Below are 144,179 nucleotides of genomic sequence, written 5' to 3' on the forward strand. Positions count from 1 at the left end.
TATTTATCCAAAGAAAACCAAAACAATAATTCATAAAGATTTATGCACTCCAATATTCATGGAAGCCCAATTTACAATAGTCAAGATATGGAAGCAACCTAAATGCCCATCAACAGACAATTGGATAAAGAAATTATGGTTCATATATACAGTAGAATATTACTCAGTCATTAAACAAATGAAATCCTACCATTTGCAATGACATAGATGTGCAAACTGGTTTGCACATGGTTATTATGCTGAGTGAAATAAGTCAGACAGAGAAAGATAAATACCATAAGGAACAAAAAGAACAAACTAATCAAAAACAGACTCACAAATATAATGGACAATTTAGTGATGGACAGAAGGGAGGTGAGTTAGGGGACTGGGAGAATGGGGTGAGAGTTAAAGAAGTACAAATTAGTAATTGATAGTTGGTCACGGGCATGGGGAGCACAGCATAGGGAATGCAGTTAGCATTAATATGATGGCTAGGTGGAGGGCCAAGGGAGGAAGAGAGCAATTGGGGGGATCGTTTTATGAACTATATAGATGTCTAACCAAAGTACTGTATACTTGAAACTAATTTAAATAAATAAATTTAAAAAAATAGTAGAGACGACATTACAAAAAGAGATCTATTAAGGTTGAGAACTACTAGCCTAGTCAGCAAAATCTAAATGACTTATCTGGCACTTATAGCACCAAATTTATTCCTCTTTACTATACCTAAGATTAGGACATGTTGTTTACTTGCTATTCCCAATACTTGAGCTGTGCCTTCCACTCTTACAACTCTGAGGTCACCTTGTTCTATACCACAGGACTCTGTCATCTTTGACACATCTAATTGACCAGTCTATTCATAGTCCGTCCAATTACCCAAGAGAGTTGTTCAATAAGAATGATAATAATTAACTAGATCAAATTTTCTCTTGTAAAGATTGAATTTGAGGCCCAGACAGTAAAGTAGTTAATAGTAGGGACAGAAGCTGAAAGACACACAGAGAAAAGCCATAACTAAAAGTTATGACATAACAGAAGCTGGGAGTAGACAGCAGTCTTAAATATGCAGACATGTAACGAGGAATTAAGTGGTAGCAGCAGGAGCAGTAGATACAGAGAGAGCATCCCTACATAGTGACAGACAATAGGAAGGGGTTCAGACAAAATACCTGATTTTTAAGAGCTGCCTTGGATCCAGTATGGCCTCCAGTTCCCAAATTGAATTTAATCCCCCATGAGGCCTTGGTTCTACATGACTGAGATTCCTAACTTCTTTATTTTTTCACAAAACCTTGGAAGAAATTTTTATCACTTAAAGCAATGGATCCTTGCAAACAAAGATCCTAACTATCGCATTCTCCAAACTGTGCTCTCCCATTTCTATGCTTTCATCATCTCCTCTGCTTGCAATGTTCTGCCCTCACAGTCCTGGTGTTACATGTTATGTATCTAGAGTCCAGCTCAGATGCCACCTCCTCCATCCACCCATTGTGATATTTTAGCTGCAAGTGATGACTCCTCTCACTTCAGAGCTCATATTTCTATTTCTCTTAAGACTATTTCTCACTCTCAACTCTATATTATATAAAAACACCATTTCTATTAGATTATGAGTATCTCGAAATAAATACAATGACTATTTCATCTCTGTTTCCTTCATAGCAGAGCTAAGCATGGAGCCATGCACGGAATAGGTACTTAATTATTTACTACTACTTCTTCTGCCTATCCTCTCCCCATTTCTTGGGTCTTAATTCTTTCATGGTGTCAGTCATCTTTAAAAACATAGCATTGAGCCAAAACTGGTTTGCACATAGTAGAATTTCAATATATGTTTGCTGAATGAAAGACCTAATTTTTACTTGATATCTAAATAAGCATCATGTCCTGTGCCTTGGGCATCACAAAGATATACCCAAATATTTCAAATCAAATGTTTTCGTAGTAAACATGCTCTTCCTACTACACTGCAGATTTCTTCTGAAGGCATTACATCCTCCAAGTCACTCAGGCTTAAAAACTTTAAGTTGTCTTGCCATAATATGGGTTTCTCCAAAAGTAGAACCTGAGACATAATGCCAGTAGTTTATCTGGAAGTACAAATCCAGAGGGCAGGAGCGAGGAGTGAAACTGAGAAGAAGAAAGAGCCAATACAAGGAAAGGCTTTTAGCTGTCTACTGGCCTCTGGGACTGTGAGAAGATTTGTGAAATGTATTTCAGGACTATGTGACCAAGAGAAAGGAGGGAAGAATCAGCAATCACTTCCCTTTTGTCAAGAATTGCCTCACTATTCACTTTTCCACACTTCCAGGTTGCACATACGTAAGAGCCAGTCATGTTACTATTCTGTGATATGGCATCAGAGAAGACCTGCAGTAGGAAGTAAGAGGCCTTTCTTTGGCTTAGGCCAGAGGTGAGGCTCAGGCACACAGACAGGTTGCATGGGTATATGCTAGGAACTGTATTTACAAGCCACAGTTTCATGGATGCTGACAGAAGATACGAGACTCTTAGGTCAGAGACAAAGGACTTTATTACTCAGGCAACATCAATTTTATGTTTGTATCAATACTCCATTTTTAGAGTAGTTGTCAATACTACTAGTAAGAAGTAATTGCTACCCCTCCAGGTAGAAAGGGATCTGATATAATCAATCTGCCCCCAGTGTCTGGTTGGTCTTCTCAAGGGATAGAGTAATACTGAGAGCTCAGTATTAGTCTCTTCTGCTAGGAGGTTGGGCATTCATTCAGTAATAGCCAAGTAAATTTTGATTAGAAGGAACCCATAATGTTGTACCCATCTATAACCTCTATCCCTGCTATGCTGGCCACTCCATTAATAGGCCCATTATGTAAGCACTGAGATGGCTAAAGAGAGTGTCTGGCTGATATCCACAGATCAAGTCACCCTGCTTACCTGGTTCTGAATGCATCCTTTATGACATTTGCTCTCTGGTGGACATTATGATGGGACACATAGATCTACACACCTTGCACCTTTTTCTTTAAGTCCATCCATTTGCTTTTCCCCAGACCTCCCTGTCCTCATCTTTCAATTTTTCTTCTTCCAGGACCCTGCTTAACCAGACAAAACATTCACCACTAAGAGTCCACATATATCCATATCTCAGGGCACTTACCCCTCCATACAAAGTGAATGAATGTACTGTTTTCAACTCTACCTACTAAGAGAATTTTCCTTCACCACTGTTGTTTAGGGTCTTTGTAGAGCTGTGGTATAGCAGCTTTTTATTAGTACCAACGTATTAGCTGACCTTTCCATGAATTAGACCTAAGCTTCCTGCCCTTATCTTTGGAGTGAATTGAAAGGGAGGCTTCAGTGTAACAGAGGTAAATGACATAGGAATTTGGGTCATCTGTTATTGTAATTTATTCAGGTCTTCTGGTCCTGCTTAGGCCCAATCCAAATCTCTGTTCCATTTTCCAGCTCCTAGGAGCTTCTATCTGGCAAGCCTTAGATGTTCTCACTCTGTGTGTGTACAGCACAGCCCTCAGCCATGTTCTCAGGGGAGACTACCACTACACAGACTTTCAGGCTTCACCTCTTCACGGCTCCCTCTTCTGTGAAATCTCATCTCAAAGATTCCAGCAATTTCTCTCATCCTACGCTCCTTCAGATCAGTGGGATCCCTGTGTTCTGCCAGAACCTAGTTCTTTGAGCTGTAAATTCTTAATTTTGTGGGGCTCACTTAGTTCTGTTTCTCTCACTGTCTTTTTATTTTCTTTTACCTGAAATTGGATGCCTCATATATTTAGTCCAGTTTTATAGTTGTTAACTATACCTGTAGTTACTCTGTTATGCTCAGAAGTGGCATGCGTATGGGTCTGTAATTTACATCAATGTCATTATGCTATAAATTTTATTAAGTTGCTTCCTTTTTCACACAACACTATGTCTTCAAGATCTGTTCATAGTGCTATAGGTCCATAGAGATTGTTGCTTTTAACTACAGCGTAGTCTTCTGAGGTGTGAATTTACTACTTTTCTCTTTCCATTGCCCTAGTAATATATATATGGGTTGTTACCTCCCTCTACAACATCAAAAAGCTATGAAGAATATACTCTGTAATATAGGACTTGGACTGGGAGTACTGCTTTACAGCATGTAAGCATTATTTGATTTTGCTAAGTGCCAACTGATTATTTTCCAAAATAGTCGAATCAGTTTATACTCTTGTCGACAGTGCACAAGAATGCCAATTTTTCCATATACTTGTAAATACTTGGTATTATACAACTTATTTTTTTTGTCATTCCAATAGAATAAAAATCTTATTTTATTGTTTTGTTTCACTAATTACTCATGACCTTGAGTATTTCTTTATGCCTCTGTTAGTAATTCAAGATTCCCTTTCTATGAATTGCATTTTAATATTTCCATTTTTTTCTTTGAGGTCTTATTTGTACTGATCTGCAGAAATTCCACACCTATACTTGATAATAATCCTCTGTAGTTTTTGGATGTGTTAAATATCTTTTTCAGAGATTGTGACTATTAACTTTGTCTATAGTTTCTTATTATTGGACAGAAATTCTTATTTTCATGTAGACATACTTTTGGCTTTGAGTTTTAAAAGCCTTTCCCTTCCTCTAAGTAAAAAAATAAATCTCTTACACTTTTTAATTGGCTTTATAGTTGTCCTTTTAAAAATTATGTCTTTAATCTATCTAGGATTCACTCATGTATATGGTGCAAACTAAGGATCCAGTTTTACATCTCTACTTAAAAAGAGCCAGTTTTTCCAAAACTTCCCACTAAACGACCTATACTTTTATCATTACTTTGAGGTATCACCTTTGTCATATATAAAACTCCCATTTATATAAGGATCTAGTTTACAGCTTTTGTTTCTGTTCCTTTTTCCTATTTGCTTCTGAGCCAGTAACATACATACATGCTTTTAATTATTATGATTTTACAGTATGTCAGCATGGTGTTATTATGATTACATCTAATTTTCTATTATCTTTTTTAGTTGTTTATAGTTGACATAGGTGAATGATTATTTGTTTTCTTAAACTTTTTTTTATGTGGTATAACATATATAGTAGACTGCACAAATCTTAAGCAAAAAATTAAATAATTTTTGCACATGTGTATAATTGTTGTAACCACTATCCAATCCAATACACAGAACATTTCCATCATCCCAGAAAGTTCCTTGTGCGCCCTCCCTATCAGTATCCCCTCCTAGGGTTACTACTATTCTGACTTCTACAACCGTTGATTAGTTTTGCCTGGTTTTAAATGTAATATAAGTGAAATCAAATCATACAATATATATTGTTTTAGTGTGTGATTTCTTTCAACATTGTTAGGAAGATTCATCCATGTTGTGTATCTACGAATAGTTTGTCCCTTTTTAAGACAGTGTGGTATTCCATTGTATGAATTTATTTACCTATTCTATTAATGGATATTTGGGTCATTTCCATTTTTGAGCAATTACAAAGAAAACTGCTCAAACATTCTTGTGCATGTTTTTTGAAGAACATAAAAACTAATTTCTTCAGGGTGTATATACTGGGTCATATGTATGATTCGTTTTAGTTGGCACTGCCAAACATTTTTCCAAAGTGATTGTACCAAGTTACATACACTCCACCTGCAATGCATGAGAGTTCTAGTTGGTCCACATTTTAACCAACACTTTGTATTGTCAATTATTTAAATTAGGCATTCTTTGGCTGTGTAGTGCTACCTTATGGTGGTTTTAATTTGCACTCCTCAATAACTAATGATGTTGAACACATTTTCATATGTTTATTGTCCATTTTGTTTTTCCCTTTGGTGAGATGCCTATTTAAGTCTTTTGGACATTTTTTAATTGAGTTGTCTGTTTTGTTTGTTTGTTTGTTTGTTTGTTTTTTACTGATTTGTAGGATTTCTTTATATATTCTGGATATAAATCCTTACATACTTGGATTGATATATCTTATTAGCATGCCAATTATTTTTAAATAATTTTTAAAATTTTAGAGTTGCTTTAGGTTTGCAAAATTATTGCAAAGATAGTAGAGAGAATCCCCCTACACCCCTATTTAATATCTTACATTATTATGGTTCATTAGTCACAATTAATGAACCACTACTGATACATTATTATTAACTAAAGTCTATATTTTATTCAGATGTCTTGTTTTTTCCCTAACATCTTTTTTCTCTTCTAGGACCCCATTCAGAGTACTACATGGTATTTAACATTAATGTCTACTTAGACTTTTCTTGGTTATTATATTTATATTTATATTTTTAAAAACTTTTCATTATTATGAAGTTATAGATTTATAGATAGTTGCAAAGATAATACAAAAATGTCCTGTGTACTCTTTACCCAGTTTCCCCATTATGTCCTCTGCTAGCACAATGTTAAAATCGGGAAATTGACATTGACAATGTGTGTGTATAGTTTTATGTCTTATTATCGAATGTGTAGATTTGTGTAACCACCACTACAATCAAGGTACAAAGCTATTCCATCGCCACATCTCCCTTATACTACGTTTTTATAGTTATACCACTTCCCCCCCTTCTCTACCACCATCTCTAACCCTTGATGACCATGACTTTATTCTCCAGTTATATAATCATTTTGCCACTATCGAATTTTGAATTGACTTTATTTTTTTTTTTAGAGCAGTTTAGGTTTATAGAAAAAGTAAGCAGAAAGTACAGAGAGTTCCCATATATATTTTTATTCCTTCTCACACAGTTTCCCCTATCATTAACATTTTGCTTTAGCGTGGTACATTTGTTTTTATTGTTGAGCCAATATTGATACATTGTTAACTAAAGTCCATAGTTTACATTAGGATTCTATGTGTTGTACAGTCTATAGATTTTAACAAATGTATAGTGACATTTATTCACTATTACAGTATCATATGGAATAGTTTCATCACCTTCCTTCACTTAGCAATAGGCATTTAAGTTTCTTCTATGTCTTTTTGTGATTTGATAGATCATTTTTTCTTACTTCTGAGTAATATTCCATTGTATGGATGTACTACATGGTTTGTTTATCCATTCATCTATTGAAAACCACCTTAGTTGCTTCCAAGTTTTGATAATTATGAATAAAGCTATTTCAGATTGTACAGATTTCTGTATACATATAAGTTTTCAACTCACTTGGGTAAATGCTAAGGAATGCAATTACTGGATCATATGGTAAGAGTATGTTTAGTTTTGTAAGAAACTGCCAAACTGTCTTCCAAAATGTCTATACCATTTGTCATTCTCAACAACAATGAATAAGAGTTCATGCTGCTCCACATTTTCACCGACATTTGGTGTTGTCAATGTTTCAGATTTTGGCCATTCTAATAGACATATAGTGGTATCTCACTGTTGTGGTAATTTGGAATTTCCTAATGCCATATGATGTGGAGCATCTTTTCGTATGCTAATTTGCCATCTGTATATCTTCTCTGGTGAGGTGTCTGTTCAAATTACCATTTATTGACTTACTTATACTCTGTGTATTACTTGTACAGGGCTTTTGCTAATTGTTTGATACACACAACCTTACACCAATCTAATGTTAGAATTGCTTTTGTTCCTATTTTACAGAAGAAAAAATGGAGGTCCTTAGTCATGTCAAAGCTATGAAATTGTAGAGTCAAAATTCTACCCACATTATTTTGACTTTGAGGCTAATATATCTTCTACTAAACCATAATGGTATTGAGGGTGTATAGCTGACTAGAATAATTTTTGCCAATTAAAGCTAGGTGTTTCTGGGTCAGCTCTCAAATAGATTGCCTTCCTACAAAATGAAAGCTACCAAATACCCAAACACAGACCTCTTTCCTGGGAAGTGGGGTAATCTAATCTAAGATTTTCTGGTTATTGTAGCCAGAGCTAAGTCACACATATTCTGACTTTTTCTTCCCTTTCAATCTGCCTGTTGTACTAACTCTGCATATTAAATGACTATTAAATATGTCCTGCATATTAAAGGACAAAGTATGTAGCATATTTCTCCCACATTATGAGTGGGCAGGTAAAAGAAAATTTTTCCATTGTGAGTTAAATGAATAATCCTGATATATGATTTTTCTTTTGATCATCAATACTTGAGGTGATAGAGTATCTACCAGTTCATAGTAGCTAAAAACTGCTTCTGCTTCCAACAATAGTAACAGTGAACACTTCCTGTTGTGAACAACTAGAAACTGAACAAAATATATGAAGCAGTTGTCAGACTACAAACAAGGAACATATTACGATTGTGATCCCTGAGAGAAAGAAAACAAATGAGATAAGCCCAATAGTATTCTCAATTTTGTGTCCAAAGCCACAGTCTTGACCATAGGACAGGAAGGGAGTTCACAGGAAGCGTTGTGGTCTCACTAAATCAAGGAGACATTGTTTAGGGAGTTTAGGGAGACCAAAGTAGATGGAGACAACAGGATAGGGTTTCTTAAAAGAGGAGAACTACATAGAAAAAGAACACAAGACTCGCCCTGAGTCTTTGCTGAGAATTAGGATGTTAATTATAGAGTGAAACTTAAAAGATTGGGCAAAGAGTAACCAGGAAGCTGAGTTGCACCATTCCCAGAGTTCTCAGAGGGCTGGGACCCTGAAGTTCCCACCAACTACACTATAGAGACCATGTTGATCACTTGGGACATCAATAAAAACCCCAAAGACCACACCTTAGTTATACTGTAAAATAACCCTATAGTACATGCTAACTTAGACTTACCCTTAAAAACTTTATAAACAAGACTTGAAAGTGTCAAACTGAACCCTAAATAACTTAATTGCCTAGCAGGACAAAGCTCAACATTTATCAAAGAAAGACAAGGAAACTCAATCACTTAATAGCATAAAATTCACAATATCCAGCATCCAATAAAAAATTACCAGACCTGGTAAGAAGTAGTAAAATGTGACACAAATTACTAATAACAGGAATAAACAAAAGGATAGTAGTAGAGACATTAAAAGAGTAATATATGGATATTATGAATCACTTCATGCTAATAAATTTGACAACTTAGATGAAATGAACAAATTCCTTGATACATATTTTGCTGAAACTGACTTAAGAAAAAGTAAAAAATCTAAATAGTCCTATTCTATTAAAACTTAAATTTTAATTCAAAATCTTTCCAAAAAGAAATCCCCAAGGCTCAGATGGTTTCACCGTTGAGTTCTACCAAATATTTAAGGAAACGATAATACTAATTTTACACAAATTCTTTCAGAAAACAAAGGAGGCTATGAAAAAGTATATAACACCAAATATAATAACCTAGAATAATGGACCGGTACTTGGAAAAATACAACCTTCCTAGACTCAATCAAGAAGAACTGGAAAATCGAAATAGACTGATCAGCAGTATGGAAATTGAAACAATCATCAAAAACCTACCAAAAAGTAAAAGTCCAGGACCAAATAGCTTCACCAGTGAATTCTACCAAACATTCAAAGATTTAATACCTATTCTCCTCAAACTCTTCCAAAATAAAAGGAAGAAGAGGCAATACTTCCTAACTCATTTTATGAGGCCAATATTACCCTGACACCGAAATCTGGTAAATATAACAAACAAAAAAGAAAACTACAGACCAATATCTCTCATGAAAACAGATGCAAAAATCCTAAATAAGATACTAGCGACTCGAATACAACAACATATTAAAAAGATTATACACCACAATCAAGTGGGCTTCATCCCAGGGGCACAGGGATGGTTCAACATACGCAAATCGATTAATGTGATGCATCACATAAATTAAAAAATAAGAATCATATGATCATATCAATAGATGCAGAAAAAGGCTTCAACAAGATACAGCATCCATTTATGATCAAAACACTTCACAAAATCAGTACAGAAGGTAATACCTTAACATAATAAGGCCATTTATGACAAACCCTCAGCCAACATTATACGTAATGGTGAAAAAGTAAAAACTTTCCCCCTAAGATCAGGAACAAGACAAGGCTGTCCGCTATTGCCACTATTATTCAATATAACATTGGAGGTCCTAGCGAGTGCAATCAGACAAGAGAAAGATATAAAAGTCATCCAAATAAGAAACTATTTGCAGATGACATGATTCTCTATATAGAAAACCCTAAAGACTCCTCAAGAACACTACTAGAAACAATAAGCAAATACAGTAAAGTCTCTGGTTATAAAATCAACATTCAAAAATCCATAGCTTTCCTAAACTCTAATAACGAAGTGTCAGAAAAAGAAGTGGAAAAAATAATTCCTTTGGCAATTGCAACAAAAGAATAAAACACCTAGGAATAAATTTAATGAAACATGTGAAGGACCTATATAATGAAAATTACAGGACTCTATTAAAGAAATTGAAGAAGATACAAAGAAATGGAAAGATATTTTGTGTTCTTGGAAGAATCAACATAGTTAAAATGACCATATTACCTAAAGCATTATACAGATTTAATGCAATCTCCATCAAAATCCCATTGACATTTTTTAAAGAAATAGAACAAAAAATCATTAGATTTGTATGGAAGCAGAAAAGACCCCGAATTGCCAAAGCCATCCTGAGAAAAAAGAACAAGGCTGGAGGCATCACTCTGCCTGACTTCAAATTATATTACGAAGCGACAATAATCAAAATGGCATGGTATTGGCAGGAAAACAGATACAGAGACCAGTGGAACAGAACTGAGAGTCCAGAAGTAAATCCATATTTTATATGGGCAAATAATTTTTGACAAAGAAGCCAAAAACATACAGTGGAGAAAGGAAAGCCTCTTCAATAAATGATGCTGGGAAAACTGGAAAGCCACCTGCAAAAGAATGAAACTAGACTGTTGTCTATCACCACACACCAAAATTAACTCAAAATGGATTAAGGATCTGAATATAACACCTGAAACAATAAAATGCATAGAAGAAAACATAGGAACTAAACTCAAGGACCTTGGACTTAAAGAGGATTTTATGAATTTGATCTCAAAGGCAAGGGAAGTAAAAGCAAAAATAATGAATGGGACTACATTAAACTAAAGAGCTTTTGCTCAGCAAAAGAAACTGTCAACAAGGTAAAGAGACAACCATCAGAATGGGAAAATATATTTGCAAGCAACACCTCCAATAAGGGCCTAATATCCAAAATATACAAAGAACTCATATGACTGAATAACAACAACAAAATAAACGATTCAATCAAAAAATGGGCAGAGGATCTGAACAGACATTTCTCCCCAGAGGACATACAAATGGCCAACAAATACATGAAAAGATGCTCAACATTGCTAGCTATTAGAGAAATGCAAATCAAAACCACAATAAGATACCATCTCACACCTGTTAGAATAGCTATAATCAACAGGACAAGTAATAAGAAATGCTGGAGAGAATGCGGAGAAAAAGGAACCCTCATATACTGCTGGTGGGACTGCAAATTGGTACAACCACTGTGGAACACAATATGGAGGTTCCTCAAAAAACTAATTGATCTACCATGTGATCCAGCAATCCTTCTACTGGGTATTTACCCCAAAGACTTGAAAACCCATATCCAAAAAGATATTTGCACACCGAGGTTCATAGCAGCATTATTCACAGTGACCAGCACGTGGAAGCAACCAAAGTGTCCTATGATAGATGATTGGCTAAAGAAGCTGTGGTACATATATATGTATAATGGAATATTACTCAGCCATAAGAAGAGATGAAATACTGCCATTTGCGTCAACCTGAATGGATCTTGAGATAATCATGCTAAGCCAAATAAAGCAGACAGAAAAAGTTAAAAATCACATAATATCACTTATATGTGGGATATAAACCTAAAAGCAACAAATGATCAGGACAAACAAAAAGGGACTCATGGACATGGACTAATAGACTAGTGGTTATTAGTGGGATGGGGGAGGAGGGGAGAGGTAGACGGGATAAAGAGGGTCGAATATAGAGTTTAGGGGGAGGGTGAAGTGGGTAAAGTGAATCAAATATATGGTAGCTGAAGGAAATTAGACTTTGGGTGGTAAACACACAATAGAATATACAGATGTCAAATGATAATATACACCTAAAAATTATATAATTGTATTAACCAATTTTATCCCAATAAACTTAATGAAAAATTTAATAAATTAATAAATTAATAAATTTCCAGTCATATAATTTACATTCTTTGTGTCATTAACTTGACAAAATATAAATAAATATACAGATAAATTATGTGTGCTAATCACATTTCCAGGTAAATTCTGTAAATTCTTGAAGGGTCTTGGAAACAAACCCTATAGATGAATAAAGGAACTCTGGCTCCCTGGATAGGGTCCAGCACTTGATGAGTGCCATTCTCTTTGAAGCATGAAACATAGGCCCCGTTCCAGCTGTAGTTGTGCAAATCTTGCTGACTTTCAGTTCTCAGTATTCAGAGAGAAAAGGAATTAACATTTTTGGAGCACTTTCTATGTGTCAGGTGCTTTTACATACATTATGCTAGCTATGCTATAATTGTCACAACTCCATGATGTAAAAGTCAATTCTGGAATCTAAAATAGATATGTAGTAGTGCAAAGAGGACTGGCTTTGGAGTCAAGAAGATTGAGGTTTCAATTCTGGCTCAGCTACCAACTCATTACTAGTTCATTCATTCTTTCTTCATTTATTCACTCAAATATTGAAATTCTGGTAGACATTAAAGCTGTGTGGTAGTTGGTGAGGATACGAAAGTGAATAAACATAATATTTGCAGAGCATTTGAAATCTTGCTTCCCAGAAAATGTCAACAATTTGGCTAAAATAAAGTCACGAAAATTGAAAAATAAAGAAACAATTCTTATTTTCAAGGTCCTTGCATTTGAGGAATAAGGTAGAGAGAGAAAACTCTTAAACAGATTGTATCAGTACCATAATAAAGCTATCTACAGGTTATATTATGAAAACTATGACTTTTCACACCTAAGTAACCTATTTGAGACCTGGGTTTTCATTTGTAAATCAGGAATAATTATATCTCACTCCTAGTTACAGTGGCTGGCCTATAAGAGATATTAGTATTGCAAAGCCCACTATTCTAGGGAAAAAAATTTGTGCCTCCCTTCCTTTTTGCAAACTAAAAACAATAGATGATATTTTAACAAATTGTATTTGAAGGCTTATGACTTTTTTAAGTATTGTTTAAAAAACAAAATTAACAAATGGGCAGAGGACCAATATAGATATTTCTCCAAAGAGGACATATAGATGACCAATAGCCATGAAAAGATGCTCGATGTCGCTAATCATCAGATAAATGAAAATTAAAACCACAATAAGATATCACCTTACACTTATCAGAATGGTATCATAAGCAAATATAAAAATCACAAGTGTTGGCAAGAATGTGGAAAAAAGGGGAATCCTCGTGCACTGTTGGTAAGATTGCAAATTGTACAGCCACTGTGGAAAACAGTTTGGAGGTTCCTCAAAAAATTGAGAATAGAACCACCTTATGACCCATTGATTCCACTTCTGGGTATTTATCCAAAGAAAATCAAAGCACTAATTTGAAAAGATATATGCATCCCTATGTTCAATGTAGCACCATTTACAATAGCCAAGATATGGAAGCACCAAGGTGTTCATCAACAGATGATTGGTTAAAGAAGTTGTGGTGCATCTATACAATGGAATATTACTCGGCCATGAAAAAATGAAATCTTTTCAATGCAACAACATGGATGGACCTAGAGGATATTATGCTAAGTGAGATAAGTCAGATAGAAAAAGAGAAATACCATATAATTTCACTTCTATGTGGAATCTAAAGGACAAAATAAATGAACAAACAAAATGGAGACAGATACAGAAAACAAACTTGTGATTGCCAGATGGGAGGGGAACTGGGAGGCTGGGTGAAAAAGATGAAAGGATTAAGAAGATTTAGTAGATACCAAATAGTCATGGGGATGTGAAGTACAGCATAAGGATTGTAGTCAATAATATTGTTAATAACCATGTATGGTTCCAGGTAATCCAGAGAGATCACTTCATAAATTATATAAATGTCTAAACACTATGCTGTACACCTGAAAGTAATATAAAATAACGAATGAAAAATTAAAATTAAAATATTTCAACCGAGTAAATTTGGAGATCTAATTGTATTTAGTTAAGCTTTCACGAATTGGGCAGTATCCCATCTAGCAACTAGAAGGGCACTGATGAGCTGTACAAAATGGGAGGTATTTATAGGCAGAAAGAAGGTGAGACTAAGAAATTAAAAGAGTGGATTATTACAGGCAAGGACACTTTCTCTTATGGGAAGGCAGGGGATCTTCTTAGGCAGATTATCTCACTAGTGTTGATCAGGAAATTTCAGACTGATTACGTTTCTGGGAAAGGAAAAGTTGAAATTAGATCAGGTATTAAATCTAGAGCTGGTATCATAGGCTTTATGACACAAATTTAGGTCTGTGCTATTCTGTTTAACACTATGTTTACATAACTTTATAACAATAGCAGATATGAAAGAAAATTATTCAAAATCTCACTATCCTAGGAAATCAATTAATTTCATTTGCCAGCTTTGTTTCTGTCTTTGTCCATGTTATAAAGCTATATTCTTATGTTTTTTGTTGTCACAAGGTATATAATATTTGTAATTTTATAGTAAATAATATAAAATATTATATATTATTATTAATATATAATTATATATTATATGGTGTGAAATATTTAATTGAATGAATTCTTGTAATTTGCTTAGCCGTTCTCATATTGTTCCACGTTTCTCTTGAGAGGGAGAGTGATTCAGTGGAATGAAAACCTCAAAAAGAGGAACATTCTAGGTTTGAAATCTTAGATGAACATCTTACTATGAAGCGACATTGGGCAAGTTATTTAACCCTTCTTTGCTTTAAATAAACCATTTCTTTAATTGTTTTAAAGAAGGTACGTTTTAATAGGAATTATACTTCTTTCTGCATTTAAATGTGATTTACATCACATCTGCCAGAATTTGGATACTTAATAAAAAGCCATAATTTTAGTATTTGATTATAATAATATGAAATGTGATAAATACTTTTCACACATAAGGTTTATTTAATTTTTGTTATTTCCTTAAGATAGTCTCACAAATGGATATACGCAGATCAAAGATTATGAACATTTTTATCGCATATAGAAACAGCCACAAACTGCTTTTCAAGATTTCTTTCAATTATACAACTACTAGCAGTGGGTCGCATCACGCATTGTATCAGATTCACCTCGTAGTCACCATAAGTATATTATTAAGTGAAATAGTTGTAATTGGTTATTTTAATTTTCTTTCTGTGTGGTCTAAATATTTTTCTTTTTTGAATTCCAAGACGTCTGTTAAGAGGGACACAGCTCAGGGCCACGTGGGCTACGGGCTGCACACGTGGACTACATATCCCAAGGTGCTCCGCGGCGCGCCGACAGGAAGTGGCCGGAGCATCTCCCGCCTCCACGCCGAGGCGAAGAGGTTCTATCCGGGGCCTTGGCGCTTCTCTTTCCTTTCGCGCCGGTTGCCGCTGCGGAGCGCGGCGGGTCCATGTGCGCAGTGTGCGGCGCTGTTCTAGGCTCAGAAGCACCAGAGCCCCGGGTTTGACCGAGTCTGCGCTGTGATGGACCCCAACACCATTATCGAGGCCCTGCGGGGCACCATGGACCCAGCCCTGCGTGAGGCCGCGGAGCGCCAGCTCAATGAAGTAAGGACGCAAGGCTGGCGGCGGCGGCGGCGGGCGGACAGGCGGTCTGTCTATGGCCGGCCGATCCCTCCAGGCCTGGCCAGAGACGCGGACGGCGTAGCTGAGGGGCCCGACCGGAGTGGTGGGGCGGGGACCTGACGGCGACAGCCACGCCGGGGCGCCTCAGGCTGCTGCGGTGGCGGTGACGGTGGCAGCGGCCCAGGCAGGCAGCCTTTGCGTCGTATCCTGAGCTGGGCCTCTGGCTGCGGTCGAGGCACGAGGAGTCGGCTGAGGCGAGGCAGGCGTGACGGGCTGGACACATGGCTGGGTCGGGTCGCCGGCCGCCCTCTGGCTCATTTCCCGCTAGTTCCTCGCGCCCAGGAGGGGGCGAAACTCGCTGAGAGGTTTTTCCGACGTTTCCGGGAGCAGTCTTGCTGGCGCCGGGTTTTGGAAGGGCTCCTGGGAATATAGAGCTAGTCCTTTGGGAGCTGCGCCTGTCAGCTTGTCAGTTCACTGGGCTGATCAGCGACCTGCACAACTTTCTCCTCTCCGGTTGAGCTGCTAGGGAGAGCTTTCAGAGGCAAGCCCCCGCCTCTTTAGCAGGCTGAGGGGACAGCGGGATACTCAGTGAGTCTGATTCACTGCTCTTAATACCTCAGTCGGAGGCAGAGCGGTGTGTTGGAAAAGTGTCAGGAGAACTGCACCCTTCTAGGTAGAACTGCAACACTAATTTCTTGACTGACCTTGGGCAAGTCGTTTTGTTGCTGAGTTTTTCCCATTCATAAAATTAGGCCATAGGGTTGCTCTGACGGTCAAGTGAGACAATTTAAGACAGGGTGCCTTGAGTGAGTATTTGAAAGGCTTCTTAGAAGGACCACTGTAACTTATGCCAGTTAATAAGTGTCCTTGGTATACTGATTTTGCCAGCTTTAGTGAGATCTAGTGTACAGTTTTTTAACGTAAAAAGAGGTCCCTCTTTAAAGTAGAAATTGGATTATTTTATGTTCCTCTTAGTTGGTAGGCAAATTATTTAAAACCATTTATATTGATTTACAAGAAGCCGCAGGAGCATCTCAATTGAACATCTTGAATGTGCAGTGCAGTTTTAGAGATCCCTGCCCTTAAGGAACTTGTATTTTAAGAATAGTACCCACAAAGTTTAGACAAATTAAGTGTAAAGTTATTTTAAAATAAAAAGTTAAATCTATTTTGTATGTAAATGAGACCATCTTTAGATAATACTTAGAGTGATGCTCAAACTCTTAAGCTCAGAGTAGCCTTGGGGAGGGGCTTAAGATTTCTTTTGTATATAAAATAATGAGTTAAAACAAATCCCCAAATTGAACCATTACTAAAGTATGGAGAGAGTTATGGATCACTTTTTATTTTGATTTGTGATAGGTTAAGATGAACATTATTTTGTTTATGAAGTATTAATGCATATATAAGCCTGGGCACTCTAAAAGTTTAGTAATAGTTATTTCTACCGTGACTTTGCTCTAATAACACATTATTTTGATTATATATTTTTGCATATAATTGTCGATTTTAAAAATTATTGAGTTGGTTCTCTTGTAGCAAAATTGGTATATAATGCTTCCTGCAAATTTGAAATTCATTTATTCCTCCAGCAGGTATTGAATGTATAGTTCTATGCATTAATATCTTGTAATAGAGACCTGGGGTAAGTATTTCACAAACTAGTGTTTGGAAGATAAATAGTATTCAAAACTGTTAAGCTGTTAGGGTCTTTGGAATACTCTGGAATAGTGAACACTGCTTATCTTTTCTGTCAAAGATAATTTGGTATCTGGGCTGCATTACTGTGATTGTTAGCTATTTATGTTTTGCAAATTTCTTTCCATTATTACACCTAGATATTTTTAGTAATTTTCCTAAGGTAACTTTTCTATTAATTTCAATTCTAATTTTCATTTTAATGAAGTGATTCCATTTGAATATTTTTTTGTTTTGACTTTCTCTGTGGCAGAACCTTGATTCGGGAAATAGATCTCAGTTAAGTCTTGAGAACCTTGACTGTAGTAAGAATGAGGAAATAGCATTTTATATCTGGCAGGCTCTTCTTTCTTTAGCTAAGATAGGATGAACCAAACATTCCTTGATGTCTCGACAGAAGCTGTATTTTGGTTCATTTAGTTAAAAGAAAAAAGATCTTTGACATTTAAATGGATCTCTTAAGCTAACTGAAGTAATCACTAATTGTAAAAATTATAAATGTTATCAAAGTATTATAGTGCAGGTAGTTAAAAAATAAAGTGCTTCTGTCTCAGAGCTATTGCACTTAACTATTTTTTTTGGAACCCCTTTTACTCAGTTATCTCCCAGGATTGTTCTCACTTCTATCACTGTTCAAATGTTTCCATATCACTAAAGAGTTGCTGGACTACTTCACTCGCTATCTCCCTTTGCTTGTTTATTTTTCTGTATGGTACTGATTTATCATCATATATATTTTACTTGTTGTTCTCCCCACTATAATTTTGAGTTTCAGGAGGTCAGTAATTTTGCCTTTAATACTGTGATTCTTTGATTTGTCAATGTTAGGATTTACTGACTTCTTGTTATAATAGGAAACAAAAGTTATTTAGTCTATTATACCACCTCTACCTCAAAGATTTTGGGGGTGTACATATATTTATATATTACATATATATAAAGTTAAGGAAGTTTGATTAGACCGTTAGAGACCAGAGTAAGGACTCTGTTTTTGGAAGATATTTTCAAGAAACATCTGACTTAGTATTCTCCACTGACTGACTCTGTAGTATGTTAAGATTTTTTTTTTTTTGAACTGCTGTTATAATTTTAAAACTGGAGGAAACCATTAAAAAGTAGAAGTATTCTTGGAAATATGATTGAAAATCACCTTAGCCTTTTTTAAAAAATCTACTGAAGAATTCTGTACTGGTTGGGGATATTAGGAAAGTTATTTAATCTCTAAGCATCATTTTCCCTGTGTATAAAACAAAAGTAGTTATGTATGTCATTGTGTTACTTGGGTTGAGTGAGGTGATGGTGTGTAAAAAATTTCAGAAAGTGGCACCTACTAAGTTCTCTCCAGATTATTTGAATTGCTGGTTGATTAACCAATCCAACATGCCATGTATTTTATTTCCTATCTTAGTCTACTAACTTAGTAGTTGTACATCTCATTGGAAGGTGATCAGCGCTCATGGTGGAAGAACATAAGTACATATTCTTTGGACACTAAGATCACTAAGTAGATAGAATTGTAACATGAGAATTAGGACAGTTATAAGCACAATGCCTGGCACATTATAGGCTCTCAGTAAATATTTGCTGAACGAAAGAGAAATAAGAACTTAAATAATACTCAGAAATGTTAAGAGCACTCATCTTTGAATCTTTCAAGTACGTTTGTTACAGGGCCTGTCACTTCTCATTTAAATTCTAAACTTTGAGATTGACTTTTGTATATCTAGAAGTATAGTTTTTAAAAACTTGTTTAGGTAATCTTAAATATGTGACATTTGGTATTCATTCATTTAATGTTAATTGTTATGTTCTAGAGCAGGAGTTCCCAAACTCTCCTCCCCGCCTGCCACCGGACCACAGCCGGTACCATGGCCTGTTAGGAACCGGGCCACACAGCAGCGGGGATGAGTGCTCCCCAGCGCTAGCATCACTGCCTCAGCTCCACCTGAGAGCATCAGACATTAGAGTTTCATAGGAGCACCAGTCCCTGGTGCCAAAAGGTTAGGTACCGCTGTTCTAGAGACTGTTTGTCCTTGGGGTTACAAAGACTGTCCTTTCTTAAATGTATACACAAGACACACTCAGAAATACTTGTTTCTGCATTTGTGTGTGATAAAAATAAAAAGTTTTTGGCAATTTATTTTGATAGACAACAGTTTCTGCTCTATTCCTGCTTTAACTCCAGTGTTCTTTAGTGGAAACCTTTCTATATACAAACCTTTACTCATGCTGCTCACCCCTCCTGTTAAGCTCTTATCACCTTAAACTAAAAATTTTCCTCATGAATTCTGTCTTACATGCAATCTTTTTCTACTCTGACCTATGGTTCTGTGTAAGCTCAAAACTCATATTTTTAACACCTTGTATATTCTCCCTTTTTGAACTAGTTAATTGCTGTCTCTTCTACAATAAAAGTTCATTGATTTTTAATTTATCTCCAATGGGAATTAAATCTTTAGATTAAGATTTTTTTTTAACCCTGGAGTATTAGCTGAGAGTAGACATTCAACAAATAATTATTTCTGTTGTTTAAAAAATATTTAAGTGCCTGTCAAGTGGTTTTTCTTAATTTGAACATTAACGCTGTCTTTATTTTACATGTGTTTTTATAATTGTACAGGTCTGCAGTCTTTTTTTTCATTTTTAAACTTTTATTAAGGTATAATTTACATTCCATAAAATTCACCTTCTTTAAGTAAAATTAGTGATTCAGTGGATTTATTGAGTGGCACAACTGTCAGCGATCTAGTTTTGGAACATTTCCATTACCCCAGTTACTCTTTCCAGTTAACCCCCTATGCCAGCCCCAGGCAATTGCTAATCTACTTTGTCTCGATTTTCTTGGGAATCTGGTGTCCAATATTTAGTGTTACTTTAAATTAATTTGTTACATCCTTTGGAAGAATATAAGACTTCCTGCATTAGAGAGTTCAGCAGGGTGGAAATTTATATGGGGCAGGTAGATGTCCCAGGTTGAGTTTGCTTGTGCTCTTCCTGCTAACAGGAATATCTTTTCTTTCTTAAACTTAGTCTGGCTCAGTTGTCTGAAAGTTACACTTTTTTTCATCAATTGCACTTTACGATGTATGCTTGTGTGTTTTTGAAGTCAAAGTGACTTAAAATAATAGTAATTAATTATTTTCGTAATTCGGTTTCATTAGTTTTTTAAAATAATTATTGAACTCAGATACTATACAAAGCATCCAATTCAGTGCATTTTAGTATATTCTGAGTTATGCGGTCATCACCACAAAACTTTAGAACATTTTCCTCACCTCAAAAAGAAACCCCGTACCCATTAGCAGTCATTCCCCGTTTTCCTCCACACTCCTAGTCCTAGACTACTTTCTGTCTATATAGATTTGCTATTCTGGACATTTCATATAAATGAAATCGTACACTATGTAGTCTTTTGTGACTGGCTTCTTTCATATAGCACAGTGGTTTTAAGGTTCATACATGTAGCATGTATCAGTATTTCATTCTTTATATTACTGAATAATATTCCATCATATATATGGATAGGCCACATTTTGCTTATCCACTCATCAATTGATAAACATGTGGGTTGTTTCCACTTTGGGCTATTATGAATACTGTTGCTTTAAATGTTCAGGCAAAGTAGTCCTGTTTATTTTTTTTAAATTGAGGGATAACTTAACCTATAATACCAAGCTCAAAAATATACAGCCCAGTCAATTTTTACCCATCCAGATAAAGATACATATAACATTTTCATTGGCCTACAACTTTCCCTTGAGACTCTTCCCAATCAATACTTTTCCTCCCCCAGGTTACCATTATTCTGATTTCTGTCAACTATAGATTAGATTTGCCTTTCCTTGAACTTCATGTACATAGAATCACATGGTATGTACCCAGTTAATCTGGCTGCTTTCTCAAAATATTTTAGAGATGTATTATTGCTTGATTTCATAGGTTGGTTTTATTTTAAGTTATGTGGTGGTTATTGTATTTTACCACAGTTTGTTTATGCATTCACTTGTCAGCGGACAGGTATTATGGACATAAGCACTTTTTTCTCTTGATTATATAAGAGTGAAATTGCCAAGTTGTAAGTTGGGGGCATGTTAGTTTTCCAGTATAGTTGTACCAATTTATGCATCTATCAGCATTGTATGAGTTCTGTTTTTTTCACATCCTCACCAGCACTTTGGTGTATTGCATATATTGTTTTGAGATAGGACTGTCTTGTCACTTGTACTAATTCTTTTGTAATTTGCTTGTACATGTTCGCTAATTTTTGTTTTGGAGTGATTAACTGTTCCTCAGGTGTTGAAGATATTTTCCTTTTTTTTTTTTTTAAACATTGGTTTACTTTTTATCTGCTTGATACTAAAACTATTTTATGGCTTTCAGCTTTTAGTGTCATGGTTAGTTTTCCCTACCAAGATGGTAAAAATACATACCTTGGTTTTCTTCAAGTATTCTTGCAGTTTTATTTTTTATATTTAAACTTTAAATTAGAAATCACTAAAGGTCCTTTGTTAATGTAACATTAATGGAGTAACTATTGTGCTGTAGGAAGGTACAGCGAGTGGGTATGCTCACTTTTAACTCACATGTAGCTAGCTCTGTGTTCAGCCAACATAAACAGTGGTGGTTGTGGTGGGTTTTGTTGTTCTAACATGACTCCTAAAATAAACCAATAACTTCATTTCAGGTTCCAATCATAGAAAGCATTTTTTTTCCAACTCAAAAGGAAAAACTGCGGTATTGCTACCTCAAGAGAGTGCTGTATACACAAAACCACATGCTGTATTTTATGGATGATTTAAGGAACTAAAGATTAATTTGACAATATTCAGTTTATGCCCTATTGGCTTTAGTATATACTTGCTGAGAAAGATAAGATTCCACTGTGTATGGGCATATAAACAATATAAAATTTATTATGTCTTGATATTTGCTAAAATGTTCTCCATATTTAATTTCGTATAGTCATCCTGTGAAGTATATTTTGTTATACTAATTTTGTAATTGAGACTTAGTTTTGCTGAATCAGCTTGCTCAAGAGTTAAAAATGTAGGAAGTAGCATCACCTATATTTATAACCAGGACTATCTGATTCTGGCCGTCCATTCCAGTTCATAATTTGTTGCAGGAGTTATCTCTATATATTCTGTAATATAAATGTCCATAAGAGTGCGGTAGTGGTAGTATGAATAGTAGTGTCCTTTGTGGGCTCATCTAGCTACCTCTTAAATATAAATACTGTTTTCACTCTCGGGCGATCACAACTGCTACCAAGGCATTTTTTTTATTGATTCATCCAGTTATTCACTTAATAAATTTGGTATCTTAAATGCTAAACATCATATGCACTGGGTATACAAACAGTACAGTCCTTACTCTAACTGGAGCTTAAAGTCTAATAGGAGAGGTAGACATAAAGCCAATCTATAAATGTAATTACAAATATGTAATAAGTATTATGGTGGGGGAAAATGAGATTAATAGTGAGCCCTACGTTAGCTTGAATGATCAGTCAGGAGAGGCTTCTCTAAGGAAATGTTTAAGCTGAAACTCAAAGAAAGAAGCTGTGAACCAATTAACTCTGATGGGCTATTGGAAAGAGGGTTTTTGATCTGGTAGGTAGAAAGTCACAGCATGTACAAAGGCTGAAATGCAGTGATGTTGCTGAAAGAACCTTAAAGAAGGCTGGTAAGGCGGGGCAGTGGAGAGTGAGAGTTTAAGTGAGGCTGAAGAAATTGGCAGGCAAGATAATGCAAGACTTTGTAGACTAGGAAATAGAGTACAAACTTGTTAAAAGGTTTGTTTTAACGAGATTGATTTACAATTTTAAAGTTCATTGGCTGTTAAATGGAGAATGATTGGGGGCAAATAGTTACCTTAAGATAGATGACAGTCACAGGGACTAGGTTGGTGTTAATGGAGAAAGTGTATATGTTAATTATATAAGCATTTTGGGTATAGAATCGACAGAGCCTGATATATTTAGTTGGGATAAAGAGGGAAGTGTTAAAGATGGCATTCAGACAGGTTTCAGATATGAATAACTGAGGATAGTGATGAGAAAGGTTGTGAGAGATATAGTGCAAGGAAATAGAGTCATGGCTTTTAGGGAAAAGATGTTTTGAACACAAGTCTGAGAAGCTTGGGAGATAATAGAGTTAAATAGGTCTGTTAAAGTGATCTGAACTGGAAATAACTTATTTGATATAGACAATGTTTAAAGACAAGGATTAGATGAAATCAGCTGGGGAGTGGGAAAGACAGGCTATGACTGAGTCCTGGCACCAGGTTCTAGCATTTATAGTGTGTTAAACCAGCAAAGGAGCCTGAAAAAGGACCAGGAAAAGTGGTGTGTATATTGCATAGATAGAAGGATGTTTCAAGAAACTGGTAGTGGTTAATTATGTTCAGATTTGTTTAGCGTACCGGGAAGGGCAACTACCTTCCCTTCACACACCTAAACTATTCCTATTCAGGTCTTAAATTTAAGTATTACTTCATTGACTTAGGAAAGTCTCCTTTGGATTCTTCCATTGCGTGCTATACTTCTTCAATACACTTTATTGCAGTTATCTGTTTATCTTGTTTTCATTCACTAAACTCTTAAATTTCTGCAAGGTTATGAAGCCTCATTTGTCTTGTCCAGCTCTGTGTTCTCAGATTCTGGCATAGTGTCTTGCACCAAGAATACCAACAAATAATTTTTGAAATGACAATGAAGTATCACTTTGTTTTAATGTGAAAGAAATTTTTTATATCCAAAGAGGAATTTTTGTTGTTTTGAAGAAAGTTTAAAGAATGGGAACAAAAGTCTATGAGGAAACTAAAATAAAAATCACTTTTTTACATGTGAACATATGCAAAAAATACTAAAAACATGGGCTGGAAGAAGGAAATGACATTAGGTGGTGATAAAATTGGGAGAGAGGGACTGAGACTGAGAAAACATACAAGAAGGGATTTAACTTGAATGATGAATTCTCTTAATATCAGAAGCAAATATGACAGATTTAGGGATCATTAAGAGACTTTTTTATACTGTTAATGAAAGTGACCCGGGTTCATAGTATAAAATTTGGAAAACAAAATGTATAAAGAATAGCTCCTCTATAATCCCAACACCCCAGAGATAACTATATATTGGCATTTTCGATGTATTTCAGTCTTTCCTGTATGCGTTGCATTGCATATGCATATAAAAGTATTTATTAAATCATCGTATTGTTTGTATCCTTTTATTGAATGTTCAGTTATTGATTTTCAATTCTTTTGAAATTAACATGGATACAGAAAAATGGTCATAATGGGTACAATTGATTAATTTTCACAAATGAATTTTTATAACATATTAAGAAATAAAAACATAGCAACTTGGAAACCACCCCAACCTATGCTTTTAATTTTTAGTGATTTAATTTGTTTCTAGCCACTTAATAGAATATCTCTCTGGAGAAATTATTACTGCATTGGGAAAAATAGGTATCAGAGCATATTGTTTTTGTGTTGCTGTCACCAGTATAGGTTAAGAATGCTAATTGGGATGAATGGGAAGTACAGTGGAATGCAGGCAAATGCAAACATCCAAAATATTTTAGGAGTTAGAATGTTAAATTTTTTGAGTTCATTGTAGGTAAGTGATGGGAAATAAGGCTGGGACCAATGTACGGAGAGCCTTTGTGCCAGCCAAGCAGTGAAATAGAGTACTGAGAATATTTGTTTGCTGAAATTTAAAATATATGTTTTTGCTTGTAGGCACACAAGTCTCTGAATTTTGTTTCGACACTGCTTCAGATTACTATGTCGGAACAACTGGATTTACCTGTGAGACAAGCAGGCAAGTTTCTTGAATTATTTTCTTGAGTGCATGTAAATGTGTTATTTAAAAGGTCCATAATGGAATAACGGAAGTATCTTGGGATGTTTGGGCCTTTCAACAATTTTCTTCCCTGAAAATCGGTTTGCCCTCATGTGTTTACTACAAACAGTGAGTCCCTTGTTAGTTGGTGGCAGAGTTTAAAGGAATGTGATATTTCCTTGAATTAAAAGAGAAGCTGGAAAGAGAAATTGATGGAGTTTATTAAAAGATTCTGTGTATTCCTTGTTTCTCTCCCTGATGGATGCTTCTGAGATACAAGCCTCTTTGTTTATACAATTGTTCTTTACAGCTTTTTGCTTTTACTGTTTATTTCAACAATTTAACAAATACTGTTCAGGTTTCCATAAGATACTAAACAATTACCTCACTATCAAAGTCTGACAATGTGACAAACTACTTGATATCATCTGTTGGTCTGCAAAATAATGGAATTCACATTTTTATGTCTTATTACTTAATTTATTTGCAGATGTATTAATTTTTTACCATATTTGCAGGTGTATAATTTACCATAATATGCCATATGTAGTAAACTATTTCCTGTTAGAATTTAATCTCAGGTCATTTTTATTAAAAAGATTTTATTAAATCTTTTTTTAAACTTCTGATAGAAAAGGATTGCTTTGATTGTTTTAGTTGTCATTTTTTACTAATGAAACTGACATTTTTCCTTAGGTTATTTTTTAGATACTTTAAAATCTCAAATTTTTACTAAGATATTGAAAGTGTTTAGCATTTAGGAGGGACCTTAAACTTGTTTAGAGCATTGATTATGTGTATTGTGTGTGTTATGTGGCCCTGTCTCTTGGCCACCCTGTGAATAAGTGATGTCCACAATATCCTGTCCTCAACAGCCCTACTCACCTCCTGTAGAATCGTGTCTGTGTCTGTGGCTTTTATGGAGTCATTCCATCTCAAATTTGGTCTCCTTTTCCTGTTGCCTTCTGTTTTTCCCAGCATCATTGTCTTTTCCAAGGAACCCTGCCTTCTCATGATGTACCCAAAGTAGAATGGCTTTAGTTTTAACATTTGCCTCCAGCAATATTTTGAGCTTTAATTTGCTCTAGGACTCAACTTGTTCATCTTTCTGGAGGTCCAGGGTATCTATAAAGTTAAATTAAATAGTGCTAAAAAGTTGTTAGTATGTGCAAATCCAGAAGCAGCCACACTATGGAATTGGTCAAACATTTAAAAAATATAATCATTACTTTAAAAATTACATCCTTGTAATAATTGAATGATACTCTGTAGTATATGACATGTGGTTTCATCTGCTAGATTTGAAAGTTGTGTTCATGCTGTCGTTGTACTAGAGTTCAAACATTCTGGATGGAGTAGACTGAATCACAGGATTCTTGCAGTGCATTTCTCACTTATTTATGTTCTATGTTATACCAAACAACTTTTAAAATACTGAATCAAATTTTACAGATAAATACCCCATTCCTTTTTGCATCACAACAGAAAGAAATACTCAGAGGCTGTATCATGTCTTAATTTTGATTTTTGTATTGTTTTGGAGCTAAAGAATCAAAATTCTAGAAGTAGTATTAATCTGAAATATGTCCTATATACTGAGTTATTGTTGTTTACAGTAGATATAGTTTATCTTAAAACTTTTGTTGAAGGGTATTTTGATGTGTATATTTTAAGATGGGGTATTTTAATTCCCAAGATAAAACAAAGTAGAATATACAATCATAGTTATATCAGTTATCCTTATTTAAATAGTTGGCAGGACCCTAGGTAAGAGTTAATTACTAATCAGAGAAGAGCCAGTGTTTTGTAGAATATAGGAATTAACTAATCTTGAATAATTTCCTTTTGTATTTATCCTGTACAATTGTGATTGAGGATTCCCTTTCTCTCTCCATGTTCATCCCTTCCTCATTCATGGCGAAAGGGCTGGATAAAAAGCATTGTTAGCAATATAGTTTAGTTCAAGTTGACTAGCGATATATAAGACCAGCAGTATGATAGCTGACAGAAGGTAGTAATCAGTAATTTTTGAACACAGCAAATTCTCATAACATGAATTTGAAGTTGTGTGACTGAAACACTTAGCTTTATAGACTAAGAATCTATATACCGTAGTTTTTCTACAATAGAAATAACCTTTGTGTCTTAGTTGGGCTGCTATAACATAGACTGGATGGCTTATAAACAACATAAATTTATTTCTCACAGTTCTGAAGGCTGAGAAGTCCAAGATCAAGGCACTCTCAGATTTGGTGTCTGATGATGACCCATTTTCTGGTTGTTAGAACCTCACATGGTGGGTGCTCTCTGGGGTCTCTTTTAAGGGCATTAATCCCATTCATGATATCAGCCCTCATGACCGGCAAAGGCCCTAATAGCATTACGTCAGGGGTTTGGGATTTCAATATGAATTTTTGGGGCAACAAACATTCAGTCTATAGCAGTGTTATTAATTGTAGAAGCTCTATTGGTGTGTGTGGTTTTGTCTTTAGAGCCTTCATTTAGAAAACTCATTTAGTAAAATCAATCTAGATAGCTTTTCTACAAAAAAAAGGATAAAAAGTATTATGAATAAATGATGTAAAAAATCTTAACTGTTAATTTGTAGTGTGTTTATTTGCGAAATTCTCTTAGGCTCTGTGTTTAATAAAGAGTTTATTACTGTTCACTGAGTATTAAATTTGCATTTGACTATCAGCTTTTAAAATAATAGAATGCATTATTTTGTTTTTAAAAGGATAGCTTTACTAACAGTGGTTGATCTGAAAGAAATAAATTGAGGTGTGGACACTTATAAAGGATATTTACAGTGTTTTCATAATAAATACTCTTTTTCTTTTTGTCAAATTAACCTGTATTTTAGGTGTTATCTATTTGAAAAATATGATAACACAATATTGGCCAGATCGGGAAACAGCACCAAGGGATATATCCCCTTATACTATTCCAGAAGAAGATCGGCATTGTATTCGAGAAAATATTGTAGAGGCCATTATTCACTCTCCTGAGCTGATCAGGTATATGTATAATATATATATTTTTTAAACTTATCCATTTTCGGGGTTTGAGGGTGGACATTGGGAGTCTTTTTAAAACACAAAAACCTGTCATTTTTATAGCAGAAAACGTAACAAATGCTGTTACAGGAGACATTTTTTGTTTTATTTTCTTATTGCAATTGATTTTTACATTTATAAAGTCAAATACTTTTAAACTTCATGTAAAACTTGTGAAACACTGATCAAATGAAAGGAGATAAAACTATAGAATGCTGTCATAATTTATATTGTATAGTCTTGTTATTTGAAATAGGAACAGATAGTTTTTGCTCAATGACTCATTTATTTTTGTCTAAACAGCCATTTTCTTTGTATGAGTTGGTAAAATTTTATCTAGGTAGCATTTCTTCCTCCTTATTGTTTATCTTTGACTTTCAGGGTACAACTTACTACATGCATTCATCATATCATCAAACATGATTATCCAAGCCGCTGGACTGCCATTGTGGACAAAATTGGCTTTTATCTTCAGTCTGATAACAGTGCTTGTTGGCTAGGGATTCTTCTTTGCCTCTATCAGCTTGTGAAAAATTATGAGTAAGTGTCTCTCTCAATTCCCATAGAGTTTTGAGAAGTGGGGAAAGTTTGGAAAATTTAAGCTAATTTTTTTGAACATCTAAAATTACATTTGGTATAAATATTAAAATTAATGAGTTATATTGATTTTAATTCAATGTTTTCTTTTTGAAATGTCATTGTTATTGTAATTCCATAACCTCTTCTGTTAATTCAACTGATAAACTACTTGTGCTCTTTTTTCTTGCTCATTATGTTTCCCCGTTCAAAAATTGGGTTATCTCTAACTCCTTCAGTATGGGCTTCTCCTTATGTGCTGATAGAATGCCTAAATATAAGCTTTTTTTTTTTTTTTTTTTTTAATGTGAAGAGGATCCGAATACATTGAGCATTAGAGCTCTTTATTCTGGCTTTCTGTGAATTTTTATCTTAATTTGGGTTCTTGATAAGTTTCAAGAATTTACCTCAAAGAGATTATGTTGGAATTTCATATAACCATTTTTAAACATTGTATTTTGAAGTATTCACAGTCACCTGTTTTAGTGTTTGCATATTTGAGCAAATTATAATTAATGTAAGTAATTGATAGCAGTAAGAAAGATTATTTTAGACCAAGGGATCATTTTAGATCTAGGTTTAGGGATAAGAAAAAAAATCTAACTTTGATAGTTGAGATATATAGCACTGGAAGTAGTAAGCCAAATGTTGAGGGGATTTTCTCTTACGTCTGTGGTGAAAATAATGAAATTGGCAGGGAAATGAAAGTTTTGATATTAGAAAATTATGAGGAAGTCATGAGGAACACTTAAACCATGGTGGTGGCTTTATTTCTAGTCCTAACAGCTACACAGATGCCATTGTGAGCCCTCTAATTCTGGGGCTTGTAGTTAGCCTCCAATACCCTTTTTGGGTCCCAACTCAAAGTAGCTGATGAACTGCTGCTTTTGTTCTGAGCAGGAGAGAAATATACCATTTACAGCATTGGTACTGGTGTTTTCTTGTGTTCCCACCAGCTACCCATCTTCCTGCTAAGGAATGTTCCAGCTGTTGCTCCAACCTCTGTCAGAGTGCCAGTTGTTGTAGTTCTGGTAAGTGAGTGACTAAAATGAGAGAGAATAACAATAAGCTGTCATTGTCATTGAGGAGGTTCAAGTCTCTCCTGTCCTATAATCTTAGCAGGAGAGAATGTGACAGGGAATTTTTAAATGGGAGACACAGGAGGCTGCTACAGTATTGGAATTCCAGTTCATTTTCAGCCAGTGTTCGATTGTGGAGCACAAGGTGTTCACAAGGGATCTGTGTGGACTGAAGCAGTTCTAAGAAAATTCATGGAGAAATTGGAAGTTGTGGCCTTCAGGAGCATAGATCCTCAGGAAATACTTGTCAGTTGAAGGAGCACAGAAGGAGCATTTGAAGAGGAAGGCATGTCACACCATGTGAAGTAGTGTGAACAAAAAAGAAAGGTACAGCGGTGGAAATGAGACACTGTCTTTAGTGAGTAGTGAGGAGACTACTAAATGCTATAGATAATTTCTGTTTGAGAGGTTGGGGTTAATTTTGGACTTGTAAATTGGGACCATGTTAAAGAAGATTTTGAATGCCATGGATGTGATACAGATGAACCAAACATTGAAGTTTTTTTTAGATACAGATGAACCATTGAATTTTTTTTTTTAATAGGCAAGTGATGAGCTAGTATTTAAGGATTCCTATCAATATAGCTCACCGGCTTGACACACTGTAGTCTTGTGGTAGTGGGCTTTTATTAGTGTCAGATTTTTACAGATTTAGGAACTTTAGGTCTTATAGAATAGTAATTTGTTTCTTACCATAAATTACTTTCATACCTGTTAGCTTAGATTAACAACTAATATAATCCACTACTCAATGTAGATAGGGAGGTAGAGAAGAATGTCTAACATGGAATTCAAACCCTCTTAATGTGAGTGATCACCTGGGTTGGATAAATGCAGAGAGGTGTATAATATAGTTCTTATATTTTTTAGAAGAGAATATTGTCAGTTATTATAGTCAGTGTAACTGACTTCTAAATTGTTATTCTTTTGTTGACTCAAATGTGCTGATAACCTTTTAAAATATATGCTAGATATATTTTCTCAGCACATTAAAATACTTAAATTATCTGTCAGTTAAATGTTTTAGCAGTCTTAGTCATTATTAGTGTATTTCTCAGTGTTTTTTATTCTTGGCAATTTACTTTTGTTCTAAGAATGTCTTTAAAATGTGCTCAGATATGCAATTCTTAAACATATTTTCCTCTTCAAAAAGTCTACCAGTAGATAAAACTGGATTCTGGTAAGGGAAAACCATTTTAGAGCAGTTTAAATAATGTATTCTAAAAATAAAGGAAGCTGAAGTTTCCCATAGTTCTAAACTATAAATTCTATTATTTAATTTACTTTTTGAAATAAGCCAACAGACCTTTTAACAATATATTTAAAATGTTAATCTATATGTGAGAATGTCTCAGGTCAGCAGTTTTTTAATCTTAGAGCAAAATGTGGTTTAGAATTAAGGATTTTAGAAAGATAATAAGATTTACATAACATTATGTAGTGTTCCTATTGAAATCTGTACCAGCACTCAATAGTCAAACATTATTATTATATCTGCTATAAAAATATGTGAATAGTCAATCCAGATAGGATAAATGAAGATCATAAATAGCCTGTGAGGTACGATTTTGTATAACATGGGTTATAAATGAACTTCTGGTTTTAATGCTTTTAGAAATGGAATATTTTCTGCTTTATAGATGCCACTCTGCCTTAATGCTCTTCATATGTAAATTGCTTAAGGATGATAAAACAGTTGATTTTATATACATCAGTTGCTAATGTTCAAAAGCCAAATCATTGTAGCTCCTCAGTTCTATCAGTATTCAGAATTAGAAACAGCATAGTGAAGTTGCTAAGAGGGCAAACCTTGGATCTCATCTGCTGAAGGTTATACCGAGATGCATATACTGGAAAATATATTTAAATTCTCTGTGCTTCAGTTTCCTCAACCGTAGAAGTGAGGATACTAATGGAGCCTTGAAGATTATGACCTCATGAGAAATGCTTAGTAAATTTTAGATATTATTTGAGACTTTTCTCAAGTTGTTTTTGCTTGTGTTTGGTTGCATATTAGTGAATTTTTCTTCTATTTCATCATAATTGTGCGAACAAACAAGTAGTTTATATCTTGTATATAAAGAGTTATAAAATAAAAATAAATTCTTACAGAATTAGTTTGTATTCCTACCCAAAGGTACAAGAAACCAGAGGAACGGAGTCCATTGGTAGCAGCAATGCAGCATTTCCTGCCAGTGCTAAAGGACCGTTTTATTCAACTTCTTTCTGATCAGTCTGATCAGTCTGTTCTCATCCAGAAACAAATTTTCAAGATTTTCTATGCTCTTGTTCAGGTAATTTTTATAAAGCAGTTTTTACTTATAAAAAGTTTGTGTATCTAGATTAAGTAGATGATTTGCTACCAAATATAAATAGCCGAAATTATAAGTACGTTTGAAGTCTAACCAAGCATGCTTCTCCAAATATGCAAACGACTAATCTTGAATTATACATAGTCAGTCTTAAGTTCTTTTAAACTATCTAACACTATTTATAAAATTAGTAAATTTTTCCTGTACCTTAAGAATTCACAAGTCTGAAAATTAGTTACTTGATTACAGTCGACATCTAACAAGTGCTCTGGTATGCCACATATATGTAGATTGTCCAGATAATTACAAAACCCTATTCCTAAGCTTACACAAAAATACTGTGGGCTTGACTAGCATACAGTAATGGGCTTCATAATTTTCGTATATTGTTCTAAATCTTTCTGGGACAAGAAATATCCACTAAGGAAATGGTCATATTTCTGTTCTCAGTGGAATGTAATTACTTAATGAAATACAGTTTTTGATCAGGATTAAAATTTGATTCTTTTTGTACCGTATAGTTATAGAAGGATTCATCTCATCTACTAGGACCTTTGCTTCCATTCAGGCCATTACTTACTTTTTAAATCTCATTTAAATAGAGCTGTGACTTTTCCTCCACTGAGATTGTAATTATTTGGTTGGATTTCGCATGTCTTTGCTAGATCTTTAAAGACAATCTAATATTTCCCAGTCTTCCTAAGGGCATTTTGACGCCATTCTGTTGGTTCCTTCTTATGTAATTCTTTTTAAAGTGATTTGGATAGACAATATGTGTACTGTTTTTATTCCCCCGCACCCTTCCAACTGATGAGATCCCAACTTTTAGATTAAAAATAAGTTTTTAAATAAATTGTTTTAGGGCATGGGACAAAATACTTATTTCTGCAACAAATTTTTTAAGACTAGCGTGCCCTGATATAAAAATACAGCCCCTTCTTTCTTATGGAAATAAGTGTCCCAAAATCCTAAATAAGATATTGATTTTATAAGCCTATTAAGAGATAGGATTTATTCCAAGAATGCAAGAATGGGTCAACAGTAAGAAATTAATTTTTGTGATTAACTCATGAAGAGAGAGACCTGTAACCATTTTCGAAGATGCCAGATAAAGTATTTGTTAAAATTTAATAACCATTCTTGCTTTAAAAAAAATTTTAAGAATATTGGAATATAATTTTTTTAAGTTGATAAAAAAATATTCACTAGAAATCCACAATAAATATCACCTTATGGTGAAAATAAGATGTATTCTCAGTAATTTGGGAACAAGGATGCCTACTGTTATTCCCACAATTCACCAGTGTAGATGACTAACCAAATCAGCCAAGTAAGAAATTTGCTTATCTACTAAAAAAAAAAAAAGAAAATGTGGATTGAATGAAATACCTTTAGTAGGATTTATGAAGAGTAAAAGGAAGTGGGATTTTCTTTTGTAAGGACTTAAAAAAATTGACTCTTGATTTTAATTTAGTATACACTACCACTGGAGCTGATAAACCAACAGAACCTGACAGAATGGATCGAAATTTTAAAGACTGTTGTGAACAGGGATGTACCTAATGTAAGTTCTTTTGTGTTCTCTTATATTACTAAACATAAATATTTATCTTTTGAGAACTTTAACTATTGTCTATAATATTTTTATAAACTTACATAATCATAATACAAATTTTTTTAGATAAACATTTCATTTGTTTATGTGTATGTATATACTAGGTAAAAATTCTTGAAGAGTTATTTCATGTATTGTTTAAGTACTTATATATTTCATCCTAATGTTTCTGTTTCTTAGTTTTAAGAGCTCATAATACGTATCACCTCACATAGTTATAAATATTTTCTGTGATATGAACAAATAATATTATTAACTGTAGTCACCATGCTATACATTATATCTCCAGAACTTATTTATCTTATAACTGGAAATTTGAACCTTTTTGACCACCTTCCTTAACTTACTATAGTAATCACTTTATCATTATATACATATATACATAAATCATCATGTTGTATACCCTACACTTTATGTTATATATAAATTAGAAATTATATCTAAAAAGAGTCCATAGCTAGATTTGTAGCCTAGTAATTTGTCAGACACCCATGAACAGGGGAAGAGCTTATAAGTTGATCAAACTTCATATTTATGATATTTGTTTTTTTTTTTAAAGAGATGTAACTCACATACCATAAAATTGACATTTTCAAAGGATCCAATTCAGTGGTTTTTAGTACATACAGAATTATCCAACCATATTGTTTTTTAACATTTAATCACAATTTAAAAAACATTTTTTCTTTATAATATAGTTTTCTAGAGAGGTAGGGGAATTTATAATCCTGAATACCTGATATGTTTTTAGTACTTTTATATACCTTACTAAATCCTCAACAATAACGGTCCTGAATTTATTTTAAACAGACACAAAAGCGTTTTTTAAATTTATCCAACATAATTTTATTAGTGTCAGAAGTAAAAGTAATCTCCTATTTTGTAGTTTATTACTCAAATTTTTATGTATAAAATCAGTACAGAAGAAATAAATGATGTTTCTCCCACTCCATAGGAAACTAGTTTAAATGTATATTTTTCTGTACACACTTAATAGAACTATATAAAATAAAATACAACTTTAAAAGTTTTCACTTAGATATTTTGTACCTTTTTTGGTATAATTTATATCATAAACATGCACATATTGTAAGAAAATTGTTCAGTGAGTTATGACAATCATATGCACCCATGTAAACATCACCTAGAATGTTTTTTTGTGGCTGGTTCTGGTTATCTCTACCATTATGATTCTCGTTTCTAGCACTATAGATTAGTTTTGCCATTTCTAGAATATAATGCAAAAGTAATGTTTTTGTACTTATTGTCTTTTGCTTAATCTTAATAATATTTATCAGATGTATTCATGTTGTGGTAGTTTCTTCCTTTTTATTGCCAAGTAGTATCCCATCGTACAGATACACTACAGTTTATCCCTTCACAAGTTGATAGACATCTTGGTGGTTTCAGGAGTTTAGTATTAGATAAAGCTGCTGTGAATTTTCTTAGATAAGTCTTTTTGTGATCTCATATTTTCATCTTTCTTGACTAAATACCAAAGAATGGAATTGAGTAATAGTGTAGGTGTATGTTTGACTTTATAAGTAACTTGCAAAATGATTTTCAAAATGGTTGTTCTCACTAGCAATGTATGGGACTTTTAGTTGCTTCACAGTCTCACTTCATTGTAACTTAAAAATATATCATAGATGTCTTAGGTCAATATATAATGAATGATCAATCCATCTTTCTAATGGCTGTGTAGTAGTCTTTCATGGATGTTCCATAATTAAACATCTCCTTCTTAAAAAAAATGTTATGTTCTGGGCAGTTTTTCACTATTACAAATAGTTCTGTAAATGAATATTCTCATACATATATCTTTGCATATTCATACTGATATTTCTGAAACTAGATTTCTGAATTGTAGTTTCTCATGCCCTTTAGATTTGAACTATACTGGTTTTGATTAAGCTACATGTCATGGCCTGAACTTTATATTTGGGTCTAGACTGAAATGTTTGGGTTTTAACTTTTGATAAGAATTTTAAAAAGCATATCCTTTGTAACTAGTCGAAGTAGTGAAAGTGCCTCTTATATTTAACTAACAGTACTTTTCCAAATCTAGCTTTTTATTAATGAAAGGCCAACATTGGAGGAGCATTTATGTTTTTGTGAATCTCTTCTCATCTCATGCTGTTTTTCTTAGATTGTATCATCTCTTACTATCATTAAATAAATGTTTCTTTAAATAAGGAAACACTTCAAGTTGAAGAAGATGATAGACCTGAGTTACCATGGTGGAAATGTAAGAAGTGGGCTTTACATATTTTAGCAAGGCTTTTTGAAAGGTAAGCTCCTTGATATATGATGGTTTAAGTTTACTTTTTCATGCTTTTGGTTTTATTAAGTACTAATATAAAGCATTACAAAGAAACAATGGGCATTTTAACGTTCTTTTAGATATGGAAGCCCTGGCAATGTTTCCAAGGAGTACAATGAATTTGCCGAAGTATTTCTGAAGGCGTTTGCTGTTGGTGTCCAGCAAGTAAGTCTAAGATAGTTTTTCTAAGTAGAAACATAACTTTATTAATTTCTGTCTATTTCAACTTTCTTGGACATCCAAAGATTGTATGTAGCAGTCTTTAACATTTTGAACCCTGTGGCTGTTTTCAAACATTTTTGGCTTCAGGCTTCCTTATACTTCAAATTATCGAGAACCCCTGTGAGCTTGCATATGTGTAGGTTATACCTAGTGATATTTACCATATTAGAAATTAAAATAAAATTGCTGACAGTACTAATTCATTTAAAAATAAGTTATCACATATTAACAAATATGTTTTTTGTTAAAAATAACTTTTCCAAAATGAAAATTTTTAGCAAGAGAAAATGGTATTGTTAAACATTTTTACTAATGTCTTGTATGTCTGGCTTAATAAAAGGCAGCTAGCTATATACTCATCTACCTCTGTATCCAGTCTGTTTTAATTTGTTTTGGTGGACATAAAGAAAATTTGGCCTTCCACATAAGAAATTGGAAAAGGAAAGAATGTTTTAATAGACTTCACATAATTGCGGAAATTCTTTAATCTCACACCAAAATTTGACAGTGGTAGGTTCTTAAAAGTTAATTGCAATGTGGAGTTTGAAACTAACTGAACAGTTCATATTCTTTTACAGTAATACCCATTGGTCTATATTGCACGTCGAATGGGTCTTTTACCCATACATATTTTGTAACATTTTCACTGGTCATTTAGAGAATATTGACTTGTTGAGTTAATGCAGATTTTCCTAATATTAATGCATTTCATTTTGCAATTTAAAAATCACATTTGTTAATTTCACCACTGATTTCATGAGAAATATCTTTAAATATTAGAAAGTTATTAATTGAATCTAAGTAGGAGTTTAAGATTTCGAGATTTCTAATTTTTCCCTGAAAGCTCAGATTTTAATACCAGTAACATAATTTTGGTTATCTTCCTTGAAGTGACAGGCTCATTTTATTCATTTTCGAGGAAAAAAAATGTAATATACATAAGTTTAAGTAACCGTAATTTGTCTATCAGTTTTTCTTTCAAGTATATGATAATGTTTTACCTTTTCTCCTAACAATTGTTCTTCAGTATGTAGCAGAAGTGCTATATATATATACTTCCATTTAATAATATTTATAATATTCCTGGTTCATTAAGGACATTCTTAAGGAATTCTTAAGAATGTCCTTAATGAACCAGGAATATTTATAAGTTACAGAAACTTGTTCTGTAATTAAGTGGCTGTAAAGAATGTGGCGACTGCTAGTACATTTTAGTGCTACTCCCTTGATTCATATTAGGACAAGAAGTTTTACCACCCTTTTGTACCATCAGTGCAAATGTCAACACAGTAAAAAAGGGCAGATAGCAACTTAGCATTATTATGAAAATAGTTTTGACCTCACAGACCCTTTGAGATGTCTGTGGACCATATTTTGACAGTCGCTTTTCGGAAATACGAGGTAGAATGAAAACTCTTGCCAGATACTAAATATGTAGGTGAATGGTGTGGATAAGATTTTCCTAGAAGGTGATTTTAACAATATAGGGCATTCTCAGAATATTGTGGTTTGTTCAATAAGTAACATATGGTTGTCCCTTCTTTTTTATTTAATCAGAAACTAGTCCTTCGACGAAATATTACTTCAATTTGTTGATTTAAATGCCTTGAAATAAATTTGCTTCTCCATATAATTTTGAAAATTACTTTCTTCTTAAAAGTATATGGTTATTGATAATGACCTGCATATTAAGATAAGTGTCAGAGATTTTTGTTGGTTTATAAATGGTTAATTTTCTATTTAAATTTTGTTTTTTGATCAAAATTTTTTCTCAAAGGTTTTATTGAAGGTGTTATATCAGTACAAGGAGAAGCAATATATGGCTCCTCGAGTTTTACAACAGACATTAAATTATATTAATCAAGGAGTTTCTCATGCCCTCACCTGGAAGAACCTGAAGCCTCATATACAAGTAATAATTTTCTATCTGAAATGTTTTTTTTTTTTCTAGAAACTATAATGGAAATAACATTAATGACCATAAAGGTTGAAAAATGCGTTTTTTGTTGATTTATGTTGCTTAGTGTAGTTCTGATCATCGTTTTGAGAGTAGAAAAATGAGATATAACAAACATATTGTGACTATTCAGATTATCTTTTTATCTAAAACTCTTAAAACTTGCCTTGTAGTTTTTATTTTTGATTATGATTAGTTAATATTTTAATCATGTAATTTGGAGTAAGCAAAGAGGTATTTTACCAGATTGGTTTTGAGGATAATTGGCTTACGTATTATTTCTATGAGTAATTTATTTGCTTCATTTAGAATTATAGGACTTGAACTAAAATTTCATGTTGTATTTACTTAGAATACTTAATTGCTACCTGTGTACACGTTTTATTTCATAATTGTTGCACAGAGGGAAGAATATGTTCATTGATAGTTGATCTAAGAATGAAAAAAAAATTGATTCTAAGATTTTGTTTTACCACTTAACAGAAATTTGAAGGTTTAAATTTGAAGACTGACTTAAGGTTGTTACATTCTTAACTTTTAAATTGCAGGGCATTATCCAAGATGTTATTTTTCCATTGATGTGCTATACAGATGCTGATGAAGAACTTTGGCAAGAAGACCCTTATGAATATATACGCATGAAATTTGGTAAGGAATTTTCACTTTTTTGGAAATAAAATAAGGGGAGGTTTATGTATAGTAAACCAAGGTACTTGCCTTTGGTACTGAAAAATATTGTTTCAATGTAAATTTATCTGTTGTTTAGACTTCTGGGGGCTGTTCATTAGTTATGGCATTTGATAATGATAATTTTTAAGAGACACAAATACAATAGTGTTATTATTAGATGTGCTTCTGGCACATGCCAAAACTGCTAGAAATTTGATTGCACTTTAATACTACGTGTCTAACTTTTGGATTCTGTGTCAGTCATCAAATATGTGGGAATTTAGAAGACACATGCTGGAAGCTGGAATTACACAGAGTCTTTGCATGGAATTAAATTTGGCTAACGTTGATTATTAGTCCTTCTTTCTACCAAAATCTCATGTACTTTTAGTAGGTGATACTTTTGTAACCCTATTGTGAAAATTCTCACAGTAGTAGTGTTTTGTATGAAAGAAAATAATCATTAGGAGAAATCTGTGGTTTAGCATTTAATTTGTACAGAAAAGACATGGAACTAGGCTTTTGCAAAATTATATGGGAATCTGTTCATTTTCATTTTCACCTTGTGTGAAGATTTAGTAAAAGATTAAGGTCATTTTTTTTTTTACAGAGCCTCATTTATAAATTATGTGCAAATATTTTTTGAAGAAATTGAAATTACTGTTTTCTGTATTAATTTCAAATATATTCTCTAGATGTGTTTGAAGATTTCATTTCTCCTACCACTGCTGCCCAGACACTTTTGTTTACAGCCTGTAGTAAGAGGAAAGAGGTAGGTTAATTAATGTGTAGAATACTTTTGCTTTAATATTTAAAATTTGTTTAGATACACACTTTTTTAAGGTTAGCTATGTAAATCATTTGTCATTGTTTTTTAATAAAGTATTACTTTTCTCTTTTAATCTAGGTACTGCAAAAGACTATGGGATTTTGCTACCAGATTCTCACCGAACCAAATGCCGATCCTCGAAAAAAAGATGGAGCCCTGCATATGATTGGTTCTTTAGCTGAAATACTTCTGAAGGTATTTTTATGTGTGTGTTTAATAACAGTTTTATTGAGTTAAAATTCCCATACCATATAATTGGCCCATTTTAAGTGTACAGTTCAGTGGTGTTTTCTCACATATCAGAGTTGTGTAACCATTACCTCTAATGCCAAAACATATTCATCATTCCATAAAGAAACCCAATTAGCAGTTACTTCATTTTTTTCTGAGATCTCCTAGCCCTAGGCTATGTCTAATATGTTTTTTATCTCCTCTATGGAGTTGCCTACTCTGGACATTTGATATAAATGGAGTGGTATAACCTGTGGTTTTTTTAGTGGCTTTTTTTACTTAAGCATAATATTTTCAAAGTTCATTCATGTTGTGGCATGTTTCAGTATTTCATTCCTTTTATTGCCAAGTAATATTCCATTGTAGTGCTATATCAAATTTTATTATCCATCAGTTGATGGACATTTGCATTGTTCCCACTTTTTGACTGTCATGAACATTTGTGTACCTGTTTTTGTGTGGACATATGTTTTTATTTCTCTCGAGTAATACCTACTTGGGAGTCAGATTGCTGGTCATATTTTAAGAAATTGCCAGACTGCTTTCCATAGTGGCTAACTGTACAGTTTTGTATTTTCACCAGCAATATATGAAGGTTCCAATTTCTTTGTCTTCACCAACACTTATTATTATCTGTCTTTGTTATTATGGCCATCCTAGTTGGTGTCAGATGGTTTTTCTCTGCTTTTGATTTACATTTCCCTGATAACTAATGATACTGTGAATCTTTATGTACTTACTGGCCTTGTATATCTTCTTGGGAGAAGTGTCTATTCAGATACTTTGTCTATTTTTAATTGGGTTATTATCTTTATTGTTGTGTTAGAGTTCTTTATATATTATAAATACTAGACCTTTTTTGTATATATGATTTGCAAGTATTTTCTGTCATGCGGATTATATCTTTACTTTCTTGATGGTGTCCTTTGAAGTATAAGTTTTGATATGATTTTGAAATAATACCCAGTTTATCTCTTCTTTTGTTGCTTATGCTAAAGTTATTTCTTTTTGCATGAGTTTTCATATAGCAAGATGATTGTAAAATATTGTATTTTTTCTCAAAAAATTGATGTTTAAGGAAATTTGTACACATGAATGCATTCATTCATGGCCTAGAAATATCATGCTTTTGTGATAAACTTGTAAAGAATGAATGATTGGATTAGATGATATATCTTTAGAATCCTTAACTAAATTATATACATTATGTCAAACTTTTTCATAAATAAGATCTGAAATTTGTTTTCACTTTAATAAATGGAAACTATTCTAATTGTAAGTAAATATTTAGTCATAGTACATCCCACTCCCAGTAACCTTGCTTCATATGATGCTGTATTGAATTTGTCCCTGTTAAGTTGTGTGCATATTTTGTGTCACTTCAGTTTTTCTATACCTGTCCACCCATCCTTCTTTTAGTTCCTAAAGTATAAATTAAAGACAGTCATTATTTGCTGTATAGAAGGCTGGAAATGAGTCAGTTCTTAGTACATTCAGATTTTTTTGTTTTAACTTTTTACTTTTAAATAATTTTAGATTTACAGAAAAATTGCAAAAATAGTTTTCATTACTTTTCACCCAGCTTCCCCTAATTTTAGCATCTTAGCCATGCTGTAATTCTCAAAACCAGGAAGTTATTGATATGATACTATTCACTAATCTACAGATGCCTTTCACATTTTTCAAGATTTTCCACTAATGTCCATCTTTCTGGTCCATGATCCATTCCAGGATTTCACATTGCATTTAATTCTTTTGTCTTATTAGTCTTCTTCAGTTTTGTAAGTGTTTATAAGTTTTTAATGTTGATTTAATATACAGTTAAAGGAACGTTTCTTAAAAGCAGGTTAACATTTAGAAAATACAAGTATCTTAGCTATCCAGATTATTACTTTGAAAGCAGGCAGGATATTTTTCAATCTATGTTATGTTTATTTGGACATTCCCACAGGTTTTTTCATTATAATAGTTTTATAAGGTAAGGAATAAAATTAACCACATTCCATTAGATCATTGCTGCTAAGATTTGGCATAATTGTTTCTAAACATGATATAAAAAATGTATTTGGTTGGTTTTGATGGTAGAGTTTGAGAATAACAATTGGATGTGGATCTTGGGGTTCAAAGAGTCATAATAAATGTGTGTTTTAACAGTAGTAGTCATTTTAACACTGGTCTATTTGAGTTGGTTATATTTGGGATTCGTTCAAAAATAATTTTTGTTTATATTTACAGAAAAAGATCTACAAAGATCAGATGGAATACATGTTGCAGAATCATGTGTTCCCTCTCTTCAGCAGTGAACTAGGCTACATGAGAGCAAGGGTATGTTTTAAAATTGTGTTAATTTATATATTTACATCTTATAATGAATGACTACTTGTGTGAACTTCAATGTAGAAAATTTAATGTTCACTTTAAAAGCCATATTTCATTTTAGACTTATGTTTTGTGTAAATCTTTAATTGGCTGCTGTAATGTGTGCATAGTTTTCATCTGTGTCTGATAGCAGTATCTGTCTGTGTTTTGCATTCAGATCTTGCTATCCACACAAACATCATGCAGCCAAAGAGTAAGTTGGGATCATAGTACTGGTCTAGTGTTGTCTCATTGGACATAATTTACCACTGGCCAGCCTCCAAATTCCCATACACAGAACTTAGGGAATAGAGATAACTGTAGCTTGGATGAATTTAATGTAAGATATCTATAGTAACTCACTGCATTTTTTAAAAAGGCTTGCTGGGTTCTTCACTATTTTTGTGAAGTGAAATTCAAAAGTGACCAGAATCTGCAAACGGCCTTAGAGCTGACACGAAGATGTCTCATTGATGATAGGGAAATGCCTGTGAAAGTGGAAGCTGCTATTGCACTTCAAGTGTTGATCAGCAATCAAGAAAAAGGTAATGGGTTTATATCTCAAATAGTGCAGTGTGTTTACACATAAGTGTACAAGACGTAATCCTAGAAACCTGAAACATTATCTTTTTATGTGAAAGTATCTCTTTTTTACTCTTTGGTGTATGTTGTATCAGATTTTAAGGAGTTTTATCTATTTTTGGCTAACATTTTTCTCTCTTTACCTCTTATAGCTAAAGAATATATCACGCCATTTATCAGACCTGTAATGCAGGCTCTTCTTCATATTATAAGAGAAACAGAAAATGATGATCTCACCAATGTAATTCAGAAAATGATCTGCGAATATAGTGAAGAAGTTACTCCTATTGCAGTAGAAATGACACAACATTTGGTATGTTATTTGAAACAATCATATATGTGTTACCTTAGAGGAAGTATTTTCACAGAGCTTACTGTAGGTCAGATACTGTTGTAAGCCCTTGATATATATTTAATTTGTTTAATTCTCACACAATCCTGTGTGGACTATTCCTGTAAGAGAAAACATGAGGTATAAAAGTTAAGTACTTACCCATACCTACAATGAGTGGGGCTGGGATTCACATCAGAGCTGTATGCCTTTACGGTGCACATTTCTAACTGCTACCTCATATTGCTTTATGATTGCCTAGTTCATATAGTTCCCAAAATACTTCGGACCAACTTAGAGATGAAGTAGACGTAATAGTTATAAATTTAAAAAAATGAAATTTGTGTAAATAGTTATTTTATAGATGGCCTTTGTTTACTGTACGTAGCCCCAAACATCTGAGAATTAAATAAATTATTTAAGGGTAATAAAAAGTATGAACATGTGCCCAACAAGTATCCATTCCGTTTTCCTATATAATGATTTATTTGATGAAGTTTATATTCCTGTTAAGTATTAAGGTTTCAAGAATCTCATTCTTGATATTTGCTGTGGATTTAAGCAAAGGCAGCTGATTTTGCAATGGGCAAAGACATTTGAATAAATATAGTAGCATTTATTAAGTATGTATGTATATTGCATTTATAATATATTAATGTGATTATTGGTTACGACTCCATCTTTGTTTCAAAATGATTGAACTTTCATGATTAATATACCTATTTTGGGGCATTGTCAAATGTTATCCAGTAATATTAATAAAAATATTCGTAATATTAAACAGTTTCTATGCTTACCTCATTTAATCCTCATAATATCTCTATGAAGTTCCCAAATGAAATATCAGGAAACAGAGGTCAAATAACTTAAGGTCCCTAGTAAGAGGCAGTGGTACCATTTGATTATAGAGTCCATGTTCTTAATTATTATTAATCAGTTAGGAAACATTGATCGGTTGTGGTGTCCCAGTGAGAACATTTTAAAAATTAAAAATTTTAGACCAAAATATGTTTATGCTGCTTTAATGGCAAACCTGAATTATATTCACTTGAATATAGGCAATGACATTTAATCAAGTAATCCAGACTGGGCCAGATGAAGAAGGAAGTGACGACAAAGCAGTTACTGCAATGGGAATCCTAAATACCATCGACACGCTTCTTAGTGTAGTTGAAGACCATAAAGAGGTAAGAATGATCCAGTGTTGTAAAGGTTTTAGGTTATTTCAAGTCATTCTTCATCAACTGTTCTATGCTTTTTGGAGGATTCTGACATATAATTCTCTGGTTATCTTCTCACGCACTTTGATTTTGCCATCTTTTACCTGGTTCCCTTTTGTAAAGATAGGATTAGTACATTATTTTCAGTTCCTTACTGTTAGAAGGAATAAGAATGAGGTATTCTTATTACTATATCTTCAAAGCTCGGTATTTTGGCTTCCTCTAGGTTACCTTTCTTAATTCCAAAGTGTGGTAATTCTTAAGAAAACATACTCAATCTAGTTTTCCTTTTTAATAAAAATTGTTTTTTAATTATGATGAAATACACATAACAAACTTTACCATCAACTATTTTTAAGCATATCGTTCAGTGGTGTTAAGTACATTCACACCTGTTGTACAGTCATCACCATCATCTTCCTACTTTTCTTTTATCATTATCCTTTAGACAGGTATGAGAAATGTAATCATGAATTTTAAGAACAGAATTATTTAAAATATGCACAAAAGAAATATGCAGAGAAAACTATAAGCAACCCATTATGCACTACCTAAATTTATTAGATTTTAACATTTTATAGTATATTCTTTAGACTTTATTTCCAGTAGAGAAACAATTTCAGAGAGATATAATTGAAACCTTTGGGGTACCACTTCCTAATCCCATTTCACTACTCCCTTCCCTTAGAAGTAATCATTGTCCTGAATTTGGTGTTTATAATTCCAATGCAGATATTAATATTTATAAATTTTGTTTTCAGATTAATTACAAATTGCTAAAAGTAACATGAGATTTTAGTAAACTATTTTTGTATTCTAGATTGTAATTAGAAATAGGCAGACCCCTATAGCTAAGCTTCCTTATGGTTACAGATCAGTTGTTTACAATATTTGAAAAGTTGAAAATGTGTTCAGAACAATACATATTTGAGATGGATGTTTTGTTTTTATATCTGATTAGTAAATTTTATTTTTTCTCCCCCCTTTTAAACATTCTGATGGAATTCAGGGACTGGGGTTTCAACTGAGGACCATACCGACAATTAGAAAGGAGCTTGTATTATTTGTCTTGTATGACTTGGAGGTCTGGTTTGCCATATGTAGTATAATTATATAAATGGAGGTGACTTAATTATTGGGAGTGGTGGGAATGCCTTCTTTCAAATAATTTTTCTGTAAGCCACTGGCAATGATATTTTCATTACTTCTGGGCCAAATAAATCTATATTTATACACAGATATAAGTCTGTCTGCAGAATGGTTGTGGTTCCTTTATTTTCATAATTAATTTTTTTTCCAGGAAGTTATTCTTTCCTTTTTAGGTAAACTGTGCCTGTTGTTCCTTGTGTTTGCCTCAGTTTAATGGTATTTCATTAAATTTGAATCCAAGTTGATTCACGCATCATAAGATAAGTCATTTCAAAGCAAAGACTTAAAATGATTTCTTAACAGTATTGACTTTATACTTAAATGCAGTGAGTTACATTATATATTATTAGTAATTCATTCATTGTGCTGCAATTCATAATGGGTTTTTTTCTTCTCTTTCAGATAACCCAGCAGCTTGAGGGAATCTGCTTACAGGTCATTGGAACTGTTTTACAACAGCATGTCTTAGGTATATACCTCTGATTGTACTAAGAATTTACAGCTGTTTCACATCAGCAATCGTTGTCCTAATGACTCAGTGTTCTCTTTTAGAATTCTATGAGGAGATCTTCTCTTTAGCACATAGTTTGACATGTCAACAAGTGTCTCCACAGATGTGGCAGCTTCTGCCTCTGGTGTTTGAGGTTTTTCAGCAAGATGGCTTTGATTACTTTACAGGTAAGTCAAGTCAATATAGAAATACTGAGGATTTCCCCCATTTTGATTCATTTTTTTTGTATATCAGTTGAACAGATACTTTTGAATATTACTAAATGCTTCATTGTTTGGGTAAGTTATCAGTATTAGTTAATGCTCAAGGATGACCCATAGCATTGTTTTCTGTTGCATAGTTTGATTTAGTTATTACTTTAGATTTTTTTCTTTAACTCATATCTTATTCTCTTGCTCCTCCTCTCCCACCCCTCCACCCCCCCAGTCAGTCTTTGTGTAATCTTTGTGCTTTAACTAGATATAAAGGAATTCACTTTAGTAATTGTTCATTTCTACATCTAATTAAAAATGAATATACTTTAAAAGTGAATGTTAGGGACAAAACAATTCCAGATTTCTTTTTCTAAGGAAATTTTTCAAAAACAAAGCATTTATATTAGTAAAGACATTTAACTGATGATTTTTATTAATACAGATATGATGCCTCTGCTTCATAATTATGTGACAGTTGATACAGACACACTTCTGTCTGATACCAAGTATCTTGAAATGATATACAGTATGTGCAAAAAGGTGGGTAATTTAATAGAAGAACATATGAGGCTGGTAATATAAAAAGTAGAAATTGTAAAGCTACATGATAACCACATTATGGTGAACATATTATTAATGGGTCTGACAGAATAAGGGCTTTAAATGTTATGAACTAAAGACTTTGATTCCTAGATGTCATAGCAATGGTTTTGACAAGTATTTTTCTTTTGTCTGCTCTCTGATATTTAATTGGAGTTATAAATGTTTTTGAGTTTCAGAGTATCTGGAGTTTATCTTAACCTAGTTCTTTGCTAGGCTTTGAATCTAAAGAAGGAAAGAATCCAGAACTTGAGAGATTTTTGAAAGGATCAGGAATTGTTAGCGATGTTTTATAAAGAAAACTCCTTGGAGGCTGTAGGTTTATGAAGTCTATACGATAATTACGTAGTAAATAGCAAGATTGTAAAATGCGAGAGTTTGTTTAAAAGTCAAAAATACAGTGCCATTTCTTAGAAGAATCATAAGATATGTTTAGGGTGGATGCTACTTTTTTTAAACTAGAGATGGGGGTAAAATACTCATTGGGGTCCCTTCATAGATGTGAAAGTTAATGTAAATGGTAGCATTTGAATTTCTAACAGTGCTTGTTGAGAGGTAGCAGGCTGTTTAACACTAGGCATTTAAGAAATGATTTTGCTCGTGAAATTTTTAGATGTGCTTGTCCTCATTGATATCGTTCCTTTCTGTGCACTTAGTTACAAAATAATCATCTAGTTATGTTTTCCAATATTTATTGCCAATAATATTAGTTTTGTTACTGCTCTGGAAATAGATATTGTCTATACCATCATATGGCAGAACACTTATCCTTAACACTTGGAGTCCTCTAGCAGGTCAAGTCCATGTTTTTTATTTCTTATTTGGGGACATTTGCCATCAGTAGGCTGCCTTTTCCTCCTCTCTCACTCCAGGGTCAGTATTTTTTATATTTTGAGACTTGTGTAAAGGTTTTCCTAGCAATATCAGTATAGTTGTTTACACAAGAGCCAGATATCACTGAGAAAGGTAAGGTACTTCAACTAAGGTGAAGGTCCTTTGGCATGTTTGTATGAAAAGGTAGTGGTTGTCAACATGCGATAGTCCAGAACAATACTACAGAGAAGTTGCTTTAATTACATAGACCAAGATCCCAGGTTGCTGGAATATGACAGATAGACAAACAACTCCACATCCTCACAGATGCTTTATTTAGACTGTAGTCTGAATATTGTAATCATTCATACTAATTTAGAGTATCTTAAATATTCTTAATCAGAACTGGACAGGAGATAGAAATTCTCAGATTGAAAGGCTTCATGACGCCTTGCTGCAATTTATATTGTGTTGATCAGGTTCTTACAGGAGTTGCAGGAGAAGATGCAGAGTGTCATGCAGCAAAATTGTTAGAGGTCATCATTCTCCAGTGCAAAGGGCGTGGCATCGACCAGGTCAGTGAGGCTATCTGTTAATTGTTTGTATGTGAGGCTTCAGAGAGGGAATTTTGCATCGGGCCATTTATTACATATTCTGTACATTATTATTTATTATGATACCTAGGTAATGTTGGTTTAAAATTTAACCAATATATGATGATGTTTAATATGTATATGTTAGTCTATGGCCATACTACCCTGAACAAGCCCGATAATGTCTGATCTTGGAAGCTAAGCAGGATCGGGCCTGGTTAGTACTTGGATGGGAGACCACTTAGGAAGACCATATTCTGTAGATGTGAAAAATAAAAATAAGGGATTGTAAGCTGACAAGGTCCTTGCAATCTGTGAGGTCAACCAAGAGTTGCCTCACCTAAAAAATAAAATAAATAAATAAAAAATAATAATATGTATATATTAAATACAACTGGCAAGTTTTATCGCTACTTGTTATGCAAGGTAAATTTTGACTTAAGGTGTTTTTCATAGTATGTTGTGAGCCTATTGCTTGCCACATTATCACTTTGCATGCGGTAAGATAAATTTAGTTGTTAAATTTCCGTGGTCAATTTCAGTAGGAATTTTTTGCCAGCTTTGAGATATAATTGAAATATATAACATTGTATAAGTTGGAGATAAAGAGTGTGATGAATCGATATGTGTATATATTGTGTAATGATTACCACAGTAGGGTTAATCCATAGGAATATTTTGAATCCATGATTGCTATTGTGGTGAGGCTCTAATATCTCAGTAAAGTCTTGATTTCCTTTAAAATTAGATTTCCCAGTGCAATGCCTCAACAATAAAAACTGTTCATTCTATGATCTAATGGGGAAAAGCAGTTAGTTGAGGCCACAAGTAAGTTCTATGGGTAGGATAGACTGCTGTTACTTATAATTTTGGAATATTTTGCTATCTTTCTTTACAGTGCATTCCCTTATTTGTGGAAGCAGCTTTAGAGAGACTGACAAGAGAGGTGAAGACAAGTGAACTTCGAACAATGTGCCTGCAAGTTGCCATTGCAGCTTTATATTATAATCCACACCTACTTCTCAACACCTTAGAAAATCTTCGCTTCCCCAATAATGTTGAACCAGTTACAAATCATTTTATTACCCAGTGGCTTAATGATGTTGATTGTTTCTTGGGGTAAGTGACATACGTTGGATAATTGTTTATTTAACTTTGTAAGGAATGCTGCTTATTAAAAAAAAAAGAAATCTTTATTATTTTATTTTTTAGGTTACATGACAGAAAGATGTGTGTTCTGGGCTTGTGTGCTCTTATTGATATGGAACAAATACCACAAGTTTTAAATCAGGTTTCAGGACAGATTTTGCCAGCTTTTATCCTTTTATTTAATGGATTAAAAAGAGCATATGCCTGCCATGCGGAACACGAGAATGATAGTGATGATGATGATGAAGCTGAAGATGATGATGAAACGGGTAAGGGATTTGTGATGGAAGAAGCCAAACCTACCTAGTTAGAAATATCACAGGACTTAACTTGTCTTGTTAGCCATTCTAAAGAAATGTGGGATCATAGCCAAATGTTTTCACATTCATTCATAGAAAGACCACCTTACCTTCCCACTAGTATAAGGTCAATGAAGGCAGAAACATCAGCTGTATCTGCAACACATAAAGCAGTTCAGGTTTTTAGTGTTGGCAAACATCTATCATTTATTAATGCTAAAACCAAAGCATCTTTGCACTTTATAAAATTAATTGAATGTTGCCTAGTACATTTACCTGTAAAACACTATAGACTACAAGAATATAAATTGGTTGAATGCTGCTTAAGAGAAATTACTGTAATACTTCCAAAATAAGACAGCTGTTGCCATTTTTGTTTTTTATCATGCATTAACTTAGCCTTTAAAAACATTGCAAAATATGTTCTGTGGATGTAACGTAAACTATATTACTTTACTGTTGGTGTTTGGTTTGGTATATAACATAAGGCCAAGAGCACACCAAGTGCTGAATCTCATATTATGCAATCCTTTTTAAACCTCTAATATTAAGAATTGTGTTTGGGTTTCTTGGATTTCAATGAGAATTTTTTTTCTGTTTATTGCTGAATATGTACTTAAACACCAATTCCTGGAACTCTTCCTTGAATTTATTCATTTGTAATTTACTGACAGTTATCACTGTCAGCTTGTTGAGTGGCAGAACATTTCAGTACTAACAAAAGCACCTATTTTATGACTTGCCAGAGGAACTGGGGAGTGATGAAGATGACATTGATGAAGATGGTCAAGAATATTTGGAGATTCTGGCTAAGCAAGCAGGTGAAGATGGAGATGATGAAGATTGGGAAGAAGATGATGCAGAGGAGACTGCTCTGGAAGGCTATTCCACAATCATCGATGATGAAGATAACCCTGTTGATGAATATCAGATATTTAAAGCTATATTTCAGAGTAAGTCAATTTGTTATATGTAATTCAGATACCTCTTTGTGATCGTTTCCCTGAAGCAGTCTGTTCTTATGTTCCTTAAAGCAATTTTGAGTATATTAAACCCAAACTAGAATATGATTAAAGATTATTAGGCAAAGTAAAGTTATTTCTACTGTTGCCATAGTTTGAGAGTATTTTCTCCATCCTGTTATTTTACTTTTATTTATATAATTTTGAAACATGCACATTTTAGGAAGATAGTATAGTTCATAAAGTTTATATAAGGATGATTCTTTCCCACCTCTGATTTCTATCCTCCCAACTTTCCCCAGAAGTATCCACTCTTCTCTTTGTGTGTGTTTATGTGTTTGTGTATCTTTTCTTCCCAGCCAAATCCACACCTGTTAAGGATTTAACTATTTATAATGGCCTTAGAGTCCTTTTTTCCTGTGTCAGTGTATGTGGTTACCGAATACTAGGTGTCAGTTTGGGGTTTTTTTTTTTTTACCATTGTTTATTTGGATTTCAACAAAACATATTTGAAACTCTTTTCCCCTAGAGTTAACTGTTGTGCTATTTATTCCTATGCATTATGCATTATGAACTTTGATGCGCTATTTATTCCTATGCATATGCATTATGAACTTTGATGTAGAATAAATTCTCTGATTAGTTTTCCAAACCTGTGACAAAGCACTTTTGATGCAAGGTTGCAGAAACACAAAGAAATGGTTTCTGAGCTAGATGGCAGGCAGCAAGAATTGATGAAGGTGCCAAGAACTGCTGACTTGCTTTTGTCCATGGCTTTGTATTTTGTAGACTTAAATATGTGTTAATCCTTAAAGGATTAAGGGATTATAATAGAGGGTCTATGCACAGTAAATGCAATAAAATAGAGATATTAAATCATGCAGCTGAATGTCAGATTTACTTCCCACAAATACCTGGGTAAACCTAGTACATGAGGAAATCAGTTTTCATTTTTGAAATTATCCCATTAAAAAAAATTCTTTATAGAGAACACCTCTCCCTCCGTCTCTCCCTCTCACCGCACACACATCCCTTTGTATAGCTATTTAATTGAAAGAAAGAAATACATGGTCAGACTTGCTACCATTATACATCAATTTATTTTATGCATGTTTTTGTGGAACATTGTAAGGTTTTTAACACGTGCTCTTGTGACATGCTGGGAAAATTTGTCCTCCCTTTTTCATAGATTTAGTTTGACCATTTTTTAGGCTGTAATAATGTATGAGCATTTTCATTTTAACTCAGTTACTGCACAGCTATCTTTCTATGGAAGAACAATAGATGTATTTAAGAACAGTTTTTGAATAGACAATGCAGAAAGAAATGAGGCATTTATTTTGTACCATTCATCTCTTTCTTGCGTCTATTTAATGCTTCTGATTTTTGTTTTTTAATTTCAAAAGTTGAGAAAATTAACCAAAGTAGCCTTGGTTATTATCAAGTTGCTTTAACTCTGAAACTTTTTAGGGGGTTGGGTTAATTCTATTTCTAAACTTTCCTTAGTTTGTTACTTATTATATAAGAATGGTTTAGGCTTTGAATCCTTATTTACAAGAGATAAGAATTATGAGAATGATTATGTGTTTTTGAGGCATAAAGCTAACCCAGAATTGACACACACCCCTACCCTTGCATCATTTGTTTCACAAATAACTTAAATTATTATTGGGAGAATATAAAATAGGTCAGAATTTTAGTATTGGAGAGTAGAGTACAGGGCATAGAATAGAAAGGAATTATCAGGCCGCTCTTATTGTTGCCCTTTTCACCCTTGTTTCTTTCCTTTTTTGATAGCTATACAAAATCGTAATCCTGTGTGGTATCAGGCTCTGACTCATGGTCTTAATGAAGAACAAAGGAAACAGTTACAGGATATAGCAACTCTGGCCGATCAAAGAAGAGCAGCGCATGGTATGTTAATTGATCACAACCCCTGTTTAATGCGATTAATGATTTGATACCTCTTTAAAATTTTATATTAAATTATTTTAAATTATGTAAAAGTTACAGTTGTAAAAGTTACAGTTGTTGCAGTTGATAGGAGTTCACTCTAACCTGAAGGAATAGAAATGAAGAAATTAATGTGTTTGACTATAGTTTACTGATCCTAAGTGTAGCTGAAGACTATTTTCAATATGCAGAAGCTTTAAGAAGGTTGCTCAAGCTCATGGTGATGGCTTGATAGTTGAAAATACTATTAAAAGTGTAAAACACTTTTATGAGAACTGCTCTTTCTTAAAAGTGTATTAAAGAAAAATCACAGACATTATCTTTTCATCTTTAAACATTTGCAGTCAATATGCATTTCAAAAGAGAACATTTTAGATACAGCTTAGCCTAATAATTTTCTATGTCTTATTATTATTAGTCAAACTGGTTTTTATATTCAAAGAAGGGTCCTCCTTATAAAAAAAAGCCTAGCTTTCTAAAGTGTTTTTTTTATATTTGGATTTGCTTGCATTAGATTCACTAGCTGTTATTCCTTTTGGAAATTGGATCCTATTTAACTCAAAATGTGGTATTCGAAGATTTTTTTTAAAAATAGGAAATGAAAAGTTGGCTAAGAAGTCTACAGAATACAACAGGAGAGAGAACTTTGAAACTAATATTAGTGAAGCTATTGTTAATGTTTATTAATTTCTTCTGTTCTCCAAAGTAGTAGAATGTTAAAATGCTCTATTAAACTATCACTTATTTGTTTTCTAGAATCCAAAATGATTGAGAAGCATGGAGGATACAAATTCAGTGCTCCAGTTGTGCCAAGCTCTTTCAATTTTGGAGGCCCGGCGCCAGGGATGAATTGAGTTATCACTTTTTTTCCTGCTTTGTGAGTGTAGTGAAGAGCTTGTGTTCCTCCTAGTAGTGGTTCCAGAACTGGTTCATGTTATATACTCTAAACTAATTGATCAATAGATGGACAAAAAAACCCAGGAGGTGGGACCTGATCATGCAACTTGGCACTGAAAAAGAAACCAGAGGGATTTTGGGGGAGGGAGGAAACTTGCGGGGGGTATTTTCTTTATTTTTTGAAGAAAGTAAGATTCTGACTGAAAGTTCAAGTGACACTGTGGAAATATGAAACAAGAGGGGATGTCATGAAGGCAGCTTTTCTTTTTCTGAGGAAAAATAGGCATGGGCTACAGGACTATTTAAAATGTCTCATTTACAGTATAAGCTCAAAGGTAGATGTAATTTTTACACCTATGAGTATTTGTCTGATTTCTGTCTCTTCCTCACCATTGGGTATCTATTCTTCATATGTACATAAGATAAGGTAATCGATAACCTTATTCAGTCTTCATCATTTCCTTCATCAAAGATTGTTTCTATGTAGATTATTGGACATTTATTATAGCACTACATAACTGATTAAAAGAAATCTGTAAATGAATTAGCACTTTCATATTGAAACAAGCCTGCTAGCCTATGTATAAAATAGCAAAATGGTTGCTGTTTATAAAAAGAAGGGATGTATTGGGGTGGGGGGCAGGGGTAATTTCAAGTTATTAATTTAAAAATGAACTAGCAATTTTGTACCTGGTGACTTTGTGGTGCGCTCACCTCTGATAGTGACTTGAATTCGGTATGTTAAAAGGGGTTAGTGGTATTTCATTGCTGCTAAAAAATGGCAACTCCCTCTGTGTCCTGTTTTTTCTTAAAGCTCTCAGTGTACAAGTGGATATTTGGATACAAGACCTTACCGTAGCAAGAAAGGTGATATTTGAAGCATGTAAATTGGATATAAAGTTCTACTCTTAAAGAGTTGATCAAAGAGTATGGCTAAACATCTATATATGCAATCTATTAAAAGAACTTAATTCGGCTATTATGTCTTGATTTGATTGCAGTGTTTTCCTAATTATAAATTTTTTTCCTCACTGGTCTGTTTTTATCTTGTACCTAGAAAGTGTACAGAATGTACACTTTTAAAATTTGACATTTAACACCTGCCTACCCCCATTTCCCTGTCTCCCTTACCCCTCTTGATTGTGGTATCTGATCTTAAATAGATAGGCTGAAGGCACATGGTTCCCTCCAAAAACCACTATTGATACCACTGCAAAAACAAGCCAGCAACAAGACAATGTAGAGAGGTTGGCTTACTTCCCTCTCTCCAAACTGCATGTTCAAAACTAAGCCTTTATTGATCTTAAACATCTGTCAGATGAGTCATACATTGAGTTATTTTTTTATATACATGTATACACACAATATTTCAAATTGAAAGCAACATCTCAATGGATTCAAAAATATTAAATCCTGTTATCTATAACAGACTAGAAAATTTATAACTGTAAAAATAAAACATGCACATATTGATATTTAAAATGCATAATGAAGAAAACCCATTGGTGTTGTGTATTTCTTGTATGCCAATAATTAAGCCACTATTGTTGGCACTGTTTGGTTTTCTATTTTAACACTGAAGGAGTGAAAATATTTCCTATATTTATGAATTTACTATGAAAATCTTGGCAAAAAAAAAAAAGAATTGTCTGTCTAAAATGTGTAGGTGAAAACTGTTAATCAAGTATGTTTCTACTTTTTCCCCCCAAGTTGGACACCATCTGTATACCCTAGGTTGCTTAAGGGGATTTCACTATTATATAAAATCAATAAAATTAAAATGGAGTAGTTGTATATATGCAACATTGTGTACAGAGGGGAGATATTGAATAGTATTAAACATTTTTGTCTTCCTTTACCTTTTATCCCCTTTACCTAATACTTAGTCTACTTTTTTAAATTTCAGACTTCACTGCTCTTTGAATTGATAATTCCAGTTTTCACATTGTTATTGGAAAACCATATCTAATAAAGGTTTCAGTTATTCCCGTGCACAGTATGAAAATTCTCATTTGCTGAGGTTTTGTTTCAAGAAAATGTATTGGTATGTCTTTGAGAACAAGTTTTATTGTTTCCTCTGTCATACAATCCAAACTAATTTCCATTTATGGATTTTTAACAAATTAAAGACCTTAAAATTAAACTATATTTAATATTAAATAATGTTCAAATGGTAGTTTCTCATGCATCAAATATATACCTCAATTATTTTTAGTATTTCCTTAAATTTAACATCAAATTAGTTTCTTACAGATTATGAGTCTTGATATATCTGTTTCTAGATAAGGTTGTAGGACTGTTGATAACTTTGTGAATATTTATAAACATAATTGCATATAGATTTTAACAGTATTTCCCATAATTTCACTAACCTATAACTTAATTTTTAATTTATAGAAGTTAATTCTGATTTTGGGTTTCAGTATGTTTCTTTTAGTGGCTGATGTTGTAAATTCTTCACTTTTTTGTAAATTGAAGTATTCCATCTATTTAAAAGTTCATCCGTTTCTCTGCAGGTTATAAAATGGTGGTTGCTAAACGTACACACTTTATCGAGATATAACTGTTATGTTCACTTCTGGAAGAAACCAAAGTGTAGAGCAGGGTTGGCCAACCACAGCCCTTTGGCTATATATGCTTTTCTTCAGCCCCAGATGTAGCCCCTGAAGCAAGCATGAAGCAAAAGTCATTAAGAATTGTATTAATGACTAAACCAGGTCTTTGGGAAGATCAAGCACAATAATTCCTTAAGCATAGAAGGCATTAAAAAGCATTTGTTAAATGACCTAAAGTTACATTAAAACATACCAGTTATTAAAATATCAGCTCTGTTCTATATTATTTAAGTTTCGGTGAAGATTTTCTGTGACTATTTGTCAGTGTCTGCCTCAATTTTAGGTTTTACCCTTGATGAAGTCGGCTACTATTGCAGTAGCATTAAACACTTTGGTGCTTGTGTTCCTTATATAGAGAAAACTAGGTTCTCACCTAGAAATCCAGGATTCTGTCACTATGGGAGGAATATATTTTGTTTTTTAATTTTTATTTTTCACTTAGAGTTGACATTCAATACTATTATATTAGTTTCAGGTGGTATAGCATAGTGTTGAGACATATAGTTTATGAAGTGATCCGCCCGATTACCCACCTGGCACTATACATAGTTATTATTGCCTATTCTCTATGCAGTAGGGGACTATATTGTAACTACCAATTTGTACTCAATCCCTTCATCTTTTCTACCCAGCTCCCCAACCCCTCACCCATCTGGCATTCACCAGTTCTCAGTATCTATAAAAGTAACATTGTGTGAGGTAATTCCCCTTTCAGGTTGTAAGCACAGGTGATAGATAATTCCTTTATCTGCTTTCGTGTGTATAGATTGAAATTTGTGAGTTAATGTCTTTAAGTCCTATGTTTAAATTCCTCCTATCAGGCTTTTAATGTTCCTTTCAAAACTTAATAAACGCAAACTAGAAATACAGGGGAACTTCTTCAACCTGAAAAAAGGTATCTACCAAAAACCTTAAAACTATTGGACTTAATGATGAAAGACTTGAAAACTTTACCCACCCTAAGATCAAGAGCCAGACAAGCATTACCCTTTGACACTTCTATTCATGGTACATGAGGTTCTACCCAGAGCAATTAGGCAAGAAGAGGAAATAAAGACATCCAGATTGAAACTATATTGGCAGATTACATCATCTTACAGAAACCTCTAAGGTGTCCACACAAAAAGAGCTAATGTTTTCAAGGTTGCAGGCACAGATCAATATACAAAATCAGTTATATTTCTATATGGCAATGAAACCAAAGTGGAATTAAGAAAATTCCATGTACAATAGCGTCAAAAATACTTAGGAAAAAAGTGAAAACTAATCTGTTGAAAGAAGACCTAAATAAATGGACAGCCCATGTTCATGAATAGGAAGATAATACCATGAGTATGCCAGTACTCCCCAGATTGATCTATAAATTCTTTAATTACTAAAATATCCCAGCTACCTTTTTGCAGGAATTGACAAAACATCTTAAAATTTGTTTGGAAATACAAGGGATTCAGAATAGCCAAAACAATCTTGAATCTGAACATGATTTAGTAATCACGACAGTGGTACTAGTGTAAGGATAGACACTGACCAGTGGAATAAAATTGAGTCCAAAATAAACCATTAAATCTGTGGTCAGCTGATTTTCGACAAGGGTGCCAAGACCATTAAATGTATGAAAGAATCTTCTCAACAAATGGTTCTAAGACAGCTAGGTATCTACATACAAAAGCATGAAGTTGGACCCTTACCTCACACCACCCACAAAAATTAACTCAAAATGGTTCAAAGATTTATATATAAGATCTTAAACTACAAAAGTCTTAAAAAATGTAGGCGTAAGTCTTTGTGACTATGAATTAGGCAACAACGGTTTCTTGGATATAACGCAAAAGCAACAACAAAAAATAGATGACTTGGACTTCATCAAAATTTAAGTTTTCATGCGTCAAATGACACTTTTCAGAAAGTGAAGAAAATCCAGAGAAAATATTTGCAAATCCTGAGTATATAGGAACGTTTACAGCTTGCAACAAAAATAGGAAAGAATCCAAGTAGACACTTCTCCAAGATAAATGGCCAATATCATTGAAAAAGATGCTCAGCATCACTAGTCATTAGGGAAATGCAAATCAATAAAAATGAATAATTTCACCTATTAGCATGATCAAGGAGGACAATTACAAGTATTGGTGACAATACGGAGAAATTAGAAACATTGCTGATAACATAAAATGCTAATCTGTTGGAGAAAAGTTTGGCAATTCTTCAAAGGTTGAAAATAGTACCACCCAGCAATTCCACTCCTGGATGTATATATTCAAGAGAAATGAAATGCATGTCCACACAATTTGTACATGGTTGTTCATACTAGCATAGCCAAAAGGTGGAAACAACCCAAGTAGTTGTCAGTTGAAGAATGTATGAACAATACTGTGGTACATCCATAAAACTATATTTGGCAAGAAAAAGTAGTTATGTGCTACAGCGAGGGTGAACTTGAAAACAGTGAAGTCAGAAGATTCCATTTATAGAAATGTCTAGAATTGGCAAATATATAGAAACAGGAGATGAGAGGTTGCCGGGGCAGGGAGGAGGAAATGAAGAGCAACTGCCTTATAATGGTGCAGGGTTTCTTCTGGGGAAGATGAAATGTTTTGACTTAGATATTGGTCATAGTTGCATAGCCTTGTGGATATACTTAAAACTACTGAAGTATACATTTTAAAATGGTTTTATGGTATATGAATATCGATAATTTTCATTTAAAAGTGAGCCTCAAATTTGGTTAAAGTTCCCTAAAGTGTAACATGAGATATCACCATATTAGGGGGAAAAGTCTTTAGGATCATATTCCCAAATTTCGTCTTGCTATTTTTTAAAAAATGCCACTACTTTTGGCACCCAAGCTGGTGCCAAAGTTGGGGCAGGGGAATAATCCTTAAAACTTTTTCTGTAAATGTTTAATCTCTTTATAAATTTCAATGTAATACATAGTATTAGAAATTTAAGACTAAGCCAAACTTCCCCCAAAATTACAGCACTTAAGTGTTTTTCTATAAAATGTTATCGCTTACTTGAAAACATGAGCTTCGTCTTTTAAAAAAATTCTCATTTCGTCTCGAGTATGTTTTCCCAGAAAATGTTAAAAACTGGTTTCATTCATGGACTATCCACTATTTAACTCTACTGCTGAAAACACCAGACTTACTATGTATATTAATGAAACTTGGTTTTCCTTTTGTCTGGAGTGTTCTACTTTAGATTTAAGCAAATGTAATTAGAAGCCAAAATGATTAGAATCTTGTGGAGGTATGAAGCTTTAAAGGGACACCTGGAATCTTCAGGGGCTTTAAAAGATTTTTAACATTTTCCTTTTAGTTTGCCACTAAAACTCAATACACATTACCCATAGTTGGTAAACTTTGGAGCTCACTCACTTAGATGATTTTTCAAAGATATAATGAATGGGATTAACAAGTGATCCAAGGGTAGGCTTGGTAAAATGGAAAAATTGCATTCATACTGGAATTACATCAGCTTGCAATAAAGGGAATTATGAGATTACCTACTAATAAAACATTACTAGTTGTATTACAGCTATGCTTTTGTCAGCTATATACTGAGAACCATTTATATGAGATCAAAAGGAACATTTTAAGTAGCCTAATCACACACTTCCAAAACGGATTCTAATTAAGCCCTGATTAATCCTTTTAGTGTGGAAGTTGAGTGAGATTAACTAAATGAGCTTAGTCTACAGACCAAGGACTCAACTCTAGGTCCATGAGCCTCTATGAAACTACAGCAGTTTTTCACAGCTTTCATCCAAAATCGCAAAGGATCTATCAAAGTTCTCAAGAACCACTGCTGTAGACCAGTGGTCCCCAGCGACTGGTGCTATGAAAATCTAATGCTTGACGATCTGAGGTGGAGCTGAGGCAGCAATAGTGATGGGGGGCAGCCTCAAGCACAGATGCTTTCCTCGCTCGTCTCTCGTTGTGCAGCCTGCTTCCTAATAGACCACAGACGGGTACTGGTCTGTGGCCCAGGGGTTGGGCCCTGCTGTAGACTATTAAAGTGAGAACTGGAGAACGAATAGGCTAACATTAAGCACTTGAATGCATCTGATAGGAACTGTGCTACATGTTTACCTACATTCTCATATATCCTTCCAATCATACCATACCGTAAGTGGTTTTTACCTTACAGATGAGACAACAGGTTCTGAGATAAGTGACACATCTACAGTCACAGCTCCCAATGGAGAGAGCAAGCTACTAGTTTGGTTTTGAATTCTTTAGTTTAAAAAATTTACAAATTCATAATTTCAATTCATTACAGAAATAAATAAATCTGTTACCTATTAACACCCTCTCTGAGATACTTTTAAGAGTTTAATGTCATTCTCATCATCTTTTTTTCTACACTTTCATGGCTACATCACTGTACAAATATGCCAAAATCAATTCTCCAGAAAGTTTTGAGTTACTGAAAGAAATGTTTAAAAAAACATTTTTTAAAGAGGGATAGAAATAAACTATTTGGAAAACTGGGCAAAATGGCCCAGCTTTAAAAGCCTAGACTAGCACTGGTTGGAAATTAAATGTTTTCAAGTCATTAAAATATAATAAGAGATAAGGAACAGGAGGTGATTTCGGGAAAAATCTGAAGATAATGGATGGCCCTGAATACTTTGTACATTTGAACTCTTCTATAGTCACTGGTAAATACTGTTAACACAAAGTTCTATTACACGTGACAAAATCAGAATTAAGGTTTCTCCCTGAATCAGATTTGAATTACAGCGTCCTATCCGCCACCATCAGTCAATTTTTACAACTACTCTTTAAGTTCTGGAGATACGAAGATGTCCTGTAACTGCAACTTACAATTAAAGAGTAATTTAAAATTATTTTTGAGATTCTGTATTAGTGTTTTAAGTAGTAGACTACAGGCATGGGTCTTAGTAATAAATGACTAAACTGCATAATAGTATTAGGATTCTTTTATTAACATTTCTATTTACTAGACACATATAACATCAGGAAGGTACAAAGTATAAATTAAAACACCTTGTTTTTCATCTGAACTCTATTTCCCTCTGACAAAGAGAATCTCCATTGGGTACAAGACTATTTTAAGTGAGCCAATTCTTTCAGTTTCAAGTAACCTAATCCAATTTTGTGTCACATTTTTTATTTTTAGAAGGGCGTAAAAAATAACTTCTAAAGAATATGTAGTCAAAGGACACTCAAAGTCCTATTTTCCTTCGAATAGCATTTAAGCACCAACTGCAACTGTAATTTGGTTAGGGTCAGCCTGCCCCTTACTCTCTATCAAAAAGGTTATCGTTAAAATCTCAAATCAGGCTCAATTGTAAATCAAAACATTTTAATTATCCTCACTTAGACGAAGGCTGTCTTTAACTTCCTTTTGATTTAACCCCTTGGTCATTCCAAAATCACCTGAAATGTAAAAGGAACCTAACCTTATCCAGCGCTAATTTTTGCAAGCAGAACACAAACCTGTAACAACGGGCCAACCTCCTCATTCTTCGTTAACTCAATTCTATATGGAATGCCAGATCTAACAAACGTTGAGTCTATCTATACATTTTATCTCACCTTTACTCAGCCTGGTTACCAAAGCGAATGAATACTTACTGAATACTTCTGAAATGGCTAGTATTCCCAGTAGCATAGAAAAAGTTTGGCTTAAGATCTACGAAAGTTACCTAAACTTCACAACTAATTTGTATCCATTCTTAATAGGTTTGGGGAGCCTAAGTCAATGCTTTTCCCCGCTTCTGACTTTCCTTTACTTCGCGACACACAAGGTATGTCGCGACACCATTACAGACTACTTCAGGTTTTGAACCTAAACAACATGCAAGCGCAAAAGGATCCGCAGCATCTCCCAGCAGAGTCCAAGACCATCGCCCCGTTGCCAAGCTCCGCCGACACTTTAGCAGAGGCAGGAGGCTCCCCTCCCAACGAACGGTGATGCCCCGACGACCGCAGAAGCACAGGGAGGCTTGGCAGCCAGTGACCGGCATACAGCAGCTCTGGAGAAAGCAGAGCCTTCTCCCAAGTTCAAAGGCCTCCGCTGGCATCGAGAGCCCCCAAGGAGCTGTAAGGCTTCTCATCCTAACCTACCCCTCCCGACCACTTCCCTCCCAAAGGGTGACACTCGATAATCGCTAGACAAAGCCCAACCAGTATCCAGGACGCGCTCCAACAAGCCCACCGGGAGAGCCAAGGCCACATCCCAGCCCCTTTGGGGAAAATGGCGCCAGTCACCTCTTCTCCCTCCCAGCTAGTCACAAGGACCAACCTCCCTCCCTCGCTACAAAATGGCGCCTCCCGCTGGGGCCCCAGAATCGGCATAATTCACTTGTCAGCCAGGCGGTGTCTGTCTGGGATGAGCAGTTCTGCCAACCAGTCAGACAGAGGAACTTTGATTCCGCACTTCACGCAAGCCACTCAGGCGCTAGCTTTAAGGCCTGACGTAACGAAAATAAGGCGTGGATAAGGCGGTCTCGTCGCGCATCGCCTAAATTTGAGCCAATGGCAAGCAGAAGGCGTCCAGTGAATGACGTAGTGACAGCCCAATGGAGACTGGGGGCGGGCTTCAGACTCGCTATGCGGGTTGCGGGGCCTGGGGGCCGGGCGGCTGTTTCCTGTCCTGGTGCATGGTGGTCGGACGAAGGAATTGTTGGAAAATTTTCTCGGAGGTTCGTATATAAATGTGTTTTTACCCAGTGTGCATTATTCTCCGCCCGGCCGCCGCCCTCAGCGCTGCGGCGTGGGCCCAGTCGGGCCCCGACTCTGACTCCAGCTGCTTAGCCTCCGCGGCAGGCCCTGCCGATTCTACGGCCGGCCGCGGCAGCGGCGCCTGGGCAGAAGCGGAGTTTATTAATAACCCGCGGCCGCCACTCTGGGGCGGCGGAGCGTTTCTCACTGAGGACGCCACCCCCCACCCCTAGTCTCTGCGCGCTGTGCCCCGCCTGTTCCCCTCAGGGGGCCGCCGAGGGGAGGGAGTGAAGGAGGGAAGGGTGGAGCCCTTTGGATCTGGGTAGCGCTTCTCGGCTTGACCTCCGCGCGGAGCAAGTCCCCAGACGCCGCCGAGGCGAATCTCCTCCGGCTGGGACGTCGGGCCACGGTCCGCACTAGGCCTCAGCTGGGGCGCTGGCGGCAGGACTGGCCGAGGGCCCGCTCGGACCCCACCTGCAGATTGCTCCTAGAATTTCCTCCCACCCAGTTCGTGCACAGATCACTTGTTCCCCTCACTTTTTTTTATTTTTTATTTTTAGGCCACTGAGGCTTAACATCAAATATTAGAAGTTATTAATTTTATTTTTTCTTTTTCTCAGTTGTGGCCAAAGCGAACGAATCCTTCAGTTGCTTTGTAACATTGGGGAACGTGAACCAATTTTTACTCCATTCTCTTATGCTTTTTTTAACATTACGTTTTCCCGCAGTAACGAAATTAAGCAAAAAGTGGGAAAGAATACCATTGCTAAACCCATTATTTGTTTAAAATCAGGTTCAGTCTTTGCTTTGGACGTGTCTAATCAGCTGGTATAACCACGGGGTGGGGGGGATGGAGGAGGGATGTGGTGAAAATTGTAGGTTCGGTGTTGTCACCTTTGTCCTGAATCTTAGAAGATACGTGGATTTTGCTGTAGTTGACAAAAATCTGCAATATTAAATGTTATTTTAATATAAGTTCATTGTTAAATGTTTAGTAAGATAAATAAGGAGATCACGTAAAAGCTGATGAGATTTGTAACAGGCATATTTTGGAAATTTCACACACACACAAAAATATATTTTTAAAATAACAGCTTATCGGTATAATTCACATGCCTTACAATTCACCCATTAAAAGTATGTAATTTAAATTGGTTTAGTATATTCACAGAGTTGAGCAACCATCACCACAATTTTAAAACATGTTCATCACTCTAAAAAGAAACTACCCCGTTAAATTACTCCCTGTATTCCCTTAACTTCCCACCGCTTTCCAATCATTCAGTAATCTACACATTTGCCTATTCCGAGTGTTTCATATGAATGGAATCACACAGTATGTGGGCTTTTGTGACTGGCTTCTTCCATTTTAATGTAATATTTGCAACGTTCATGTTATAGCATGTCAGTACTTCATTCCTTTCTGTTGCCAAATATTTTATGTATGGACATAACATGCTTTATTTATCCATCATCTGTTAATGGACATTTGGTTTGTTTCCATCTTTTGTCTGTTACGTGTAAAGCTGCTGTAAACATTTACGTACAAGTTTTTGTTTGTTGGGCATATGTTTTCATTTATCGTAGGTGTGTATACATAGAAGTTGAATTTCTTGGTCATATGATAAATATGGTCCACCTGTGAGTAACTCAAACTGTTTTCCAAGTGGCTGCACCATTTCACCTAGCTGGATGATCTAGCTAGATTGAGGAATCGTACCTCTACTATTACTTTAGCTGTTATTATTATTTATAATATATACGTAGCTTATGAACTTGTGAGAACTTCTGAGTCCTGAGGTTTTCATAATTACTTAACTTTGAAGTTTTTATCTAGTTTTTATATTAATCTGAGGTTTTACCTAGTTCTAAGTCTTTTTGCTCCTGACTTTATTTCAGACCATAGTGAGTTTTTAAAAGTTGGGTTCCACGTGTCATTGCTCCTTTCTGTGCTTAATTTGTAAGACAGTGTTTTAAACTTAATTGTACTGTAAATCAAAATGATTTTGTTTTTAAGATGACTTTAGACAGAGAAATCACCCTCTCCTTCATAGGAAAGATTTTAAAAACAATGATGAACTTTTTTCCATACTTTCTCATAAATCTAATCCCATTTTAAAACTGTCACAGTGAGAATTTTGCACCCCATGAAAGTAACTTGTCCATTAATGTGTAGACACAGGCATTTAACTAACTGCATTTATTTTGTACTTAAAACACCACTTTATTCGGCACCTAACTATGGCTAGGCAGTAAATTAAATGACTTACTGTTTTACATATATACATAAACTTATTATCTTAACTACAAACCTAAGTCAAATACTGGAGTTATTGTCCTTCTTTTGCAGATGAGTCACCTGAAGCTTATAGAGTAACTTGGCCAGGTATTACATGGCAAAGCTGGAACTTGAACTTATGACTGGCTCAGAAGCTCAGTCTCTCAACTGAGTTATTCAGTAATTTACTAAGTACTCACCTTTTTTACTTTTAAAATATCAAATGTCTGTAGTACCTAGAATGATATAGTATTTCGAATACTGTACATAATATGTCATAGCATGGATGTTATTGTGCTATTTGTACACATCTTTAAGTAAAATAATGATGAATTCATTTAGCCTTGTATTGAAAATAAAGATTTATATAGTATGAAGTAATGGTCACAAGAAGTTGGAATCACTTAATGGCAATTTGTACTTGCTATATACACATAATACAGTAGCATATTATAAAAAATGAGACCCATTGAAAAGAGCATTGGAATAAAAGAAGACCTAATCTTTAATCCTATCTCAGGCAGTTAACAAGCCATGACCTCATTCAAATTCATTTGTTCAACAAATATTTAGTAATCATGTCCCATGTGTCAGGCATTCTTGTAGGCACTAGAAATTCCAGGGTTAATAAGACAGATGAGGGCCCTGCCATCATGGAACTTAGAGTTCATTTAGAAATTCTGATAAGTGAAATTCTCCTGTGCAGGATATAGAGTTCTGTGATAGAAAATAAGGAGACGGTGGTAGAATGGCCATTTCAGGTAAGAGGTGACACCTAACTATGTGCAAAAGCAAGAAAAGTTAGATGTATACTAGGAACTAGGTCAGCATGGCTGGATTTAGATAATGGAGGACAATTGTAAAGCACTGCAACATGAGGTATTATGTGTATATAGCAAGTACAAACTGCCATTAAACTCATTAGATCTTTATTGAACATACAATCTTAGGAGTCAGAAATTCAAAGACCCATGGGACACAGTACATATCTTAGATGGCTTATAGTCTAATTGAGCAGACTGGATGTAGGAGTTAAAGGACTAGGAACAGGAATCAGAAGCCTTTCAGTCAAAAACAAGGTTCTAGAAATCTCACTTTCTTCACCTGTAGAAAGAAAACATCTTGAGTTTAAGGGCTTTACGTACATTATTTCATTTAACTCTTGCAACAGCCTTGTCAAGAAGGTGTTCTCCCATTTTTTCTAAAGAGGAAATGGAAGCTCAGGAGCTGGTTAATTGCCCGGGAACTGAGCAGAATTCAAACATATAGCATCTGGCAAATTATAAATCCACATGCAGATGAAGTCTATGATAATAAAAACATGATTAGTAATTCATAGTGACCTGGGCTACAAGCCAAATAACAGCAAATACTGTAGGATTCAAATGATAACTGGACTGAGATCTGGGTAGTGAGGGGCTTAGCACTTTGGAAGAGCCAGCAACAAAAACTTTCCTGCGCCTGGACTGCCCTCTCTCTTCTTCCGATCTTTAGGAAATGCTTACTTATCTTTTTATGCCCAAATTCATGGGTCCTGTCTCTGCATCCCTAAGGCAAAGTTAGGTGCTCCTCACTCTATTAAGACTTTTGTTTATAGTAACATTTTTAAAGTAACTAATTTTATTTTTTAAAACCATGAACAAAATAAATGGTTAAAAAGTTTTTTAACTCACAGAAGGTATATGGTAAAAATTAAAAGTCCTTTCCTCACTCCACTCTCATCTCCTAGTCCCATTTCTGGGAGGTTACCATGTGCATTTTTAAGTGTATATACAAGCCTATGCAGATATTTATATACAGTTTTATTAAAAACATGAATGCATTGATACCATATAAACTCTTCTGCAGTTTGCTTTGTCCCACTTACAGTATATCTTGGACATATTTCATATAGATCTATTCTTTTTAATGTCTGCTTATTTCATTTATGGATATTCTGTAATTTACTTAACCTGTCCCTATTGATGGACTTTTAGATTGTACTATTTTTTGCTATTATAAATAATACCACAATTAACTTTGCACATTTGAGAGTATCTGTTTAATAAGTTCCCAAAAGAATTACTTGGTTTAAGACTTGTGTTTAAAATTTTGATAGCTAGTGCCAAGTTGTCCTAATCATTTTTTTTTTTTTTCAATCTTGACATGGTTTCTTCTTTATGTCCTTAGTTAAAAGATTTCTGTTTAGCTAGTCTTTAGGTAGTTCTCCAGGGTGGTTCAATAATTTAGTTGTAATTTTGATGTAGTTGTGGGAGGAGGCGAGCACAGCATTTACCTACTTAACCATCTTGACCAAAAGTCACCACGTTGTGTTTTAGTTATCTGTTTTCACTTGTCTGTCACCATAGAATGAGTTTCTTAAAAAGCAAGGACCACTTCTTTTTTACCTCTCTATATCCCTAAAAGCATGCACATTATCTGGTATTTGTGTGCACACACATACATGTATCTATACATATATATACTACTAAGAATATCGGTCATGGATATTTATTCAAAAAACACACATATATATATTTTAAAGTAGTTTGACCATGGTAAAGGTAAAGATCTGAAGGAGAATAATAGGAGATGAAATTAGAATGGTCAGTAGGGGCCAGATTGAAGAGTAGCCTGAATGTCAGACTAAGGAATTGGACTTAGTCCTGTAAGTAGTATAACTATGAAAGATGAGAGGAGGTAGAAATGTTTAAATCTGGAAGGATTCTATCTTAAAATCCCTTTGCAAGGATTTTAAGTTCTTGCTGTTTTTTAAAGTAACCCCAACTGGAATGCATCGTGCTAGTGATTTTTGCAAAAAGGCAATGCTGAACAGATCCACGGACTAATTCTCAGAGTAAAGGCCTTGGCTTTCTATCAAAAACTAGCAAATGAATGTATGTTTACATATGTAAAATATTTAAGGTCTATGTCATTTTTATGCTTCCCTTCTTTAATCTTTTTGACTAATCATTCATCTGTTCTTATAACAGACAGACCTAATGTAATATCCAGCGCCAGTAAAGATGTGGTAAAAGGAGCATGCTCATGTTGCTGGTGGCAGTGCAGTTAGCACACTTCATAAAAGTAATGGCAGCAAATTGTCATAGCCATAAAAATGCTCAAATTTTTTGAGCCAGTAATATTAATCCTGGGAGATTAAGAATGTCATCTATTCCAGCCTCCACCTCAAAAACCTAGTAGTAGGAGAAAATAGTGAATAAGATAGAGACATGAGCTGTATAATCTCTTCTCATTTAGCTTAAAACTACTGATAGCAAACATATATGTAATGCCAGGTGCTGTTCTAAAGTATCTATATTTATCTTCACAATAGCTCTGTTAAGTACCCTCCTTTTACAGATAGGGAAACTGTGGTCACATAGATAATATGTGGAAAAATGAGATTTTGAAGCAGGCTGTCTGGCTCCAGAGCCCTCATTCTTAACTATAATGTTATATTACCTCTTATAAGCATTCCTAGGTATAACCCATACTTTGTAATCTACCTATAGGAACATCCTCCTTAAACAATCTAGTAACTAGGTAATATTGATATACTGCCCACTCTGGTAAAGAATGGGTAGTGTACTGTGATAAGTGTTATGATAACGGTATAGACAGAGTATTATGGGAAATACATCTAAAGCGTTCAGATCCAATTTGGGAAGTTCAGATAAAATTTTCTGGTGGACTCTGAAACCAGACATTTAGCCAAGTAAAGAGAGGAGGAGGAGTATTCTAAATGATGTAAATAGTAATGTTTAGAGGCCCAGATGCAAGAGACACATGGGGCTGTCTGGGAGGGGCAAATAATCCAGTAGCTCACATTGAGCTAAATGGTTAGAAGGCAGACTTTCTTATTTAATTATGTTGTGGAGTTAAGAACATTTAACATTTCTGATCATTTTCTTTATCTGCAAAATTACAATGAAATGTTACTTAATTCATAGAATTGCTAAAAGGATTAAATGAATTAACCTTAATGCTTGGCATCAAGGGTTAGTTATCACCATTATCATTTTTATTTAATATGTCAATATCATTAAATGATATTAGTATTATTAAATGATATCAGTATCATTAATTACTAGAATTTTAACCAATATTGTTAAGAGTGTAGGATGTGAGCAGGTTGTGGCTAGAACAAGACTGAAGGATAGTGATCAACTTGTCTTGATTTGCCCAAGACTATCTCAGTTTTAAAACAAGGTGCACCCCATACCCTACCCAAACAAAACAAAACAAAACAAAAAACAAAACTGAAAGTCCCATGTCCCTGGAACCTCTTCAGTCTTAGGCAAACCAGGGTGGTTATCCACCCTACTAGAGAAGTTAGTAGAATCCACATCATTTTGGTTTTTGTTGTTGAGTTGTAGAAGTTTTCTATATATTCTGGATATAACATTTGCTACATTTCTGTAGTAGTTTTTTTATTTTTTTTCTTATGCTGACATACATCATCACCTTCCAGAAAGGCAGGAACTTTATTTCTGAAGACATATTATGTCTTCATTGGAGATTTCTATAGTGCTTCAGGACAGCCTCCTCTGTCTGATTCATGATCAAACCACATGAAATTGACTGCCTTTCACAAGGTGGCCCTTTCCAAAGATGTTGTGTGTATCTTACATGCTCATTTCACACAACCTGAAGATGTTGGTGACAAAATGATCAAGAAATGATGATGGATATGGTGCGAATGACTCTAGAGTGTTTGATCTCTGGCTTGTTTATTCCTTTTCTTTGCTATCAGATTTTCTCCATTTGATCATTTTTTAACAAAGGCATTAATTGTATCATAGAATCTTTTTGAGAACTGTAAAAATAAGATGGGCTGTATATCTGCCATTACTTATTATCCTTGGTAATTGTAGTACCCATTTGAACTCTTCCAAGTCCTTTCTCCCTTCACTCCCCCATGTATCTGCCAGCAATTTGTGTCTAGAAAATGGTTGTCTCTTTATCTTTCAGTTAGGTAGATTTTTTTCTATTAGAATTGAAACTATAGGTGCTGTGAAACCTTCCTATATAAATTTTACAGTTGACAGGTTTTCAGACAATAGACAACTTTTATTTATTGCAGACATGTCAGTTACATGTCAATGCTATATATTGTAGTTATTTGGAGATTTATAAATAATTGAATGAAAAGGACAAAGGCTTGAGTTACAGTCAAACCTTAGATTTTTTTTAACATCATGCAATACTTGCTTCATCTTTATAGGTGTTTTCCCCTCCAGTTTCTTATCTTAATTTATTTCTATTATATAGAGACAGTACTTGTTCTGAAAATTAGCATGTCCCAGTTCAGTACTCATCAGGCATCTTAACAGCAGAGTACCAGTGTTACTTTGAGACATCTCTATTAACCCTCAGAGGTAGGAAGAAAGTATTGAAGTTTCAGTCTGCTCTATGAATCTTTCAAGAATCCCTGAAAAGTCAACCCCTGGCCGACTTTTATCACAGTTCTGATTCCTTTTTGTAAATCTAAACCATAGTCCCTGGCTTTAGCCCAAAGAAGGTACAGTTTATAGAGTTTCTAAAACAAAAATCTCCAAGTACTCCTAAATAAGTATAATTACAAGTTATTACTGCTGTCTGCATATTACAGTTTTAAATGTTGACACTAAAAATCAAATTTTTAGACCTGGAAAGGTCCTCAAGAGTTAGATACTCTGGTCCAGTTCCCTGGCTCAAGGCAGCTAAGTTATCCCAAATCCTGTTTGAGACAACTCAAGGCCCATAGAGGTAAAGAGACGTAGAAGTAGGAGAAAGGAGGAAGAGGGTTGTTCTGGTGATTGGTAAAAGAGCCCTTTGTTCATCCATTTATTCAGCATTTATTCTGTGTCTTCTGTGTGCCAAGTAAGTACTTTTTAGGTACTTGCGTCAGCAGTGAGCAAATAGGTAAAAATCCGTGTCCATTTTAGTGGAGAGGGAAATAGATAAGAAACAAACAAAATAAGTAAATACATGTAATATGTCAAATAATAAGTACTATGCAGGAATATAAAGGAGGGAAGAGGATTAGGGTATATCATGATTGGAGGATGAGAGGTACAGTTTGAAATGAACAAGGAAGCTCTCATTGAAGCGATATTGAACAAAGACTTGAAGAAAATGAGGAAATAATAAATGAAAATATTGGAAAGAATGTTTCAAGCAGAAGAAATATCAAATATAAAGGTCCTGAGACAACTGAACACCCAGTATGTTTGAGGAAAAGCAAGGACACCAGTGTGGCTGAAATAGAATGAATGAGATCGAGAGTAGCCGGAAACCAGGGCAAAGATCAGTGGCTTCATAGAGTAGCCAGAAACCAGGGCAAAGATCAGTGACTTCATAGGCCAGTGTAAGGACTTTGGTTTTACGCTGATGAAAAGTCATCAAAAGGTTTTGAGCAAAAGAGGTACATGCTTTATCTAACAAAGGGCAGTCTGCCTGCTGTGTTGAGAGGAGACTGTGGGAAGGTCACAGGAGAAGCAGGGAGGCCAGTTAGGTGCTTTTGCAGTATTGTGGGTCAGAGATGATAATGGCTTGAATCAGGGAAGTAATGGTGAAGGTTGTGAAGAGTGGCCAGATTCAGGATAGATTTCTGAAGATCGAATCAACAAGACTGCAAATGGATTGTAAGTGGGAATCTTCAACCATGTTAAATGCAAAGAACTCTAATTATGGAAATTTTAAACATGGTACAAAACTGATAGGCAAGACTTGTCAGTGTGCTCAATTTTTTACTGATGAGTTATGAAAAACATAACTTAGACTTTGGGTTAATACTCTTAACCAGCATATTAAGTGAAATTTCAGCTTATTTTAAACACAGTTTACTTCCTTAGCAATTTTTTATGGTTCATAAATATTCTTTCTAGCTTTTATTTCATATGCATCATTCTTTGTTCTCAAGTGCTTATATTTTTCTTCAAGGTAAAAAATGTTGTTAGCCCAAATAAATCGAGATTCTCAGGGAATGACAGAGTTTCCTGGAGGAGGAATGGAGGCTCAGCATGTTACCCTATGCCTGACAGAGGCAGTGACTGTGGCAGGTGAGCAGTCTTGATCATATGGGCTTGAAAATATCATTTATCTGAAGGGAAAATGAAAACTCACAACCCTGTGTTTATTTCCCTCTTCCTGATTTAGCTAAAGGCAACCCAAAGCTAAGCTTTTCAATGAGCATTTTTACCTTGGTGTGGATGCTGGGTACAGTAGGGCAGAGAAATATTTTTTATAAATGCTAGAAGAAATTTCATTTGAGACTAAGCTAAGCAATCTGCCCTTTACCTAATTTTTATTTTTAAAAATTTAAACAGCATTCACGTATGACAATTAACTAAAGAAAATAACTGTCTTTTTAATAATAGATGGTGACAATTTAGAAAATATGGAAGGTGTAAGCTTGCAAGCAGTAACACTTGCAGATGGTTCTACCGCTTATATACAACACAATTCTAAAGGTATGTGCCTGATATATATAGCCCATTGATTAATACCAGCAATGCATAACCTCAGAGTTGGAGCACTTAGCAACTATATCCCTTACCAACCCCTTTTGAAGATGCTGTTTTGCATATGGTCATTTAAAATAGTTTCAGTTTAACTAGAATTTGTTTTGATAATTTGAGAACACCCTTTGAGATGTTTGGAAGATACCGTGGGGTATCAAAATTAGTGGGGAAGAGGGGAGGAGGGAGTGTCCCCAACCTATTTGTAATAAGACCTTCCTTGCTTTTTTGGTTCAAGTTATTATTTAATGTTTTTACAAAATATGCATAAGAATAAAGACATTTGGTTTTGCTTATATAACATTGTCTCCGAATCAGTGTTTAATTTGCTCCAAGAAATAGCCTAGTTCTCAAACTCCTTATTTTTATAGAAACCTACTGAGCATGTATATACATAGTCAAGGGACTTATGCCCCCAGAGATGAGAATGACAACTGGCCTCATATACACTGATATATCTGTCTATTCTTCCCAGCTTCAGCTCTCCCATGGTCAGAGTTACTGTTCCTAAATGGCTCTGAAAGGTATATAGAGGTTCGACTCATGTAGCCTGCTGTGATGAGCCACTCTTCCTCTTGAACTTGTCTAATTGAAAACTGGAGGGGAGGAAGGATGGCTGAGGGAGGATTTTCTGCTTTCTATAGGATCACTGGATGTGTTATTGAATTGCCTCAGAACATTGAGGGAAGAATCAAGATGAACATGATCTTAAGTAGTGTATGTTTTTATAGTTGAAATCATTTTGAAATTGTAGAGTTTAAAATTTTTTGGTTGTGCTAATTTATTGGTTTAAATGTTTTCTTCCAGATGGAAAACTCATAGATGGCCAGGTCATTCAGTTGGAAGATGGTTCTGCTGCCTATGTTCAACATGTACCCATACCCAAAAGTAGTAAGTATTTGATACTTATTTACCCTTCTGATTTTCATACTTCAGTATTTGCCACCTCCAGTTCCTCTTAATGCTTACAGTTAGTCCTGATCTTTAGTCCTCCTTCTAAATGGAAGACCAGTAGATGTCAAAGAGATCATCTAAAATCCATTTTAACTTAATCGAGACTTTCTCTCAAAGATAATTATTTACTGGACTACCTTCTGGAGATAAATGTGCAACAGTCCTAAGTAAATATTTCTGGTATTTGAGCAGTCCTACAAGTCTCTCATTTCTTTTTTTACCCATTCTTTCAACTTTCCTTATCTCCTGGTGTATAGTCCTAAAACAAGTAGCTTAATATCTTTTTACCTTAAAACACTTATTCAGAGCAGCTTTACTAAAATTACTTAAATGTTCAGGACCCATAAAGCAAGTGTAGGTTTTATAATGTGTCTAATGATTTATTTACTCTGTTGTTGCTGAGTTATCATAAAACATGGAATCTAAATGTAAGCATTGCTCTCGAGCAGGGGATAGTTTACGTCTAGAAGATGGTCAAGCAGTACAATTAGAAGATGGAACTACAGCATTTATTCACCATACTTCCAAAGGTAAAATAGTTTTAGAAATATAAATAAAATAAGGGATAAATGGAGGTGTGGGAAAAATAAGACCCGCCTTTAGTTACTGAAGTACTGTCATGTAAAAGAAGAATTGTGCTTGTTCTCCAGTACAAGATGGGAGATTTTTGGCACAGTCTAAGGAAAGACTTTCTAATAACTTGAGCTGTCTAGTAACAGGTCAGAATAGCAAATCCCTGTTCACTGGAAGACATCAAATAGAGGCTGCTTTTAAAATATTTAATTAAATATGTGAAAGTTAATTGTTGATTTTTTTTCTTCCTCTTAAATATAACTTCTTTAGCAAGGTCCTTCATGTTGATCTTTAATTAAAATTAAATAAAAATTTAAAAAGTACCTGAAGCAAATATGGCAAAATGTTAATGTTTATTAATTTTGTGTAGGGAGGACCAGGAGTTTGAGGTGGAATGCATAGAGGTGATGAGCACAGCTCTACAGCTATACTATCCAGGCTCAAATCTCATTCTGCTCTTCTTTAGCTATGTGACTTTAAGCAAATTACTTAATTTTACTGTGCTTCAGTTTCGTCATCTGTAAAATGAGGATTATGATCAGTATCTACATCATAAGGTTGTTGTGATGACAGAATGTGCAAACATATGTAAAGCACTTAGAACAATTCTTGTCACATAGTAAATACTTAATAAATATTAGCTATTGTTATTACTTTATAAAATATTTTATTATAAAATGACGTAACATGTTTCAGAAAGACTGTTTAGTTGTGAAACCAAAGGGGAAATTTTTTAAATTTTAGAATACCGAAGTTTGTAAATAAATTTGTTTAAAGATGAGAAAAAGTAAGCTCTGAAATTTTTCTTTAGTACTGAGAGTTAAACATAGGTTCACTGTAATTGGATAAATTTACTATTTCACAACATCGTATATTGATATAGTTATTTAGAAGGATAAAAGTGGACTTTAGAGTCACACTGACATGAATTCAGATCCTGGTTTCTCAACATACTGATTTTGATTCATAATCATTAGTTTTATTTCCTAGTTCCTAACAAAACTGACTTCCCAAAGCTGTAGTTTCTCATTTGTACGATGGGGGTGGTAAATATACCTGCCTCACAAAATTGTGAGGATTGAATGAAATCACCAATGTAAAGCACATGAGTCCATGCTCATATAATTGCTCAATAAAACTTAAGACTGCCTTTAATTCGCTGCCATTCTCTTCCACAACCTCAGATAGTTATGACCAGAGCGCATTACAGGCAGTTCAGCTGGAAGACGGCACCACAGCTTACATCCACCATGCAGTGCAAGTCCCACAGTCTGACACCATCTTAGCAATTCAGGCCGATGGTACAGTGGCAGGTCTGCACACTGGGGATGCCACGATCGACCCTGACACCATCAGTGCTTTGGAACAGTATGCAGCAAAGGTACATCATTTTACAATGTCAAGAACATCCTTTATTTTTTATTAAAGAAAACAAAAAGCATACTTTATCAAATAAGAAACTAACAATTCAAAGTCAAAATAAAACACAATGCTATATACAGATGATGTATTATAGAGTTGTACAATTGAAACCTATATAATCTCATTAACCAATGTTACCGCAATAAATTTAATAAAATTTTTTTAAAAAGAAAGAAAAATACCACACTAAAAAAAAAAAAGTCAAAATCAGACAGCATCAAGAATATCAGCATTTATCTTAAAAGAAGTGAAGTGTAGAAAGAAATATTGGAATAAAAATAAGGGGTTGGGATAAGAACTTATCAGGAAGAAGTACATGGCAGGTAAGTCACAAAAAGATATATTCGAGGATGAGAGCCATAAGAGAAATAATAAAGAATAGATGAAACTGCTTATAAATTAAGAAGTTAAAATTAGAGATTGGAAAAAGTGAAGGAAAGTCTCAAGTTTTACATCAAAAGGGCTAGGGTTTTTTTCCTGCATTGAATAGATAGCTGTCATATAATTTAATTTAATTTTCCAATTTTTATTATGGATATTTTCAAAGATACACAAAAGTAAACAATAATGCATCCCCATGTACTTATCATTCAGCCTAAACAATTATCAAGATGTAAAACTTTTTTAAACTTTATTTTATTCCTATAGGTGTCCATTGATGGAAGCGAAAGTGTAACAGGTACTGGAATTATTGGAGAAAATGAGCAAGAGAAAAAAATGCAGGTGTGTAAAGTTACTTTTTTATATAAGAATCTCTTTCTCTTAGCATTTCTGAGCTCTTTTATGGATGAAAGCAAGAATAGGGAACTTACCACCTCGAAGAAAATATTGCCAATTCAGAAAAACAGTACACAGATGTATTAGCAGCTTTCTTAAACTACCTTTGGTCTCAAGATTCATCACATGGATGCAAAGTGTCAGTAAAGAAAGGGAGATATCACAGAAATCCAGATGAAGCTAGTGTTCTAGAATCCAAGGCAATTTTGGAGACCTGGCGATCTGACTGCCCTTGTTGGTAGTAGCTTGTGCCTCCTTTTTCTGGAGCTCCGTCATTACTGTGATTAACAAATCCTCACTGCTTTGCTTTTTATATCTTTTTGTTTTTTCTGCTCTTAAGTCCCTCCATACTTTCCTTTTCAACTCCTAGAGAGAAGATCCAGCCTAGCTAGTTATCATTGTTCCTACTGGGCAAAGCTGTTTGTATTTTTTGTGCCAGACTGCTCCCTGGGCTGCAGATGGTCATGGGTTGGCTGCCCTTAATTCAAATGCTCACCCTGGGTCCTATTATTGGCTACCTTTTACCTAAATAACAACCTAGAGCAGCAGTGCCTCCAAAAGTTTTGTAGTAAGTACAGAGTAGTCACAGATGCATTCTGGGAGATTTATAATTCAAAAATTCAAAACTTGCATAATTTAAGACTTTTGAATTATGTGTTTTTGTGTTTATGTGGGTGTTCTTGGAGCCTCTGTTATTATTGTAGCATATTCTTCCTCTAATGCTGCTCCTTATTTTCTCAGAAATTATCTCTAATATTTTGTTGACTGCTCATAAAAGTTTTTTCATTCTTCTGAGAGTTTTATGATATTTAGCTCCTATTAAAGCTATTGCTTCAGGGCTACAATTCTTAACATCAGCATTAGCATCACCCTAATGACATTGAGTGATACTATTAGGGGTTATCAGGAAGATTTTACATTTATAATAACAGTAAATAATAAAATAACAAATCACTGAAATCACTGGTAGAAATTTGATGCTTATCAGTGTTGCCAAATAGCCAGTATTTCTGTTTTTCAGATGAAGTGGTGCCATGAAGTGGCAGTGGTATAAACACTGTTTGTAATTCACTAAGCCCATCAGCTTTGAAACTATGTGATTCTTGGCAAATTTTTCAAGTCTTTGAATTCATAAAATGAGACTTTAATATTCTTTATCCTCCAGTATGTCAGATCCACCTAAGTCAACCTCTACTAAAATGCAAACATAGTGTAAATATATACAAGAGATGCAGGACAGTGCCTTGGGATGGCCCAGTAAGGATTCTATCTCTTATTAATAACTACCAATTAAATTTTTAAATAATAGGTTATTTTTAAAGAAAGGCAGTTGTAACTACATTTGTAATAAACTAATATAGAATGTGTCTTACAAAAAATGAGTGGATTTATTACCATTGGGTTGTTTAATATTATAATCTACTATTATCATAAAAGTCTGTTACCACCGATAATTTTTGAACCCAGAAACATAACTAGGAATACATTACTGCAAAATGTCCTAAAAAGCCTCATTCTCCTCATCTGTAGACATATAACCATTTGGTGTTGGTGCCTATAGACAAAGAAATAGAAAGTTGAATAGGATTTTTTTTTTACTGTAGCTTTTTCTCCTTTGCCCTCTGTACCTCTCCCTTATAGACTAGGTCTGTGCTGTCCAATATGGTAGCCACATGTGGCTATTGAGCACTTGAAATGTGGCTAGTCAGAATTGAAATGTTTTGTGAATGTAAAATACATACTGGATTTTGAAGACTCATGAAAAAAGAATGTAAAATATCTCAATTACATGTTGAAATGATAATATTTTGGACATATTGGGTTAAATAAAACAACTAAAATTAATTTCACCTGTTACTTTTTACTTTTAAAATGTGGCTACTAGAACATTTTTAATTACATATGTGGCTTGTATTTGTGACTTATTATATTTCTTTTCATTAGTGCTAGACTAGAAGTTCATGAATCCTCCACCCTCTAAAACAATCGAGTACAATATTTGAGGTTGAGTACCTAGTACATGGTTTTAAAAGGTCAAAATATCCCCCAGAGAACTACTGCAAATAAGCAGCATCTATAACTTCTCAGCTTGTCTCTTGGTACTCCAACTCCTGCCAGAGTTACTTGAGAGGTTGTAACTTTATGCCTAGCTGAACTTTAACGAGATCTGTAGCTAATGCAATAGATTTTTTGTAAATAGTCTTATTTGAAATCTCTAGATTTTTTTCATTGTGATGCTTACAGTTTAGAGCCTTTTCTTTCATTTGTAGCATAAACATACTAGTTGTGCTGCTAAGCTGATAGCTTACATGAAACCAGATTTCATAAGAAAGACCTAGAGTATCTAAAGCAGCTGTGCTTGTGGGGAGGCAGTTTTGTGCCCTAGGGGACTGTTGGCAAGGCCTGGAGACAACTTTAGTTGTCACAGTTTGGGGGAGTATTACTGGCATCTAGTAGGGTGGAGTCCTACAAGGCATAGGACAGCCTCTCATAACAAAGAATTATCCCGTTCAAAACATTAGTGGTGCCAAATTTGGAAACCCTGATCTAAAGTACTCTGTTTAAGAATGCCCACAGCAATACATGAGTATGGCTAAATTAATAGCTTGTAATTCGGCAATTACATTGAGATCTACTTCTTGTTTTTTAGTTGATTTAACAGTTACAAGGAAAAGCCTAAGGCAGATTCTGTATAGCCACCAGTGTCCATGCGGGCATGCTCAACCATCATTTTTTATACTGTCAATTCGAGGCTCCTCTCAATACTCCCACCCTTGTTCTAGCCTCGATAATGCCTCCACTCTCTCCCCTTGCCATTTAAACATGCGTATTACGGTAAGTAGATCATTCCTCAGAATGGCAAGGACCTGACCCGTTCTCAGAGTTTAGACAGCTCCATTCAAAACTAGAAGAATGATCTTTAAAAGCTATTTTGTCACATACAGTATGGTAATAAATAAACAAGTTTTTAAAAAGCGTCTACCCTAAAGGCATCCAACTTGGGAATGAAGAAGTCAGATTGTCACTTTTTGCAGATGGTGTGATCCTCTATATAGAAAACCCTAAAGACTCCACCAAGAAACTATTAGAAACAATGTACAATTACAGTAAAGTGTCAGGATACAAAATCAAAGTATAAAAATCCATAGTGTTCTTATACATTAACAATGAATTTTCCAAAAAAAATGAAAAAAACAGTTTCTTTTGCAGTTGCAACAAAAAAAGCATAAAATACCTAGGAATAAACCTAACAAAGCATGTGAAAGACCTATACACTGAAAACTAAGACATTATTAAAAGAAATTGAGGAAGACACAAAGAAACGGAAAGATACTTAGTGTCGTGGATTGGAAGAATCAACATAGTTACAATGACCTTATTACCCAAAGCAGTATACAAATTTAATGCAATCGTCATCAAAATCCCAGTGACATTTTTTAAAGAAATAGAATAAAAACTCATCAGATTTGTATGGAAGCACAAAAGACCCCAAATAGCCAAAACAATCCTGAAACAAAAAATACAAAGCCGGAGGTATCACTCTGCCTGACTTCAGATTATACTACAAAGTGACAGTAATCAAAACAACATGTTACTGGCAGAAAAAGACTCACAGACCAATGGAACAGAATTGAGAGCTCAGAAATAAACCCATGTACATATGGGCAAATAATTTTTGACAAAGGAGCCAAAAACATACAGTGGAGAAAAGAAAGCCTCTTCAATAAATGGTGCTGGGAAAATTGGAAAGTCACATGCAAAATAATGAAACTAGACTGCCATCTGTCACCATACACCAAAATTAAAATGGATCAAACACTTGAATATAATACCTGAAATAATAAATTGCAAAGAAAAAAACATAGGTACTAAACTCACAGACCTTGGATTTAGAGAGGATTTTATGAATTTGACCTCAAAGGCAAGGGAAGTAAAAGCAAAAATAAATGAATGGAACTATATTAAACTAAAAAGCTTCCACACAACAAAAGAAACCATCAACAAATCAAAGAGGCAGCTATCTGAATGGGAGAAGGTATTTGCAAACACTGCCTCCAATTAGGGCCTAATATCTAAAATATACAAAGAACTCATACAACTCAACAAGAAAACAAACAATCCAATTAAAAAAATGGGCAGAGAACCTGAAGAGACACTTCCCCCAAGAAGACATTCAAATGGCCAACAGACATATGAAAAGATGCTCAACTTCACTAGCTGTTAGGGAAATGCAAATAAAAACCACAATGAGATACCATCTCATATCTGTTAGAATGACTATAATCAACAGTACAAGTAATAACAAGTGTTGGAGAGGATGCAAAGAAAAGAACCCTCATACACTGCTGGTGGGACTGCAAATTGGTACAGCCACTATGGAAAACAGTATGGAGGTTCCTCAAAAAATTAAGAATAGAATTACAATATGACCCAGCAATCCCTCTTCTGGGTATTTACCCCCAAAATTTGAAAACATTTATCCATAAAGATATATGCACGTCGATGTTCATAGCAACACTATGCTTGGTGGCCAAGACATGGAAACAACCAAAGGGTCCTTTGATAGATGAATGGATAAGAAGATGTGGTATATATATACAATGGAATATTACTTAGCCATAAGAAAAGATGAAATACTGTCATTTGAGACAACATGGATGAATCTTGAGATAATCATGTTAAGTGAAATAAGTCAGAAAAAGTTGAGAACCATACGATTTCACTTGTATGTGGGATATAAAACTAAAAGCAACAGACATGACAAATGGAGACTCATGGACACGGACAACAGTTTAGTGGTTACCAGAGGGAAGGGGGAGGGAGATGGTAGATAGGGATAAAAGGGGTCAAATATTTGGTAATGGAAGGAAATCTAACTTTGGGTGGTGAACATATAGTGCAATACATATAAGACATACTGTTGAATTGTAGACTTGAAACTTATTTGATTTTATTACTGTCACCCCAATAATTTTTAATAAAAAATAAAAAGCCTTTAAAATCAATGCAGTTGTTCAAAGTCTTGTGGTGTTGAGTCCCAGAAAAATGATCTACTGAATATAAGTACAGTAGGATCATATGGATTGTAATGTCTCTCACAGGTGACCCAAATGACCTAACCCCATCTTTTTCATTTTTTTGAAATTTAATATGCTTCTTACATTGTTTTTAGGAAACATGTTCTAAAATATATGTGTGCATGTGTGTGTTTATATATGTGTGTACATCTATTTATAAATGTATATATGTATGTGTACATATATGTGTGTATATATGTGTATATGTATATATATATATCCCTTGAGTATGTCAAGAATTACCTGAATTCACTAGAGATGATACTTGAGTTGATTTTTCTAGAGTAGGACTACAGCTCTCCCCTCATCCCTTAACCACGGTTTCAGATACCCACAGTCAACTGAAGTCTGAAAATATTAAATGGAAAATACAGAAATAAACAATTCATAGGTGAAACTGTGTGCTATTCTGAGTAATCTCATGCTGTCATGCTTCTTGCTGTGTCTTGCCTGAGAGGTGAATCATTCCTTTGTCCAACGTATCCACGCTATATATGACACCTACCCATTAGTCATTTTAATAGACATCTCAGTTTTCAGATCAACTGTCGTGGTATTGTGCTTGTGTTCAAGCATTTAAAAATATTTTACTTAATAATGGCCCCAAAGCACAAGAGTAGTGATGTTGGCAATTTGGATATGTCAAAGAGAAGTGCTTCCTGTAAGTGAATGTTGAAGTTTTTGACTTAGTAAGGTATTTTATCATCTCACATCAACGTCATAATAAGAAGGGTGATTACAGTACAATTAGATATTTAGAAAGACCACATTCATTTATTGCAGTATATGGTTACACTTGTTCTATTTTATTATGTTGTTAATTTCTTAACGTGACTAATTTATAAATAAAACTTTATCATAGGTATGTATGTAGAAGATAAAACAGTATATGTAGGGTTCGGTACTATCTGAATTTTCAGGTATCCACTGGCGATCTTAGAATGAATCCTCTGTTGATGAAGGGGTCTGCTGTAGATCTGTGAGCTCTAGTTGTACCCCTCATAGATTTCTTTTTGACTTCTTCCAGAGCCAGTGACTTCAGCCATGGAACAGAATTAGCCTAACTGACTCAAGAATAGAGTCTTTGTAAAATGATGACCTGAGTCTGGAAACCTACATTACAATTTTATCTTTTTTATTCTAAAATAGTAATTTCATCTGTTTTATTTCTGTATAAATAATATAAATTGTACTTTTTGTTTCATCTAGATTGTCTTACAAGGACATGCAACAAGAGTAACTGCTAAATCTCAACAGAGTGGTGAAAAGGCATTTCGATGTGCATATGATGGATGTGGAAAATTATATACAACAGCTCATCATCTTAAGGTATATATAAAGAAATGCTATATCTAGTTATGACTATACCTAGGATATTAAATGCCAACATGATATACTTGTAACATTCACATGCCATTGTTTTCCCCCACTTATCAAGGTATAGACACACACTCATACAAAGACATGTAAAGCCTATGCATATTTTAGAAACTGTCTACTCTTTGAGAGCTCGAAATGTGTTTACTTCATCTCTGTCTCCCTAATATCCAGCATACCACCTGGCACATGATATATTTGAATACATTTTTGTCAAATATGAAATTTATATAATTATATGAGCAGTGTGTGTAATCATTCTGTTAGCAGCGATTTGCTAAAATCTAGCAAAAGATGGTGTTAGTTTGTCCTGTCTTCCAAATATATAGGCCAAGTACTTTTATTGCAGCTAAACACAGTATACCATGACTTATAAAAATAATGCCTAACAATTATTGAATAACTTAGAGTATGTCAGAAAGTGTGTATTTAGCATATTTGGAGTAGCAGTCTCAGAGCCCATCTCCACTGCTTATCAGTGTGTAACCTTGATACGTTACCTGACCTCTTAGTGCCTCATTTTCCTTATCTATAAAATTGGATGATAAAAGTACCTCATTCATATAGTGGTTGAAAGATTTAAATATTACTGTACGTGTAAAGTGCTGAAAAGAATGACCTGGCATGTGGTAGAAGTTCAGTAAATATTGGCCGTTATCAGGATCATTCGTCACAGCAGCACTCTATGGCAGATATGTTAGTCTCCACTTTACAGAGAGGATTTTGAGTCATAGAGAAGGCAGGTGCCATGGCCATACCACTAGTCAGTGGTGAAGCTTTGCCTCAGCTCGAGGCCCCTCTAGCAGCAGCCCCCCCATTCTTTAACCTCACATTGTGTAGCCTCTCCTTATGCTCTGCTCCTAGCTCTCACCATGTATGTGTCCCATACACTTTTGACCACTTGAGAAAACCTCAAAACCTCCAGGATTCCTGTTCCTTATTTAAAATGAGTACTTCTTAAATAAAACATTTTGGTCTACATTGGGCTATAGTTTCTGAGAAAAAGAAAAGTTACCTTTCGTATATTATCAAAAATAACGTACAAGCAACAAAATAATTCAGTAGTGAAAAAAAAAAGGTCTATGTTGAGACCATCCACCTGAGGAATGCCTAAAAGAAATAGAATCATGCCTGCGTTTTAATAACAGGTCCATGAGAGGTCACACACAGGAGACCGGCCTTATCAGTGTGAACACTCAGGCTGTGGGAAAGCATTTGCAACAGGTAAAAGCAGTGAATTTTCTTTGTTTCTTGGTTCCACTTAGCAGTCAAGCAGAGACAGGCCAGAGGCTGGAACTGACCCCTTGCCTTTGTTTGAATTAGCAGAGATACAATGACCAGTTTTTCAGTCTATCCCTTAGCTACCTCTTGTCCTGTTTACTCTCTTCTCTCTCTCTTCTCAGTTTTCTCCTCAGGCTGTTGTTTCTGCCTACTCTGTTCCGTGTTTCACTCCACACCCTGCTTCCTTTTACCAGGAAAAATGAAAGCCAACCATTAAAAATTGACACTGAATTTAACATTAGGACAGACCTTGGGGAACTGGGACTTAACAATGGGACAGGGCCTGCCCAGGGACATATCCAGCAGGACCAGGACCAGTGCCAGACCTCCTGACTGCTACGCTATTCCTCGTTCCATGTCTTGATTCCACTTCAGGCTTTTAGATTGAGTTGTGAACATCAGTAAGATTGGGACACTTTATAAAAGGAAATACACACAACCTCTTCTAGACAGAGATGAAACTGTTGAATTTTCAGCATGACAGACCTGAGCTGTAATACTCTTGTACATTTTTAAGAGTTCTTCTATTGTGTATTTGCCTAGTGTTATATCTTTGGTGTTTACTATATTTTTTAGTAGCTTAATCTCAGTAAGCATGCTTAGAGGAGTCTTGTGTAATGAAATTTCTTTTAAATTTTTCTTGAAGGTTATGGATTAAAAAGTCATTTCAGAACTCATACAGGAGAAAAGCCATATCGGTGTTCAGAAGACAATTGTACTAAATCTTTCAAAACTTCAGGAGATCTACAGAAACATATCAGGACTCATACAGGTACTGGTGTGAACAAATGTCTTATTGAGGTCAGGGGTCCTTACCTGCAGGGAGGGAGGAGACTTGGGGAAGGAATCTCGGGAAGAATTTCAGGGATTCATTGTCAAGGGCTTCTCTTGAACTCCTGAAATTCCATGCAGTTTGCCATTTGCACATGTATGCTGTTTTCCAAGATCAGGGCCCATAACTTTATTAGTGTCTCAAAGGGGTTTATGTCCCCCCACAAATTAACAATGAATGGCTGTAGACCACTAGTCCTCTCAGTTTTTAGGAGTTATCTGCGCAACAGGCTTATTTACCTAGGGTTACACATCTATTTAATAGCCCAACTGAGACAGGCACCCAGTTCCTTCTCAATTTAGTATTGTTTCTCATGCATTAAGTTGCTGCTAAAGAAAGTTTTGAACCCCTAACAGCCTCAAAGAAAGAAAAGCTTGTTACTTCCTTGTGATCATCTCTCCTCCCTTTTAACTTTCTTTCTCTCCTTTTCCTAAAGGGTACTTCGTTCTTACCTCCCTTCCTACTTCTTACCTCCCTTTCTAGTATTTGATTATTTGTGGAATTGATGTTATAAAGGTATTTATTTGCTTTGAATCAGAGCTGGAAGAATTCCAGAAACAGTTGATAAGAGATGCTGTTATAAGCTGTTGACTATAAGATAATTTTGTTTGAGATTTTACTGCAGGTGTTTTAAATATAGTATGATAAGTTTGTCCCCAAATACTTCTGAGCATTCTGAAATAGTTTAGTAGATTTCTTTAAAGATTCTTCCAGTCATTAAAGTTTAACTTTTAGTTCAAATATGATCCAGAATTGGCTTTACTTTATAAATGTTCAGGAACAAAGCTCTAGGTCTCTGCTTCTATTTAATTTACACTTATTTGGATTTGCTGTATAATGCCAACTTTTGTATAAGTTACATAAAACCATAATCTAGTTCCATTAATATTTGGTCAGAACATCTTAATTGTGCTTCCTTTGATAGTACTCATTCAGCAACCAACATATTTAAGTGGTTTTAAATCATATTTTCGTTTGTATAATGTTGGATTGAGTAAGGGGTTTCAGAGACTTCTATTATAAACACAAGTGATTTCAGTGCAAAAACAAAGCAAGATGCTACAGAGTCAGGGGACTAGTATATATAGCACAATGAAAATTACTGGAATGCTAGATGTCTTTCTTATCATAGCATGTCAGAGCTGAGAAAACATTACAGGTCATCTGGATCCAGAGAGGGAAGGAATTTACCCAAGGTAAACTCTTTGTTCTCCTTATGTTAACATACTGAACAAAACTCATTATAGAAAGGATCAAAGATTCCTGCTCCTTTTTAAATGATTTCATACTTGAGGGCAGAAATCTTTTGGAATGGTTTCCACCAATAGGTAAATCATAATTTCACTTAAGGAAAGAAAAATATATAGAGATAAATATCTATATCTACACACATGCATTGAGGGAGAGAGAGGTCTTCTTTCCTGTCCCAGAAGTTGTTTGCTTAATTTGAGCTCATTCGAGAATAGGGCACAGGAGAATCAAAAGCAAAGGCTCTTTTCTGCTTGACAGTTTAAAGGCCCTTTGAGTTCTGGGGTTGAATAAAGCAAAGATGAAGAAAATGAATATAATTGGCAGAATAGACTTTTTTATAAGATTAGAGTATGAGAATAGTAATATATTCAGCAAGTATTTTTGATGAATATTATATGCTAGACTCTAGATTTCAAAAAGACCAAACATTATTTTCTTCAAGGTATTAATAGAATAAACTAGGAGATAAGCTTTTAGGGAATTCTAGAGTTATTCTAACTTAGTCCTACTTTTTACTCAATTTTTCTTTTATATTTCTTTATATATTTCTTTCTTTGCTTTTCTCAGCTTATTTTTTAATACACCCATCTGGATGATTCTGTCTTGGAGAGTCATGTAATCATTGATGAATTTTGAATACTATTCAGGTTTTCCTATTTAAATTTAAGTTTCGAGTAGAAGATGCTGTTTACAGGGAGAAAAAAATTGAAGGGGAATCTCAAATGCAAGAAGGCTAGAGTCCTGAGCATGATCCTAAGCAGAATCGAAGGATAAGACATTTCAATTTTCTATGTATTTTTGCACCATTTAATTTATTCCTTTTTGTATTTTCAGGAGAAAGGCCCTTTAAATGTCCCTATGAAGGCTGCGGTCGGTCTTTTACAACATCAAATATCAGAAAAGTGCATGTTAGGACACACACAGGAGAAAGACCTTATTACTGCACAGAACCAGGATGTGGGAGGGCATTTGCCAGTGCAACCAATTATAAAAACCATGTGAGGATACATACAGGTAACAGTCTGTGATTTCTTGGTCATTTAACTGTCAAGGCTTAGTTTAAGTCCTGCCTCTTTCATAAACCATTCTCAAGTAATCTCTTTCCTCCTTCCTACCACTTGGTGGAAAGAGATTAAGCAACTTTAAAAAAACTTCACCTTAGCATTTATATATTCATTTATTCAGAAACAATTATTGAGCATCTTCTGTGTTTTGCCCTGTCAGGCATCAGATGCAAAGACAGATAAGACATTGTGAGGGGCAGTTGAGTTGAAGAGAGATAGTAGACATATAATTGCTGTAGAATGTCTCCCATTTAAGTGAACAAGATGCTGTGGGAGTAGGGAGGGGAGCAGCCAGCTTTGTGGGAGAAGCATTCACAGAAGACTTTACAGGGGAATTTGACTTTTAGACTGAGCCCTAAAGTTTGCTAGGTAAAGGGAAGGTATTCCTGGCAGGGGAAATGTCATGGGTAAAGGCACAAAGATAGGAAAAAGCGTGACTTATTTGGAGAACACTGGGTGGTTCCAAATGACCGGAGAGTAGAGAGTAGTACACAGTGAGGTCAGAGAGGTGTGCAGGGGCCTTGTGTGTTGTATTGTCATGGTAAAGGCCTTTCTTAAACTGGGCTTTGTGGTGATGGGCAGAGTGGGAGGGGTGGTCTATGGATAGATTCTTTTTTTAAGAACAGCTTTTTGAGATATAATTCATATACTATAAAATTCATCCATTTAAAATATATGATTCAGTGCTTTTTAGTATATTCACACTGTTGTACAGCCATAACTACAATTTAATTTTAGAATACTTTCATCTCACCTAAAGGAAACTCCATAGTCATTAGCAGTCTTCTCCCACTCCCACCCGCTAGCCGTAAGCAGTCACTAATCTACTTTCTGTCTCTATGGATTTGTCCATTCTGGACATTTTATATAGATGGAATAATACAATATATGGTGTTTTTCATCTGGCTTCTTTCTCAGCAAAATGTTTTTGAGGTCCAGTCATGTCATAGCAGATATTAGTACTTTCCTTTTTAATTACTGAACAGTATTCCATTATGTGAACTTATCATATTTTATTTTTTCATTTCACTAGGTGTTTTCACTTTTTGGCTATTATGAATAATACTCTGAGCATTCATGTACAAATTTTTGTGTTGAGATGTTTTCTTTGCTCTTGGGTATATACCTACAAGTAGAATTGCTACATCATATGGTAACTCTGTGTTTACTATTTTGAGCACCATCCAAATTGTTTTCCAAAGTTTCTGTACCATATTACAATCTCACCAGCAATGTATGAGGGTTCCAGTTTCTCCATATCCTAGCTAACAGTTGTTATTATATGTCTTTCTGATTATAGTCATTCTACTGTAAGTGAAGTGATAGTTTTCTCATTGTGCTTTTGATTTGCATTTTCCTAATGTGCTTATGTTGAGCATCCCTTTTATGTGTTTATTGGCAATTTGTAACTTGAAAAGTCTATTCAGCGCCTTTGGTTTGTTTGTTTGTTTGTTTTTAGTTGGGTTGTCTTTATTATTGAGTTGTAAGGATTATTTATTATTTTCTGGGTATAAGTCTGATATATAATTTACAAGTATTTTCTCCCATCCTCTGGGTTGTCTTCACTTTCTTGATGGTGCCAATTGTAGCACAAAAACTTTTAATTTTTATGCTCCATTTTGTGGATGTGTTTTGGGCGGGGGTGGGGGGGAGAATAGAAAGGTGAATGGAATGGCAGGGTAAGGCAGAATGTGCATTTTTTAAATGTTGTTAAATATTTTTAAATATTTTCATTATTGGTATTAAGAGAAATTTGTGATAATTCAAAATTAAAAGACATTTTTACAGAAATGTCTGCATCCCACAGACCTCGGGGAGAGGTCTGTAAATATTTGTGTAAATATTTTCAGGGATCTTCAACAATCTCTTTTCTTTGAAAAGGGTACATTAACAAATTTGAATACTGTTCTGGGCAGAGGGGAAGCCTTAAGAGAATTTAAAGAAAATTTGCTTTTTTTAAAAAAAATCATTCAGTCAATAGTATAAAAAGAAATTAAAGGGAGGTAAGACCATAAACAAGGAGACTAATCAAGGGTTTTTAGGATGTTCAAAGTGAGGTGGAGAAGAATACAAATGAAAGACATTTAAGAAGTATTGGCAAGGGACTTGGTGACGAAGTTAGTCATGAAGAATAAAAAAGAACCTGTCATCTACGGCCATGCCACCCTGAACAAGCCCGATCCCATCTGATCTCGGAAAGCTAAGCAGAGTTGGGTCTGGTTAGTACTTAGATGGGAGACTACCTAGGAAGACCAGGTGCTGTAGGTGTAAAAGAAATAAAAAATAAGGGATTGTAAGCTGACAAGGTCCTTGCAATCTGTGAAGTCAACCAAGGGTTGCCTCACCTAAAAAAGAAACTGTCATTCTAGCTTGCATGAAAGCTAGAGTTTGTATGATGCTAACATGGGGAAGAGCAAGTTGAAAAAGGAAGACAGATGTTGGTTTGGAATATATAGGTCTCAGGATATCACTCACACTTGAACTCTTACCATCTGTATATTTGCTATAATAATTTGTAAAACTTTTGCTCAAAATTTGTGATCCAATTTGAAAACCACTGAAGTCATATTTCTGATACAATCATATCTTATGCTTACAAATGTGTATTATTGCTATCATCTTCTCTACATGATTAATTACTGTGTTTTCTAAGAAAATGAAAAAGCCTATGAAAACCTAAGAGGCCTAGAAAAGTGGCTGTAGATTAGAGGAATTATATTTTGCTAATATAATTTGCATTCCTTCTATATCTCTAAGATATTTCATCTTTAAATTATAGTACGTTTGCAATGTAGGAGGGAAACAAAATTCCTGTCCTTAAGAGCCTTTTTCTGATATTTGGAGAAATTGGCTGGGGTCTTTATATGGGATGACAAAACATTTTTCACATTTAAAATAATGGAATATAGTCCCAGTATCTGAAAGTTTGCCATTCATCATGTTTTATTTGCAAATTAGATTCCAGTAAGAGGGATACCTACATTAAGTTTGGCCATTACGATTTTGGAACATTCAGGTAGAGCAATGATCTCACACACGGATGCACATTGGATTCGCCTTTTAAAAATAGTCCGATTGTCCAAAATTCTGTGTGCAAAAATTCTAACATAATTTTACTAGAGTGAGGCTCAGGTATCAGTATATATTAAAAAACTCAGCAGGTCTTTTACATGCATATGTGATTGAGAATCACCAAAGTAGAGGGATCCAGTAGGTAGTTAGAAATGTTAGTCTGACTCAAGAGGTACTTCTGGGCTGGAAGAAAGGATTAGCTAATGGTCATCAAGTATATGAAACAGTAAATGCCCACATTATGCTATAAGTGGAGTGTAAAGATTAATGGAGGCCATTCTTACAAAGTTGATCAGATGACCCAGTTGAGGCTATGCAGCTAGCTAGTAGGGAGCTCAGAAGTAAAATTTAAGTCCATTTACGCCTTGATTGTGGTTTGGTGCCACCTAGTGGTAGTTTGTGCTCCAGCCTAAATATGAATAGAGCTGATTTCCTGAGTTGTAATTGCCCATTTCCCTGGCAGTCTTATGCCTTCATCACACCCTCCCCCATAACCATCCACCAAGGTAAGAACTCTAACCTGCCCTGCTTTGAGAATGGGGACTGGGCAGAAGACCAGAGGCAATTTCCAATTACTTTATGTCCAAAACTTATATTACAGATTACATTAGTATGAGATTTTTTTACTGTTTGTGGGTGGTTTTACTATTTAGAACTATTACGATTATGGGAAAAGATGTAATTACCAAAGAAGTTGTAAAATGAGAATAAAGTAGAACATGCATATGTCTACACACATGCATATGCACATTTTAGAAATTATATGAGTTCATACCAATACCTCCAATGCAATTCATCCGAGAGAGCTCTTTTTCTTCTTCCTTTATTTCATGTTCGTATATCGCTTCTTCCACAGCAAGACCTCTGGCTTCCAACAGCATTGACACATTTACTTATTTGCTCAATCTTTTATTACATCTAAAATTGTTTCAGCATCACTTTGCCCATACCACTACAATAAACTACTAAAAAGAGAAGATTTGTTTGCAGTCCCTAACCCCACCCTACAACCTAGTCCAAGACTAAGCATGTTAGTCAAATACTGTGTGTATGAGTTACTTTAATTAGTTTATTCTTTCTCCCCCACAACCCCAGCCCCTTCAGTGTGATTAAAAGTATTCATTTAAACCACAATTAGGTTGATTTGTTCCAGTTTGCTTTCAGTTTTAGATTTCCCCCACCACTACATGTTAATACTGTCTAGATACTTTATGATATTAAGTAATTATTGTTAATTTTTTAAAAAGAGATCCATCCTTCAGATATGCAATCTGAACTATTTACAGATGCAATGGAATGCTATATGGAGCTATTTCAGAATAATCCAGGGTAGGAAGAATAGAGGAAATATGTAGTGAATAAATGAAACAGTATTGGCCATGAATTGATAGTTAAAGCTGGGTGATTGGTACATGGGGGTTTATTACACTGTTTCTCTATACTTTTGTGAATGTTTGAAATTTTCTATTATTTTCTAAAAATAGTTGTATTACCTATATTGTTCTCAAATTGTTTCGTGGAAAAAGATTTATAGTTTTTACTTCCTTTTGTATTGCCTAGTTATTTTTAGTGAATATTCAATAGCTTTTGAGTGGATATAAGAGTGAAGTTAATAGAAAACGTGTTTTTTTTTTTAGATTTACTAAAGCGTCCAAACTATATAGGCTTTTTAGAAAATCCTTTTTTATTATTCTTATCAAATCCTTAGAGTAAATTGAATTAGTTATAGTAATAATTGCATTTATTATTGTCATTAGTGTAATATCATTAATCATGCCTAGATTATCTAGTAATACGTAACAATAAATTGTAGTTTCATCAAAGCTTAGAGTTAAACTGGGCACCATCTTCATCCTTAATTTTCTCATCCCTTGAAATTAAGGGGAAAGTGGTATTCAGACACAGGACAACACTCAGGATGCAGACTACCTTTTTAGCCAAGTCAGAACAGTTGTTAGGGAGTCTTTTCTTCTGTGCTGCCTCATGACAGGATGGAAAAGGATTTGGTGACTACTTATTTTTGCCATTATAGGCCTTTTCTTTTTTAACTCCCAGGGAAGTATAGAATGATTATGCCTTCATATGTAAGAGCTGATTTTTTTTTTTTTTTTTTTTTGGTGCTATTCTTTACTTAGGGGAAAAGCCATATGTTTGTACAGTCCCTGGGTGTGATAAAAGGTTTACAGAATATTCCAGTTTGTACAAACATCATGTTGTTCACACTCACTCCAAACCATACAACTGTAACCACTGTGGGAAGACGTACAAACAGATCTCCACGCTGGCTATGCACAAACGGACAGCCCACAATGACACGGAGCCCATCGAGGAAGAGCAGGAAGCCTTCTTTGAGCCTCCCCCAGGTGAGGGTTTTGTCTTATCAATAGTAATGAACATAACTTAAGATTAATAGTATTTTCTCAAATTGTAAAGTATCATTCAAATAATCCTACAAACATAAAATTTATTACTGTGTTAAGTGTTATCAAGGAAAGGTACTTCATGCTCTGGATTGTATGAGAAGGGAACTTAGTCTAAATGATCAGAGAAAGCTTCCCTGAGGAAGTGAGTTTTGGAGAGATCTAGAAGGTGAATTGGGGGAGAGGCAAGGCTTGAGGAGGGAGGAAACAGGGAGCAAAGGCAAGAGAACATTCCAAATGGAAGAAATGGCATGTGCAAAAAGTCCTGAGGTTGGAGAGGGCAAAGCGAATTAGAGAGACTGAAAGAAGTCTGGCCAGTGTGGCGCTTCTCCCTGAGAAGGTAGTAAGAAAGGCTAGCAATGAGGCAGGGGCAGCTAGACTATTGGGTGTGTTAAGAGCACAAAGCACTCTCAATTTAATCTTAGTTAATTCATGTGCTATTAGCTAGTGTTGTAGGAGACAAAAACATTCATTTCAATAAGAATAAACTCTTGAAAAAATAGTTCAGAGAACTACATTCTACGATTTCTGTTAAATAACTCAGCAGAGGTTAAATAGGCAAAATGAAGTGGATTTTTCTAAAACCAAAAAAAGAAAAAAAAGAAGTTATAGGTTGTCTTACTGTTTCATTTAGTACCTCCTAAATGAAGTAAATTTTAAAATTTTTTAAAAAGTATATTTTCCCATTCTTAACAGCAGAGATTGAAGTACTGAAAACATTTTTGTGAAGAAAATTGGGTGGAAAATAAGGGAAAGAACAGCTCACTACCTGCTCAAATGATTCTCTGTAGTTTTAATTTGTCTTTTCAGATTTCTCGTGTGATAGTAAGAAAATAACTATTCCTTCAGTATTGAACGCCATATTATTTTCTAGCCAAAGCACTGTAAGTGTGCATGGTTCAAAATTACAACTGCTAAATCCTTGCAGTTAGAAATCAGGCTTTAATGAAGTGAAACTTAGGTTTTAAGACACCTCCTTTTTTTTTAAGCTTCTTCACTCTTCATTAAATGTTGATATTTCAGATTGTCAGAATTTCTTGTTTCAAGAAAATAGTCTATAATATACATTCTGTTAAAAAAAAAAAAACAACTAAGATCGTTTTTCCAAGAATAAGGATGGATTTGTGTTCCTTTTCTCTCATATGATCCCCTAGGTTTTGTAACCTATTGGAATAATGGTATATAAACAGCTATGGAATAGGACAAGAAAAAATGAAGGAATGACTACCATGGAGATAGTCACCAATATGACTAGAGTCATATGAGTGTATGCATCAAACTTTGAGAATTACTCTTAAGTTAGCATATTAAGTCCTTCTTTAAAGGAAAAAAATATATATATACCCTCTTGCCTTCATGGGAAGTGGAAAGTGATAGAAGAGAAGGATCAGTAATCCTCTTGGTTGTCAAGTATAGCAGTAATAGATTATTGAAATGCTATTTACATGCTAGGTCTTTATAAAGTAAAGAAGTAGATGATGGTTCCTGTTCTGTCACTTATTCAATAATTAACCTTATCTCAGATAACATGCCATTACATTGTCTTTACACAGTGATGTCATTATGTACTGATGACTTGCAATCAATCATTTGTGTTAAAGAGTAAGTAACTTGGTATTCTTAGGCTGTATTTACACACCATTCTGGATTTGTGATTAACGTCTTTGAAGACTGTCATATCATTTTTAACAGCTTCTTAAGTGACTGCAAGAACTTAATGCATACTTACCATATTGGAAGGGTTATTTGCCAATCAGTCTTCCTGTACAGTTCCCCCCTCTTTCTTCCCCAACATACATGCACAGTATCAATAATTATTCCAACTAAGAGAATAAGAGAGGTCTCCCAAAATTAGAACACTTAACTTTGATGTGGAAAGATTTGGTTTGGTCTGCTATGATTTGGTTTGGCTTTGCAAAAATGGAGGTAGAGGAATTGGAAGGAGGTGCTGGAAGCCATTTTCATTATTTAGAATATATTACATATTCTAATATATCTAATATGTACTTTAATTTGTATATACTCCTTTATAATATTTAAAATATCTTTAAAAAATGGGGGTGCTAGGCCCCGGGTGCATGCCACGAGCATGTGGGAGGAGACACCCCACCTTCAGAGATCCAGTTCTTAAGGAAAACAGCAACATCCATAGGTCGGGGTGGAAGGGGGTGGTGAGATTAAAGAGGGGGAAAATTTTTTTTTAAATAAATAAATAAAAATAAAGTTATTTTTAAAAAATAAATAAAACAAAATATCTTCCACTTTCTAAATATCTTGGTTGGTCAAATAAATGATTCATTTGTTCTTAACAGGTCAGAGCGAAGATATTCTTAAAGGGTCCCAGATCACATATGTTACAGGTGTAGAAGGAGATGATGTTGTGTCTACACAAGTGGCCACAGTAACCCAGTCTGGGTTGAGTCAACAAGTTACACTCATATCCCAGGATGGGACTCAGCATGTAAGTAGCCACCAAAAGCCAAACAAGTTAAATCATATATATTTCTCTGAACTCGGGCTTGAAAGCCAGGTTGGGTCCCAATTGAGGAAATCCTCAAATATCAGGCATAAAATTTGGTCTTCAGCTTGTAGGCAGTGCTACCTCTCCTGAAGGTTTTTCAGTAGCCTAAAAAAGTCTGCAAGGAGATCAGTAGGAGAGAGAGAAGGTTTGTGACCCTCGGAGGGTGTTACTGGTATAGTTCAAAAGTAAGGTGATAAGGTCAGAACCACAGTGAAGTTGAGGCTTGAAAAGTGACAGATCCATGTGAAATACAATTCAAAAAAGGGATAGGATTTGGTGCCTGATTAGATCCAGGAGGTAATATTGAGAAATCAGCAGAGCCTTAGCTGAGTGATGGTGGCATCATTAAAAGATCCTGGGAAGTCAATGATGGCCAACCTGTAAAATTTCCAAAATGCTGCTCTCCCTACCCAGAATCAGGGAGTTCACTTGGGAGTCACTCAACTAGCTTTGCAGAATTAATAGAACAGGTATCTTGATTTTCCCAGGAAAGGCAGTGTAATGGTGGTTCTCCAATATCGCTTTTTAGATGCCACTAGCCTAAAATAATGCAGACACGATTTCATTTTTAAGCTCCTGCTAAAGTTGTCTTAGCGCCTGGTAGAAATAGGCATAGGGATTCTTTATCCTCCTATATTTGCCGTTTCCCTGGAGAACTCTCTCCTTACCCATCTCAGAGCTTTACCTCTCATGATTAACCTGCCCTTTGTGTTGATAACTGTTAAGATGCTGATGTTAGCTAGGAGGCAGACCATACTCAGATTGGAAAATACAAAGCTCATGTACCATTCCATTCATCTTTCTCCCCTTCACTTGACATCACTAATTCTACACAGTACTCTTTGTCCACTGATTGGCATGCAAAATTAAACATATTTACTAACCAAGTTTTAATTCAGCGTTGACCCTAAGACTTTTTCTTGAATTATATCATCACAGATAGAGGCCCTCTGGAGGTTATTTGATCTAACCTCCCTCGCTCCCTATACTGGAAGAATTCTCTCCAAAACGACCCCCCAAAAGATGAGGCAGTTTCTTTATAAAGAGGCAGACTGTTTCATTTTTGGATTCTAGTGTTTATCACACTAGAACCTATGTCTGTATCATTCACTCGTGGCCCCTCTCTGACCATGGAGAATGAGTCTTGTCCTTCTTCATGTGTTCCAAAACAGCTATTTTCTCCACCTCAATGTTATATTTTCTCTGGATGTAGCCTTCCCTTTTCCTTCTGGAATGAGGTTTCTATTCTGTTCCTCTGGTTAATTAAACAATAAACATTTATCAAACATCTAATTATCAAACATCTACTCAGTGCTAGTCATTTTGGTAGACAGTGTGGGGTATGTAGTCTAATTGGAGAGAGGCATTCCTAAAATGAACAATAATTTCTTATAATAATGGGTATGTGACTGAGGGATATGTAAAGTGCTGTAGCAGTCTAGAGGAAGGAGTAAATGATTATTCCTGAAGGAATCTTGGAGGCCTTTACAGAGAATGGCCATTCAGTTAGATCTTGAAAATTTTTCATGAATTCACCAGGCAGAAATTGAAGAGCAGGGCAAAGGTAGGAAGATGTAACAGAATATGACACTCTCTGAGACTGCAAATGGTTAGTTGTGACTGGAATGCCAGATGCTGATTTGGAAGTAGTGGAAGATGCTGGAGAAGCTATGAAAGGCCAGTTGTGAAAGGTCATGAATGCCACGTAAGAAATCTGAACTGTAGTGATGGGGAGTCACGAGGATTTAAGCAGAGAGCATAATGAAATTTGTTTGTTTTAGAAAAGTGTCAAGGTAGAGGATGGTTAGGGAAGGTTAGACTCGATATCTGGAAAGAAGTTGTATTATTGCAGAAAGTCAGATGAGAGAAAAATAAGGTCTAAATTGGCAGTAGAGATGGAGAGGAGGAAATGCATTTAAGAAATACTCAATTTTTCGGATGACCTCTTTCTAAAAGAGTTTATTCCATTATAAAATGTTTATTTGCTCCCATAGAGTAGATATATACAAGGATTAGGCCTAGGCCTTAATAAAGATTGCCAAATATAACAAGAAACGTTAACTGACATGTAAAATGCATTGTATTTCAGGTCAACATATCTCAAGCTGACATGCAAGCCATTGGTAATACTATCACAATGGTAACACAGGATGGCACACCCATCACAGTCCCTGCTCATGATGCAGTCATCTCCTCAGCAGGAACACACTCCGTTGCTATGGTAACTGCCGAGGGTACAGAAGGGCAGCAGGTAATTGTTTTTTTTCTTTTATATCAGTCAAAACATATCAGTGTCAAAACTGTTAATAGATGCACAATGTGTTAGAGCAGTTAAGCACACAAACTTCGGACTGAATCCTAGTGTTACAGCTTTTTAGCTACATATCCCTCTGAGTCTCAATTTTTTACCAAATATGTACATATAATTTTGTATGTGTATGTGTCTATCTGCTAGGTAAATCCCTAGAGTGGAATTGCTGGGTGAAAAGATATATATGTTTGTAATTGTGATAAATGTTGCCAAACTTCCCTTCTAGGATTGTGCCAATCTACATTTCCACCTGCGTTTGAGAGTGTGTCTTCCTCTCTGCATAGTTAACATAGTGGTTTCAGACTTTTAGATCTTTGCCAATCTGATCTATCTCCTTATAGTCTTAATTTTTCATTTCCCTTAAAATAAATGATATTAATACATTTAAAAACTGTACATGTACTATACTGAAGGCAATGTTAAGCTTCACTGCAGCTACCTTACCCTGTTCAGTGAGTGAGTTTGTCAAAATTAGTAGCTCTCATTCTTCCTATATTAATTTACAGAGTCAAGACCATCACAGTAAAAACTGATAAATTGGACTTCATCAAAATTCTGCTCACCAAAAGATGCTGTTAAGAAAATGATTAGATAAAGACATATGGCAAAAAAGAAAAAAGATAAGCCCCAAAATGAGAAAAATATATTCACAGTATATATGTCAGTGAACTTGTATTGAGAATATATAACATCCACACATCAATAATTAAAAGATGAACAGACCAACACAAATGAGTAAAATTTTTTAAAAAATTTAAGTGAGCAAATCATTTGATTGCTCATTTGAACAGACCCCTCACAAAAGAAGATATAGGAATGGCAACACAAAAAAGTGCTTAATATCTTTAGTCACCAAAAAAACACAAATTAAAATCAGAGTGAAATGCCATTTCAGACACAGGAAAATGACTGAAATAAGAAAGACTAACAAAACCAAATGTTGGCGAAGATGTGGAGCAACTAGAACATTCATATACACTAGTGAAAGTGCAGAATGATACAAACACTTTGGAGAACTATTAAGCAATTTCTTATAAAGTTAAAACATACCTCTACCCTATGATCCAGAAATTCTACTAGATTACACACTGTATGATTCCACTTATATGAAATCCAAGAACAGACGAAATGAATCCATGCAATAGAAATCAGAAAGTGCTGTTTGGCTGGGGGTAGGAAATTGACAGCATGGACTATGAAGGATTTGTACTATATCAAGTGATGTACTGTCTCAAGTGATGGTTTCACAGATGTATGTAACCGTTAAAACTCAACAGAATACCTATGATGCAGACATATTTATCGTTTGCTAACTATACCTTGTGCCAAAAAATAAATGTATAAATGTGTGTGCATGCGCACGCACATACATACATACATACATACATACATACATATATATATGTATGTATGTATGTATGTATGTATGTATATATATATCCCCCAAACAGGAGCTTTCATGTTGTCATATGGAATGGTCCCACCTAATCTGTTTGCAGCCATTTCTATGGCTCTAGGATTCCTGGATGGATTTATAGCCCAGCTTGGATAAACACACCTTGTATTAGTTATAGTTGCAGGTCTGGAAAGATAGCAATCCTAAAGCAAACATTCTTATGCAGCTTATCTGTAGCCTATGGGTCAGGAAAATTCTCAAGAGAGAAAACTTTGAGGGCTAGAATGAAATCAGGCAGCTTCCAGCAAAGAGGGATCACAACAGAGTTACGGGTTTCACTTGAGGACCAGCCGCTGCCATGAGCCTTTTGACTGTAACTGTAGGCCATTGGGCAGATGTTGACTATCCACTTGGGGTATTCAGACTCCACCTATGAGTTATCTGAAGGGTATGCTTTAGCATAGTACAGCCCCTCTAACTTGGTGATTGAAACTCTTAAATTCTGTCTCCTGTGGAGAGTGTCACTAAAATTTCTTCGCGGCTTTTCAGCCTTCCAGCTGCTGCTTTCTACCAGATTTACTGGAACCTCCTCCACACGTTTGCAGTTCTTGGGTCTTAAAGAATTGAGTAGCATTTATACACAGAGTTGGGAGACCTCCCCCCATTCCACACCCACCCACACACACACACAGACCTCTGGTTTTCTTCTAAAATATTCCTCTCAATATATAGCCATTCTGGCAGCCCTAGACTCCATTATCTGATACCTTAAGTTGCCCTGTGCTGCTCAGACTGAGGGAGTACCCTCAGTGAAAAACCTATTTAAAAATAGATGTGACCCAGTATGGTTCCCTTCCTTCGAGAATCCTCTACAGTTTCTGCCTGCTTTTTCTCATCCTCCAATCGCTTCAGATAGTTGCTTTTTCACATTTTTGTCCACAGTTTGTGATTGTTACCTGCAGAAGGGATCAGCTACTCTGCTCTTGCCGGGCTGCTCTCTGTTATTAGATTATGGAACATTACTGGGATTTATCCAAGATGAATATCTATTAACTTAAAAAATCTAGCACTTTTAGTGAATTAATGATCAAGTAAAATAGAAATTTTAGTTTTTAACCTATTCTTCCTCTGAGTTTGGCCAAATGAAATTTTAGAATATCATATTAACAGAAGTAATTGATGCCATTTTCTATGTTCTCTACATAGAAAAAACTACATTGTGGTTTAAGAGCCACAAAAACACTTTTAACCACTCTGGCTAGACACTTCAGGAACAAGATGGCAAGATGCTACAGAATCTAAAAAGGAAATTAATATAATTAGATATGTTGCTATTTGTCAGTAATGCTAATGGTCTTTTCAGTTTTCCTAGTTAAATGGAAATCTAATTTTAAATGCAAAAGATAAACAGGAGAAAATAGTATATTCTCTACCACTGCTCCAAACTTGGGAATTAACAGACATTTGAGATGTGAATTAGTCCACATGTGTAACTTACTAAGCAGCCACTTAGGGTTAATAGAATCTAGGCAGAGTCACATGTCCCCTGGTTAACAGAGCCTAGTATAGTGGATTTACTTCTCCAGTGTCCTCTACCCTGTCATGCCATTGGCTCACTTCATAACCTTAGACAAACCTCTTCTTTCTGAGCTTCAACTTCCTCAAATAAAAAAGAGTAGTCCAGAGTAGACAACTTAAAAAGTCTCTTCCAGCTTTAGGCTTCTACAAGTCTACAATCAGAAGGGTGTTTTTCCTTTTGAAGAAGATCTTTTTCATTAAATGGATTTTAACCTATTTAAACCATAGTTTTAATTCTTCTGCGTATTTTTTGTTTAAGGTTGCAATTGTGGCTCAGGACTTGGCAGCATTCCATACTGCATCATCAGAAATGGGGCATCAACAGCACAGCCATCACTTAGTAACCACAGAAACCAGACCTCTGACCTTAGTGGCAACATCCAATGGCACCCAGATTGCAGTTCAGGTGAGTACAGTGGCAGCAGCCCTCCATTGGCAGCAGCGCTGCTCGTACCTCTCAACAATGTACACTGCGCTTTACGCATAACCTTCACAGGAGGCAGGGCACAGAATAATTTGTGTCACTTTAACGAAACTGCTTTGTTAGAGGTGGATTCAAAGGGACCAGCAAACACTTTGTTCTCTACTATCTTTGCATATTCTAGGGGATTGTATAGCAAAAGATAAATAAATAAATAAAACTTCTGGTATATATCCCTATGGGCATCCAGCCAGCTATCTTAACTCTCAAAATAAACATCTAATTAGGCAGGATTCTATAAAACACTTAAGAGCTACTCCTTGGAAATGAACCTAGTGTAAACATAGACCCTAAATCTGAGAATCACTGCACAGTCCTGTTTTACAGTAGGGAATGTCAGAAGACTAAGAAGAAAACCATTCTCTGGGAAATCACTGTATTCAAGCAGAGAATCTAGAAGGCTGGGTGCAGATAACCTTTCCTCAGGGGAAATCATTCATGTATTTACTCGGAAAAGGGTTAGAACACACTCAGGCAAATGCCAGCCATTGGTTTTAATTTAGTTTATGGACATAGAAGCTAAAGGCTCAGGAAGCTCTCTGAATCTCTCCATTGGAAAAGATGAGCATCTTTTGTCCCTTGCATGTGTGAAAGTTTATCAAAATCCTAAATAAAGAAACTGCATTACTCTCCCCTGCAGGAATTTGTTTTTGTGCTCTCACTGATTGGATCTGCAGTAGTATCTTAACAAGCCCAGGTGTCAGAGAGAAATTCCACTTCTGGCATATACTATTCCTTTGGCATCGTCTTTACTGTGGGTTTGTGTATGTTCCTGTTTCAGCTTGGAGAACAGCCATCTCTGGAAGAAGCCATCAGAATAGCATCCAGGATCCAACAAGGAGAAACGCCGGGGTTGGATGATTAACCTTAAGAACAATGGAGCAATAAAGCAAGAGGAGCCTTTCATTTTTAGGCAGCAGAGATCCACGAAGCCCGGGCCCAGGAAATGAGAAGTTTCCATTCCTAAAACACTGTACACATTTTTATGCAAGAGTGGAGAACATTTTATTCTTGACACTTTTGTGTATATAACTCTTGGAATAGATTCACAAACTGATTCATTGTGTACAAGGAAGTATGAAATTAGGGCAATACTGTAAATTTTCACATTACTCTTTTATCAGATTGCAAACTCCTAAAGTCTTCATGCAAGACCAGTGAAGTCTCATGGAGTCTTATGATGGATTTTTAACTTACTGTGAAAAAATAAAATAAAGGCTATATCTAAAATGTTAAAGGTTCTATATGTCAAACAATCATAATTCCAAAAGCCATCATGGATAATAAAGGATGTAAAGCCTTCAGATATTTCCCCAAGTTTAGTACAGTGTCTGCAGTTTTTGTTCTGCTGTATACTTGTTCATTTTTATTTGTATCTTACGGTTTGAAGACTATTCATTATAGTTTTCCATCCCTGTTAAATACCAACTCTTCAAGCTGAAATGCTAATTACATTAGCACTACATTGGATTATGTATAAAATTATAAAGTTTGGTTACTTAAAATTAAAAAGTTAAATCCAGTGCTTTGGTTTTGTTAAAGACTTTACTTACTGTTCAGGTTTTTGTTACTGTTTTTTAAGAATAATGAACTATCAAAGTTCAGCCATCGGCTGGAGCCCATATAGCAGTGCTGTTATTGGAAATGGCTTTACTTTGAAAATTAGGTTAGTGGGTTGGTGTAAATTATTTATTTTTCTTATGTACTTTTGTTTTAAAGCTTATTACCCTAAAGTTTATTATTAATTTTGAATACAGCAATTTTTAAAATGTTACCTTTATATTTGTTTTATTAAATTGGTATGTTGGTGGGGGGAAGTGTTACAGAAAATACCACAAATATAATCAGTTATAATCCAACATGCATATATTGAGAGTACACTGTGTATCAGGCACAGAAGACTACTTTTCTATACATTGTTATGTGCTTGTAACAATTTTGTGAGATATATAGGACTTACAATCCCCGTATTTGTACAAGAGGAAACTGAGGGTCCAAAGAGGTTAAATGCCTAACTCAGACTATACAGCTCTGAAGAGGCAGGACAAAGACTTGAGAACCCAGCCATTCTGGCTGCCAAGTCCAGTGTGCTTTTTCACCATGCTATCACTGTCTTCTCATGTAATTTGTGACAGAGATTGTTAAGATGAGCTTTGGTTTCTGATTGCCTCATGACCTACGCACTTGAAAAACCATCGCTAATGTTGGAAATTCAGCATAGGGTCTGCCAAGGTCCAAAAGAAAGAGGGAGTTGTGAAGGGTTTTCCTGCAACAATCACTCAGTCACTGTCATTCACCAATTTTTGTTTGCTGGAGAGCTAAAATGTGGCTGTTTTTCATTTCCAGCTTAACAGTGAAAAGGAAAAAGTGTGCAGTTTTATTTAATATCTTTGATCAGGTTCTCTGAAGTCTTACTAAAAAGGGTCATGACTTCATTTGATATAGGAATCCCTTTTGGGTTGTGCAGAGGATTGGTTGCTTGCCCTTCAAAGCTCTTCATAGACATAAAACATTAGAAAAGGTCTTAGTCACCCACAGATCCAGTCTTCATTCCTAACAGAGACATTTAAACATACCCAGAACTCCCAGCTGAGGCCCAGAAAGGGGCCAGCATGGAGGGATTGAGAAAGAACAGAATCTACGAAGTGAAAGGGCGGTGCTCCCACCTCCCAGTCCCAGTCCTAGCTGCTGACAGGGAGCTCCTCCACTGGGCCAGGAAGACTTGCTGTGTCCCAGGACCTAAACCCAAGCCACTGACCTCCCCGGGCCTCTTCCATGTGCCCTAGCTCAGATTCCAGCGTGTTCGTCCCTGGTCTCAGCTCCTTTACCAGATGGGCTGTGCGGGGCTGTGCTAGACTGTGCCAAACTGTGCCAGTGGACCTGATTATCCCTCGGCTCAAAAACAAAACAAAACACATTCCTACTGGCACCAGAGAAAAGGGCAGAAGGGCACTGCTGGTTTGTCCCCTACCTGTTTTCCTGGGAATGGGACCCTAGAAGCCTAGAGAGGGGGCATATTTCTCCCAAGGGAGGGCTCCAGCTGATGGTTGCTGCTTAGTAAAGCTGGTGTAGGTTTCTATACAGTGCAGGATGCAGAAAAGAGCCCTCCAGAGTTGAAGTACCTCCAAAAGGCACTTCATGAAACAAGCATATACTTTAGCAAATAGAGCCAGTGGAAACCTAACTGCAATATGGTCCAGACGATGCTCAAGGCAAATCTTTCAGTCCAAGAAAAACATCCCCACTCTATCCCAGACACACCCCCAGGCCACTACAAAGAAAAAGTAGATTGCCCACAGTCTGCATCATACAGAGTAAGATAAGGGCTTAGCTTCCTTAATTCTCTACAGGTGCAGCTGCCCAGAGGGCCACGCTGCTCCCTGCCCACTCACCAACCCCACCACCAGTCCATCAGGGGCAAAATGGACAGTCTCACATGGTGTCTTCAGGGATGACAGCCTTGGGAATAGGTAAGTAACTTGGGAAATCATGCTGTCAGTACTGAAATGGACTGGATTCCATGTATCATCCAAGGAATTTTTGGTTCAGTATTTCCTGGCTCAGATAAGATTGTAGACCAGTCAAGTATCAGCAGACCCCAACAGCAAACGGAGTGGGAGGGTGAAAAGGAAAGGGGTACAGCTGAAGTCTGCTGTCAAGGAGGAAAAGGGAGCACATGGAGAGTGGAGAAAGGATGCCTCGACCCCCTCCGCTGTAAGCACTTTCTATACTTAGGTTTCCTTTAGGGATAAGGGGATCTTTCAAAGAATACTCCAGCCAAGTACCCTCTTTTCTTTTGCCTGAGGAACAAGGCTGGCTTCATGGACATGTGGCCAGTGCTGTTGAACAGAAAGACCCTGTACTCAGAAGGGTCCTGCACTCGGGAGTTAAGGCACTGTAATTGCAGTCTTAAAATTCTTAATAATTTTATCTTTGAATCTATGTTCTGTAAGTAAAGTCTCATAGAACAGTGGAGCAGGCACTAGGGGCCTAGAGACTAGACTTACACAGTCCCACCCGCTGTGGCCTCCCTGGATGGGTTCTCGCATCCATTCCCCTTCTTGTCCTTACCCTGCAACTGCTGATGCTGATGCTGCACTCTGTCTTCGGCAGGGGCCTGGGGGCCAGTGCAGGAGGGTCAGTGACAGGCACATGCACCCTGTGGAGTGGAGCATGGTAGTGGCCATGCTTGCCCCAGACTGACACTAGCACAGTGCTCCTGGTGGACAGTGGGCTTCAGCAGTCTTGAGAGGGGCGAGCTTCTTGCCCATTCAGGTACTGAGCACGTCCCAGCTCTGAATTTTGAAGATACCTGGGCGTAGCATGTTTGCTGTGGGCTGGGGTGGGTTGCGGGAAGGGATGAGGGAATCTATCAAGCACAGGAGAGCAGCTTCCCCAGGCACCTGTGAGGGGCCATGCCCTCAAGAGCTTTCTCCAGGCTCTGTGCCCAGGGAATCCTCACTTCCGCCTTCCACCTTTTCCTGGCTCATGTTTGCCTCTTTTAGCCAGATGGAGATACCCTCCTCCTGAGATGAGCCACAGGATTCCAATGGCATAATTTCAGTGATCCGAAATACAAGTTAAATACTCTGACAGTTTCATTTAAAACTGGCATTGGGTAATATAAAGATGAAAGGTAAAATTCATGCTAAAATTTTGTCTTTAATTTTCTTTACTTAGAATGACATTAAATAACAAAAAACACCATGAGAAGTAGAATATATATGCATTTGACTACTCAAGGTATCTTTTATATGTGGAATCATACACTATTTGTCCTTGTTTTTTGACTATTTGTCCTTTTGTTTGGCTTTATGTGTACCTTTAAGGGCACATTTTTCCTGCTTCTTGACCGAGAGGACCCACATTTTCTTTTGCACTGAGCCCCACAGATTATGTAACCTGCCCTGCTGAGGAAAGCTCTTCTATCGGCCCTTCTCTTTTCGCTGTCACAGTGTGTGACTTGTGTTTTAGGCACATACTATCTTCTCCTTTTAGATTATGGGTTCCCTTAGGATGATTGGGAACTTCAGCTTCCTGGTTACTCCAGGAGGCCTTGCAGAGCAGCAGGTCACCACTAGCTGTTCCCTCGTGCTCTAAACTCCCCTGGTTTGAGAGGTACAGAGAATCTTCAATTCTCCATGCAGAAGTTTCATTTCCTTCCAGGGTACCGCTAAAATTGAAGGAAATAAAATCATGCTGAGAGTAAAGAATTGCTCAAGATTCAGGATAATTGAATGAATAGTTAAAATAAAAAGTTTCTGGCAAAAATTTTTCATTTCACTTCCTGCATTCGAGTGAAAGAAAATGGGATTCCTGAGCTAATGTCAATCCTAAATTTCTCTCGTTTGCCTCATTTTGCACAGGAGGCATCCAAAAGGTTTCCACAGTCTATGGCCATGCCACCTGAGCAAGCCCGATCCCGTCTGATCTTGGAAGCTAAGCAGGGTCGGGTCTGGTTGGTACTTGGATGGGAGACCACCTAGGAAGACCAGGTGCTGTAGGCGTAAAAGAAATAAAAAATAAGGGATTGTAAGCTGACAAGGTCCTTGCAATCTGTGAAGTCAACTAAGGGTTGCCTTGCCTTAAAAAAAAAAAAGCAGTCTCCACAGACTGCGCTAATCTCTCCAAAGCCCTGGCTCAGATGAGAGCCTGAGAAGGGTATGTGCAAAACAGTTCTAATCTGGGCTACAGACTCAGTCATGGTGCCCTCCAGACAAATTCCGCATTTTCCGTGGAAAACAGCAAAGATGTAAAATCTCTGCTGCCGCTAGCGGATTGCCTTATTTTCGTAAATAAGAAACTTCTGCTCTAAGCCAGTAACAGGGCTTTTTAAGGATCCTGAGAGTGCAACAGGTCCAGGTTGGGAGCAGCGCTTATGTTCACCAGATCTTTTACCCACAGAAAACTCATTGGACAAGCTTTTCCCCACTACCTTTTCTAACATCCTAAAATTGCTTAATGTTCTTTTAAACAGAAACTCAGGAACAATAGAAAAATGAACCACTTTTTTCTGCAAAGGTGGTCTACACTATTGTGAAGCTGGTGAAATCTTGTGGATGTTTCGAAGTCAAAAAGAAAGGGACTAGTTAATGAATGAAAGGCACTATTAGTGAGTCTTAAGGTCAGCCACCAGCAGGAAGCACTGTGTAGGTTCAGGAAGCAATCCACAGCCACACACTACCTGCTTCACCGCCTCCTTCTGGAATAAAGCAACCGACAGTGCCTGGGCAGGGGCAGTCTTTTCTCTAACCTTGAAGAAAGTCACTTCATGCTGGGAGAAAACAAAGTGAGCGACAGGAAGAGAAGGGCCCTGACTGCCTCTTCAGGTCGCCGGGATGACATTATGAAGGAAATAAATGCCCACACCAAACCTGGAGACGTTTTGTCTCCTTGCCAAATCTGACAAACACTTGTAGCTTTATAACCAAAGAAATACTTCTGAGATTCAGTCCTGAGATGCCAGTTGCAATCCTCATGACTATAAAGTACTGAGGACTAAGTATCATTGTCACACATGCGCTTACAGGGCAAATCTCTGCCAGGTCTAGAGTCCTAAGCCCTAGTCACTTACTCCTAGCAACATTCAATACTATGAAGCCCAGTCCTGATGGATGAACAGGTTGCTGGACGTATTTGGCATTCTGCATCTCACTCTAAAGTCTCAGGGGAAAATCTGTAGGGCCACCTTCCTCCATCCCTACAGGGAAAATCACTTGCTTATGCAGAGGCAGAGCCAGTCTAGGGACCCAGTATCAACCTTGACCAGAGGCAACAGGGTGCAAATAGCTCCTATCCCATAGACAGCAACTCTTGGGGTAAACGCCTTTTGCTGCCTTGCCTATAGATCCAAACTCTGATCTAGTTCACAAGGATTGAATCCACCTTGGTTACCTGTCCATGATCCCAGAGGAAAGCACACACCTCCTTTGACCCAGCAATTATACTCCTAATGTCTCCTAAGAATATACTCACATGTGGAGAAATAATGTCACGAACACTCATTGCACAATAGCAAAAGTTTGAAAACAACCTAAAGGAGGACTGCTTAAATTATGGGAGAGTCCTGCTGCCTCTGGCTCCTCTAAGCCTCAGCACTGTTAGAAGATTCTGGGTGGATTGCTTTGGGGAGTTCTGGGATGGAGTGGTCACTCAATGTGGTAGGCTGAATAATGGCCCCCCAAATATGTCCATTTCTTAATCCTCAGAATCTGTGAATGTTATTTTTTATGGCTAAAGGGACTCTGCAGATGTAATTAAGGATCTTGAGATAGGGTGACTACCCTGGATTATCTGGGTGCACCTGCTGTGGTCCTTATATGAGGGATGCAGGAAGAAACAGTCAGAGCAAAAGGTGCTGTGGTGACAGGAGCAGACACTGGCATGGTGTGCCTTGAAGACGGAGGAAGGGGTTATAAACCAAGGAATACAGGTGGCCACCAGAAGCTGGAAAACACAAAAAAATGGATTTTCCTCTCAGAGCTTCCAGAAAGAACCAGCCCTGTTGACACCTTGATTTTAATCCAGTAAAACTAATTTCTGACTTCTGACCTCTAGAAGTGTAATAGAATGACTTTGTCATTTAAAACCACAAATTTGTGGAAATTTGTTACAACACAAACAGGAAACTAACACACAGCATATCCTAGCTTTGAGAGCTCAATGCCCCTGGTCCCACCTAGTCTGGCCCAGGGACCAAGAGGGCTTCTGAAGGAAGTGCCCGCTGAAGGGGAATCCTCATCCCTGTCCTGGTTCTCCATGTCCCTACCCATTCATTAGCATTGGAGTTTGACCTCCTTCAGGAGCAAGGTATCTACCAAGAAGTCATACCATAGAGGTCCAGGCCCCTAGGAAATGGCAACCAGAATCTTCTACTCAGAGATTAGTTCATGAAAAGGCACCGAAAGGCTTCCATCCACACTGGCAGCTCTCACAAGGGCATCTGTATCAAGCGGCCCATTGGCATTTCACCTTCTGCAAAGATTTCCTCAGGCTCCTGTTCTTTCTGGCCCCTGAGTTGAGATTTCTGGAACACACAGATGGCTCTGGCTGGCTGGTCGTCGTCTCTTTGCAAGTTGAGTCACAAGGGCCCTTCCTGGCAGGAGAGAGGACACCCTAACAGGGAGGACTTTGAGGATGAGCAGGTAGTGACTTCCTCCTGCAGATGCACTTTCCCCCTTGCCAGTCTGGGAGGGCGGATACCTGGTAGCAGCTGGCAGTGGGGAAGGCACACGAGCTCCCCCGCCAACTCTTCCCCTAGGGCTCTATTTTGATCATGCTGTGTATCTGCTCTCCTCTCTGTCACGTTAGAGATGAAGATAACAGGATCCACCCTGTTAATTTTTGAGTGGAGAATTATTGATTTTGAAAATAAAAATATAAATGACGCTGTATATTAATAGTAATGGGTACATAAGTCTTATTTTTAAAAAAGGAGGAAAAAAAGGCCCAAGAAAAACAAACAAATAAAATGCTCTAATTTTGGAAGAACAGAATCAGAAAAATCATTTTTATTTCCACTGTGTATTTCAGTGTGATATCTCACATTCTGTAGTGTTAATTATAGATAACTTTTTATTTAAGGCAAGAGAGTAGTGAGTAGAGCTGAGGGAAAATAGAGAAATGCAAAACCACAGCAACAGATTATCCTATAATATTTTCACATTCTGGACCTTGTGATGACACTACTACCAGTATGTATCCTTCTGCTGCCATCTCTTCTATTGCAAGTACGTATGCTTGCCATAGTCTGTGGGTAGAATAAGACACACGCATTCTCTGATTAGCCCCGGTGACCATCAGCCAAATGAAGTGTGCCCGTCCGAGATGGTGTGCTAGTAAATACAAAGAGGTGACCTGCCTTCTAATTCCCACTTCTCTCAGGGTAGTCTGTAGCCATTGTAACTTAGCTACCGTCTATCATGTCCAATCACCTGGAGGGAGAGAGTCGATGCTTGTCCATCTCCTCCAACCCTCTATCATTCTTAAGACCATACTAATTTTGGTGAAGAGAGAAGGAAGGAGGGAAAGCAAGTAGCTCACTGGCAGAATGTTCAGGATCTCCTATATCTCCCTCTCCAAATTCATAGCAGCCTTGAATGAAAAGGAGAATAGCTACTTTTTAAAATATTAGGTTCAAAATGCTCTTCTAACACAATTTCACCATTCTAAAAACAAAAGATCTCAACCCTAGGACATGTTAAAATAAATTACTGAAAAGGAAAACAAAGTTTAATTAAATGATTAAAACATAAATTATGGATATAGAAAAACTTTCAGGGTGATAGAAATGTCTAAAACTGGAGTGTGGTAATGGTTACTTAACTCTTTAAATCCACTAAAATTAACTGAATTGCATACTTTCAATAGGTGAATGTTATGGTTTGTAAATTTACTTCAATCAAGCTGCTAAAAAAACAGAAAACTAACCTTTAAAAAAATTATGGTTCATCCAGACAATGGAATACTATGCAGCCTTTAAAAAGAATGATGCAGTCCTATATGCATTAATATGAAACACTCTCTAAAAAATATTAAGTAAAAAAGCAAGGAGCAGAACAGTATGCATAATATGCTACAATTTCTTATAAAACATTTAAAAGATTACATATGTTTGCATAGACCATTTCTTAAAACAATACATAATAATAATAATAATAATGTTGGTTGCCTCTGGGGAATAGGTTGGAAACTGGAGGTGAAAGGGAGAGTTTTCACTGAATACCTTTTGTGCCTTTTGAATTTTGTATTTTGAGCTTTTTATTATCTATTTTAAAATAAAATTGTTTTCAAGAAAGATTTCCAATGACATTACTGAGGCCCTGTACCTCAAACAAACAGCACTTTGTTAAAATACTTTCTATGTTTGGTCATCGAATTTGAGCTATAGGCTGGCCAGTACAAACTGAGTGTAAGAAAATAGTCTGAATTTAGGTTTCAACATTAGGTTTAAATTAGGTCAAAGTATGATTGGCTTTTAGCAATGTAATCTTCAGACTGGTGTACTACTTACCTAGGCTATTCATCCCTGAATATCCAGCCATTCTCAATGTCAGAACTGCACTCAGCTGCCCTCATAAATAGAAAGGGCCCACTGGTCACTTTTCCAGGACAGCCTGAGTTAATGGACATGCACAGGCACCTTGCCCCTGTTTAGATCCACAATAGAAGTGCTGTACATACCTTGGCTTGACAAAGAAGGACCCAATTTCTTTCCAGTTTCCTTGGCAACTTACAGGCTGACAAGACAATGTCAGCCCCTTTATCTGCAATAATCAGTGTGTGCTACTACAGAGAAGTTATTAAAAANACTAACCCTCTAACTCTCTTTAGCTAGCTTTCTTCTTCTTTCATCCTTATTAGGTATCAGAAGAACATGAGGAGGGAATAAGGATCACTGTCTTATACTATATGTTCTTTGAGTAAAGACCCACTCATTCAGAGGAAAAAGAGCCTGAAACTAGGAAGTTAGTCCTTAGTCAGCCTAATGTGCTCAACCACTAGGAAAATTTTTCAAGTTTTCCTAAACAACACTTCAATCAGTAGCACACCAAAACAGAATTACAGACTAGTTTTAACTACATAGCAATGAGAATGTATGTTCTTCAACTTCGTGTAAAAATACAGATGATGCTCATAAATATAATGCTGAGCCAAAGAAGCTAGACACAAAAGAGTACAGGCAAAACTATTCTCGCCGTTTGAAGTCAAGTGGAAACCCTTGATGGGGAGGTGGAATTAGGGATGAGAAGAGAGCTAGAGGGGCGTTGACAGGACCAGAGTCATGGGCACCAGGTCCTGCACTTAGAAAGACCCACTTAGAAAAAGCCTGTAATTGTTTACTGCTCTGCTGTCACCATCTTAAAGTTCTTAGTAAAATCTGAACTCGGCATTTTCATTTCTCACTGGGCCTTATAAATTAGGTCTCAGTGTTGGTAATGTTGTTTCTCAGTCTGGGTCTTGAATTTGTGAATATTCACCAAGCTGTACATATTTTTTTATACATGTTTTGATACATTTGCTTTTCTGTATGTGTATTATACTTCAATACTAAGTTTAAAAAACTGAATTATAGACTATATTTAAAGTAACTCAATGAAACACTACTTAGAGAATGCAGCCAAAGTTATATTCACAATAAAATGCATGGCCTTAAACACTTTGATTGCTGAATAAGAAAAAACAAAAGTCCATTAACAAAGCCAACAATGCAGGAAATTAGAAGGGAAAAAAGTCACAGCAAAGCAAAATCTACAGAAAGTGAATGAAAGGAGGAAATTAATAAAGATAAAAGCAAAATGAATTATTTCAAAATGGAAAAAACAATATAATTAATAAATAAATCTAAAATCTAGTTCTTTTGGGGTAGGAAGAAGCAAACAATAAAACTGATAAACCGCTAACATAATAAAAAGGAAAGACAATACATAGTTAAATTAAGAATGAGAAAAAGTTTATAACCATCGGTACAGGGAAATGATGGGAAACACAAGGGAATATTTTGCCCAATCTGATGCTAATACAATTTAAAATCTGACTCGAGGAAATATAAATTACCAATAATGACTCAAAAAAAATTGGAAATCTAAACAGATAAATAATCATGGATAAAGCTGTCAAAAGCTATACCTCAAAAAAAAAAAAATGCTGAACCTAGATACATTAATGAGCAAGTTCTTTCAAACTTTCAGGGAATCAATATTTCTTATACTATCAAAGCTATTCCAAAGCATAGAAAAAGAGGTAAATATCCCAGCATTTCACAAAGCCAAAGTCTTATAAAAAATTATACAACATAAATACTATGAACTAGTTATAAATATAGATGCAAAATACCTAAACAAAATAATGAACATAATTTTGCAGTATATTTTAAAAACAACTCGACTAAACACATTTATTTTAGGAAGGATATAGTGGTATAATATAAGAAAACCCATTATCGAATTCATCATATAAATAAATAAAAAGAGAAAAAGCAAATTAAGAGAAATACCAATTTGACAGAATTTAATATTCACTCAGAAATATCTTGATAAAAGAAAAATACTTAATATAACAGTTATACTGTGCACTTGCACATATACACATCTTATCGACCAATATTATTCTTTTATTATTATTATGGTGACATTGGTTAATGAAATCCAATGAGTTTCAAGTGTATAATTCAACAGTGTCATATATATTGCATTGTATGTTCATTGCTCGTAGTTAGATTTCTTTGTCACCACATATTTGACTCCTTTTACCCCATCTACCTTTCCCCTCCCCCCACCTCTGGTAATCACTAGTCTACTATCCATATCCATGAGTCTCTGTCTGTTATGTTTGTTTTTAGATTTATATCCACATATAAGTGATATCATATAGTTTTCAACTTTTTCTGTCTGGCTTATTTTGTTTAGCATGATTATCTCAAAATCTATCCATATTGTAGTAAATGGCAGTATTTCATCTCTTCTTATAGCTGAGTAATATTTCCTTATATATATGTATCATATCTTTTTTATCCAATCATCTATTGTAGAACACTTCAGTTGCCTCTATACCCTGGCCACTGTGAATAATGCTGCTAACAACCAATATTTTTCTTAATATACCCATTAAAGTCAAGACAAGGATGCTCACCATTTCACTTATTATTAGCCTCAGGTTCTAGTGAACTGAGCTAACCAGCCACTGAACACCTTTCTGATTATTTAATGTTGTTCTGGAAGTGTTAATGCAATTAGATAATAAAACAAAATAAGGGTCATAAATACTAGGAGGAAGGAAAGAATTATTGTCAAATACATGATTGTCTACATAGAAATCCAAAATAATCAAATGAAAAATGGTTAGAAACAGTGTAAGGGCACAGAACATGTTTTTGTGTGTATTTATTTTATGCCGGTCATTTTTCTGGTTTCCAACAATCACGGGGCCCTAGAAGTCAGCAGAGCTGGGTAGGGGGTGGCAGTAGGAGTGGGCATCAAACACTTAAAGCTTGGCTGCTTCAAAAATCACCTTGATGGAGGCAGGTGATTCCGTCAACAATGACAGAAGTGTGTGTGATCAATCCTATCCCCCAAACTGAGCTACTGGCTCAGTTAATATTCCGAAGCCAGTAATCAGGGATGAAGCCTTTTCTTCTGCACTTTGAAGTGAGCCTATAAAAGATATATGCATCCTTAGGTTCACTGCAGCATTATTTACAATAGCCAAGATATGGAAGATGTGGTACATATATACAATGGGATGTTACTCAGCCATGAAAAGGAATGAAATCTTACCAGTCATGACAAGATGGATGGACCTAGAAGTGAAGCAAGTGAAACAGAGAAAAGCAAATACCATATGATTTCACTTATATGTGGAGTCTAAAAAAACAAACAAACAAAACAGAAACAGACTCGTAGATGCAGAGAACAAACTGATGGCTGCTAGATGGAAGACATGAGGACTGGGTGAAAAAGATGAAGGGATTAAGAGGTACAAATTGGCAGTTACCATATACTCACAGGGATGTAAAGTACAGCATAGGGAATATAGTCATAATATTGTAAGGTGAAGCCAATAGTTCTCAAACTTTGCTTGCAGGCATCAGAATCACCTGGAGGGTTTGTTAAAACATTGCTGGGCCCTATCCTTGGAATTCTGGTGCTGATGCTGCTGGTCAGGGGAACTGCATTGCCCCAAGCAACAGAATTTTAATGAATAAAGCAGTTAACTCTTTTATGCAAAAAATAATAATAATAATATTATAGGGTCAAGTATATGGCGACAGAAATTTAACTTTGGGTCGTGAACACACAATGCAATAACATATGAGGTATTATTGAATTGTACACTTGAAACCTATATGATTTTATTAACCTATGTCACTCCGATAATTTTAATGAAAAAATAATAATATTGTAATAACTATGTATGGTGTTAGGTGAATACTAGACTTATCGAAGGGATGGATCACTTTGTAAGTTGCATAAATGTCTAACCACTGTGCTGTACACCTGAAACTATCATAATACTGAATGTCGACTACAATCAAAAAATTTTTTATAAATTAAAAAAAAAAAAGTGAGCCTATAATAAATCAGAGGGATCCTGGAAGCCCAATTTCTCACCAACACCTTACCAGACTGCAGTCAGAAGGCAAAGCTCCTTTTCTGAGATGGGCAGGAGGACTGCTCCAGATGAAGTATCCAGGCTACAAAAACAGAAGTGCAGATTCCTTTCCCAAGAGAAAAGCTAGAGAGGAAGGAGCTAGGGATGCCGGGAAGCCAGGGAAGGCAAGGAGGGCTCAGGCATCAGAAATGTGAGAGGAGAGATCCAACTACGTCAGAAAAGGCAAGAGAATGGGTCTTCAGGACTTGTGTTATAATTCTGTCTGCCCTATCCTGTTTTAGAGACAACAATAAGGCCCTCCTCCTGGCCGTCTCTTTAATTGGCACCTTCGTACGTACCTTGACTTGTTCTCCCATTCAATCCATACAACAACCCTTAGAAGTGAGGTTTTTTAACATTTTTGGGATATTTCTCCAAATGTCTTTCTGTGGTAAATATATGGAATCATACAGTTTTGCCACTTTTTTTTTTTTCATTATATCTTAGGTGTCTTTTCATTTTCTACATATGGCTCTTTCATTATTTTGCGAACTGTGACTACTTAGTATTTAATGGACATATGAGTGGCTTCCAATCTTTGGTATTATAAACAAAAAGTTCCTAGAATACAGTTCCTCCAGATCTCCATTTGGCTGATTCTCTCGCTTCATTCACGTTCCTGATCAAATGCTGCCTTCTCTCAGAAAGGCTTTACTAGATCATACTATTTAAAATAGCACTTCCCTTCAATCTTCTACCACTTCTTAAGCTCTTACCCTCCTCTTCCTTTTTTAATAGAACTTGTCACTACTTGATATTTTTCTGTACATTTATTTACTTAAGTATTGTCTGTCTCTACCAGAGGCCTCATATGCTTCATGAAAGTAAGAACTTTTTGTTTCACTGCTTTGTTTCCAGTGCCCAGAGGGGTGCCAGACCCACAGGAGAATCTTATTAAGTATTTACTGAATGAATTTATACTGCGATAAATATTCTCTTACTTATTTTTGTAAATCTCTACAAACATTTCAGTAGAATTGCTAGGTCAAAGAGTATCAATATTTAAATTGTAACATAAATATTCAAAACAATCTTTTAAAATGGTACCCATTTACACCTACCCCCATATAAATAAGAATGCATTTCCCCATACTCTCTACACAGCATCAGTCTTTGTGATCTTTCCCCTTGATTTTAAAATTTAAAATACATGTAGGTTTAGTGGTAAAACAAAAAAAAAGAACGATGCAAGTCTGACTCTCTCTGGGTCCCACATCACTCATTCACACCTTACAAACTGTGTGTGTGCCTGCTGTCCAGAAGACTGTAGCATCATACTGGCCCACCATGTGGGTCCAGTGACCCTCCCTTCATCAAGTGTCTCAATTAGCTCTCACCCTGACCCTATCCCATTCTTGCTGGGGTAGAAAGAGCTAGTCTTTAAGCTAGTAGTAATACTAGCTCTATGATTGTGTGATGTAGGCATGTAATCTATCTGGGTTTCATTTTCTTCATCTGTAAAATGTGAATAAATATACCTCTCTCTGAGAGTTCCTGTAAAGATTAGATAAACGTGTATAGCATCTTGCTCAGTGCCTATCATATAGCTGGCACTATACTTTTCCTAGCTCCCTCAAAAGCACCTCAGCTCTTTGTAATTCTTGGGACGCTTTTATTCTGACCTGTATAAAGGTAACGGGGAGTGGGTAGGACATGGATGGTGCTTGATCATAGTAGGCACGCAACTGATGACTGCCAAGTAAAGCCAATTTCTGCATTCAGGAACTAGTTTGGCTTCACTGGTATGTTTTTCTTTGTACATGTTTACACCACCAATCGGCTGATCATATCACACACTACTGGGTAGTTTCTATCCAACTAGCTACTGGATGAGCTCATCTCTCAATCCTTCCTGTTTGAGCTGAACAAGGCCTTTTACAGAACTTTAAAACTGACTCACCACTGAATCACCAAAACATAAGGATACCCAAACACACTTTAGTTGCTACACAAAAGACCAGCATGGGATGTCTGCCTTATCTCCTTTCCCTCTCCTAATGAGACTGAGCCCCTTGACTCACTGGAGAAGAGTCATCACATCTTTTGTGCTGCAGTAATATGAACAAAGCTGGTTTAAATAACCATAGTGTGGCCAGCAAACAACTGGCAGTCCTCGTGGTCATGCAGGTCATTTCCTGTGTATATCACTAACCCAAGAGGAGAGGCAATTAATTACCCGAATGTGTATTGAGCACTGGCATTCCGTTGGGCACTCCTTTATGACTCTTCCTATTTATAGCATTTCTGGGAAGTGATCTTTTCAGTTATTGACCTCATTAAAAATATAAATAAAAGTAGTCTTCTGTGCTTCTGTAAAGGACATAACAAAGAAATATTGGATAAAACAGGGCTACTCAGTTCCATTCTAGTAGAAAGGAGTTTTAAAATGGCAAATAGGAAGCATGAAGTTTTGGCTGCTTCACAGACTGTAGTTTTAAATATGTTGGTCAAGAACTCTCTCTTATCTAGGAATGATTTGGTCAGTGTTTCCTCTTGGGAAAAGTCTTAAAGTTAGTATCATTGCCACAGGGCTGACTGATTGCAGTGGACTATCAAGTCTTTCAAGATTAGGGGACCTGTCTAAGGCTTGAGATAACTGGGAGCAGGCCTGAAGGCTTTTTTCACTAATAGGGCTGGTGATAGCCAAAGTTTTATATATGTACAGACATAACTTTTCAGTATCCTAGAATGGTTTCTCATAGCTGAAGACCCCAAGCAAAAACTGAATGAGACTCTTAGATCCTCAAACTTTTTGCATGTAATCCATACCTAAAGGAAATAATGAAATCTCCCTTTGATCTACCTTTGTTTTAAATGTTAGAAGGATAAACGGAAATAATATGTTAGTAGTCTTTAAAGATTATTTAGGCATGACAAGAAATAATATTTACTTCATTAAAATACAAACTCGACTGGTTACTTTTCCTGAGCTATGCTTCTCAAGTTCTTTTTATATCATTACTATCTCTGTTCAGATTTGATTATCCTCACTGGTTGTACACAAACTCAACTGTCTGTGTTAAGCAAACTTATTTTGGGGACATCAGGAGTCAAACGTTGCATTTACTGACTATAGTGCCATTAATAAGTGTGGATTATTCTCAAACAACATTACTATAATTAAGAACACACATAAATTTATTGAATACTATTTGTATGGGACAACGCTAGTCTCACATTTAATAATCCCTTGAATAACTAAGGAGAAACTAGACTTGATTGTATTGTATTCTCAGGGTGAACTGATGAACACGCGGTGAAATGGTCAAACAACGTCATCCATCAGAGGGTACTAAGTGACAGAGGAGAGAAATCTATACCTGGGAAGTCAAACAGGAGAAGTGGGTAGGAGTTACCACATTCCAGCCTGAGATTTGGATTCCTGGGGCCAACCGGCAGTTGGTAACAGTTAGAGCCGGGTAGAAGTGAGTGAGGTTTACTGAGAGAACCTGCAGAAGGGGAAAGGTAAAGATAACAAGGAAGATGAAGAAAGACAGTTTAACTTTTTTAGCACATTTGGTTTTTAAGTGAAAAACAGATTTGACCAACATGACTTTTTTTTTTTTAAGAAATCAGAGTAAGCTCTTCTCTAGGGAGTTTTATTTCTCCAGAACCCAAAGCATAAACCAGAAAAGATTCAGCTTTTGGTAAAGCCTGGCTAGTTTTATGAAACATTTTGCAGACTGAAAAATTTGTTCCTAGTTCTGAAGGATCTTTCATTCAAAACTGCATTCTTATGTTAATAATAATATGCACATATATTCATGTGCTTGTATAAAAAGTGTTTGAGAGGGTAATTTAGGAATCTCAATTACAAATCTTAAGGGCAGGAATCTTGCTTATTTTGCTAAGCAAGGTGAATGGGTTGATAATAGTGGTATTAAAGTGCTAAGTCATCTGTTTAAAGGGTATAAACAGGTTTAGTTTGTTCTGCCAACACCTAGAGGCACAATTTTTACTCAGTTATTACAACTTTACCACATGCTCATGGATTCTGCAAAAGTTGCTTAGCAACATTATAGTTAGAAACAACACTGGGTAGGGAAAGAACAGGAAATTTGAATTAGATATGCCCTGGAGCATGTGGGCGTAACCGCATCTCTGAGGTACAGTTTGTGCCGGACTCAGAGAAGCATGAAATTTTAAAAATCGGAACAATCATTTAGAATTTCAGTTAGGACATTGCTGCAGTTAAACCATAACACCGTGCCACGTTCTCAGCTGAAGGAGGCAGGGCCTGGGTTTCTTATTCATTTTGGCACTTTTGTTTTAAACAACACATTTTAATTCAATTACTCCAGAAACATTAAGTACCTTCTCAGGGGCCAAGGCACACTGCTGGTCGCTCTAACTCTAAAGACAAATAAAACTTGATCTCAGCCCTGGGCGGGAGAGAAGCCAGACAAGTAAACAAAAAATGTTATGTAGTGCATGCCGGGTGTGGTGGAAAGCCTGGTGCATGGAATACGTCTTTTACCTGCAAGTGTAGAAAATCAAGGGAAGGCTTTATAAAGGAAATGATTCTTACACTGAATCTTGTTTCCGGCTTTTAAAGTAATTCCTTCCTTCTCCCAGTCATTTTATACATTTGTTGGGTATTTATTTCTTCTACTTTGTGTGAGGACGTGGGTGCCAAGAATTCAACGTACTGGGGCTGTGGACCAAGAACACTTCCCTTCCCACGAGAACTCAGGCCATTTTGCCTCAGCTTTCTTCAAGGACCTCCCAGTTTAGGCAAACAGTTGGCCAAACTGAGTTGGAAAAAAAAAATGTTAAGAGTTTACCTCTAGGAAGGGGACCTGGGCTGTGGGCTAAAGGGGTAGGGGAGAGACTTCTGTACCATTTGAATTTATATTGAAAGAGAAAAAAATAAACCAACAAATATTTAAGTAAGGGCTCTATTATCACCAAGAAGATATTGAGCACCCAAGCCAAATCAAAATACTGCAATAAACAAATAGAAAAAGTCCCTACACTCAGGGACTTCATTTTCTATAAGGGGCTAGTAATAAACAACACGCTTGAGACAGATAGAAGCCTGTTAAGGAAATACAGCAGGATGTTATGAAAGAGTGAAAGGGGGGAGGGGATTTGAGCTTGCAAGGATAGCAGTAGGGGATAAAGAATTCCTATTAGGAGGGGCTTAGGAACAACAATCTAGTGGGATAAGTGTCTATAGGGCTTTAAAGTTACCATTTAATTAGGAAGCAAGCACACTATTTTTATATACAACTCATACACATAAGAAATATAAGTTTTATAAAGTTATTTTTACTTACATTTCACATGAAATTGGGAAAATGTCAATTGCCTATATCAAAAAATTGTATTTGTCATCAGGAAAGAGAGGAAGCTTTGGAGGGAGGGTGCTAAAAACCATGCCTTGGCTTTAGCAGCCAAGAATCAGAGAACGCTTCTCCTTAAAACACATAAAAGGGCAGATTTCCTTCCAAGAGCTTAAAATTGAATTTGGATTAACATGTAAAAAAAGCATTTATACATCAGTTAGCAAATGTCTGTAGAAGACAGGTGTTTACTTTTACTGTATGTCTTCAGGGAATTCCCCATGTGATAAATACTAGAATGTGTTTCCATTATTAAAAAATCCAGCTTGACTTTAGCCTTTGAAAAATGTTTGAACGACATATATGGCAAAGGGTTAATATTCATAGAAATGCTACACTAAGAAAAACTGGAAATGTAAGTGAGCATTAAGTTCATGAAATCTGTCCAATATCAAAACAAAACTACATTAACAAACTTTAAATACCCACTAAGGTCCAGAATTCACGAAGAGTGTATTCTAATCAACTGCTAGTGAGATCGTAAATTTTTTTTCTGGAGAGCAGTTTGGCAGTTCAAATCCTTTGACCCAGTAATTCTCACTTCTATGAATATATCCTAAAGAATAATAAAACATATAGAGAAAAAAACAACGCAAGAACGACGAATATCCACCATGGGGTTATTTACACCTGAAAAATTAATAAACTTTTATATGCGACAAAAAGGGACGGATTAAATCACAATTTGATAGGAGTTGCGTTTAAGTTTGCAGTGAGCTGGGCCAATCCATTTTTTCCAACTCTTGCCCACGTGCTGGCAAACAAATACAAACACGGCGGCCACGTCTCGGTTTTATGCTAGGGCCAATTGTGGTGTTTATTTTTACTTTGGACAAGTCTGAGGTAGACTGCAGAGTGGACCACCGCCTGGGGGAGCTCACCTCGCTGCAGACACATTCCCACCCTAACAGCCACCTTGAGGGGAAACTGAGGCTCCACAGGCCGCGCCCACAGCCGATGTCCTCGCATCGAGAACTGGCGCCTCCGTCTTCTAGCGGATTCGGTGTCCGGCCTAAGCAATCGGCTCGCACAATCCGGAAAGGTCCTGAGGCTGGAGTCAACATTTCCGGCTCAGACCTCGACTCGGGAACGTGACTGCCCACAGCCACTCCCACAAAGCCCCGGTGCCAAAAGGACGAGAAACAGAAGGCCAGTCTCCCCGGACAGCGCCCGAGGGCCACGGCGGTTCCGCGCTCGCCTCGACCCGCAGGGACCCCGAGGCGCTCTCCGGCCCCCTGTCCCAATTCAGACCCGGGAGCGCGGGAGGGACGGCTAGGACAACGAGTCCAGGTCGGCGTTCGGCTCCCCCTAGCCGACCCGGGCTTCCTTCGCCCACTCCCAGAGGCGCTGCCTGAGCTCTCCAACTCGTCCGGGTCCAGGCGGCGCCGAGCCAACCTCCCCGCAGGCTGGCTCGCTCATACGCCAGAGGGGAACGGGGGCCGTCCCCGCCCAGTCCGGGCTCCGCGCCGAGTGGAGGGCGGGGCCACCGGGTTCGCGCCAAAATCACGTAGCTAATCCCTCCCCCGCGGGCTACGTCGCGCCTTTCATTTTTTTCAAACCCGAGACTGGGCGGGGATTGGTGGGCTGGACACTCACGTGATTAACGGTCGCGGGAAGCCGCGGAGCCCGAACTCGCGGCTGGACCTGCGGAGACCTTAGCCTCGGCGCCGGGCCGCCCCGCCTCTCCCGGGCAGTCCGCATCGCCGCCGCCACCGCCACCCGCAGCCCCGAGCGTACCGGAGCCGCAGCACACCGCCACGCAGACTTGCTGCCGCGGCCACCAGACGCGCCCAGTCGCACGTGGCGGACCCGCCCCCTGGGCCGGCTGTGTCCTGGACTCCGCGGGTCCAGGCTCTCCGGTCCTCTGCCCTGACCACAGGGGCGCGATGAGCTTCTTGAGCCGGCAGCAGCCGCCGCCGCCCCGCCGCTCTGGGGCCTCGTGCACCTTGCGGCAGAAGCTGATCTTCTCGCCGTGCAGCGATTGTGAGGAGGAGGAGGAAGAAGAGGAGGAGGAGGGCAGCGGCCATAGCACTGGGGAGGACTCGGCCTTTCAGGAGCCCGACTCGCCGCTGCCGCCCGCGCGGAGCCCCACAGAGCCCGGGCCCGAGCGCCGCCGCTCGCCCGGCCCTGCCCCAGGCAGCCCCGGGGAGCTGGAGGAGGACATGTTGCTGCGGGGCGCCTGTCCGGGCGCTGACGCGGCCAGCGGCGGGGCCGAGGGCGACTCATGGGAGGAGGAGGGCTTCGGCTCCTCGTCGCCGGTCAAGTCGCCGGCAGCCGCCTACTTCCTGGGCAGCTCTTTCTCGCCAGTGCGCTGCGGCGGCCCGGGGGACGCGTCCCCGCGCCTTTGCGGGGCGCGCAGGGCTGGCGCGGGCCCCTGCTCGCCGCGGCCGGACCACCCCGGCACCCCGCCGCACAAGACCTTTCGCAAGCTGCGGCTCTTCGACACCCCGCACACCCCCAAGGTGAGAGGACGCTGCGGCCCGGGTCCCCCGCGCCCGCCTAGCCTTTTAAAAAGGCGGAGGCGCCGGGAGTTGGCGTTGCCAGTTTGGGTTACATAACCACCCGGCCGCACCCCCGCTCGCTCTCCTGCGCTACAACAAAAAATTGGCAGCTCCTCTTTTTGGCCCTGCCCAGAAGTTGTCCGTTAAGATTATGTAACTGAACAATGGGTCTCGTCTGGAACTTCTTCATGTTTCAAAAGGGCTGATCGGTACCGTCCAGGTGGCTGACGATTGAACGCCCGCCGTGCAGGGGCCGTCCCGAGCATGTCAGCCGGGAGTGTGGCACCGATAACGTGGTTTGGAAGGATGCTGGAGTGGTGCTGCCCGGCCACCTGACACTCCCGAGCGCCGTGGCCATATGGTGTCTTTTAAATGCAGTGATGGGTCCTGTAATTTGGGCGGCGCTCGCAGGAGTTCGGTTAAAATGATTTTCATGCGCTTATCGTTTCGTGTCAAGTGGCCTTCCAGAGGAAAGTTTGATGGAGAGAGGGAGGGAGAGAGCGCTTCTATTGGAAGAGAAAATGCTGGCCTTCCCAACATTTACAATCTTAAAGATTTGTAAATAACCCAGGGTAGCACATAAGCCTCTTTACAGACACAATGTTCATTGGATAAACGTTTGTTTACACCCTTGGGTTTGTAGTGCCCGAGGTTGGTAGGCCTAAGTGTGATGATTAGGTACATCCAACTGTTAAAAACCATCATTGGGATTGTTGCTTGGACCTTTATGCGTTCGTATTGTCGATAATGTGTCATAAAGGTGTTCAGTACCTCTATTGAGTGGCAAGAGTTTACAGATTACCACTTGTAGAACTTTAAAAGTAGCAGATTTTAGCTTGGACACTTAAAGAAATTAAGTATCGCATTTGTAAGATTAACATGCATGGAAAATGTACCTTTTTAAGTGAGTGTCAGTACCTTTAGACATAAGCCTCAGGAAGACAGTGTGATTTGGAGCTTTGCTCTTCATTAGCAGACTTAACCAAGGCAAAGAAAGATCCCTCTGGAAGTGAGAGGAGGACCCCAGCGGAGGTGGCTTTCAGAGCCCTATTTAGGTGGGGAGGGGTTGGAGGAGAGGAGCTCTTATGGGGCTCTCTGACTGCTATTTTTAAATGGATTTGAAAGGGTTTGTTAACTTTTAGTCACTAGAATGAACTTAATTTTAGTATGCATTCATACTGTTTTTAGGTCTAGGGACCTATTTTCCTTGGCTATCTTATTCCGAAAAGGTGGTTAGTATCCAGCTTCAGGCTCCTTAGCTAACCACTTTATTTTGCTTGAAATACTATAACAAAGGCTTGTGTGTTGCTTTGAGGAGGCTGTCTATAGGACTTAGATCCTAAAAACTATTTTTACTCTCTTAGAGTTTGCTCTCCAAAGCTCGAGGAATCGATTCCAGCTCTGTTAAACTCCGAGGTTGTTCTCTATTCATGGATACAGAAAAATCAGGAAAAAGGGAATTTGACATTCGACAGACTCCTCAAGTGAACATTAATCCTTTTACTCCAGATTCTGTGTTACTTCATTCTTCAGGACAATGTCGGAGAAGAAAGAGAACATACTGGAATGAGTAAGTTAGTTATTATTCAATAGTTTGGTTCCCCAGCCATCCAGAATTGGTTTTGATATACTTATCAAAATTTAATTTCACCTGAATCACGTGAAATTTTATGCTCTGAAGTTTTTCTCTACTACTAGCACATACTTCTCAACAGAGATAGGTGGGAAGTAAGCAGCAGAAAAAGAGTGGTGTGAGAAAGGAAGGAATAAAAAGCCAAGATAGCTTGTAGGAAATCTGCTGGTGTTAAAAATGAGGCAGGCAGACAGTTGATTTGGAAAGGCTTTAATTTTGATATGTGTAGTGTTGGATTCTGGTTAATGAGCATATCTCACCAGGGACATTTTCATCAGCAGACCTGCATCTTGTGATTACAAAATTAAATGCTTGCTTTTCTGTTTTTATTCATTAAAATTTTATTTTGCTGTCCACGTATCAGATAAAGTTTTGGATCTCTAGCTGATGTATCTTTAAGATTTGTTGATGGAAAAATACATAATATTTTTTAGTTCCTGTGGTGAAGACATGGAAGCCAGTGATTATGAGTTTGAAGATGAAACAAGACCTGCTAAAGTAAATAGCTTTGCATTTTCTTTCTTTTACTTCTGAAATTTGATTTTCTACTTTTAACAATTTACCGTATATACCTGTTAAATAAGCATTAAAACATACAACGGTGCTCAAATTTCACACACAGTGCTATTACCATAGCAAAAAAACCATATTCATATCTTTGTATTATGTATATGGATATACTTTTTATTACAGAGAATTACAATTACTGAAAGCAATATGAAGTCACGGTATACAACAGAATTTCATGAGCTAGAGAAAATTGGCTCTGGAGAATTTGGTTCTGTATTTAAGTGTGTGAAGAGGCTGGATGGATGCATTTATGCCATTAAGCGATCAAAAAAGCCATTGGCCGGCTCTGTTGATGAGTATGTATTTAAAATTTTGTCTTTTGCTATCTTGTTCCCTATGATGTTACAAACATTAAGGTTTTAGGTGATCAAGCACTGAATTTAATTAACTCTAACATTTGAGAAGTTATGATTTATTCCTTTTTGTACCATTAGTTCTAATCATATTTGGTAAAATAATATAAGTAGTCTGATTTTGGAATCTAACTTAAATTTCTTAATTTTAGTAGGATCCATGAATTCACAGTAAAATAGAGTTTCATCTTTACTATTCCTAGGTCTAAAAAGTTTTCTTCTTTCTTTAATATTCTTTAATAGAAGACTTTGGAAAAATCTGTCAGTCTTAATTCCCTCTCTTTTAAGCAAGTTTTTCAGCGTGATGATACATACAGAAGTCAAGTTTTTTTAATGAAGTTTTAGATAAATTAATTCAGTTTATGCCTGAATAAAATTGATTTATCGTTCTATTAATCTCAAATTTCTCTTAGGCAGAACGCTTTGAGAGAAGTATATGCTCATGCAGTGCTTGGACAACATTCTCATGTAGTTCGCTATTTCTCTGCATGGGCAGAAGATGATCATATGCTTATACAGAATGAATATTGCAATGGTGAGTAATGTAATGGTTCCCTTGTAAACTTATGAGCTCAGACGAATGAACTTTTTTTTTATCTAAAAGTCTTGCTCTAATTCTGTCACTTTTATCTCGTAAATTTAAAGATCAGAAGCCTAATGTGAATTTCAAGTGCAAGTAATGCCTACCTGGGTGTTAAATAAAGATTGGAAACCTTGTCTTTTCTACCTCAGTAGTAGAACAGTGCAAATTATTCATATGCCAGTTAACTCAAACTGATCTAGAGAGGACACTGGTCTTGCCTTGCATATTTTGGTATTCTTAGAACCTAGTATAGTGTATGTGGGATATAGTAGTTAATAACACAGGCTTTCTGCATTTAGCCTTTCCATTTCATTTTATGAGCTGCTAAGATTGATATTCATTACAAAGAAAATAACAGTGACTTTCCATTGATCTAAACACAGCCATTCGTTGAAGGCATTCTATAATCTTGCCCTACTCCCATCTAACCAACCTAGTTTACTACTAGAATGCACTAAATCTTTTCTCTTAAGAAAATTGTTCTCCCGCTGGTCCTCCTTCCTTCTTTTTTCTCCCAAGACAAACAAAAAAAGGATGTATAGAGGTTTTACTTTGGATCTGTGTATAGCTTTTACTTGGAGCAAGTCCTTCAAGGGCCAACTTGAGTGGTTCCTCCTAAACCTTTACCAAAATCCTAGTCTCGATTCTGATTCTTATAGACATGTTATTAAATAACCAAATCTTAATATATAATGGATTTCTATTTCTGTGTATCTTCTGTGAATATTAGAGAACTTAGAATTTAGCGAAAACTTGAGGTGAGAGCAAAGATATTATTTTTGATTCTCATTTTTTCCTTAAGATCAGCCATGCCGTAGCTTGTGAATAAATAAGTGGTGTAGATGTGGGTTCAGGTTTTAAAAACAGTGAACAAAAGAAGTAAAGGATCCATTTCTCCTTTATACCTGATTTCTTATTGCATTGTCATTTTATTCTTTATACTTGAAACAATAGAAGTGCTCAGTAGATAGCACTGCTGCTAGTTTGTTTCACACATCTCTTGAAATGTTTCTATTGATACCACCAAATATTTATGTAACTATCTCCCATGACCTTGTGGACTAGTTTGTTTCCTAACCTTTATTTTTCAGTTACTGCATGTAATATAATACAACTAAACCATACATCTTCTCCACTCCATATTTGCTAGACTTCATCTCCTTAATTTATTCCTTCCTCTCACCTTTTTGATGTGGCTGGTTCTTTTAACAAGTATTTCAGTAGCAGTCCAGGGATCACAAATTGTAACAACCTACTAAATACATGGTTGTATAATTCAGGTGATTTTGAGAAAACTCTTGGGCTTAGGTTGTGGCGGGGATGAGTGAGTGGTTTTGCTACCCTCTCAGATTGCAAAGACCTTGTCCTGTAATAAAGTTAAATTATAAAATAATCTTTTGAAACAGTTTATTTAAAGCAGTATAAAACTTAATAAAGATCTTTTAAAAGTAAAATAGACCTATGTGACACAAGACTGCGGCCTCTATGTGGTGGTTTATTCTGCTTAGATGAAAGAAAATAAGGCTATTCTGGTACATTTGAGCTCTTTTGTTTCATACTTCTCTGTGGAAAGCTTTGAATGTACTAAAATAGAGCTGATCTTCAAATCCTTTTCCACAGTTTCCCAGGAAAAGGATTCTGTTGTCATTCATTTGTACATGTTGATTAACTAATATCTTTTATCAGTTGACTAAGCTTCCTTATTATCTCGGTCATTTGCATTTTAAGCCTTTTGTCTTTGGTTTGGGTGATAGACTGAAATTGCTACAATAAACAAGTGTTGAAAATGTTGCTAGATGGGAAGAAAACCTGAAAATCAGATGAATGCTTTGCTCTTCTCACCTCTCTTGTCCTTTCAGTAATCAGATAGAGGGAACTGGCTCAGCTATTGTTGCTAGATCCACTAAACAGCAGCTGTATTCTTTCATACGAAACTTGATCTAGGACCTCAAGCCCACTTGTCTGACAGGCTTTTTGACCTGCTCCCTTCTAGAGCCCTCTTTTTTTCTCCACAGTTCAAGATTTATACAAGTATGGAGTACAAGTTAAGATATCTAGGTGTGTGATTTATTTTTATTTTTAGAAATGTTTGGCATTCTGTTATTCTGTATTGTTCAAATTTTAGGATCTCCTTTCCTGACTAATATTTCATTGACTTTCCTTATTTTATTATTCCTTATTAAGCTTTGAACAGAATTGGCTTGTTTTGGCTTTTTTTTTTTTTTAACATCTCATTTCTTCCGAGGTAAAAATGATAAACTTACAGTTTTTAATGAAACTTACAAGTATAAACTAATAAGACTAAACAAATTAGCTGATTGGTTTGGTCAATTCTATAAAAAGCATGTTTTATTCTCATTTTAGTAGTAGTAGTATAAATTAAAACTACCAAGGTACTGGTGTTTTTACCTGTAAAATTTATAGACTTGTCAAGGATGTGGGGAAAACAGGTGTTCTCCATACATTAATGATGGGAATATGAATTGGCACTTCTCTACTGGGGGGAGGGAGGAGTGTGTGTGTGTGTGTGTGTGTGTTGTGTGCACATGTGCCCCAGATTCACATAAGCACATGGTAATAGTGTTTAAGGTACTGCCCATTTTGAAATCAGAAACTGAGCACACTGTTATTTCTTTATATGAACTTTCAGAGGCAATCAAGTCTTGGCACTGACGGTGTGGCTACCAATCCTAAGTTCTTTTACAGAGGATAAACAGAGAAATGGCCCTGTCAGCTACAGAAACTTACTCTATCTGTAATAAAATAGTTTTACACACACACACTATGTGTGCATGTAATAACATTGTACATACCCTTTGACCCAGTAGTATGTTTCTAGGAGATACTCTAAATATGTGTCAAATGACCAGTGTACACAGTTATTCCTTAGATCATAGTATATATAGTAGAAAGGCTTGGAAATTACTTTAAAATGTCCATCAATTAGGGGTTTGATTAATGCATTATCATTCAGTTATACAGTGGAATTCTGTAAGAGACACAGGAAAGAAAAGGGGTAGTTTTTATGTATTGGTAAAGATTATCTTCAAGATAATGAAAATATGTTTTTTGTATGAAAAGGACTTGAAAAAAATCCATAAGAAACTGATAACATTAGAGTACTTTGGGGAAACCAGGTGGGTTTTGGGGTTTATGGATGAGACAGACTTTATGTTGTATTTTGTACCCATGAGTATTACCTATTTAAAGAATAAAATTTTGATTTAACAAACAGGTTGAAGGGAATGGGTCCTATAAAATGTCACTTGGTTAAGTCTGTGGTCTTTCAATAAAGATAGAAGAAAAATAATATTACCGAAGGAAGAAAATGCTAATTATTTTCATGTTTGTTAGGTGGAAGTTTAGCTGATGCCATAAGTAAAAACTACAGAAGCATGAGTTACTTTACAGAAGCGGAGTTGAAGGATCTTCTTTTGCAAGTTGGCCGGGGCTTGAGGTATATTCATTCAATGTCTTTGGTTCACATGGATATAAAGCCTAGTGAGTATTACAAATCCTCTGCTTTATTTTTGGGATTATAGAGAATAAATGACTTCATTAAAACAATATGGAAATATGTACATGTTAGTATGTTTTTTCATTGTTTAAAAAACCTTTGGCTAACTTATTAGTATTGTGTTATGATTTCCATTCATCATCTCTTGTTATCTCAAAAGATTTGATTTAATGAATTCATTTTTATTGAAAGCTGGAAAAAATTGGCATCTTGTGCAAAATACATAGTGTCGAAGTGGGACGCTGATGGGGGGAGACTAAGAACCTGTGTTTAAAGCCCCTTTTTGTACTAGGCTATAGAACCATAGTTAGAAATTAATGCCGATGCTATCAGGGTTATTATGATAAATAATATAGTAAACTGAGAAATGTAAAAATGTTTTGAAAGCTTAAATACTATACAAACATATTTCTAGTCTGTAAAAGAAATCATAACATTGTTATTGTATGACTTAAAACAATACCATGTATTATGATTATAACTATAAAAAAGGTACGTGAATTAGGGCTGGAGAGTATAAGAATATAGTGGTTTTACTTTTTTTCCTTTACTGTTAGGCTATTTTTCAGCTAAAAAATTTTTATGCATAAAAAAAAGTAGACTTGACTGTACTGTGACTCAGAACATAAGTATTCTTTCAAAGGCTTATAAGATTTCAAACTGCAAGAGCCATGGTACTAATCAAGGTGTAGGCTTAAATCTTAGCTTAAATTGAAACAAAATTTTATCGCAGAAACAGTAATGAGTACGTTGTAAAAATATTTTTAAATATAGGCAAGCCAGACTAAAAAAAAATTAAATAGCCTACTCTTCTATTAATCTTTGGAACTATAGTTATAAAATAATGTCAGTGCTGCTAACAGGGTTATTAGAATAAAAAGAAATGTGAAAATGCTTTGATAACTTAAGTACTTTACAAAGATGGTGGTATTTTTAGCTTATAAAATACCATGAAAATGGTATAAGCATGATTATCTTGCATTAAAAAAGGATTCAAGTGAATCTTACAGTAACATCCTAGTGTAAATTTCTCATTTTGTCAAAGTAACACCATAATGTACACACCGTTTCATAATTTTTTTAAAGTCAACTATCTCTACTTTTCCATTTCAGTAAATTTTCATCTCATCTCATCACGAGATCATATTAAAATTTTTTCCAGTTAACCCAGGTCATTAAGAGTTGATTTGTCCAAACTAGTATCTATTTCAGGGACCATGCATTATATCTAGTTATGTCCATTTTTCTTTTTTAGGTTTTACCTTGCCCTTATAAAATAATAATGTAGACCTTGTCTTATAAGACCTTCTAGATTTGAATGGTTGCTTCCTTGCATCATTTAGCTTATTCCTTTGTCCCCTTTATTTCCTATAAATGTAATGTTAAAACTAAAAGGTTAATGGATTCAAGTTAAACATTTCAGAGATAGGTGTTTTTAAGTTGAATTTAACTAGTTCGTTTTTTTGTTGTTTTTTACCTATGGAAATGTATATGATCCATGAGAATTCAAGTCATTTTACACAGTTTATTTTAATTCTGTAGGTGAAGTTCTTATCTGTATATTAACAACTCATTAAAATTTTTATTTCCAAAATGAAAAATTATATTTTGACTGATGGCAGTAAATGAATTAGTAAGGTTTGCCTATACTCACATCTTGTATTATGTCAGACAAACTTAGTAGACCCTTACGTTGTAATTACAAAAGTTGAAAACATTAAGGCATGTGTAGTTTTAAAATTTCCAATTTACAAATATCACCATAAAATAAGTTGACCTATAAATAAAGTGAACCGGAAAGATGACACCAGTGAATAGAACATTTATAAATTTAATACTATATTGATAAAACTATTAAAATGAAATCTGCCACTAAAACTTATGTTAATCATGAGCTTACCCAAATTTGGAAGAAAAAAGTGTAAAGCTGCAATAGTGAACCACAAAGCCACATTGGGATATAGATTTCTGCATGGTCAGCAAAACTCAATAGCTACGTGACTATTCTTTTCACACCAGCCTTGTAGCATTAGATAAAATTTGTGCTTCGGCAGCATCTCAGATTATTGTGTTATTGTCCTTTGTATTGTTTCTAAGTAATTAAAACTGCTGAAAATCAATACATAGATGAGAAGGACCTAATGCAGTGGTTCCAAGTGTTCAAGGAATAGGGGTAGGCCAGAAAATACATTCCTAGGAAATAATACAGCCCCAGTTGCTATCCCTTGAGATTCTTACTCGCATTGGGTTTGGGGTAGAATGTATGAGAATATATATATTTAAAAGATTTCTGGATGATTCTGATGTATGGCCTTGTTTGTGAACTTCAGCTAATGTGGCTTACGTAAATAACTGTTTGACAGGTAATATTTTCATATCTCGAACCTCAATCCCAAATGCTGCCTCTGAAGAAGGAGATGAAGATGAGTGGGTATCCAACAAAGTTATATTTAAAATAGGTAAGAAAGAAAGATAACCAGATTATTACCTTAAAATAAAGAGAGAGACTATTATGTCTTAACACTTAGCTATTTTTTTTTAATCTTCTAGGTGATCTTGGGCATGTAACAAGGATCTCTAGTCCACAAGTTGAGGAGGGTGATAGCCGTTTTCTTGCAAATGAAGTTTTGCAGGAGGTAGTTTTTCTCCTTTAATAATGCCATTTGCTTTGTAACATTTATCAGTTGATAGGGTGTAAATGCAAATGTATTAATATTTAAGATAATAACTAGTAGAATGGTATTATAAAATAGGAAGTCTAAACCATCAACTGGGGTATTTAGTTTAGTAAACGTCAGTAAAGGCAGAGATTTATATTTAGCAATGATGGAGTTGTAGTAAAAGAAGTTCCCATATACTACTAGTGGAACTTTAAAATGGTATAGTTTTTTTGGACATCAAAGTATTATTCATATCTCAACATTTTAAAATCACATACCTTTGACCCAGAAATTCCATTTCTAAGTGTCCTTCCTACAGAAATATTCATATACAAACAATATAAATAAGTACTTAGCAATATGGAAATGATTAAATTGTGGCATGTAGTTAATAATGCCATTTCAAAAAGCATGTGATGAAATATTTGTCAATGAGAATTTTGAATGAAAATAGAACAAGTAGAACAAATAAATTGTTGTAGGATCCCATCAATTTTCTTGTGTATGTTTGTATCTTAGATGTACATGTGCATTTGTAACTTGTCAAATATGTATGTTTTGTGCTTTTATATGAATGCTCCTAGAGGGATAGAAGTTTCTTCTGTGTTGAATTGGGTAGTGATAAAGAGGAGGCATTCACTTTTAGAAATGTATATATCAACCCCTACTCCCAGAGTGTATTACTTTGTAATTAGAATAATTTCCCCAATTTAGCTTGTTCTCTGAATAGGTCCTAAATTTAAATGTGGCATTGGACATTTTAATTTAGTCCCATTTCTCACCTAAGTCATTATTGAGGTGTAATCTTACTTTATTTTTATATTTCTTTTTTTTTTTTTTTAAACAGAATTATACCCATCTACCAAAAGCAGATATTTTTGCCCTAGCCCTCACAGTGGTATGTGCTGCTGGTGCTGAACCTCTTCCCAGAAATGGTGACCAATGGCATGAAATCAGACAGGGTAGATTACCTCGGATCCCACAAGTGCTTTCCCAAGAATTTACAGAGTTGCTAAAAGTGAGTATTTTATATATGTAGCACTATTGACATGGTTCAATATTAAGTCATGTCTTTACCTTAAATTTTACTTTTTTTAAGATTATGATTCATCCAGATCCAGAGAGAAGACCTTCAGCGATGGCACTGGTAAAGCATTCAGTATTGCTATCTGCTTCTAGGAAAAGCGCAGAACAATTACGAATAGAATTGAATGCTGAAAAGTTCAAAAATTCACTTTTACAGAAGTAAGTGAGGGTTTTTTGTATTGCTTTTACTTTCTTGTTTTAAGTAATTCATAAAATTTAATGAAAGATGATTAGGCTTAAAGTTTGGGGACTTCTGCCTATAAATTTGTGTTAAGACCAGCATATATTTGCAAGTGATGATAATCCCAAGCCCCTAAATCATAGCAAAAGCTAAATGAGCCTGTACTGTTTTTTTTTTTACCCCCAAACTCAGCATAAATTAACATTTTCATTGAAACATTCTGTTCTTATTTTTGTGAAAGGGTGAAATTAATGTCGATTAGATTAGTAGCTGATTTTTTCATATTTGATGTGAATGACCTTTGACATTTTCAGAAAACTGGTTAGAATAATAATTCTAATTTATTTTTGCTTTATTGCTACCATTTTAAGTCAAACCTAATGGAACTGAATTGAAACATGAAAGGGTTTATTCGCCACTTGTTTGATAGCCATCATTATTCATACAAATAGGAATTTGAAGTTTTTTTGTTTGCTTTAATTAAAACCCAGTCATTACTAACAGCTTTATTGCTGGTTTCTAAGTGTGTATATTTTAATTCTGAAAGCACAAAATAATTTCATAAATTTAAGTTGTTTGAGCAGAAGCTAAAGTTTCATATTGTATTTTTCCTTGCCTCAATTATATCTTAGAATAATGATGACATGCAAAGATCTGGTAATATAGTTTGTGGTTGACCTCTTAGGATCCCTTTCTAGGATTAATACAGGAGGTGAAAAGTCTTGTTTTCTGTTTTTATGTTCTTAGAGAACTCAAGAAAGCCCAGATGGCAAAAGCTGCAGCTGAGGAAAGAGCACTCTTCACTGACCGGATGGCCACTAGGTCCACCACCCAGAGTAATAGAACATCTCGACTTATTGGAAAGAAAATGAACCGCTCTGTCAGCCTTACCATATACTGAACTACTCATTTCCCACCTCCCCCCAAAAACTGTGACAAGAGGAAGCTAGGTTGAAATCACTGCTAGAATCCAGTTTGCAATTTCTTAAAATCGGTGTCAGTAGTTTTACTGAAATACCTTTTAGGACTTTTATTTGTGAATTACAGTTAAAAGCTGTATTTTGACTAGTGCTCTATCAGGCTTTCGTTAGTCTTACCAGTCAATCTGTCTTCTGTAGGATGTCAGTCACTGTTGGATGTTACATCAGCCTTTCCAGGGTTAACCACTGTGGTGGTGTGCTGCTTATTTTTTGCTGTTGCATTGTAATAAAAGGTATCCTTCCTTGTAGTGACCTGTAAAAAGGGCTCAAGGGCTTTATTACAAACATTCTCCCTTTGAAAAGGGAAATGCTAAGAGACTAAGTTACTTCTCAGCCTTCAATGTACCTGTGTGTCATTCTTATATTTCTTTTTTTAATTGTGAATTATACTTGTATATCCAACTGGGAGCACTTTGTAGGCACTGTATGAACCATGGAATGATAATTCTGTGGAAGTATTGCCTTGTGAATTTGCTGCTATTTTAGTTTTGTCTTTGCTGTAAAATTGTAGCATTAAACAATCATTGTTGTTAATAGGCTTTCTTTTGGAAACAATTATGTGAAATATATAGCTGCTCTTGATGAAAAGCAGCTATTTGCCTTTCTTTTTCTTTGAACTTTGAAGCTAGTGCATTGGAGAAATGCACCTTTTTCCCCCTTTGGAATGCTGTATTAATGTAGTATAATTACTGGTTTTGTAATTTTTCCTGATAATGCCCTTCCTGGACTCTTTAAAAATGTTTTCTCCCTCTCCACCCAAGTTTTGTACTTGATTGTATTGTTAGTCTGTTTTTAACTGTTTTGCCCAGTTTCTCTTCAATATTTGTGTATATAAACTAATCTTGATGATACTGTACATAGCTGTTTGAAATGCCAGAATGACTTCTGACTATTCCAAGCTTTTCACAAAATAATATTTTATCTGTGGTGAGCCATTTGACAAAATATACAGGCTAACAGATATTGGAAAAAGATGTTGGAAAAAAGAATTTGTCTGTTGTTTGTTTTCCTATTAATTTTGGTTTAAAACATGTTTGCACTTGTCTGTTTGACTTGTGTTTTATTAACATTGATTGGCATATTAAAAGTCACTCTGAGCTTACCTTAATTGTTTAAATCTTTGTGATACTTGTTTTCTATTTTATCTCCACTCTTTAAAATTTAGTAAGTATGAAGTACTAAAAGGATGACTCATTTTTGATAGAATATGAAACATTGATTATTTAATAAGCTTTAGTCCACATTAGTTACATTTTGGAATTTTAAAATCTACCAATGAATATTTTAAATTTGTCGTAAATATTTAATATTACATTATATTGCATAGTATGCTTTTGATCTGCTAGAAATAGAATAACATAGTTTAAAATAGCTTTAGATTTTTAAGTGAATATAATATGACAACTTTATAATTTGAACTGAGTTACAGAGCTTTAAGGTGGGGAGAGTTTTAACTCACTAAATTAGGCTGGATTTTAAGACGTGAGAGTTCAAATTTAAGTGTTACACAGTACTAATTCCATGTGACATCTTTTTCTGATGTAGATTAGAACCAGAGTAAGCAATGAAAGCCTCTGAGCAGATAAAATGGATGTCACAAAATCCTTGTGGTTTTTTATCATGGGTACATCATTTCTCTTGATTAGGGACTATTCATGCCATAATCATAGTTCTAACAAACATGATTATTTTATCTTTCTAGCCTATGACATGTTAAAAAGCACAACTTTGAGGTGTGAGGAATTGGTGCAGACAGATAAATTAGATATAAAAGCTGATATGTGGGGGTGACAAACCTAAGAAACTGCATAGGTCGGAGCAGCAGGGAACTCATGTTTCAGTAGCCACTGAAGACAGCTATAAAAAGTATGATAAATGGTGTTCATTAGGTTCATTTTTCTAGTGCACTAGCTTCAAAGAAAATCAAGGTTTTCATCAAAATTTGCAGTTGATTTTTTACATGTTTAAGAACATTGAGTAGAAAATATCTGGTTTTCAAAGGAGGAATTCTTAAGCCATCTGAAAGCTGATAGAGTTGAACTCATGCCAAACAGAATACTTAAGGTTGCATCTTTTCTGTGTGCTAACTAGTAGACCAAAGACCAGTAAGAAATAGTCTGCCCATTAGAGACTCAGGATAAAATAGAGGAGACCCATGAAAAAATAAAATGACAGTAAAATGTGATAAGTGCTATGTTGGGGGGGGGATTCTACAAGATAAGAGTGAGGGCTTAAAGGACATACATACCTTGGGATGATGCTGGTAGATTAGAGAATGGATCCAGGGAATTAGACTGGTTTCAAAGCCATAGTAGTACTAACTCAAGGTAAGAGTAAGGGCGACCTGCACTAGAACCCCTATGGATGGAAAGTAGTGGGTAGAGGTTTCGTTAGATGAGAACACTGCACATTCAACAGTTTTTGTTTGTTTTTATAACAGAATGAGAACTTAGCAACATCAGGTGGAAGCTGCAAGTGCTAATATCGAAGCATTGAAGAATTTTCCAGAAAATGTAATTAAAATGCAGAGGCCTATTACTGTTTGAGACAGATATTTAACATTGATGAAACTACTTTTTTGGAAAGCTGACTTTAGTAAGGAAGAACATTTTTAAATATTGACTATGCAGTTGGATAGGAGGAATCACATATTGCAATTGACTGCAAATTGAAACTTGACTTACCTTTAACTTAATCTTGCCAAGAATCCAAGCCAATCCCCTTTAATGAACTAATGTCTTTTGAAGAGCCAGTTCTCAAGATTTGATTCATTCTATTTCGTTCCAGAGGTCAAGAAATAATGGCATTTAAAAATTCGATAACAGCTGGGTTTGGGTAATGCTTCAGGCTGTCTCCTAATTCTTAGGCAACAGCATCCTGACAGTATTCCTCAACATTCACCTCCACAGAGCATCTCACTGACTTTAACCAACAGATCAAATAAGTTGTTACATCCTTAAGGTACTTTTATTTGTGAACATTTTAAAGGCCAATTAAAGCAAATCAACAAGGACGATGGATCAAAAAAGAATTTTGGAAATGTTTTGGATATTGTGAAAATCATAGGTGAAGCCTGGAACTAGGAATTTAGAGGAAACTGCCTCATTCGGTATTTTGAAGGCATTTGTATTACTGTAAAAAGCATCACTGAAACTGATTGACAATGCAGTGAGTGGATCTAGAAGTTTCTCCTACACACCTGGTTGTATTGTTAGAAATTTCTCAGAAGCTCAGCAAAGCAGATTTTATAAAAACGGAAGAGTAAGACATCATTGAAACTCTCAACCAGTTAGCTTTTAAAAACTTTGAGAGGCATTCATCTGAACATCGTTGAACTTTTCTTTGTGGCAGACGACCCTAATTTTCAATGCAGTTCAAAGGTCTCTGAAGTTAAGGAACAATATCTATGTATGCTCTAGGAATATTTACCAGGAAAAAAATGGTATATTCTGTCAAAACTTAATTAAACTAAGAGTAAGAAACCTCAGCCAGTCCAGCTCATGAAGAAAAATACCTCAAAGGAACATTTATGTCATAGTTCATATTGTTTAGTTTTATATGGTTAATAAAGATTTTGAAGAGCACATTATTTGTTTTGAGTTTTGACATTTTTATGCTATGATATAATTCTCCAGGCCTGGAATTCCAATTTATGCCTACTAATGGGAAATAAAGGTTTGTGGTACAATCACTCCCATTTAGGATGATCTTCCAGGAGAAGATTCATCTTTGTGCAGATGAGACTACAGAGGCTCGGGTGAATTAAATAACTTAGGAACTCAGTTTGGTAAGTAGGAGAGCCAGAATTCCAACTCAGATCTCATAGCAAAGAATCCTGCTTTTTCCAGACACACAAAAGTTGACAGATACTAATTAAAGGATAGAGTGAAGGCAGCAAAGGAGAATAAGGAGTGAGAATTAGGAAAATTGGAAAGACTCTGGTGTCATGGAGACCAAGAGAGAATTTTGAAGGAGAAATTAACTGTGACTATATACAAAAAAGATTTAAGTGACTCAAAGCTCTGTGATGGCGTCTAGAGTTCATTAGGAAATATTTGGTAAGTAGTGTCAGTAGAGGAGGAACAAAAGGCAGATTATACTGAGTTAGGGTGTCAACAAGAGGTGAACAAATAAAAACTGCAAGTATAGATCATTTTCCAGAAACGGCTGAAAAAGAAGGGCAAGGGAGGAGAGGGCTAAAGCTAAAGAGTAATCTTTGGGTTTGTTGTTTTTGCTATCACTTATTAATCACCTGTTAGGTGCTAAGTGTTTTATCTACATAATGTAATTTGATCTTCTTAAGAACTGATAATTCTATTTTGCACATGATATTTAGAGAGGTACAACATTTCCCAGATTACATAGCTATGAAGTGTCATGATTGAAACCTAAAGTGTTTGGCTGAACCACTAGCCAAATTCATAGCAAGTCTTCAGCCTGGAGCAGAAGAAGAATGTGTGGATGAGACAAGTTTGGAAGTGTTTGGAGGAATGCAGAAAATTGGGAAGGGGAATTTCAGTCTGATGGCCTCTTCTCTGAAGCTGGAATTGAGTCCCATGAACTGAAAATGGCTGAGGACAGATGCACGAGTGGAAGAACGCCATCTCACTCCACTGCCTTCTTTCCTTCTGAATGAGGTGGTTAAAAAAAAGTTTTCAGAGTATACTATATAGCTATTTAAAGCAATACTTCAGGAATTTTATGACTTGGGGAAATGAACAATTGTATATACAGGATTTTTTCTTTTTTAAAGTATTAAAGAACAGAAGGCTAACTGTCATTTGAGTGGTGGGGTTATGCGATATTTCCTACTCCTTTTCCTTTTCTGTACATTTTAGACAATGAGCCTTAATTTTTTAATCAGAAAAAATAAACTTTAAAAATATCTGAAGTTATTAACATGCAGTCAATACAAATTGGGCAAGTCACCTAGCTGGTAAATATTTGTCTAGTACTTCCCCAAATTTCTGGTATTGGAGACCACTGCCTTGAATATAAGGGCACCTATGTGATCTGGGCTGGGCCAAATGGAGTTTTTCCTGGAACCTTGCTGATACTCCAATTACTATGTTGGAAAAGATGCAGAAGCCAAGCTTTCCACTGCTTGGAAAAAGCCTACCTGCAGAATAGGATAAGAGAATGAACCAACACAGAATCAGAACTGAGAAAAGAAAGGAGTAAGATCTCACAGCATAGCAGTCCTTGAAGCCAATCTTGGTTTGGTTTCGTGACTATATATATTCCTCTTCTTGGCCTAAGCTATTTTGAGGCGCGTTTCCTCTGCTTGCAATTGAAAGAGTTTGGTGCAACGTATTTAAACAGATAGACATCAATTAAATATTCTATATGTATGACTGAGAAATGTATGCCAAAGATCCTAGGGTTCCTGCTATGTCAAGACCCATGTGACAGCAGCAGACTCCCCAGCATCTCCTCCTGGTCTGCCTCATTTTCCTCATTACATATGGTTAAAGTATTAATTTTCTAGTGACTACTTTGTGCAAAGCACCACACAGCAGTTCCAGAAAGAATTCTGCTGATAGATCTTGACCTCTGCTGAACAGGATTAGAGACCACACAGTTCCATTAACAGCTAAAGAGATTTATGCAACCAGGTGATTTGGACAATAACTGTAATACGCAGTTTGTTTTCCTGTCTGCTCCACACTATTTCTCTGACTGTCAAAAATGCTCTTCTTAAACCAAGAAGCTGGAGATAAAAGCCAGTGGGGAGCCTTGAAGTCGTATTTGACAAATGAATTTAGAAAAAGGGTGGTATTTTAAGCTTCTTTATTCTGAGGGATGGAGGGAATACTGAAGTTGAGGAAAAGAGGACGAGGTTCCACCATGTGTTTCCCAAATAGATTCCTGACTCCAACATTGAATGGACTGAAGTATAGAGTGGAATTCCACCCATGTTAACTTTGTCGATTGCATTCCTTGGTTCATTTTTCCAATCAACATGTATTTTGAGGAGCTGCACTCTTCTAGGGGTACTAGTGCTAGTGCTAGGCACTGAGATACAAATATAAACAAGATCATCCCTCACATTTTCCATTGCCCACGATTACGTGGAGGTATTAGAGAGAAACTACAACATACAGTAAAATAAGTACTCTTTTAGAACATGCATAGATCACTATGGGGACCAAATAATAAGCAATTAATCCAGTGGAAAGAAGGGTGAATGTTGCTGTTCCTAGGAGAGGTGACACTTCATCTAGGTCTTAAGAGATGAGCAAGAGTTTGCTAAGTGGGTAAGGTAGAGAGTAGGGGCATCAGCATGAATGAGGCACGGAGAAATACAAGTGCATGGGGCATTAGGATGGCGAGGGCATGTCATGTATGTTAGAGGAGAGGAAGCAGGCAAGTTTGCACAGTGGGATTGGGAATTCAGCTTCACTTTGCCAGATTTATGTTTTCCATTTCTGAGTTCTAATTCTGTGATAAACTGGTGAGAAACATGTATTTCTGTTTGTTCTTTTTCATACAAGAGTTGAAAATAATAATGAATGAGCAAATGAAAGAAAAGTATGTAAAAAGTCCTATGCCTTGTCAGTCAAGGAAAATGAGTCAACGACTATGGAAGGAAAAGGGGAGAAGAGCTTTTATCATAACTGCAACTTTGGCTTCTTCCAAGCCCCGTCTCCTGGAAAGGGCCCAGAGAATCTGCTCCTACTGCAACATTGGCCCTGCAGTCTGCTCCTTCAGTGGGCCAGTTCCAGGCTATGTCCCCTATACCATCCTCCTGCCCCAGTGTTCCTGGTGCTGCCTCCTCTGTGTCTGAGCCCTTGTGCTGGAGCCTTGGGCATTGCCACCCCCACTTCCATCCCTCTCTCCTGGCCCCTGAATGCTGAGCAGTCCCAGCAGAGACAGGACTGGGGGCAGGTGGTGGAGGGCAGGTTTGTACTATGGATCTGGGTTTCTTTTCCCTTTGGCAGGGGCAGCTGCTTCTCTTCTTTTCTTACTCCCTAGTGCACAGGCAGGACCAGGAGGAATCTAGATGCCTCCTCCATCTAAAGTCTTATGCTCTTTACTGTTGAGCCTCCATGGTGTTGCCATTATGAGCTTGGCTAGAGTGCTTGCCATATATAGGCTAGCTTGGGGGTTTCTGTGTAAAGGCTAAAATTAGAGAAAGAGAAAGAAATCCTAACCAAAGTGGCCAGACTGTAAATAAACACTAAAATCTTAGAGAGCAACAAGGGTCAGTGCGTGAATCAAATTCAGTTGCAATCCAGAGGCAGAAGTTTTGGATTCTGGCTTAGATAGGGAGTGAGTTCAAGAGGGGTCTGACACAACCTCCAGCTGCTGCTCCACTGATTGTCAGCTGCGTGAGGTTAGTGTGCCATACTGGCTCACAGAGAGCTCACACACACTGGCTCATACATCTGGGTGGGGAGCGGGGAGAATACGCTGGGTTCACCCAGGGAGGGAAGCAAACCCATTTGGGAAGTCTACAACATGAATGCTCCTTCCCAGCACTCTTTTTCTGTACTGGGTCTTGGAAGAAAATGCTTCCTCAACTACCAAGCTCCTTATGCGAAACTGGAGCACATGGAGATTTATATCTGCATGCATTTCCTTTTCTCAGGGAGGTGATTTCAAGGCTTTCCCTTTGGCATAATATAAAGAGTCGAGATGGTGAGATGGAGGGAAATGCAGAAGGCAGAGTGTGAGTTGACACTTATAGGAGCTTGGGAGAGATGAGAGGGGCCCAGACCTTAGAAATGCAGCAAAGAGAAAGCGGCTGAGGGGCCTGAGAGGGATGAGAGAGCAAAGAGAGAGGGCTCAGTCATGTTCCCATGTGCTTTGGCACATGAGCTTAGCATGGGAAACGTGGTAAGACTATTTGACTGTGTTTTGGGAATGGATTGACAAACACTTAATAATGATGTAGTAATCCCTATTAGGGGTGGCTGCCCATGTTGTAATTGTAATTCTAATTCTAACATTCTAATACTTCTTTCTATCCTGGAAAGTGTCCTTGTTACCTAGGGTGGGTACCCAACTGTCAGTTCTGTACTATATGACACAGCTAATTGATCTGGTGGCAGACACTTGAATCAAGAGGGCTAATCAGATCTCTTCACCAGTGGTGGTATAGGGGTCAGCACCCAACCCAAGCCATGCCAGAGTCCCTCCTCAAGGCAGAGAGAGAATAAGCTGATCCCTGACTGCTGGGCTCAAGTGAGATGTGAGAAGCCAGGGAGCTACTGACACCCAGCCACACTGAAGAATCAAGTCTGTAGCGGGGAAAGTTAAAGCAGCAGAGAGAACCAGGCAATGAATCCTTGCTTTCAGTAATATCTGACGGAGGCCCAAGCTCGGTTTCCCTCCCATTCTTCTAGATTAGTTGCTATTTGAAACACTAAATTATCTTTTCAGTAAGCTCCACCCCTGTTTTTCTTTCTGAAAGCAATTTCTTACACCATGCAACAGGATTTCTCACTTATACAGATGACAAACTGAGCAGGTGAAATTAATGTTATCCGAAGTTTTGTTCATCCTTGGACCTCAGATTACTCTGCATCCCTTGATCACAGTGATACCCAAGAAGAGCTGTGTCAAGAGGGACTCTTTTCTCCTCAGGCAGTTTTGGAAAGCTCCATTGCCAGAGTGGGCATCTGCTTTCCTAGGAAACTCCACTCATGTAAGAGTAGAGTTCCTAGGAAACTCCACTCTCTGCCTCTGAGAGCCCACAGTTCAGGAGTGGATATAAGACCCAGAAACCTAGGCACTTTTCTGAGTGTCTTCGGAGGACATCAATTTTTAGCTTGACATGTGACCCAGACTCTTCTCATAGAAAACTTAGTATCTGCAATAAAGCAAAACTCATTTCTGAACATGCAGACAGATGCACTCTATCCGCTTACCTAGACTCAGCTCCAGACTCTATGACTCATGCCAACGGCCAACCCAAGATGGGCAGCTGAACAAAGCACAGCATTTCCTCCTGAAATCGTCTGTGGGAGAAGAGTTTACAGCTGAACTATTCAGGACTTTAAGGGGAAAATAGGATTATAAATTTTTTTTACATTCACCAACTTGCTGAATGAAAAGAATGTTTGGGACATTTTAATGCATCTTAAATTCATAATAAAAAGTATTGCTCAAGTTTCCTTTTCTATCTAGGGGAGAGGCAGCCTCTACTGGTCTTCATATAGACTCTGCTATCTCCCACAGGGTAAGATGTTTTAGTGAAGAGAAAGGGGAGTTCGTGTTAAAGAATAGAAAGTTCAATTGTGGACATGCTGAGTGTACGGTCTGAGGGTCGCGTTGTTGGCAATATCCAATGGACTATCAGCTATCAATGCCCAAGATTTCGATTTGTGCATCACTGGCATTTGAGTAGTTATTGAAACATTAAATATGAGTGAGATAAGCCAAGAAGAATTAATAAAGTGAAAGAAATAAACCCAGGGCAAACCCCTGGGAAT

The 144,179-nt window shown here is 36.1% G+C and overlaps 3 protein-coding genes, 1 non-coding gene and 2 pseudogenes across 6 annotated transcripts; all 6 read left to right on the top strand.

Moving 5' to 3' along the window:
* The first annotated feature begins 15,422 nt into the window (after positions 1-15,422).
* Positions 15,423-55,888, top strand: IPO7 (importin 7). Of its 2 annotated transcripts, XM_039863548.1 has the most exons (25): positions 15,423-15,680; positions 25,146-25,227; positions 28,112-28,265; positions 28,686-28,844; positions 32,097-32,253; positions 33,746-33,835; positions 36,083-36,177; positions 36,290-36,374; positions 38,209-38,343; positions 38,937-39,036; positions 39,753-39,829; positions 39,965-40,081; positions 42,353-42,442; positions 42,855-43,020; positions 43,210-43,370; positions 44,447-44,575; positions 46,160-46,226; positions 46,310-46,435; positions 46,905-47,002; positions 48,355-48,450; positions 49,367-49,587; positions 49,681-49,886; positions 50,663-50,869; positions 52,676-52,792; positions 53,588-55,888. In XM_039863548.1, exons 1-25 carry the CDS (start codon positions 15,597-15,599, stop codon positions 53,683-53,685), a joined length of 3,117 nt encoding a protein of 1,038 aa, XP_039719482.1. In that variant the 5' UTR covers positions 15,423-15,596; the 3' UTR covers positions 53,686-55,888. The 2 variants fall into 2 exon arrangements, with proteins under 2 accessions (XP_039719482.1, XP_039719483.1); XM_039863549.1 differs by lacking the exons at positions 15,423-15,680; positions 25,146-25,227; positions 28,112-28,265; positions 28,686-28,844 and adding an exon at positions 29,893-29,911 and having other exon boundaries at positions 53,588-55,727.
* Positions 42,589-42,773, top strand: LOC120603249 (small nucleolar RNA SNORA23). Its single transcript, XR_005652993.1, has one exon. It is a non-coding gene; the product is annotated as a small nucleolar RNA SNORA23 (small nucleolar RNA).
* Positions 55,889-62,907: 7,019 nt separating the features above from the next.
* On the top strand, positions 62,908-102,708 carry ZNF143 (zinc finger protein 143). Of its 2 annotated transcripts, none has more exons than XM_039863550.1 (16): positions 62,908-63,016; positions 72,220-72,338; positions 72,657-72,749; positions 73,605-73,688; positions 74,198-74,281; positions 75,509-75,705; positions 76,395-76,469; positions 82,811-82,930; positions 84,127-84,202; positions 84,906-85,031; positions 87,177-87,356; positions 92,614-92,841; positions 95,211-95,359; positions 97,509-97,670; positions 100,964-101,110; positions 101,967-102,708. In XM_039863550.1, exons 2-16 carry the CDS (start codon positions 72,227-72,229, stop codon positions 102,048-102,050), a joined length of 1,917 nt encoding a protein of 638 aa, XP_039719484.1. In that variant the 5' UTR covers positions 62,908-63,016; positions 72,220-72,226; the 3' UTR covers positions 102,051-102,708. The 2 variants fall into 2 exon arrangements, with proteins under 2 accessions (XP_039719484.1, XP_039719485.1); XM_039863551.1 differs by having other exon boundaries at positions 62,916-63,016; positions 74,201-74,281.
* LOC120603259 (uncharacterized) lies at positions 89,555-89,674 on the top strand (annotated as a pseudogene).
* Positions 102,709-106,574: 3,866 nt separating the features above from the next.
* LOC120603280 (uncharacterized) lies at positions 106,575-106,692 on the top strand (annotated as a pseudogene).
* A 15,565-nt stretch (positions 106,693-122,257) lies between these two features.
* On the top strand, positions 122,258-135,859 carry WEE1 (WEE1 G2 checkpoint kinase). Its single transcript, XM_039863552.1, has 11 exons — positions 122,258-123,140; positions 124,544-124,749; positions 125,247-125,310; positions 125,506-125,678; positions 126,149-126,270; positions 129,673-129,819; positions 132,199-132,294; positions 132,386-132,471; positions 133,343-133,513; positions 133,595-133,740; positions 134,510-135,859. The coding sequence occupies exons 1-11, from the start codon at positions 122,565-122,567 to the stop codon at positions 134,661-134,663; spliced, it is 1,941 nt and encodes a 646-aa protein (XP_039719486.1). The 5' UTR covers positions 122,258-122,564; the 3' UTR covers positions 134,664-135,859.
* The last annotated feature ends 8,320 nt before the right edge of the window (positions 135,860-144,179 follow it).

This window comes from Pteropus medius, unplaced genomic scaffold (assembly GCF_902729225.1).
Source record: "Pteropus medius unplaced genomic scaffold, Ma_sr-lr_union100, whole genome shotgun sequence".
In the NCBI taxonomy this organism is placed as follows: Eukaryota; Metazoa; Chordata; class Mammalia; order Chiroptera; family Pteropodidae; genus Pteropus; species Pteropus medius.

Bases quoted from the DNA above. Each gene is read 5' to 3' on its own strand.
- ZNF143 (XM_039863550.1), top strand. From the start codon at position 72,227: ATGTTGTTAGCCCAAATAAATCGAGATTCTCAGGGAATGACAGAGTTT. The intron at 75,706-76,394 runs GTACATCATTTT...TTATTCCTATAG, and splicing joins TGGAACAGTATGCAGCAAAG to GTGTCCATTGATGGAAGCGA. The intron at 95,360-97,508 runs GTAAGTAGCCAC...ATTGTATTTCAG, and splicing joins CCCAGGATGGGACTCAGCAT to GTCAACATATCTCAAGCTGA.
- WEE1 (XM_039863552.1), top strand. From the start codon at position 122,565: ATGAGCTTCTTGAGCCGGCAGCAGCCGCCGCCGCCCCGCCGCTCTGGG. The intron at 125,679-126,148 runs GTATGTATTTAA...AATTTCTCTTAG, and splicing joins TTGGCCGGCTCTGTTGATGA to GCAGAACGCTTTGAGAGAAG. The intron at 126,271-129,672 runs GTGAGTAATGTA...CATGTTTGTTAG, and splicing joins ACAGAATGAATATTGCAATG to GTGGAAGTTTAGCTGATGCC.
- IPO7 (XM_039863548.1), top strand. From the start codon at position 15,597: ATGGACCCCAACACCATTATCGAGGCCCTGCGGGGCACCATGGACCCA. The intron at 28,266-28,685 runs GTATATGTATAA...TTTGACTTTCAG, and splicing joins CACTCTCCTGAGCTGATCAG to GGTACAACTTACTACATGCA. The intron at 46,227-46,309 runs GTATATACCTCT...GTTCTCTTTTAG, and splicing joins TTTACAACAGCATGTCTTAG to AATTCTATGAGGAGATCTTC.